The 121896-nt window shown below is 44.2% G+C and overlaps 4 protein-coding genes across 9 annotated transcripts; 2 read left to right on the top strand and 2 right to left on the bottom strand.

The window, feature by feature from the left end:
• The first annotated feature begins 1096 nt into the window (after window positions 1-1096).
• LOC128405936 (NF-kappa-B-repressing factor-like) lies at window positions 1097-39865 on the top strand. 3 transcript variants are annotated; one of them, XM_053372975.1, is made up of 3 exons: window positions 1097-1761; window positions 27362-27501; window positions 36280-39865. In XM_053372975.1, the coding sequence occupies exons 1-3, from the start codon at window positions 1469-1471 to the stop codon at window positions 38250-38252; spliced, it is 2406 nt and encodes an 801-aa protein (XP_053228950.1). In that variant the 5' UTR covers window positions 1097-1468; the 3' UTR covers window positions 38253-39865. The 3 variants fall into 3 exon arrangements, with proteins under 3 accessions (XP_053228950.1, XP_053228952.1, XP_053228951.1); XM_053372977.1 differs by lacking the exon at window positions 27362-27501 and having other exon boundaries at window positions 1643-1761; XM_053372976.1 differs by lacking the exons at window positions 1097-1761; window positions 27362-27501 and adding an exon at window positions 35150-36071.
• A 9111-nt stretch (window positions 39866-48976) lies between these two features.
• On the bottom strand, window positions 48977-73523 carry LOC128405941 (ubiquitin-conjugating enzyme E2 A). 4 transcript variants are annotated; one of them, XM_053372982.1, is made up of 7 exons: window positions 73185-73523; window positions 72858-72938; window positions 67732-67757; window positions 66305-66394; window positions 65331-65419; window positions 64231-64372; window positions 48977-49596 (listed from the first exon to the last, which is right to left on the bottom strand). In XM_053372982.1, the coding sequence occupies exons 1-6, from the start codon at window positions 73226-73228 to the stop codon at window positions 64244-64246; spliced, it is 459 nt and encodes a 152-aa protein (XP_053228957.1). In that variant the 5' UTR covers window positions 73229-73523; the 3' UTR covers window positions 48977-49596; window positions 64231-64243. The 4 variants fall into 4 exon arrangements, with proteins under 4 accessions (XP_053228957.1, XP_053228956.1, XP_053228958.1 ...); XM_053372981.1 differs by lacking the exon at window positions 48977-49596 and adding an exon at window positions 62192-63815; XM_053372983.1 differs by lacking the exon at window positions 48977-49596 and adding an exon at window positions 62192-63815 and having other exon boundaries at window positions 73124-73202.
• LOC128405937 (uncharacterized) lies at window positions 49605-51571 on the bottom strand. Its single transcript, XM_053372979.1, has one exon. The coding sequence runs from the start codon at window positions 50920-50922 to the stop codon at window positions 49906-49908; it is 1017 nt and encodes a 338-aa protein (XP_053228954.1). The 5' UTR covers window positions 50923-51571; the 3' UTR covers window positions 49605-49905.
• Window positions 73524-80124: 6601 nt separating the features above from the next.
• LOC128405943 (uncharacterized protein K02A2.6-like) lies at window positions 80125-84023 on the top strand. Its single transcript, XM_053372985.1, has 3 exons — window positions 80125-81763; window positions 81827-82266; window positions 82429-84023. The coding sequence occupies exons 1-3, from the start codon at window positions 80243-80245 to the stop codon at window positions 83780-83782; spliced, it is 3315 nt and encodes a 1104-aa protein (XP_053228960.1). The 5' UTR covers window positions 80125-80242; the 3' UTR covers window positions 83783-84023.
• The last annotated feature ends 37873 nt before the right edge of the window (window positions 84024-121896 follow it).

The following is a 121896-nucleotide window of genomic DNA, read 5'->3' as shown; positions in this document are numbered from 1 at the left end:
TACAATTCCCATCATCCCTAACCACTGGTCCTGTTAGCAAGGGATGATGGGAGTTGTAGTCCCAAAATAGCTGGAGGGCCGGGTTTGGGGGGTGACTGCCATATAGGGCTGCCTATGCTTGGGGGTTGCATAACTCTATACAGTGGTGCCTCGCAAGACGAAATTAATTCGTTCCGCGAGTTTTTTCGTCTTGCGATTTTTTCGTCTTGCGAAGCACGGTTTCGGAAAAGTTTTGGAAAAGCTTCAAAAATCACCAAAGTCGTCAAAAACCTCAAAAAAGGCTACCACACCGCGTGGTATGAGTTGCTCCTCGAAGTCAAGTCGCAACTGTATTAATGGTTTTAAGAAAAAGGAAACAAACTTGCAAGACGTTTTCGTCTTGCGAAGCAAGCCCATAGGGAAAATCGTCTTGCGAAGCAACTCAAAAAACCAAAAACCCTTTCGTCTTGCGAGTTTTTCGTCTTGCGAGGTACCACTGTACCCTCTAACATTTCTCCAAGGAAAACAGGGACATCCTAAGGAAAAGCCTGACATTCTGGGATCAAATCAGAAACCAGGATGGCTTCTGTAAATCTAGAACTGTCCCTAGGAAATAGGGACACTTGGAGGATCTGAGATACTGGGTCCCTTGATGGGAAGTTGGACTTTAAAAGTCAAGCCCATTTTTTCTTATACCAATGTGAAGGTAAAACGGAGAGGGGAGAGACCCATGTATGCCACCTTGAAAGGTGGGATAGAAATGTAATAAGCAATTTTAGTTTCTGGACTTCATGGTCTTTCCTCCAACCCTTTTAGGTGCCAACTTTACTTCAAAATGTGGCAAGGCAGCTGTGCTGGATTGGGGGGGCCCTCGGGCTCATTCTGCTCAGTGAGTCTCTGGACCTGTGCCCTAGAGTCTTAACTCTTATGGCTGCCACTCAGTATCTGCACTCTTTACACCTTCACATAATCCGAGAGCTCCGCTCCTGGGGCCCTCCACGTCTCGAGGTGTCGCTGTGAGGAGCGAAGCATCCCTTTTAACCCGCTGAACTGCTTTACTACTTATTGGGCCGCCCAGTTGACCCTCTCGCGCGTTTTTTTTGTCTCTCCGGAGATCTCGCGGGCCTTGGACGTTCTATTCCACCCACGTGAGCCGAGTGTAACAAGCGAGGGGGGGTGTGAGACGGGAGTTACATTGTAGCAATGAAAGAAGAGCACTAGGTGCGCGCATACGCGAGAAAGAAACGAGAGAGAGGGGGGGGCTTGAGGGAGAAAAGGAAGCAGTCGCTTGCACGTGTGAACAGATAAATTTGTGCCCTTGTGTAGCTGCTGCCGCTCTTCCTCCTTTCTGGATCCGGATCAAGGGAAATCCGGATCTGGCTGTCAGGCAGCCCCTTCCTGCCTCTACCTACCTACCACGACCCTCCGCTAAGCTTCGGCACTCACACAAGCCGGGTCCGTTTGGCATTACTCCCGACAAGGCCAGCCCATGGCCAGCGGAGGGTGGACGCTACCCGGTGAGGATTTCCCATCCTCGCAGCCGCCGCCTCCTCCTTCCCAAACGAAGCAGCCACCGCCGTCTCAGCCTACTGCCGATGCTGCAGCCGCCGCTGTGGAGCACGATCTAGAGCAGTGGCGCGAGAAGCAGGAGAACGACAGGTACTGGGTTCTGCGCAGGCAGTTCCTCCTCCGCAACCTGCGGGGCTACTCGGACGCTGCCGCCTTCCAGAAGCTTCTGGCACTGTCTCATGCTTGGACCAACCACGTCTTCATGGGATGCAGGTGAGATGAGGAACGTTTTTCGTTTATTATGCACTTCCCCATCCCATCTCTGCACACATGAAGTCCTCAGTCGCGCAAGTAATAACTGTGATATATAGCCAAAGACCCTTGTTAACAAAGAAGAGGCTCAAATTGTTAATAGGGAGGTGGGGTGGGGGTGGGGACACACACACGCATATCTTTCATCCATCCATTCAGTGCATTTCCTGTTGTTTGTTTAGGAACACAGGAAGCTGTCTTATACAGGTCCGTGTAGTTCAATATTGTCTGTGCTGAGGGGTAGGGGCTCGCCAGGATTTTTGACAGGATCTGGAAACCAGACCTTATGATGGATGATTGAGCGAGTTGGGTATATTTAGCCTGGAGAAGAGAAGACTGAGAGGTGATGTGATAGCCATCTTCAAATATCTGAAGGGTTGCCACATGGAAAATGGAGCAAGCTTGTTTTCTCCTGCTCTGGAGTTACAAGAGAGAAGATTCCAACTGAACATTAAGAAGAATTTTAGGATGGTAGGAGCTGTTTGACAGTGGAACAGACTACCACTGGAGGTGGTGGACTCTTCTGCACTGGAGGTTTTTGAACAGAGGTTGGCTGGCCCTCTGTTAGTGATTCTTTAGATGTGATTCCTGCATCACATGGGGTTGGACTAGATGACCCTCAGGCTCCCTTCCAACTTTGGATTTCTAAGGCATCTCCTGGGAGGGCTGGGGAAAAGAGTCAAAGATTGAACCTGGGGTCTCATGTAAACAAGGCAGATGCTTTATCACTGAGCTATATCCCTTTCTGTTCAATAATTTTGACATAGAATGCTGCCTTTTACTGAGTCAGCCATTGTTCTTTCTAGCTCAGTATTGTCTGCAACAGTGGCAGGGAACCTGTGTCCCTCCAATGTTGTTGGAGGCCAAATTCCACCAGCCCCACTCGTCTTGGCCAATATTATTGTTATTGGTCAGGTATGACAGGAGTTGTTGGAGTCCAATTAGGTCTGAAGGGCTACAGGTTTCCCATCCCTGTAGTTCTCAAGGATTTCTGACAGGGATCTCTCCCAGCCTTACCTGGAGGTGCCAAGGATTGAACCTGGGCCCTCCGTACAAAGCAGATGCTCTGCTACTGACCTTAGCTCCCTTTTCCTCCTCTTCTCATTATTCTTTGTTCACAACTCATTTTCCTTTCCATTCAGTGATTTTCAGTGTTAGTATTTAATATTTATATCATGCTGTAGCAATAAATACTAAGAATAGGTTACAGACAGAAAACCAGTAACAATGCAATAAACAAGAGCACCCTGTGATAAAACCATCCACTTGAAGCAAGCAGTCATTTAAAAACATCAAGAGCATAGTAAAGAAAAGCCTTTTGGAAAAACAGTAGCAGAACAAACCGTGAAAAGACTGCTTGAATAAAAACACTTTTGCTTTGGGTTCAAAAGGCAGCAAAGAGGAAGCTGGGCAAAACTCTGCAGGAAGAATATTCCACAGTTTCTATTCTTGTGAGCACCCCATTAGCACCTGCCTGATTGCCATTATAGAGCAGCGACAAAGCCTGATATTCTGCCAGTGAAAGGCAGAATATTAAATGTTCTGTTTACCATCTTCATTGAACCACAAAGCGATTCCAAGTTCCCAACACCTTTGAGACCCTACAGGTCTTCTTCAGGGGAATATTTGCTTATTGGCTTGGTATCACCGTCATTGGTCAAAACCAATCCTTGGATCATCTTCTACTTCACAAGTAATATTTTCCCGACTATGTTAAGGTATTGAATATTTGTGTGGTTCAATAAATCTTGTGGACCTCTTTAATAGTCTGCCATGTCCACTGTTGTGGCATGGATGGGCCTTTGGTTTGCACCCGCAGGCAGCCCACGTTTCCTTAACTTTGCATCATTTGGGGCCCAATTTCTTCTCTCCAGAATAATTCATCCTCCATTATTTACTCCCCGTCCCACAAACAAGGAAGCTAGAAGCCAGTGCTTCCAGGTCAGAGGGCAGGATGAGCAGGTTGTCTTAGAATCATAGAATTGTAGGGTTAGAAGGGACCACAAGGGCCATCTAGTCCAACCCCCTGCAATGCAGGAATCCTTTTGCCCAAATGGGCTCATGACTGAGCTATTTAGAATGGAGCCCCTGGTTTTTATCGGCTACTGGGGCCACATCTGCAGCAAACATTTAAATCATTGTTATACCACTTTAAAAAGTCATTGCTTCAATCCTGTTTAACTCACAGAGCTACAATTCCCAGAGTTCCCTGTGATTATTTAACCACTTTGAGAATAGCAGCTCTGTGAGGCGAATAGGGGTATCATAGTGCTTTAAATGTATATTCTGGATTTGGACATAGTCAGCATAGCATACAGTTGCAATCAAAATTATTCAACCCTCATTGCGAATCAGGTTTATTGTCAAAATTACAGACTTTCAGCTGTTTGCAATAAGCAAATCAAACAAAAGCGATTGAAATAGCTCAACACAATGGATGCTTCAAGTGGTTTTCCCAAATTCAGCTGAAATTGCAACTTATACGGGCTTCCCCAGTCTCACTATTATTCAACCCCTTCATGACAAGAATCTTTAGTACTTAGTAGAGCAGCCTTTTGCTGCTATGATGTGCTGCAAATGAGATGCATAGCCAGACAGCAGCTTCCAGCAGCGTTCCTGAGGAATCTCAGCCCATTCCTCATGGCCTCCAGTTCAGTAATATTCTTGGGTTTGTGTGCTGCAACCGCCTTCTTCAGATCCCACTAGAGATTTTCTATGGGGTTCAAGTTAGGTGACTGTGATGGCCGCTATAGAACCTTCCAGGACTACTTCTGCAACCCACCCTTGGTGAAATTTGAGGTATGCTTGGGATCACTGTCTTGTTGGAAAATCCAAAGATGCCCAAGCTTCAGCTTACTCACAGATGGCATGACATTTCTGTGGGAATGTTGTGGACAGTAGGAGAGGATATATTGATTAATTATTATCCTTCCTCACTCATGCTAGTGAGTGATATAGATATAGATCTCAGAGCTCATTCCCCTTCACACAGCAGAAAGCTAGTTTGCAGATTCATTTGAATATCTTTAGTTAAGCAATCCAATCTGGCATGCCCAGATTGGAGTATATTCCTGCTAAGATCCCTTAAAGACTTGTGTCTTTTATTTCTTTTTTCCTTATAAGTAATGAAGTTTACTCACATTCAGTTCACAGTATGATCCCTGAAGGCAGCCTTTAGCTTGTAGTTACAGATACAGTGTGGCTTACATCCTTGTAAGGATGGGCCGATGTGCTGCTGGCACAGAGCCAGCAGACAGCATCAGGAGCAGTGGCCAAAATGGAAGAGAGTGGCAAAAGAGAGGAGGGATGGCGGCTGGAATAACCCCCCCCCCCGTCTGTGTCCACTCTAGGGAAACAAGGAATGTTGTATTATTATTTTTAAATCATTTTTATTGATTTTCCAATAAAAACAGCCAATTAACATATCCATATCATAAGCCAATTAAAAACAATAAACTAACATAAAAAATGACCAAATTACCATCCGAATTATTAATAATAATTTTTTTTTGGGGGGGCTCCCCATAGTCTGGACCTTTGAAGTGTATCTTCAATATCTTCGATCCTGCCTCTTGTTGTTGTTTTCATGTTTTCCACATCCCGATCTTAACGCTTTAAAGTTCTCCGTCCCTGGTTCTCAGTCATGTCAGAAATCATATATCCTTTCGTCCATGGAATACAGCTTTATTTGTGTATATATATATTTTCAACTGTCTATTTGCCAGCGCAGCTTTCCCTGACTCCATTCCAATCTTCCAATCCGGGCTGTTGTCCAAGTCTATTGTCTGAAGTTTAATGACGCAGCAACTCCCAAATTGTTAAATCATTCCAAGTTGTCCAAACTTTTCGTTTGAGATTTAATAACATAGTAGCTTCCACGTTGTTAAGTTGTTACTGTAAATTGTTGAGCATACTGTTTGCAATATTGCAATGTAAATGAACTGTATTCCACAGATATAAGTCATTTGGCGATCGATCAGCCTCTCGAAGACCACACAATCCCACTCTTCGGGCCCTACAAGGGGGGCTGCTAGACATCCATTCAGCCTTCTCTCTCGCTCATAATGAAAAACTTCTGCAAACAGCTGCACTATATGTTGTCCAAAATTGTTATCTCAAGTCATTACAAAGTCAGCTAGCAAATATGTCCTGCTTCCCTCGAAAAAGGGAGGAATTCTCATTTTTCCGTGCTGCGTCATATTAACAAGCGCCATCTTGTTTCTTCTTTTATCTTTATCAAGTCTTTCAAGTCTGAGTAAAGCTGCACAGTTGAATACTTAATTATAAATAGAAGTCCATTTGTACTCTTTTTTTAAAAAAAAAGTTTCTTGATGAGGCTTGGCATAGAAAACCAATTGTAGATATTAAGAAGAAAAAAAGGACATACCAAACACCTCCGTAATCCAAACGTCATGATGAGAATCTCTTTGAAATCCAAGCTTAAACACCAGGGACTGTACAGTTCTGCAGGTTTTTTCTTAGTCTTCTTCAGTCCAGACTATGTCTGTTTATTCTCCAAATCCAATCATTTTATCAAGCAAATATTTCCGGCTATGAGAATGGCATCGGAGAGTGCCAGCCGTGTTGTGCTCTGGGACCCAGTGTCCTGCCGCTTGCACCTTGATGCAAGCTGACAATCTCAGACAATCTGCGGGTCTACGAGACAGTCCTCCCCCACCCTGGGGAGTCTGCCAGGGCTAATTACCCCCATATCAGCCCTGAGAGCCAGTGTGGTGTAGTGGTTAAGAGCAGTAGTCTCGTAATATGGGGAACCGGGTTTGAGTCTCCGCTCCTCCACATGCAACTGCTGGGTGACCTTGGGCCAGTCACACTTCTTTGAGGTCTCTCAGCCCCACTCACCTCACAGAGTGTTTGTTGTGGGGGAGGAAGGGAAAGGAGAATGTTAGCCGCTTTGAGACTCCTTAAAGGGAGTGAAAGGCGGGATATCAAATCCAAACTCCTCTTCTTCTTCTGAATTACCGGCACAGCTGGGATCCAATCATATGGGAGTCAGCCATTTCTCACCGCTGGAAACAGGAATCCTAAAACTTTTGTGGCTTATGTATATGATTTTGAGCATATTGGAGCCAACTTTTCTTGTGTTTTTGGGTCAGTAGTGGTGTACGTCTTGGAGTTCTGGCATGGAAACCACCTGCATTTACTACGTGCTTTACTTTGCTCACTGAAACCTCAGGGCCTGCTGCCACCAAGTCTTGCTGCAGCTCTTTTGCAGTCACTCAAGGGCTTTTCCCAGCCTGCCTTCTCAGAAATATGGTTGCTGCCGCAGATAGCTTCCTTTTTCTGCCCCATCCAAGTAGTGTGACCACTGTTCCTTTAACTTTGAACTTGCAAACTATGCTTCCAATAGTGTCTCTAGGAACATTCAGTGCCTTCACTATCTTTTTGTATCCTGCTCCTTGTTTGTGAAGGCCAACGATCTCTTACCTTCTTGGACCATTCTCTTGACTTAGCCATATTTCTAACATACAGCCAAATTTGACACTCCGTGACCCCCTAGTCAGCTCAGGTATTTCATGTGTTACAGCTGGTGCACCAGGTGTGCTTGAGACAACACCTGTTGTATTTGTGCTGTTGTGAGGGATTCTATTCAGGGGGTTGAATAATAGTGAGACTGGAAAAACCTGTATAAGTTGCAATTTCAGCTGAATTTGGGGAAACCATTTGAAGCATCCGTTGTGGTTAGTTATTTCATATTTTTTTTAAAAAATAATAATTTTTATTAAAGTTTTCAGATTTTACATTACCACATTAACATCTTTCACTATACCCATACATTCAGCAACTTCCCTCCTTCCCCTTCCAAGGTTCTTTTAATTTACCCATAATTCCTGCATATTCTTGTATATTCATCTATTTCAGTTTTCCCCATTTTACATCCCTTTTAAATATGTTATACGGTTGAATTTACCTTAGTACTGCCTGCTTTTGCAACTGTGTACAATTATTTCCCACATACTCAACAAAAATTTTCCTCTCCTCTTTAAATGCCTGTTCTTCTCTTATTCTACTTGTAAGACCTACTACCTCTGCATATTCTATCACCTTAAGTTGCCAATTCTCCTAACTAGGGACCATCCCTTTTGGTGCTAATAAGATCCAAGTTGCTGTTGTCGCATACATATTTTTTACTGACACCTGGGTACCTCTTTCAGAACCATTCCTAACAGGAATGCCTCTGGCTTTTTTGGGAATGTTGTTTTAAAACATTTTTTTCCATTTCATCATATCATTTCCTAATATTCTTTAACTTTTTTGCATGCCCACCACATATGAATAAAGTTCATTCTGTTTCCTTACATTTCCAACACAAATCAGATTCAGATTTATACATCTTAACTACGTAATCTACTCTGTGTTAAATATTATCTATGAATCATTTTCATATAATTTCCCTTCAAAGTGTACCTTGTGGCATATTTCAAATCTTTCTTCCACAATTTCTCCCAGAGGTCAAATTCTATATTATGCCCTATATCAGTTGCCCAGTGAGTCATTGAAGCTTTTACCAGCTCATCTTTTGTTTCCCACTCCAATAGTAGCTTATACATTTAGACAATAGTTTTTCATTATTTTCTAATAAATCTCTCGTGAGCTTTGGTCCAGAAATCCATTTTTCTTACCTAGTTTAAACATATCATACAATTGATGGTACTGTAAATAGTCTGTTACTTGGCTCCTTATTCCTTCCTTTGGTTTCAATCTGGATTCCCTCCCTGAGAGGTCCAGTAAGTCTGTATAGGTTGTCCGCTGTCTGTCCATGTTGATTCTCTTGATTGCAATAGCTTCCATTGGCGATAACCATAGGGGTGTTTTCCTTTCCAGCAGGTTCTTATATTTCTGTTGATATTTTCACTCAGTTTTATAGCAAGGTGCACAAGACCAAATATTGCTGTAAGTGTAAATCTGCTCAGCAGACATGCAAACCAACCCACAGTTTAAGACTGGAAGGCGCTGAAACGCATAGCGAGATACTTAAAAGGCATTGTGCATTACAGGTTGAAGCTTACTAGCCAAAAATCTGGAGGTCTTGAAATTTATGCCAACACCAGTTTTGGCAGTGATGCAATTGATGGCAAAAGCACTTCAGGTGTGTGCTACTTGTATAATCAATGCCTTTTTGATTGATCTTGTAGGAAGCAGGCGACAGTAAGCATGAGTTCTTGGGAAGCAGAACTTAATGCTTTAACTCTTTCCCTCATGGACATAGAGTGGTTATTACAACTGTATGAGGATGTAAAAGTGAAAGTTACTTGTCCTATTCAGGTCTATCAGGACAATAAAGCTTGTATAGCTTTGCTCCACTCTGAAGGATGCAAACAGAGAACAAAGTATCTACAAATTAAGCTTCAACGAGCTAGAGAATGCATCCAGAAAGGAATTGTGAAAGTGTCCTATATGCCAGGGAAAGAAATACCAGCCGATGCACTAACCAAAGTTGTTAACAGGGAACAACTCGCTGTATGTGTACATAAATTGCAAATGTGTTAGATTCTGCAATGGTTGGTATAAAAAGGGGGAGATTGTTTATATTTTCACCCCCACCCATTGCAAGAATATCCTGATCTGATGTTTTGAGAAAGGAGGGGGCGGAAACTGCTCTTCTCGTCTTCCGCTCCTGACTGACTGCCTGACTCTGTGTGTGGAGAGAGTCTTATCTATGTAGTGACCAGATGGCTGAGTGGGAGATGTAACACTCATGCAAGCCAGTAGTTCTTTAGTTTGCAGTAGCTGTTAGAAATAAAAGGAGCTATGCTTCACAGCTAGCTTCTGCATTATTTATACTCTGCTGAGTCTGGTGCTCACAATGCACAGTTGTGGGTCCAGTGCACTGGGACCTGTTTTCCAGGATTGGAAGGTCTCTGAAAGTGCTCCAGTCGCCTAGCCCAGTTGGGACAGAACCAGTTATTGAGCCCAGTTGCTGACATCGATTGAAAGGCGTACTGACAATTTCTTCCAGACTCTATACAAATTCTTCCTGATAACATGATTCAAAAAACTCATATATTTTAGGTTTCCCATACTAAAGACATGCATGCCAGCCAAATTTAAAATCATGACCTTCCAGATCTAAGATGTGAGTGTTTTGCAATAAAATGTGTTGATCTATTTCAATTGCTTTCCCACCCCCCTTTGCTTTGCAGAAATTCTTTTTCTTTTCTTTTTTAAATATATATTTTATTGATTTTCCATTTTTAACATTCACATAACATCTTATTCCCTTTTACATAACTTTTGGCTCTGCAGAGCCACTTGACTTCCCTCCATCTCGTCATCTGGTTTTCACATGCTTACATCGTATTTCTGCACATTTATATCGTCACAATTCTACATTTATTCCAATATATTTTTAAACTTTAATCAAATGTAAAAAAATTCTTCTAATAAACATTGCAATATTTATTGCAGTCCTGCTAGTGTTTTTATGTATTTGTGATGGGATGATGAGCTGCTTGTGCATAAAGTCCTAGTCCCTCAGAGTTTGGCTAAGTCCACAAACCTCTGTCTGTGACGGAGCTCCTTAAGCATGGCTCCATCAGTCGCTCGTAGTATCGGACAGTGGGCGTTTACGGAACTTCTTCCAGCATAAAAGTTCCTTAACGGAAACGCGTCTTCTGGACTCTCGGCGTGACAGTTTCCGGCGAGGAGTGGGTGTCCCTATGGGAGGTCCTGAAACCTCCCCGCTATTTTCGCTGGAAGTGTCTCTGAGCCCTCCCTCCGACTCACTTTCCCTTGGAGCTCTTCCTCTCCCCCTGCTGGTCCCCTCCTCAGCGGATAAGTCTCTCTCAGCCTCTGTGAGCCCTTTCACCTCCTGTTTCTCCGATGGCAGTTCCCTGACATCCACCTCCCCTCCAGGGCCCCCTTCACCACCTCCCCTTCCCTCCTCTGCGGGAGGCGAGGGAGCAAAACCCCTGAAAGAACCTCCCTCATCTTCCGAAGTTTCGAACAGTTCCCTCCACCGGTTGCTGTTTCCGGTTTCTAAGTACTCCTCCTCATCGGAGTCTGTACCTTCTTCCAACTCCGATTCCCTGAATCCTTCCAGTTCCTCCTCCTCGTCGGTGGTGCCAAAGTACTCCCTCCGGAACCTCGCTACTGGCTGAGGTTTCCTGGGGAACCTTTGGTGGAAAGTTTCGATCAAGATCTCGTCACTGACCTCCTCTGCCGTCACCCAGGTGTTTTCCGACTCCGGTTCCCCTTCCCACGCGACCAAATACTCCACCTGATTACCCTTCCACCTGGAGTCGATGATCTCCGCCACATGGTTGCTGCTTTCCCTTTCTTCTAAGACTGGCCCCCGTGTGGAGACCCCTTCACATTCCCCCCTATATGGTGACAGTAATGACCTGTGGAATACTGGGTGCAGTTTCATGTGGTTCGGTAACCGGAGTCTGAAAGCCACTGGGTTGACCTGTTGAATGACCTCAAATGGTCCCAATCTTTTGGGTCTCAATTTCTTGCAACCCCCCTTGAACGGCAACCCTTGGGTTGACAGCCAGACCTGACTCCCCACCCTAATGGTTTCACCTTCCCTTCTGCTCTTGTCTGCCTGCCTCTTATATTCTTCTTTGGCCCTTTCTAAGTTGAGTTGGAGTTGACGATGGATCGCTTCCATTTCTTCTACAAAATGTTCGGCGGCCGGGACACTCCATCTCTCCCCTCCTCCCCCTGGAAACGCCCTGGGGTGGCACCCATAATTAGCCAAAAAGGGGCTCATCCCGGTGGACACATTCTCCGCATTATTGTAGGCAAATTCCGCTAGCACCAACTTTTCGACCCAATCGTTCTCTCTGTCATTGACATAACACCTCAGGTATTGTTGGAGGATACCGTTTGCTCTCTCCGCCTGCCCATTGGTCTCAGGGTGCCTGGCAGTCGAAAAATTGACCTCTACGTGCAGTAAGCTCATAAGTTTCCTCCAGAACCTGGACGTGAACTGTTTCCCTCTGTCGGAGACCACCCTCAAGGGGGCGCCATGCAGCCTAAAAATATGTTCTACAAACAATTTCGCTGTCTCTTCCGCCGTGACTGCATGTGAGCAAGCTACAAAGTGGCCCATCTTAGTTAACAGGTCTACTACGACCAGTATGGCGGTTTTCCCCTTGGATTTCGGCAGATCAGTCATAAAATCTATCGATACCGCCTCCCACGGTCGTTCTGGTGTGGGTAACGGTTCTAATAACCCCGCCGGCGCCCGCCTTTCTCCCTTGGCTCTCTGGCATTGGTCACACCCTCTTACATACTCCCGTACATCCTCCCTCACCTTGGGCCACCAAAATTCCCTGGTCACCAACCACATGGTCTTGTGTTGCCCAAAATGCCCCGCTGTGGGGTTGTCGTGCAGCTGTTTGAGTACTCTCCCCCTCAATTCCCCTTCGGGTATATAAAGTGCCCCTTTGTAATACAATACCCCGTTTCTTTCTTCAAAACCTCCGGGCTCTTCTCCCTCTCTCCTTAAACCTCTGAGCTTATTCTGGGCGTATTCATCATTCACCGTTCCCTCTACCAGTTCCCTTTGCCCCACCCAGGCCGCCCCACACACCCAGCGGTCCTCTGGGATGATATGTCTCTCTTCAGGTGCTCCCTCCCCCTCCAAATATTCAGGTTTGCGTGAGAGAGCGTCCGCTCTGACGTTTTCTGGACCTGCCACATAGCAAATTTCAAAATGGAATTTGGAGAACTCTTGGGCCCACCTCACTTGTCGTTGGTTGAGCACTCGTGCCGTTCTCCAATATTCCAAATTCTTGTGGTCCGTGCACACTTGCACCTTATGCTGTGCACCAATTAGTAAATGTCTCCATCTCCGGAACGCTTCGTGAATGGCGAGTAGTTCTCGGTCATATACGGTGTAGTTCCTCTCGGATTTGTTTAGCTTACGCGAAAAGAAGGCACACGGTCTCCACTCCGACTTATTCTTCCCCGGCTGAAGAAGCACCGCCCCCACCGCCCGGTCTGATGCATCAGTTTCCACTCTCATTGGTTTTTGTAAATCCACATGCAGGAGCTGTTCTTCCGAAGCGAATGCCCTTTTCAATTCCTCAAATGCTTGCTCCGCCTCCGCCGTCCAAACAAATTTCTTCTTGCTGCTGAGACAGTCCGTGATGGGAGCCGTTAAGTGGGCAAAGTTCTTGATGAACTTACGGTAAAAGTTCCCAAACCCTAGGAATCTTTGCACATCCTTTTTCGTTTTCGGTGTCTTCCATTCCAGCACCGCCTGGACCTTGCCTGGATCCATGGCTAATCCCTTGTCCGACAAGCGGTACCCCAGGAATTCCACCTCCTTGGTGTGAAACTGACACTTCTCCAATTTCACCCACAGCTGGTTTGCTTGCAGTTGGCTCAGCACTTCCCTGACATCCTTTACATGCTGCTCCTCATTCTCTGAATATATCAACACGTCATCTAGGAAGGCCACGCAATTCTTGTATAGCAGAGGTCCCAGGACGTGGTTCATGAACGATTGAAAACATGCTGAGCCTCCTTGTAATCCGAAGGGCATAACTAAATATTCAAAAGCCCCCAAAGGGGTGAACATGGTGGTTTTCCATTCATCCCCTTTCCTTATCCGTATCAGGTTGTATGCCCCTCTCAGGTCCAGTTTAGTGAATATCTTTCCCTTCCTCACCCTGGTCAAAATGTCATCAATTCTGGGCATGGGGAAAGCCACTGGTTCTGACACTGCATTCAAGGCTCTAAAGTCCACTACAAGTCTGGGTTTATCCGTGTGTTTTTTGTCCACAAAAAACACTGGGCTGCCCCCCACCGCTCTGGACTCTCTGATGAAGCCTCTCTTCAGGTTTTTATCAATAAACTCCCTTAACTCCTGCATTTCCCTGTCTGACATGGCGTACAGCTTGCCCACTAGGAGCTGGGCTCCAGGGACCAGGTTGATTTGGCAGTCAAAGGCTCTATGCGGTGGTAGTTTATCTGCTTCCCTTTCGCTGAAGACCTTGCTCAGGTCAGCGTATTGTTTGGGCACCTTCCCTTTGTCCATTACTTCCGTCCCTGCTAGAAAGGCTTTTGCCCCTTCCGGCGCCTTTCCCTCTTTGCAGTGTTCCAGGCAATGTGCTGACCCAAAGGAGACCACTCTCTGATGCCAGCCCACTAGCGGATCATGCAACGCTAGCCAGCTCATTCCCAAAATAACGGGAGCCCCTCCCAGGGTGGCCACATTGAACGCTATCCTTTCGGTGTGCCTGGCCACCCTCATAACCATTGGGACGGTCTGTAGGCTAACTTCTCCTCCCAACAGCTCCCTCCCATCGATCGTGGTCACCTGCAGGGGGTTACTTAAAGGGAGTATCTGTATCTGGTGTTCAGCTGCAAACTCATTACTCATAAAATTACAGGAGCTGCCTGAGTCCAATAGTGCCTTTGTCTTTAGTGGGTGTCCGTTTGCCAGCTCTAGCAACACCTCTATCACTAGGGCTGGTCTTGGAGGTTCCGGCGTGGGCACTTTTACTGCTCCTTGGCCTGGCTGCTGTGCCCTGACGGTGGCAGCCAGGCGTTGGCTTTTACTTGCTCCTGGACTCCCTCCTCCTTCCCCCCAACAGCTCCCACCATCCCTTGCCATTCCTTTCTTTGCGGGCAGACTCTGGCAAAGTGACCTGGCTGCTGGCAGAGATAACATTTCTTGGTGCTCTTCCCCTCCTTCTTCCGCCCTTCACTGGGATTTGAAACTGCGCGCGCGCGCTGTTCCAATTTCCATCGGCTCTCCTGGCGGGAAATTTGGCTCCGGAATCTCTGGAATGCGGAAATCCCTCCAACGCTCTCCTTTCCCTTCCCGCTTCTCCAAGGCTCTCGCCTCCTGGCGCGCTCCAATGGTCAGCGCTGATTTGGTCAGCTGGTCCATAGACTCCGCCCTGGGCGCCCGGGAAAGTTCGTCTTTCACCGCCGAAGAAAGCCCCTCTTCGAAAAGCATTTGAATGGGTTCCGCCGATAGGTCCCACCCCAATTTATGTATCAGCATGGTAAACTCAGTCCAGTACTCACGAACCGATCGGCTCCCCTGTTTACAAGCCATCAACTGTCTGCGCACCAGTCCCTGCTCAATCTCGCTGGAAAACATCAAATCCATGGCGCGAAAAAACTTCCTCGTGTCCTTCAGCATTTCACTATTCCCTGCCATCGGGGTCTAACCCAGTCTCTCGCCCCCCCTTCGAGATGGCCAACCACAAACGCCACTCGCGATGCCTCGTCGGGAAAGTCGTCAAACTGCAGATTGAGAGCATACTGCATCTCTGTCCTAAAGGCTTGATAGTTCCTGGGGTCCCCCCCAAACTTCTGCACCAATCCTGGCATCTTTCTTGCTAGTGGGGCGCCTTTTGCCTTTTCTGCATCCTGCGCCCTCCTTTCCTCTAGCCTCGCCGTTTGCAGCACTAGCTGGACCTCCAACACCCGGTACCTTTCTTCCAGGCTTGGACCCTCTCCAGCTCCTCCTGCTCCCCCGGTTCCGGCTGGGTTGCTCATGATGCCTCTCTGCACAAGCTGCTTTCAGGGACTGTCCGATTGCTGTGATGGGATGATGAGCTGCTTGTGCATAAAGTCCTAGTCCCTCAGAGTTTGGCTAAGTCCACAAACCTCTGTCTGTGACGGAGCTCCTTAAGCATGGCTCCATCAGTCGCTCGTAGTATCGGACAGTGGGCGTTTACGGAACTTCTTCCAGCATAAAAGTTCCTTAACGGAAACGCGTCTTCTGGACTCTCGGCGTGACAGTTTCCGGCGAGGAGTGGGTGTCCCTATGGGAGGTCCTGAAACCTCCCCGCTATTTTCGCTGGAAGTGTCTCTGAGCCCTCCCTCCGACTCACTTTCCCTTGGAGCTCTTCCTCTCCCCCTGCTGGTCCCCTCCTCAGCGGATAAGTCTCTCTCAGCCTCTGTGAGCCCTTTCACCTCCTGTTTCTCCGATGGCAGTTCCCTGACAGTATTGAATGAATTTACTTCATTCTCTCTGGAACGTTTAGTCGCTCTGGTTTCGGATTTTCCCCTTCAGCTTTGCTAATTCTGCATAGTCCATCATCTTTGTCTGCCATTCCTCTACCGCTGGTAGTTCTTGCTGTTTCCACTTTTGGGCTAATAAAGTTCTGGCTGCCGTAATGTCATACATAAATAGCCTCTGGTCTATTTTTGGTATTTCCCCTCCTATTATACCCAACAAGAACGCTTCTGGGGTTTTTTTTTTGGAAAAGTATACTAAAACATTTTTTAAAACTCATCATAGATGTTTCCCCAAAATAATTTGACTTTATCGCATGTTTACCACATATGATAAAAATCTCCGTCTTAACATTACATTCCCAGCAATTCTTATTTCTCATTCTATACATTTTAGCTAATTTAGTCGGGGTTAGATACCATCTATACATCATTTTCATTATATTTTCTTTCAATGCTGTACATGCAGTAAAGTTATTTCCTTCATTCCATAACTTTGACCAGGATTCAAATTGTATATTATACCCAAAATCTTTTGCCCATTTTATCATTACCTCTTTTACCTCTTCGTCTTTTGTGTGCCATTCTAGTAATAAATTGTACATTTTTGATAATATTTTACTTTTACCTCCCAACAATTTGGTTTCCAGCTTTGATCTTGTAATATCAAAGCCATTTTTCCTTTTTTCTTTGTTGAATACCCCTGTATGTCATCTACCATATTTTTCTCTCTATAAGACGCACCAGGCCATAAGACGCACCTAGTTTTTGGAGGAGGAAAACAAGAAAAAAAAAATTCTGAATCCCAGAAGCCAGAACAGCAAGAGGAATCGCTGCGCACCGAAAGCAGCAATCCCTCTTGCTGTTCTAGCTTCTGGGATATCTGCGCAGTGTGCATTCGCTCCATAATAATAATAATATAATAATAATAATTTATTATTTATACCCCGCCCATCTGGCTGGGCCTCCCCAGCCACTCTGGGCGGCTTCCATAAAAACCAAAAATACAGTAAAATATCACACGTTAAAAACTTCCCTGAACAGGGCTGCCTTAAGATGTCTTCTGAATGTCAGGTAGTTGTTTATCTCTTTGACATCTGCTGGAAGGGCGTTCCACAGGGCGGGCGCCACTACCGAGAAGGCCCTCTGCCTGGTTCCCTGTAGCTTTGCTTCTCGCAATGAGGGAACCGCCAGAAGGCCCTCGGCGCTGGACCTCAGCGTCCGGGCAGAATGATGGGGGTGGAGACGCTCCTTCAGGTATACTGGACCGAGGCCGTTTAGGGCTTTAAAGGTCAGCACCAACACTTTGAATTGTGCTCGGAAACGTACTGGGAGCCAATGTAGGTCTTTCAAGACCGGTGTTATATGGTCTCGGCGGCCGCCCCCAGTCACCAGTCTTGCTGCCGCATTCTGGATTAGTTGTAGTTTCCGAGTCACCTTCAAAGGTATCCCCACGTAGAGCGCATTGCAGTAGTCCAAGCGGGAGATAACCAGAGCATGCACCACTCTGGCGAGACAGTCCGCAGGCAGATAGGGTCTCAGCCTACGTACCAGATGGAGCTGGTAAACAGCTGCCCTGGACACAGATTTGACCTGTGCCTCCATGGACAGCTGTGAGTCCAAAATGACTCCCAGGCTGCGCACCTGGTCCTTCAGGGGCACAGTTACCCCATTCAGGACCAGGGAATCCTCCACACCTGCCCGCCTCCTGTCCCCCAAAAACAGTACTTCTGTCTTGTCAGGATTCAACCTCAATCTGTTAGCCGCCATCCATCCTCCAACCGCCTCCAGACACTCACACAGGACCTTCACCGCCCTCACTGGTTCTGATTTAAAAGAGAGGTAGAGCTGGGTATCATCCGCATACTGATGAACACCCAGCCCAAACCTCCTGATGATCTCTCCCAGCGGCTGCATGTAAATGTTGAAAAGCATGGGGGAGAGGACAGAACCCTGAGGCACCCCACAAGTGAGAGCCCAGGGGTCTGAACACTCATCCCCCACCACCACTTTCTGAACACGGCCCAGGAGGAAGGAGCGGAACCACTGTATGACAGTGCCCCCAGCTCCCAGCCCCTCAAGACGGTCCAGAAGGATGTTATGGTCGATGGTATCAAACGCCGCTGAGAGATCCAGCAGAACTAGGAAACAGCTCTCACCTTTGTCCCTAGCCCGCCGGAGATCATCAACCAGTGCGACCAAGGCAGTTTCAGTCCCATGATGAGGCCTGAATCCTGACTGGAAGGGATCCAAATGGTCCGCTTCTTCCAGGCGTGCCTGGAGTTGTTCGGCAACCGCTCGCTCAATCACCTTGCCCAAGAATGGAAGATTTGAGACTGGGCGATAGTTGGCCATCGTGGCCGCATCTAAAGATGGTTTTTTAAGAAGCGGTTTAATAACCGCCTCTTTCAGCGGGTCTGGGAAGGCTCCCTCACGGAGGGAAGCATTCACCACCCCACGAAGCCCATCGCCCAGTCCTTCCCGGCTAGCTTTTATAAGCCAGGATGGGCAAGGATCCAGGAGACAGGTGGTTGGTTTCACTCGTCCAAGCAGCCTGTCCACATCCTCGGAGGTAACAGATTGGAATTGATCCCACTCAACTTGACTAGACAGAACTCTAGCACTCTCCCGCCCCGGCCCTGCTCCCACGGTGGAGTCTACTTCTTCCCGAATCTGAGCGATTTTATCTGCAAAAAACTGGAGACGCACACACATTTCCCTTTACTTTTTAGGAGGGAAAAAGTGAGTCTTATAGAGCAAAAAATACAGTACTTGATGATATTGTAACCAACCTGTTAAGGCATCACATACTTCATCAAATGGTTTCATTTTAAACTCTTTATCGGTTTCCATCAAAATCTCCCTATAGGTGTGATGGGTCTGGAAGCCTTTCGCAAGAAATACCTCTGCTCACTCAGAGATATATTTACAGTCTTTATTTACATACATATATACAAGGTACAGAACATAGCTTCACGCGTCCGAATCCTTGGTAGCAGATCCAGGAAGTGGGAGCTTTCAGCTCCTCCTCCAGCAGAGGAGCCTGGGAAGCCCCAAATGCCTTCTTTGTTCCCTACGTTTTAACCCCCTCCTGTCCTGTGCTGAAGGAACAGGCATCAAATCTTCCCCTGTCCCTGAACTGTTCGAGTGGTGTTGCTGCTCTCCAGCATCCAGGAGCATCCTCGCCGCTTGAGTTCCTTCCGCTTGCTTGTCCTCCTCTCCCTCTCCTGTCTTTTCTAAAGGCTCCTGTTCTTCCCCCTCCCTCAGCTCTAGGGCATTCCCTGGCAGCCCCGTGACAATAGGTGGCCCATTTTCCTTTCATATTTAATCTTTTAACTGAAATTGCTTCCACTGGAGATAGCAAACAAGGTGTTTTTCGTTCTAATAAATCTTTATATCTTACCCAAACTTCATATATGGATTTCCTTATCGTGTGGTTCAAAAATCCTCTGTGTACTTTGACTTTATCATACCATAAATATGCGTGCCACCCAAATCTATTGCCATAAACCTCTAGATCTAATAGATCCGTATTCTCCAACATCATCCACTCTCTCAACCAGCAGAGGCAGGACACTTCATAGTATAATTTCAAACCTGGCAGGGAAAATCCCCCCCTCTTTTTTATCAGTAAGCAGTTTATACTTTATCCTAGGTTTCTTCCCTTGCCAGATAAATCTTGATAAAACTTTCTTTCACTCTTTGAATTGTCCCACCCCTCTGATCACAGGGATCGTCTGAAATAAAAATAACATTTTAGATATCACATTCATCTTCACAGCTGAAATTCTTCCCCCAAAATACACTTTCAATATTCCCCACACTTCTAAATCTTTTTTAATATCTTTCCATACAGGTAAAAAAATTGTCTTTAAATAAATTTATATATTTTTTATGTTAACCATATTCCTAAATATTTAAGTTTTTTAACCACCATAATTCCTGTTTTAAATTGCATTTCGTCAATTTCTTTCTCAGTCATATTTTTAACCATAATTTTTGTATAAGCCTTATTAAGCTTAAATCCTGCTAGTTTCCCAAATTCTTCAGTTTTTCCCAGTGCTTCACTTAGACTGGACTGTGGTTCTTCTAAAGGTAAAACCAAGTCATCAGCAAAGGCTTTTAATTTATATTCCTTTACACCAATCTTTATACCTTTCACAGTTTGTGTTTCTCTTAGCAATCTTGTCAGGACCTCTAGGACCGTTATAAACAATAACTGTGATAAGGGACATCCCTGTCTCATCCCTTTTGAAATTTCAAAATTTTGTCAACACATTATTAACTATCAATCTTGCCTTTTGTTCTGAATATACAGCTTCTATACCTTTGAGGAATAGATCCCCTACACCCATCAGTTCCAATTTTTTCCTCATAAAATACCAAGATATATTATCAAAAGCTTTTTCAGCATCAATAAACATCAAAGCTGCTTGCTTATTGTTCCTAGTCTCCAAATATTCTATTATGTCAATTATATTTCTCACATTGTCTTTCAATTGTCGACCAGGAAGAAAGCCAGCTTGGTCTTGATGGATTTGTTCCTTCAAGGTTTCCTTCAATCTGTTTGCTAATATATTAGCAAAAAGCTTATGTTGTTGTTTAGTTGTTTAGTCGTGTCTGACTCTTCGTGACCCCATGGACCAGAGCACGCCAGGCACTGTCTTCCACTGCCTCCTGCAGTTTGGTCAAACTCATGCTGGTAGCTTCGAGAACAGTATCCAACCATCTCGTCATCTGTCATCCCCTTCTCCTTGTGCCCTCTATCTTTCCCAACATCAGGGTCTTTTCCAGGGAGTCTTCTCTTCTCATGAGGTGGCCAAAGTATTGGAGTCTCAGCTTCAGGATCTGTCCTTCCAGTGAGCACTCAATGCTGATTTCCTTAAGAATGGAGAGGTTTGATCTTCTTGCAGTCCATGGGACTCTCAAGAGTCTCCTCCAGCACCATAATTCACCATAACTCTCATAGTGGAGAGTTTTGACCAAACGTGATCCACCTGGAGCAGGAACCGGCAAGCCACTCCAGTATCCCTGCCAAGAAAACTCCATGGACAAAGACAAAAAGCTTATAGTCATTATTTAATAAAGAGATAGGTCTGTACGTTCAATAAATCTGTATCTTGTTTAGGAATCAAAGTGATATAAGGCCTCTCTCCATGTCTTTGGGATCAAACCATTTGTCAAAATATTATTCATAACATTTTTAAACTGGTATGTCAGTTGCTCACTCAGTATCTTATAGTATTTAGCTGTAAGTCCATCAGGTCCTGGTGCCTTGCCTGACTTCAACTGTTTTATTGCAGTTTGTATTTCAGTTATCGTTATTAACGAGCTCAGTTAATTTTGTTTTTCCATTGGAATCTTCTGTAATTTGTGATTCTCCAAGAAGCTCTCTATTCTTCCTTTGTTCTCCTTCTCCACTTTATATAATTCTCTATAACATTTATGAAAGCTTTTTTAAATTTCCTTCGGGTTCTCTATCATCTTGTCCTCCACTCTTATTTTATTTATGGTATTTTGACCCTGTTTCTTTTTCAATTGGCAGGCTAAAAGTTTCCCAGATTTATTAGCAAATTCAAAATTCCTTTGCCTTAACATTTTTATTTTCCATTCCACTTCCTGATTTATAATAATTGAAAACTGTGTTTGCAGCATCTTAGTATTTTGTTTTATTTGAATATTTCCTGCTGAGCTATTTCAATTGCTTTTGTTTGATTTGCTGATAGCAAACAGCTGAAAGTTTGTAAATTTTGATAATAAACCTGATTTGCAATGGGGGTTGAATAATTTTGATTGCAACTGTACAACCCATTGAACACAGCCCTTCAAGTATTAAGTGTAAATGTCCCTGGTTTTGCTACCAGCCATAAACTGTGCCCCACCCCACTCAAAAAAAAAAAAAAGAGTGCTGAAAGGGAAGAGGTTGCATTTGCTAAGAATAAAGCTAGTCATAACCATTGCTTGTCTGGCTCCATTCACTTTGCTGGGTCAGAAGTTATCCAGGCTTAGGAACATAGGAAATAGTCTTATGCCTTGCAAATTTGGCCATCTAACTCAATGTTGTTTACTTTGACTCACAAGGATTCAGGCAGAAAAGGGTATTGTCTCATTACCTGCTGCTGCTGAAGACACCAGAGATTGCACTGAGGCCATTTTGTATGCAAAGCAGTTGTTTTCCTTGGAAGCTTGGAACATTCTCCTCTTTAAATTCTCAAAGCTCTTAACCTAGCTCAAGGTTGTCATCTGAACTAACAGAGAATCAATCACAGTCAATCCATCATTTGAAAAATAAAACTTTAGATCTGTCTTACAAAAAAATGGCAACTAGGTATTCCGCTTTGGCAACTATAACCTTGGTTTAAGGGGCAATTTGGCATCCAGCTTATATATTTGAGTTTCTAACACTGATTTTAGACATTTTGAGCTGGCAATACATCATGATGGCTGGGGAACCTCAATGTATCCCCAGCTCAAATTGCCTGCAGATGGCAGAGGCACAGGCAGGCAGACAGAGCCTGAGAAGGTTCCGTCTGCCTGCCTGCCTGAGCCTTTGAGGAAGACCCTGTCCCCGCTCCTCCAGCTCACACCAGCTGGTGCAGTATGAGGGCTGGCTCAGCTGAGGGGTGGGGGTGGGGAGGCTTCCCTCCCCCCAACAAAGCAGTTTAAGGAAGCCCCCATTCCCCTCCAGCTTTCATTTGCCAGAGTGGTATGGGGGCTTGCTCATTAGGGCTGGGTGATGGTGTTATGTTGAAGCAGGACCCTAGAGGATTATTATCCTTAGGCTTTTCATATAATCAGTTATTCATATAATCAGTTATCAGTTATCAATATATTCACATATGCTCACACATAACCAGGGCTTTACAGTGATTTTTATAATCCATTTGAATCATAAAAAAGCTTTCTGCCTAGTCTGACAGCAAGCAGCTCGACCTTTCCCCCAGTGCTTTCTTGCACCCTAGAGAAAGGGGAAGCTGTAAATCAGAAGATGCTAGTAGATCTCTCCCCCCTCTGGTCCAGACTAATTCTGGACACGAAACAGGGAGAGCTAACCACAATACCCCTACATGAACAGATGCACGGGGGAGTTATCGTCAGGAGATCCCCTCCTAGCTGAAGTTTCAATTCCCCGTTCCATCAACTAGGGAAAAGGTCAGACTGTACTTTGACTGTACAGACAAAGAAAGCAGAAGTTGGGAGTTGTACTCTGCGCACGCTCAGGAGCCGACAGAATGTGTTTATTGGTTAATTTTTGCTGGCATTCGTGATTGTCTCATGATTGTCTCATGATCTGTGATGCTGCACGCAGGTATTTAACCTCAGAACTTGAATGCTTTGGGGTCCCAGTCTTTTGGAAAGGATTCCAACTGGGTCCATTATTGCTCAGCAATAAACTTCACCTTTTTTTCCTCCAAATTGCTGTGTCTGTCAATCCTTTGTCTCCACATAAGTGGGTACCACTGCCTAAAATTTGCAACAATGTATTCAGTGGTCTGTGTTTGCCTGAGCTTGAGTCTGGACTAAGGATTCTGAGCTCTTGTGTTCTGATTCAATACTTGATATCCAATCACAGAACATTTCAGGACTTGGACCTCTGTCATTGGACCTTAAACTCTGTGTTATGATTTGCATCTTGGAAGTTTAGACAGCCAATCATGTTGGGAGTGGGAGTGGCCCAGGCCTTCAGAAATGTATATAAGTAGTTGCTTTGCTCCTGTTGTCCAGTTCTGTTAGTTCATTGAAGATTATTGCTGTTATCATGGTGTCTTGCCTCGTGGGAACCCACCTACACTTCAAATGTATCTCAGCTGCTTCTTCCTCCCCTAAGGTGGGGAGGAAGAAGCAGCAGCCGAGATACATTCCAGACATCATGATATATCAGCATATTGCGGTATTTAGCTGCTGATACATCATGATGTTGAAAACCAGATAGTACCCAGCCCTAGTGTGGGGAGCCTTTGACCTTCCAGATGTCACTGAAATATAGCTTCTGCCAGCCCATTGGCCATGCTTCCTGGGGCTGATGGGAGTTGTAGTTCAGTAACATCTGTAGGATCAAAGTTCTCCCCCGCCACACACACACACACACACACACACACACACACTTGAGCTACACACTGCAGTTGGAGTGTGTGAGTCATCTCAGCAAAGAGGCTCTTTTCAGAGGGTCTCTAGGTGATAAAAGCAATGGACACACCAGACCTCTGAAAAATCAGTGATGAAGAAGAGGGGTGTCCTTGTGATCAAGAGCTATGCTGAAGCTTACATAGGAAGCCTATGGAGATCAGATTGGGGTCTCAGTTGCCTATCCCTAGCCCAAGAATTCCATTTGTCTTAAACATCAGCCATAGTCTCTGGCCTCAGTTTCTATGACTGTGAAAAAACTAAATATGGATAATAACTGGACAACTTATAAACAACTGCTACGGGGCGATCAAGGACAACTGAGGCTAAAACCATACGAAGGGATCAAACAATATCTATCCAGCTGGCTACAATACCACCAGTTAAAGAGTGTCTTTAATCAGGATCTAAAAAAAGGATTTGGTGAAGAAGAATCACAATTACAAAGGGTGTTATTAAATAACAAAAGGAAGCTATTATCCAAAATTTATGATGTACTATTAGAATGGGATTTGAAAGATGAACAAGTGAAGGAAACCATGGTCAGATGGGCCCAGGATATCGGGCATACAATATACTTGGAACAGTGGGAAAGACTCTGGCATGTGGACATAAAGTTCACCGCCTGTTACACAATTAGAGAGAACTTGATGAAAATGCTCTTTAGATGATACTTGACACCGTCTAAACTGGCCAAAATTTATAAACTCAAATCCAACTTATGTTGGAAGTGTGAAAAAATGGAAGGGACAATGTTTCACATTTGGTGGAGCTGCAAAAAGGTAAAAAGCTTTTGGGACATTATACATGAGGAAATAAAAAAGATACTCAGAACACTTATAGAAAAGAAACCTGAGGCCTATCTACTGGGTCTACTGGGGAAAGATATCCCCCAAGACAAGAAAGTAATTTTTTTATATGCCACGGCAGCAGCTAGAACAGTATTAGCTAGCAAATGGAAAAGTGAAACAATCCCTTCCAAAGAAGATTGGATATGTAAAATGAGTGATTATATACAGTAGAAATCGGGATGGGGTGGAGGGGAGTCATGGGTGGGTGAAGGGTGTTATGTATGTAATGTTAAGTTCTGGTTTATATATGTTTCTATTTTGTTGTATTTTCTTTCTTTGTACTCTTGTGTTTTTGTATATTATTATTATTATTATTATTATTAATATAATGCATATATGAGCTCATTGCTTCAACAACTACCAATTAATTGTGGGGTTATCTTGACCAGTGTTCAAAACTCCCATTGTTCTAGGTGCATTTTCTGACAGGGAATTTCATTAGGGTGAGCAGTTTCTGAGCTCTGGGCGCAGTACTGTGCCTAAGATTTCAGATAAAAACTGCAGAGGTTAAAAACTTGCAGCTTCTGGGAAACCTAGCCAGATGGGCGGGGTATAAATAATAAATTGTTGTTGTTGTTGCTGTTGTTATTCTGTGACATATATGAAAACAGATGAATAAAGGAATAAGTAGAGATAACTGGGATATGCAAGGAAATATGTAAATAAATTTAAGGAACCATATAAAGAGAGGGAGGGAAGTCGAGGTTTGAAATGTGATAATTATAGTTGAAATGTTTATTTGTTATAAATGAAAATTATAAATATTTCTTTAAAAAACAAACAAAAAACCCTGCAGAGTCAAAGGAAAGGAGGACTTTTTCTGTCTCCCCACTTCCAGCTACTCTCTGAAGACTGGAGAAGAGACCCTCTTTAGAATATTAGGGCAGTGGGCAGGGGAAGGACTAGACCATATGAAAAATGAGCATGATATTTTAGTTCATTCATTTTCAGCTTTGTATTCTTGTTATAAAAAAGCATGCCTAGACATTCCGTTGTACCCATAACCTAGGTTTTAGGTGCCATTTAGCTCCTAGCTTTCATAACTCAGTTTCTAACTCTGATCTTGACTACCAAGATGGCATTAGCAAAGCTTCTGAAACAGTTCAACTTTGGTTCAACACACTCTACCACCAACACAGCTTAGGACCAGGACACCTGAAAGATTGTCTCACCCCCATCAATTACGGTGGTTTGAAGGTGAGGGCCTCCTGCAGATACCATCTTAAAGAGCTGGTCTGTTTCACACAATACAAGAATTAGGACTTTTGAACTTTTAAATCTTAGACAGATGCTCTCTCTGTTATCTTTTTGGTACCTACAGAAGACCTATCACTTCCAGCAAGCCTTTTGAATTGAGATCTTTCACAGCTTGCATCTGTATTGGGATTGTTTTTAAGATTTTTGTTTTTATTGTTTTGTTTCTTCTTGTTTGCCGTCCTGAGCTCTTTTGGGAGGAAGGGTGGGATATAAATTCAATAAAACAAACAAACAAATGCTGCCACATCCCCACCTGCTGTCCAGGTGTTAAACTAGCATATGAACGATATTAAGAAAATTGGATGACATGAGGTAAAAAAGTTGAATCACTTGATGTGGAATGACCCAGGTAGGTCCCCAAAAAGAAGCATTCTGGGGGTGTGGTGGGGGCAGGATGGTTCAGGAGACTTGCCCCTATTCCAAATCCCATTCAGCTCAGTTATGTGACCTCACAACCCAGTGGTACTTACACTAGCAAAAAGGGTAGTGTTGAATCAAACTTCCCTGGGGATCCTGGAGGGCAGTCACTTAGACTTGGATTGTCCCTCCCACTGGCTGGTCAAGGAAGGTCCAAATCACAGATCCTCCCTAGGAAAGGGGCCACCCCACTCTTTCCAGACTGACCCTGCCTCGTGACAGGGAGATTTGGGTCCTAGGGAACTCTGAGCAAGTTTTCCCCTTCAATCAAATTATTTTAAAGGGTCATTTGCCCGCTGCCAGACTTGAGTGAGCTCAGCTGGCAGTAGCCCTGCTTCTGTATGGAGTTTGGATTTACACTAAAATTTGCACCAGCATAATTTACTCTGGTTGGCTTCCTGTAGTTTGGATTGTTCTGTAAAGTATTAATGACAGTGCAGACACATGTTTCTTCGGCACACATGTGCACCAAAGGCAGGACCTATGCCAGCATATCTGGATATTCTGGATGTTGTTTGCATTTTAACTGGAAGCAGGTGCCAGTGTTATATAATAGTGTAAGGTTCCCCTTCTTAGTGCAATGGCTCCCCTTCTTTTGCCAAGGGCAGACTTTCCCAGCCGGTCAACCTTCAGATGTTGCAGGACTACAATTCCCAGGAGTCCCAGCCAGCTGGAGTCCAACAGCATCTGGAGGGCACCACATTGACTATCCCAAGTATGGACAGTACTGAGCTAGGTGGACCTGTGGGCTGACTCTGAATAAGGCAGTTTCCTGTGTTTTTGGATTTCACATTATATTTCATTCCAACTGGGAAAAGGTGTGGGAAGGTGTTGTACCCACACAACTCTTGGTATGACAGGGCACCCACTTAAGTAGCCAGAGGTCGGAGTAGAGCAGTAAGGAGAGTTTTGTAATGATGATTATTACTCGATTATTACTCGAACCTTCCTTCACTTAAATGCAGGTATGGCCCCAAAGTTATGGAGAAAATTCTCCATATGGCCGAAGGGATTGACATTGGCAAGATGCCATCATTTGAATTAGTGCCTGATGCCAAGGCTACCAAAAGGCCATATTCCCTGCTGGACAACTCTCCATCTTGCAGTGAGTACTTCCATTTCCCCTCATTTGCAGCAGAGTTGGTTCTTTGATTATTGTATGTCACAGTAATAGGCAATGTCATGTATGAAAATATAAAGGGTTGTATCTAATGTTCTGCATCCTCTTGTGCTAGCAGACAGGTGAGTTTTAATGCTATGCAACATAGGAATCCAATGCAACAGTTGCACTAGCACAGTGATCTTCAACCAGTCCAGACCCAAGACCCACCTCTGACTCCCAACCAGGAACCTGGGACCCACTCTCAGATTTTCACTTTGATTTATACGTAATCATGCTAGCATCTCACCACGCAACGCACACTGAGGTATAGGCATACTATTCTTTTTAATACACATTGGTCAAACTTTTGAACCTTATATCCTCTCTCTGATTTCTGGCTTTTCTCTCTTCAGTGAAGCCTGTGGTTGATACTGACCAAGACAGCAAGTCTTCATCACCAATTATGTTTGTACTTTGTTACCAAAAAAGACTTTGCCACTTTCTTGTTTTCCATAATTTTTACCACATCCTTCCTTTCTCTGTCACCTGCTGGTGCCTTTTTCTATGTCTACCTTCTCGCACTTTTTGTCCTCCATCACCTGTCTTGCAGTTGTAGTAGTAGTTGTTGTTAATTAAATTTCTATACTGCCCTTCATCAGAGATTCACAGGGTGGTTTGCAATATGCAGTAGTTGTAGTTCCAAAACAAAAAGTGCTATTTTTTTATTTTCGTTTACAAAGTCTTGCCACGTTACAAATCTTTTAAAAAAGAAACTAAATAAAACTGATTTTCATTCCAAATCAACACATAAATGTTAAAGTTGCAGTCCTGTGTGTGCTTACGTGAGTGTAAGTCCCATTAAAATAAATGGACCTTCTGAGTAGTCATCCATAGGATCTGAGTATTCATTTAATTGAGATTAACTAAGGGTCTCCATCGCTGGGAAGCTAAGTCTACTCTCCCTTTCCTAGTTGTTTTCCTTTTCCTGCCCTCTCATTGTGTTAACTTACTTGAAATCAAATGTACAGGAGGGGACTTCCGCTTTTACCACAGCTGCAACAGTGTGAGCTCTGACTGCAGTAAGCAGGTCGGAGCATACACCGGTACTGTGAGGGGCAACGTTTGGCTAAACGACCCCTGAAAAGGCTTGGAAGGAAGCTCAAGTCAAAGGAACTTCGGCAGTGTCTCTTTGGAGTCCCGGCACCCCTCGGCTGAAGAAAAAATGGCTGAGGTGGGGGGGGGGGAATCCAGGCACAGAGAAGAACGTCAAACAGACCAGTGAAAAGCCTCACATCACTGAAGCAGCGACAAAATGGTAAAATCTCTATTTCTATATTAAAATAAACGTAAAGTGGCAGCAGCAGTAACAAAACCTAAAAGGAAATAAGACAAGGAGGGAAAAGGGAACTCAGGGGGGGAAATCCCTCACGGAGTGAGTAAACCCAAAACAACCCAAAACAAGATAAAGAGTAAAAATAGCGGAGGAGAAGTAATGCTACCACAAAAGTAAAGGGAAGACAGAAGAACGGGAACAAATATGGAGAGAGTGTAAAGAAATCACTCAGATTGCAATTAAACTATTTGAAAAGCACACTATCTGAAACGGACTTACTACAAAGTGCAAAGCGGTGCAGGCTGCCTGTTGGAGCTGGGTGGAGTAGAGCAGCTGCTTTGAAACTGAATGTCCTTGAAGGAAAGATAAGGACAAAGGAATAAGGAACGCTGTGGGGGAAAGGAGGGGAATTTCACAGATAAGATAAGATGGCGACGCTGAGTAATCATCAAGAAGGAGGAAGAAGGAGGAAGTGACGAAGACAAAATAGTGAAAGAGAGGATTTAAAGGAGGGCAGAAGCTGGCAAGTTGAGTAAATAAGAACACAGTGACACCCAGTGGACAAAGTAGGAAAAGCAGTAATAAAGGAAAATTGGAGCAATAGAAGGACATCTGGTGGTTGAAAATGAACGCAAAATGTCTCATGCAATTAAAAAACAGACTGGAACTGGAAGTCAACAGCAACAATTAAGAAGAAACTCAGGCCTTGAAGAAATGGATTTGAGGGAGCTTATTATTAGTTTGAAATTGGACATGGGAGGATTGAGAAAAGAGCTGGAAGAAAAAATCAATACAATTGATGGGAAATTAGAAAAATTAGAAAACACAATGAAAAAAATGAAAAAGAAAATGAAGAAATAAAGGAAAAATTAACAGAAGTCTTAGAAGGAATGAAGGAGACAGATAAGAAAGTACAAGAAATTATGAATAAGAATCAACAAATGGATGAGATGGTGAAGAAAATTAGCAAAGAACAAAGGGAACAAAGAAGAGAAATGGACAAATTGAAAAAGGGAGATGGAGGAACAAAAAGCAGTCCAGGAAGCTACTGGTGATGCGCTAGCAATGATACAGATGCAGATTAAAGAGAAGACCTTGAGATTCAGAAATGTTCCAGAAGAGGAGAAGGAGGATATTTGGAAGAAGATGACTGAAACTTTTAGCAAAGTGGCTACATCTACAGGAAAAAGACATAATAGAACAGACAGAGAAAATCTTCAGAGTGAACTCAAGAAAAGCAAAAATGAACAAATGGCCGGCAGACTGCATCATTGTATTCACATCGAATGGGATGAAAGATAAGATCCTCCAAACAAAGAGTAAGAACAAGTTAACCATAGATGGAAAGGAAATAGTAATTTTACGAGAAGTCCCACCTAGGCTGTTAAAAAAGAGACAGCAATTCCAATTTCTAACAAAAGCACTAAGGGCCAAATCAATATCCTTCAGATGGGAATACCCAGTGGGGATTTCCTTCAACTTCAAAGGAAAAAGAAGACGATTTGAGACATTTGAGGAAGCAGATATGTTTTGGAGGAAGTATCGAGGAGAATTAGGAGGCGGGAAAAGCGAAGGAAGAAATGAGGAAGTAAGAAAGGGAGAGCTATCGGATGAGGCGGAAGAAGAAGAGCTCAGCAAAGGGTGGAAGGATAAAGAACTACGCCAGTGGTAAAGAATCAGACCAATAACTATTACAAAACCCTTCTCCTTTACCACTGCAGATAATTTAAACTCTTTCCACTAACTTTATAATTTTTTAACTAATATAGCATGAAATTTAAATTGTTATCTTGGAACGTAAATGGTTTAAATAATAGGAGGAAGAGGCAGAAAATAGAACGTATCTTAGAGAGGCAGAAGTGGGACCTTGTTTGTTTACAAGAAACCCACATCAATACTAAGCATAAAAGATTATTGGTAAAACCAAAGTTAGGGGAAGAATTCATCGCATCTGATGTAAGAAAAAAGAGGGGGGTTGGAATGTATGTTAAAAGCAAATATGAACCAGAATTGTTATATGAAGATAAAGAGGGTAGGATTGTAATAGTCAAAATATCACTAGAGGAGGAACCAATTGTGGTAGCAGGAATCTATGGATCAAATAAAAGAAAATCAGAATTCTATGTTAAAGTAAGATCATTATTAATGGAATATATAGACATGAGAATTATTGTGTTAGGGGATTTAAATGGAGTAATGGAACCAGAATTGGATAGATCGCAGAAGAAGAGGGGGGGAAATGAAGGGAAGTTGCCAAAAAGCTTTATGGAAATGGTAAAGATTTTTGATTTAGTGGATATATGGATATAAATATCCTGTCGAAAAGGAGTTCACATATTTCTCAGAACCAAAAAATTTGTATAGTCGAATCGACAGTATACGGATTACTAAGGATATGACAATTGAAGCAGAGAATGCCAGAATATTACCAAAAACACTTACAGATCACAATCCAGTATCATTAACTCTTAAAGGAAAAGAGGGGAAAGGGGGAAAAGGTGGAGAATGAATGTTTTCTTATTAAAAAATGAAAAAGTAATACAAGGAGCCAGAAAGTTGATGAAGGAATATTTTGAAAACAATTGGAGGAAAGGGACAGATGTTAAAACAGTGTGGGATGCTGGGAAGGCAGTTGTTAGGGGATATTTCATACAACAAAACTCAATAGCATATAAGAATAAAGAAAAAAAGAAAAGGGAGCTTTTAGAAGAAATTAAAAGGAAGGAAAAATTGGCCTATGCAAGCAAAAATAAAGAGATTAAATCAAGAAATTAAATTACTGAGAGTAGAATATAATAATATTATAGAACAGGAGGTAGAACAACAAATCAAATTTTGGAAATATAAAAATTTTGAATGGGCAAATAAACCAGGCAAGATCCTTGCCTGGCAATTAAAGAAACAAAGAAATGAAAAATTAATAAATAAAATAAAAGTAGAAGAGAGGACAATAAGGGATATGACAGAAATTAAAAAAGAATTTGAAAAAAAGATGAAGTGCAAATAGAGGAATATATAAAGAAAAATAAATGAATAGAGATAGCAGAAGACCATAAATTATTAAATGAACCAATATCAACCGTAGAAATTAAGGAATCAATTCAAAAATTAAAAATAGGGAAATCCCCAGGTCCAGATGGCATACCAGCAGAATACTACAAAGAAATGTTAAATGAATTAATCGACCCACTAAAAGAAGTAATAGAGGAAGCAGTAGAGAAGGGGAATATTCCAGACTCTTGGACTCAAGCGTATATAACGCTCCTGCCAAAACAAGGTACGGATTTGGAATCTGTCTCAAATTATAGACCCATTTCATTGTTAAATTCGGATTATAAAATTTATGCAGGATTATTGGCTAACAGGTTGAAAAAAATTATAGGAAAAATAGTACATAAAAATCAGGCTGGATTTGTGGAAGGTAGACAGATAAAGGATAATATTAGAAATATAATAGACATAATGGAATATCTACAAGTAAGAAGAGATAAACAAGCAGCCCTGATTTCAATCGATGCGGAGAAGGCTTTCGATAAAATCTCATGGGAATTTATGAAAAAACTATTAAAAGAATTGTGTCTAGGTGAAAAAATCCAAAAAGGTATAAATGCAATATATGACCAACAGAAAGCAAAAATTATAATTAATGGAGAGTTTGGAGAAGAAATCAACATCTTTAAAGGTACAAGACAAGGATGCCCCCTATCCCCAATGTTATTTATAATAGTATTAGAGGTTCTATTAAAGAAAATAAGGCAGGACAACCAAATAAGAGGAATAGCAGTTGGTGAAAAAAGATACAAGTTAAGAGCCTTTGCAGATGATGTTATGATCACAACAGAAAATCCCCTACAATGTACACTTAGAATATTGGAATGCATAAACGAATATGGCAGATTAGCAGGATTCAAATTAAACTATGGGAAAACCAAAATACTAGTGAAAAATATGGAAGAAAAAGATAAAGTGAAATTACAAGAAATTACAGGATTGGAAATTAAAAAGAAAATAAGGTATCTTGGAATAAATTTAACAACAAACACTATAGATTTAAGTAATGAGAACTATGGGAAAACATGGAATGAAATAAAAAATGACTTGCAAGTATGGGGGAAATTAAATCTTTCCTTACTAGGGAAAATATCGGTAATAAAGATGAACATATTACCAAGGATGATGTTTTTATTTCAAAGTATCCCAATACTAGGAGGAGATAAATGTTTTAATAACTGGAAAAGAGATTTGGCTAAATTCGTATGGTCAGGGAAAAAGCCAAGAATAAAACACAAAATAATGATAGATAAGGAGAGAGGAGGATTTGGTCTCCCAGACATGGAGTTATATCATGATGCGGTGGGTCTGACCTGGCTAAAAGAATGGATCAAATTAGATGACTCGGATGTATTGGATTTAGAGGGAGTAGAGACGAGATTTGGATGCAATGCCTATCTAATAGATGAAAAAGTCAAAGTACATAAAGGCTTCCTAGGGCATATAGTCAGAAAGTCTATATATAAAATATGGGAGAAACATAAAAGACTCCTAGAACCGAAAACTCCCTGGTGGGCATCGCCAGCAGAAATTGTTGCAGTGAAAAAATTAAATATGAAAGAAAATTGGGTTACCTATAAAACTGTATTAAAGGAAGAAAACGAAGAATTGGAATTAAAGGATTATACAGAAATTAAAGCTCATATTAGTGATTGGTTCCAATATATTCAAATTAAGTATAGATTAGCGAAAGACAAAAAGTTAGGATTTGAAAAAGAAATATCAAAATTCGATAAATATTTAATACAAGAAAAATAAAAAATATATCTAAATTGTATAATCTGATCTCAGAGTGGGAAACAAAGGATGAATTGGTTAAAGCATCAATGATTAAATGGGCGCAAGATATTGGGAAAAATATTATGTTTGAACAATGGGGAAAATTGTGGAAAGAAGATATGAAATTCACCATGTGTTATATACTGAAAGAAAATTACCTCAAAATACAACATAGATAGTATTTAACACCTGAAAGAATAACAAAAATGAATAAAAATTGTAGCGATGTCTGCTGGCGATGCAACACTGGAAAAGGTACTATGATACATATATGGTGGAATTGTTTAAACATCAAACAATTTTGGGAAATAATATATAACAAAATGAAAAAAATGTTTAGATATTCATTTAGGAAAACACCAGAAGGTTTTCTATTGGGAATAGTACCAGGAAGCCTAAAGGAAGAAGACAAGACCTTATATTTATACGCAACAGTAGCTGCAAGGCTATTGATTGTGAAAAACTGGAAAAGTGGTATTGTACCGACAAAAATAGAGTGGCTTGCCAAATTATTGGAGTACTACAATATATCCAAAACAATGGGAGAAATTGGAAGGATCTCAAAAGAGAAGATAGATAGGGACTGGAAGGTGTTTAAAAGATACTTGCAAAACCATATCGAAAAATCAGAACTCCTATTAGAATAAACAAGTTCTGTTAGAAATACTGAATAAGATGGATAACAATGTGTAATAGAAAAAGAAGTATGAAATTAGGCTAAAGGTGTGTGAAAGAAAGTAATAGAAGTGGAAAGAAATTGCAATTGAGTAGATTGGAAGTCTAACACAAAGGTGGGGTGAGGGGTAAGAGATGGTGGTGGGAAAAGGAATTATTGGTGGGATTGAGTGTAAGTATGTTTGAACACTTTTAAGGATTGTATGAAATGTATGTTTGTATGCTTGTATATCTGTAATATATGTGTATTAATGATAAACTATTTTAACAATAAAAAATAATTTTTAAAAAAAGAAATCAAATGTACAGAAAATAAATCTGAAAACGTTTTACTACCTTCAGAACTCAATATAGGCAGCAATTGTTTGCTGCTGTCCTAAGCCCACTTAATTTGGAGTAAGTCCTATTCACATTAATGGATCTTACTTCTCAGTAAGTGTTATGGGCAGGCAGCAAGCAGCCCTGAGCAAACAGAATGGCTGCCTGGCTGCCTAGCCAGTGTGTAACCAAGCATTACACTGCAGTCAAACCCATTTAAAGTGCTGGTTTTGACTTATAAAGTCTTAAAAGGCTCAGGACGTCAATATCTCAAGGACTGCCTCTCCCCATATGAACCTACCCGGACCCTGCAATCTGAGGCTTTTCTTCGTGTGCCTTCTCCACAATGGGTGGGAACATACATATACATTGCAGCATATATAAAAACATACTAAAACATCAAACATTAAAAACTTCCTAATACAGGGCTGCCTTCAGATGTCTTCTAAAAGTTAATGTAGTTATTTATTTGACATCTGAAGAGAGGGTGTTCCACAGGGAGGGTACCACTATCGAGAAGGCCCTCTGCCTGGTTCCCTGTTATTTTGCTTCTTGCAGTGAGGGAACCAGCAGAAGACCCTTGGAGGAGCACCTCAGTGTCCAGGCTGAACAATGGGGGTGGAGGCACTCCTTCAGGTATACTGGGCCAAGGCTGTTTACTGTAAATGAGTTTAGTATCTCATTTACACTTCTGCAAATTTTTGTTCAATTTTATGAAAAAGTTTTCTATCTGCAGTCATGCTTGTAATGGATGTGACATGATTTGCACTTAGGTGTTTTGTTGATGCTTTATTAAAAATCTCAGGTAAGTACAGGTAAGTGTATTTTTTTCATACAGCAGGATTGATAAAATTTTCAATGTGAACTGTTTGCAAAGGAAATGATTTCTAATAATTTAAAAAATGCTTGTGTTTTCTATAACAGATGTGCAACTGTTACGTAACGGATATGACAAGCAATATACCAGTTTTCACCTTTTATTATTACTCAAGCAATCAATATTCATTGTAAAACAAGAGATAAGTTATCATTAAACAAAAACTGAGTAAAAGTTGCATTAAACACTGACAAAAATATGAACCATATTGTCTGATGTAAGCTAACGAGTGAGGAAATTTTTTATTATTTCAAAATCATTTATCTTAAACATGTAATTACATTTATTTTAAACTTAGTGTGAATGGAAGCAGTTCTGGTGGCCTTGGATCATCATTTGATGAACTACCATCTTCAGAAGGGTCACTGTACATATGTTCATTAGTCCTAGATGTCTCGTTAAGTGTGATGCTAACTTGTGGCACTTCAGCATTTGCTGTTTTGCTAACCAGTATATGATTTTCATCGTAGGGTTGAAAGTGGTGGGATGTTTGGATGCCAGTCACGTTGGTGACATTATTCCACCTCTCATCAATAAATGGTGTGTCTGCCTTCACTTTCTTTTGAGTAACAAACAAGATGTGCTTCTGTTAACTTTAAATTGTAGAAGTATTATTAAGGGGGAAACGAACATTGGGGGGGGGGAACAAAGTTACAAGTCCTCATACCTGCAGAGAAAAGCTATATTTCACCAATGTTTTTAATTTTTTTCTATTAAAAATTATCTTTTAACTTCTTGCATTGCATAGGTGTTGAACCTCTGAGAAAGCAGCCTCCGAAATTCTGGGTCAGGCCTCGTTTTGAACCCATACACTTTGTAGCTAGCAACACTCAAGATGGAGGAATGGAGCCACCTTCAGAGAACCAAGTGCAGGTGGCCAGTGAAAACATCACAACCCAGCAAATACAAAACTATGCCGATCGGGTTTTCAGCAGCTTCAACATGCTGGATGGGGGCACTCATTGTTCCAGTTCAATGGGTTTAGGTTATGGAAGTAGCCAGGCTAGCCAGACACAAGCCAAAGTAGTTTCTAAAAGCAAAGACTCTTCTGGTAGTGGTGTTGCAGCGGTTTCGGTGGGGGCTTCTCTTCTCCAGGCCACCTCTGAAATGTTTCCCAAGTCAGTTCTAACAGCCAAGCAGTGTTTCATTAACAAACTTGTAATGGCAGTCCATAAGAGTCTTGCTAGCTTTGATGTTAGCAGTGGGACAGACAAAATTAACTACACTTACCTCTTGACACGGTCCATACAGGCTTGCAAGACAAACCCTGAGTATACTTATTCTCCCTTGAAAGATCTTTCCCCTGGGGATTTTCCCAAAAACAAGAAGCTCCTAAAAGATGGCTTTGCTTGTGAGGTGAGGTGCCAGAATGTGTATCTGACCACAGGGTATGCTGGCAGCAAAAACGGATCCAGGGACCGAGCAACGGAACTAGCAGTGATGCTGCTGCAAAAGCCCGTGGAGGTTAAAGTTGCCCAGCGGAAGTTCAAGAACACCACCCAGGAGGATTTAGTGCTGTGTGAGAGTGGCACATCTCCCCTTGAATTCCCGCCAGCTCTCAAGCAGCTAGATGACTTTATTGCTGCCATGAAAGAATGCACACCTGGGCAGCCAACCACCAACACACAGCAGGGTCCCAGTTCAACCAAACATTGGACTAACTTTGTTCTCACAGAAAATGCCAGTGATGCCATTGGGATTCTGAACAATTCAGCTTCCTTTAACAAAATGACCATTGAATACAAATATGTCCTGATGCCAAACCGCTTGTGGCACTGCAGTGTCTATCTACAGGACCACTTTTTAGCTGAAGGGTATGGCACAAAGAAAACCAGCAAGCATGCTGCGGCAGACGAGGCACTGAAAATTCTCCAGAAGACCCAGTCCAATGCTGGGGTCACCAAAGCAGTCCATGTTCAGAAAGTTGGTGAGGCTGCCCGAGATTCTGCCAAGAAGAAGGATCTGAAGGACCTTGTTGTATATGAGAACTCCATGAACCCTGTGTGCACGCTGAATGACACAGCTCAGTTCAACAAGATGACTGTGGAGTACGTCTTTGAAAGGATGACAGGGATGCGGTGGAAGTGCAAGGTATTGCTGGAAAATGAATTAATAGCTGAATCAATTGGAGTCAAGAAAACTGTCAAGCATGTTGCAGCTGAAGAGGCTGTCAAAATCCTGAAGAAAACCCAGCCAACAGTTGTCAACAACCTGAAAAAAGGCACTATTGAAGATGTAATCTCAAGGAATGAGATCTGTGGGCGATCAGCAGAAGAAGCGTTGAAGCAGCAGATCAAGGAAGATAACATTGGGAATCAGATTTTAAGGAAAATGGGCTGGACGGGTGGCGGCTTGGGCAAAAGTGGAGAAGGGATCCGGGAGCCGATTGCTGTGAAGGAACAGTTCAAAAGGGAAGGGCTTGGGCTGGACATTGAAAGGGAGTTGAAAATCACAAAGAAAGATATTGAACAGATCATCCAGAATTATGCCTTCTCAGACAGTAAAATTGATCTGACTTTCTCGACAGAATTGACCAATGATGAACGCAAACAGATCCATCAGATAGCCCAAAAATATGGTCTTAAGAGCAAATCCCATGGCCAGGGTCGTGATAGATACCTGGTGGTTAGCCGAAAGAGGCGCAAAGAAGAATTGCTAGACCAGCTAAAGCAAGATGGCCAAGTCGGACATTATGAACTCATTATGCCACAGGAGAAATAAGCCCTGAGGGCCATCCGTTTCTTCTGAGGATGTCCAAACTGAGGCTGAATTCTCCATTAAACACAGCAAAGGCTGCATATTATGTGAAAAATGATTATAAACTATTTTACTTGCTCATTTAGTTTTTAAGCTTTATTTTGAACACTAACTTTTAAAATCATAGTTCTTTCCAAATATATGTAGTGCAATCTGGATAACTTTTGTACAGTTTACCTGTTTTATGCAATTTATTGGAAATGGCTTGTGGTAATGGCAGAAAATCAAGTCAGAAGGAAAGTTCATACACCATTTAAAAACAAAAGCATGAGGACTTCCGGTTGATCGCTACTCACGAACAGACGCATCTCCTCCACTCTTCCGCACTGGGGGAGAACACATTTGGTAGCGGAGCTAAGAAGGGGGGGACCAAGGCTACGGGAACCCCAAAGTCTTGGGAGGGGATCCCGAGATGAAATGGAATTGCTGTGGTGCAGAGAAGAGGACCCTTGAACGGCAGGGAGAGGGAGAACTTCTCGGGCACTAGATCCAGTGATCCTCTGCTGCCGAGAAGCCCAAGTACGCGGGTATGTAAGAGGCTTTACTTCCAACAGACTGAAGCACACCTAACTGATTAGCCTACACAATCAATGAATTTGCTACCTAGTGATTAATAAATGAATTTATGCAGTACAATGTGCTTAGAAGAAATGAAGGCTTTCCGGAATTTTTTTTTTATTTGACAATATGCTACAACGGAATGATTTGAGATGAAGGACATCTACTCCATTAAAAAACCCAAATTATTTGTGCCTTATTATACTGATGCTATGAACACTTTATGAATTTATATAAATATTAGCGGTGCGACAGAGATGCAGAGAGGAACAAACAGACAAAAAGAGATAAAGAAAGAGACATTCCCAACAAGGGGAAAAAAGAGACCAGCAAGAAGCAGAGAGACTCCGCAGAACATACATAATTTCATTTCATTTTTATATATCCTCGGTAGCTGACTAGGAAAAAAGGGGACAAAGCAACTAAGAAGAGGTAGTAAGGTCAGGATTCTATCCACCAGGCAACAAAAAATAAGAAGCCGTTTGCAGCCTGTGGTGGTTGCACAAAGATACACTGACGGCTGAGTGGTGGAGCGGCTTATAAAGCCGGAATTTGCCAAACATCTATCCACCCTCTCAAGAGTTACTGTGCAAGGCAGTCCCTATTCCCAGTTTCCTCTTGTTGGTCACTGTGAAGTTTAGGCTGGACTGATTGTGTATTTGCTGACTTGCAGTCCGACATCTTTTTTGCATCACGAAACGGAAATGAACTGGATCAAGAGACACTGAAAGCTTAAATTGAAAACGTAGACAAGTGATTTTCCAAGGGCGACATCTATCGAACAAAAATCTGCACCTCACCGACATCTAAGACTGAACTTATTGGAAGAGTGACACCCAGTGGCTGCTCAAGAGTACTACACTGTGCTTTTTCAAACTGAACGTGCTCCTCTGCTGTCTCTCTATTACTCTATTACCCTTACATACTCCTCACTCTCAACCACATTCCCCACTTGCCTCCATTACCTCTTTCTCAGCTTATTCTATTTATTATAATTCTCCTCTTCCTTCTCTTCTCTTCCTTCCCTTCCTTCCTCCCTTTCTTTCCTTTCTTTCTTTCTTTCTTTCTTTCTTTTTCTTTCTTTCTTCTATTCGTGTGTGTGTGTGTGTGTGTGTGTGTGTGTGTGTGTGAGAGAGAGAGAGAGAGAGAGAGAGAGAGAGAGAGAGAGGTGTTCCCTACTGAGTGCGTGTTATTCTATATATTTGAATGAAAGTCATCTTATGGAGTTACTAACATGTATTTAGTCGAAGCCTAGAATTGATACTAATGTTTAAATTAAGACAGAATCAGTGATTGTAAGATTGGTATTAATTTGAATTATTAGAGAGGGTTGATGGTGTGTTTTTTATTGAAAAATGGTGGAAATCAATTGAAACCCAGGGTGTAATCAATTTTTAAGGTTAATTAGTGAATCGGGGTAATCTATTTTGAATCATTAGGGAAAATAGTAATGAATAATAAAAAGCCTTCACATCCTGGCCCTTCAGTAGTTTCAGCATCTCAAATTAGGAGACGTTCTGCCAATGATCTGGACTCGACGCTAGATATTAGAATTAATTTTAGGCTTAAGATATTCAAGATTTAAAAAATGGTGGTTTTTTCAAATTTTCAAATTAATTTTCCAAATTTTTGACATATACAACATAACACAAAAGGGCAAAACATATAGAAAACAAACAAACATAGAAAATGTCTTCCAGTCCAAATCTAACCTAATATCCATTGTTAGGTGACTTCCTCAGAGCCTTCCTGACTGATTTTCATTAAGACTCATTTTAGCAATTTGCCAATATACATTTTCTAATATAATTAACTACTTCAGATTACTAACTTCCTTACTTTTCATCATGTTCTCAAACCATGTTTAGTCGTTTAGTTGTGTCCGACTCTTCGTGACCCCATGGACCAGAGCACGCCAGGCACTGTCTTCCACTGCCTCCCGCAGTTTGGTCAGACTCATGTTTGTAGCTTCGAAGACACTATCCAACCATCTCGTCCTCTGTCGTCCCCTTCTCCTTGTGCCCTCCATCTTTCCCAACATCAGGGTCTTTTCCAGGGAGTCTTCTCTTCTCATGAGGTGGCCAAAGTACTGGAGCCTCAGCTTCACGATCTGTCCTTCCAGTGAGCACTCAGGGCTGATTTCCTTCAGAATGGATAGGTTTGATCTTCTTGCAGTCCATGGGACTCTCAAGAGTCTCCTCCAGCACCATAATTCAAAAGCATCAATTCTTCGGCGATCAGCCTTCTTTATGGTCCAGCTCTCACTTCCGTACATCACTCAAACCATAATATTATACAATTCCATATCTCTTAATCCTAAGCCAATTTAATACTTGCAAATATGTCTACTTATAAAATATTATATTTAGCTAAATAATCCTTAAATTTCTTCCAATCTTCTTGATATTTCTCCTCCCTCTGATCGCAGATTCTTCCAGTAAGGTCTGCCAGTGTTGGGATACTGCCAGGGAGATAAAGTCCATCATAGCCCCCAAGCCGGCTGCCGGACGATCCATCGATATCCCATAGACACGCAGTATCTGCATTTAGCGACACGAAGCCTCAGAAGTAGAATTCCACATTCTTAGGCTGGTGCACACTCTATCAGCAGAATTCACACAGCGAGAGATGCACAGCAGGAGAGCATATTTACAGTTTATTTAGCGTTGGTCAGAACAAAGAAAAACATGACCGCCTGCATCGGTATGCTTAGGCAAGAAGGAAGAAAACGAAAGCAACGACACAACAGAAACATCCTGTGAGACAGGAAATATGCAGGCTGTGACACAAACATCCTGCTCCCTTTTAAGGTGGAACGGAAATATCCTAACAGCCAGCTCCAGAAAGTCCAACATTTTCATCTGCCAATCTTCCACCGTAGGTATTTCTTGTGATTTCCAGTTTTCGGCTACTAAAATTCTCGCTGCAGTTGTGGCATAGAAAAACAATCTAACATCTTTTTTTGGCAAGTCCATTCCTATTATCCCAAGTAGAAAGGCTTCTGGTTTCTTAATAAATGTATATTTCAACATTTTTTTCAATTCATTATATATCTTTCCCCAGAAGTCTTTCACCTTTGGGCACGTCCACCACATATGGTAAAAGGTACCTTCTTTTTCTTTACATTTCCAACATAGATTATCACTCATTTGATAAATCTTTGCTAATTTTCCTGGGGTTAAGTACCATCTATACATCATAATGTTTTCCTTGAACACGGTACATGCAGTGAACTTGACCCCTTTCTTCCACAACTTTTCCTAATCTTCCATCATTATATTATGGCCAAGAACCCTTGCCGAATCTATCATCACCGATTTCACTTGTTCATCCTTTGTATGCCACTCCAACAATAAATTATACATTTTAGACAGATTTTTAACATTAGTATCTAACAACTGCGTTTCCAGTTTGTTTTTTTCCTTTGCAAAACCATTTATCTTGTCCAACTTAAATAGTTCATTGATCTGGTAATATTGAAGCCAAGATTTAAAAAACAATGTAAATGAGAATGCAAAAATGACAGAAGAAACCTTGTCTCGATGGGGGGTCAAAATTGATGAAAATCACAAAACTATCAACCCAGGTGAAAAATTTGATTCAAAAAAACTCTGAATTAACCAAAACAGTGCAGGACCTTAAGGGGAAAACACAAAATTTAGATGAAGCTCACAAAAAAAAATACAGAATGAAAACAGAGATAAAAAGGGAATGTGATAAAATAAAGAACCAGCAGACTTGAGGGCAATCCAGGAAACAACTTTGGATTCCATAGCAATGCTGCAGATGCAGAGGAGAGAGAATACACTGAGATTTAGAGGCGTACCGGAGAATGAAGAGGAAATAATTGAACAAAAATTTCCTAAAGAACTAGCAGCATGGTTAGAACTGGAGGAATCAGAAGTAATACCAAAAATAGAAAAAGCCTTTAGAGTCAAGTGTAGCCAAAGTGAACAACTGGCCAGCAGATTATTTAGTTTCCTTTAATTCTATGGACTTTAGAAATAAAGTTCTTCAAACTAGTAACAAGATGAAACGAAATATTGAAGGAAACAACATTATTATTCACAAAATTATCCCAAATTGATTGATAAAAAGAGACAATTATAAACCTCTAGCTGAGGCCTTGAAAGCAAAGGCAGTGGACTATAGATGGTAGTACCCCGAAGGCATCTCCTTTTTCTTCAAAGGTAAACGAAGAAAGTGCCTGTCGGCACTAGAAGAGAGAGCTTGGAGGAAAGAGACAACTCGGGGGGGGGGTTTGGTTGCGTTGATATTTTCTTTTTAAATTGCTGTATGATTGGTTGGAAATAAAGTATGGATCTTAAAATTATTGCTTGGAACGTGAATGTCCTAAATGAAAAATCAAACAGGAATAAGGTAGAACATATTTTGGTAAAGCAAACATATGATTTTATTTGCCTCCAAGAGACTCATGTTGCGAAAAAACATAAAAGTATTAATCAATAAAAGATTAGGACTAGATTTTATTTCATCAAATAAGGAAGAGAGGGGTGGTGATCTATGTAAGACCGCAGTTGGAACCTAAACTGCTTTATTACGATGAAGGTAGAATAGTGATTGTTGAGGTAAAGATCAAAACTGAAAAAATAACTGTTATTGGAATATATGCACCAAACGAAAGGAAAGCGGAATTTGATCACTCTCTGGAAGAAAAAGCAGTATACCTTGGGGACAAAATCATTTTTACTAGGTGACTTCAATGGAGTAGTCAATCTGGGCATGGACAGAACAGCAAAGGAAAAAACCATTGAGACAAGATAAACTCCGAGCCTCCTTCTTTCATTTAATAGACCTCCTGAATTTGAATGATACCTGGAGGTATCCAATAGAGAAAGAGTTTGATTTCTGGGAATCCGAGTAATGAGTAGACAGAAGAATAAACGCAATCTGGGCTTCTAAAGAATTATTGTGTAATATTATAAAAGTTGAAATCCACCCAAGAACAATCTCAGATCACAACCCAGTATGGGCTAAGTTTAAAGAAGAGGAGGAAAGAACTAAAAGATGGTGACTTAATGAGAGCATGCTGAACGATGAAAAGATAGTACAGAAGGCCAAGCAAACTTTAGAAGAATATTTTAAATTTAGAAGATTATTTTAAATTTAATTTAAATCAAGGAACGGATATAAAAACAGTTAGGGATGTGAGTAAAGTGGTCTTAAGAGGTTATTTTTTATCCAACAAAGTGCTTAAAGGTAAAGGTAGCCCTGACCATTAGGTCCAGTCGTATTAGCAGTTTGAAAGCATGTCCAAGTGCAAGTAGATAAATAGGTACCGCTCCAGCGGGAAAGTAAACAGCGTTTCTGTGCGCTGCTCTGGTTCGCCAGAAGCGGCTTAGTCATGCTGGCCACATGACCCGGAAGCTGTATGCTGGCTTCCTCGGCCAATAAAGCAAGATGAGCGCCGAAACCCCAGAGTCGGTCACGACTGGACCTAATGGTCAGGGGTCCCTTTACCTTTTTATTGCAGAATTAAAAGGACAAGTAAATGAAGTGAGGACCAAGACAGTGTCTTTGGATGACTCAGTTTTAAAAGTTCAGAAAGAAATCAAGGAGACAAGGAGAGATAGGGACAAAACCAAACAAGAAGTAGCAGAGTTGACAAAACTGCATGAAGAGACCTTGGACACTCTTGCTATGCTTGAAATGAAGCAAAAGGAATTGAATTTGAGATTCAGAGGCGTGCCGGAAAAGGAGGGGGAAGATAGTAAAAGCAGATTAATCATTGAAATTGCAAAATGGTAAAAAATGAAATGAAAATGTGGCATTTACAATTGATAAAATATTTAGAATTAAAATGAAATCGACTAAAGGGGGGGGGAAATCTCAGGAGACTGTCTATTTTTTTCCAGTTCTAGAGAAATGGAAGATTTAATTCTAAGGACAAATCAAGAGAAAAAACTCTGCATAGATGAAAAGATTATCATAATTTATAAAGAAGTCCCCCAAAGATTTAGGAATAAACACCAAGCTTACAAGGACTTGGTTGATGTTCTAAGGAAGAACAAAATTATGTATAAGTGGGAGTTCCCGGAGGGGATCTCCTTTTATAAAGACAAGAAATTCAAAATGAAAAACCCACAGGACATTGCAAAATTTTGGAGGAAGTTTGCAAAGGAGCTTGGGGAAAAGCAGAACGAAACACTAGCACTGGGAGAAGAAGAAAAAGATTTGGATGAAGAAAAAGAAGAATCATAAAAATTAAAAATTATTTTAAATTTAAGCAACATCACAATGGGGCTGAAAATTTTAACATGGAATGTGAATGGACTAAATAATAAAGTGAAAAGAAATAAAACTGAACATGTATTAAAAAAGCAAAATTTAGATATAATTTGTTTACAGGAAACTCATGTTGCAAGGAAACATAGAAGAATTCTGACAAATAAGAGATTGGGTAAAGAATTTATTTCATCAGATGTTAATAAAAGTAGAGGTGTAGTTTTGTATATAAGGGAGAATTATGATCCGCAGCAAATCTTCAAGAATGAGGACGGGAGGATAATTGCGGTATAGGTCACATTGCAGCATGAGAAGTTGATTGTAGTAGGAATCTATGCACCTAATGAAGGGAAATCAGAATTTTATAAATCATTAGAGGAGAATTTATTTGAACATATGGACCAAAAAATTTTATTGATGGGTGATTTTAATGGGGTGGTCTCAATGGAAATGGACAGGACGGAAATGAAAAGGGATACAAATCAAGGGAGATTACCCAACTCATTCTTTATGTTAGCAGAAAATTATGATTTGATTGATATATGGAGGTTAAAGCACCCATTAGAAAAGCAATTCACTCACTTTACAGAACCAAATTAAAGTTCAGGAAGAATTGATTATATGTGGACTTCCAAGGACTTGACACCAAGAGTTATGAAAGTTGAAGTTCTTCCAAGAACTCTCTCAGCTCATAATTCAATAATTTGGGAGTTGAAAGGTATTGAGGAAACTTCCTTCAGGTGCAGAATGAATGACGGCTTCCTAGATGATCAGGAGGTTACAAAGAAGGCCCTGAAAGCACTTGCAGATTACTTTGAGATAAATTTAAGTAAAGGTACGGACTTGAATACTGTGTAAAGTGGCTATGAGAAGCTTCCTAATACGACAAAATGTTTTTAAAAGGAATATAAGAGAGAGAAGAAGAAAGGAGATTTTAAAACAAATTATGGAAAGTGGAAAGTAGTTAGCAAAAAAGAACTGGGAATAAAGTTAAGCAGAATATAAAAATGTTGCAAGCCCAATTTTCAATAATGATAAGAAGTTGAATGGAAGATAAAATTTCTAAAACAAAGGAATTTTGAATTTGCCAATAAACCTGGTAAACTACTAGCGTGGCAATTAAAAAAAGAGCAAAGCAAAATACAATAACTAAATTGAGGAGAAATTAATAGAAAATCAGAGATCAGGAAGAATTTCCAAAAAAATATAAAAATTTATATAAAGCAGAGAAATTTAGTAAAGAGAAAATAGAGTACCTTGGGAGAAATGGACTGCAGAAGATTCTGAAAGAAAAGAAAGAACAGTTGAATTGCTTGGTAACCAATGCAGAAGTACAGATGGCTATAAAGCAACTGAAAATTGGAAAAGCTCTGGGACCTGACAGATTTACAGCAAAATATTATAAAGCTTTAACAGAACAACTGACAACCCCTTTAAAGGAAGTAATGAATAATATATTGATAAATGGTAAAGTTCCTGAATCCTGGAAGGAGGCATATATCATACTGATTCCAAAACAAGACACAGATCATTGACAAGTCAAAAATTACAGACCTATATCCTTATTAAACAATGATTACTAACTTTTTACTAGTAACCTTGCAAATAGATTAAAAGATATTTTGATGGATGTGATTTATGAAGACCAGGCTGGTTTTCTTCCTGGCCGGCAGGTGAAGGACAATGTAAGAAATATAATAGATATTCTGGAATATCTTGAGGCCAGGAATGATGAACAAGCTGGGTTAGTATTTATTGATGCAGAAAAAAGCATTTGATAATATTTCTTGGATATTTATGATAAAAAATTTGGAATCGATGAATATGGGCGACTCCTTCCTTAAAGGCATACAAGCTATTTACACTGAGCAAAGAGCAAGACTAATAGTGAATAATGTCTTGACAGATAATATTTACACAACCAATGGAACTAGGCAGGGGTGTCCGTTGTCACCTTTATTGTTTACTACAGTCCTAGAGATCCTAACAAAGAGGATAAAAATGTGTGGAAAAATAACAGGTATAAGAGTTGGAACTAAGGAATACAAACTTAAAGCCTTTGCAGATGACTTGGTACTGACAGTAGAGGAACCACTAGAAGTTTTAGAAATGATTGATGAATTTGGACAGTTAGCAGGCTTCAAATTGAATAAAGCCAAAACGAAAATGATAGTTAAGAATTTGGATAAAGACTGTAGAACTGCAAAGACAGACAGGAATAACAATTGTAAAGAAGGTGAAGTATTTAGGAATTTGGATGTCAGCAGAAGCTATTAATTTATATAAGGATAATTACATACCGACATGGAATGAGATTAAAAGAGACTTAGAGGTGTGGGCAAGGATGAAACTGTCCCTTTGGGGCAGAATATCCGCAATCAAGATGAATGTTGTACCCAAGATGCTATTTTTGTTTCAAACAATCCCAGTGACTAGCGGACTGAGACAATTTAAAGATTGACAGAAAGTGCTTTCAAAGTTTATCTGGCAAGGGAAAAAGCCTAGAATTAAATATAAATTACTTACAGATCTTAAGGAGAGAGGTGGATTTTCACTGCCAGATTTAAAAATATATTATGAAGCAGCATGCCTTCGTTGGTTACGGGATTGGATTTTGTTAAAAAATACAGATCTTCTAGATTTAGAAGGTCACAGCAATAGATTTGGTTGGCACACATATTTGTGGTATGATAAAGTCAAAGTTCATAGAGGTTTTTTAAGCCACGTAATAAGAAAGTCTATCTATGAGGTATGGAACAGATATAAGAGTTTGCTGGAAAGAAAACCATGGTGGCTTTCACCATTAGAAGCGATAGCACTTAAGTAAATATGAAAGGAGACTGGGCAACATACAGAGATCTATTGATGGAAATAGATAATAAATCAAAGCTAAGACCTTATGAGGAGGTTAAAGGTCTGATGATAGACTGGTTGCAACACCACCAGGTAAATAAAGTATTCAGTGAGGACAATATAGGTAATGGCTTTGAAAAGATGAGATCAAAGCTAGAGACAGAATTGTTGGATGATAAGAAGAAATTATCAAAAATGTATAAATTACTATTAGAATGGCACACCAAAGATGATGAAGTTAAAGTGGTTATGATTAAATGGGCAAAAGATTTTGGCTATAATATTCATCTAGAAGACTGGGAAAATTTATGGAAAGAGGGACTTAAGCTTTACAGCGTGTACTGCATTGAAAGAAAATGTGATGAAAATGATGTATAGATGGTATATAACACCAACTAAGTTATCTAAAATGCAAAAATGTAAAAATAAGGAATGCTGGAAATGCAAAGTCAAGGAAGGCAACTTTTTCCACATGTGGTGGACTTATAATAAAGTCAAAATCTTTTGGGCTATGATATATAATGAACTGAAGAAAATGTTAAAGGTTACCTTTGTAAGGAAACCAGAAGCATTTTTATTAGGAATAATAGGTGAGGAAATACCCAAGAAAGACCAAAAACTGTTTAGGTATGCAACTGTTGCAGCAAGCGTTTTAATAGCGCACAGATGGAAACAACAGGACTTACCAACGATCCAGGACTGGTAGACAAAGATGTTGGAATATGCTGAGTTGGCGAAATTGACTGGGAAAATCCGAAACCAGTGGGACAAAACATTTCACAAAGACTGCAATAAGTTCGTAGAGTATCTGAAAGATAATTGTGAACATCTAACAACACTGATAGGACTATAGTTTATAGAAAGCACCGATTTACAATAAACATTTTGTGATTATCAGAATTGAATAGAGAGTAAAGAGGGGAAATATGAAAAGCAATTGTGCTGCCAAATGCGGCAGTTCTTTCCAAGAATATCAGGACAAAAGGAATGAGGAGGTGGAAGGGGAACCAAAACAGTTTTATTAACAAACAAACAAACAAACATACAAAGCATAACATAAAACATACCCGACAGGGGCCACCCAATCTCCTCTTCAGCTGCCCGGAGCCCCCAGGTAGAGCAGCAGGAGAAAGACCCCGACCGTAGGTCTCCCAGCATCAGGTCCTTTGATCTGGGCAGAAGCTCCCCCCCCCCACCTATGGCTTTTATAGCCTGCCTTGATGTAATCAAGTGCACCTGGCATTACTCATGATTAATACAGAGCGGCTGAGAGTCTCCCACTACCTGCAGCCGGCATCCAGCCAGCACTTGCAACACAGAAGAACCCAATAAACTCCTGACAGGTGTGCGAAACACAAGAATCCAACTGGGGATGTTAAAGGGAAAGGGACATGCCATCTAACCCCTCAAAATACAGTTGTCTTCTGCATTTCCACTACATTCCACCCCGTGGCATGTTCCATTTCCTTTACATCCTTGGTTTCATTTGGGTGACGGTGTTCCACATCTTCTGGACATCGTTCTTATCCCTTGCCCCGTTCTGTTCATGCGCTTGTCCTGGGTGCCTGGGAGCCATCGTCTTTGGGAGAAGATAGGTTGTTCCTCATTAAAGGAAGGCTTGTGCATGTTCTTGTGGGATACTTAAGAGATCCTAAATGAAAGAAACAAAATTAATACCAACTAATAAACATTTAAGGTAACTCTGAAAATGCGTTTTATCATTCTCTTTGCTTCAGTTTAGCATAATCCAAACAAATTGGAGCGCTGGCTTGGGATAGCAGCACCCAATAGGTGGCCCTCAGGCCCCTACCAATTATTTCCCCTGGTTGGTCAGACCGGTTGGGATACACCACCCATACTTTTTGTCATGCCATGAAATCTGAATCTATTGATTCAGACTCTTTGCTACCTTTGTTTGTAGGCTGGTTTGGACCGGCTACTCCCTGGATAGTTGGTATCCTTATTTTTCACAGATAAGTTGAGCTATTCGCTGTCCTGTGGGGAGAATCACATCTTGCACACCAATATTATGCAGTAGTACTTTTATTTCATCTTGGTAACCAGTATCCACCACCCCTCCTAGTATCTGGATGCCCTTGAGGGCCAGCTCCAACCACGGTGCAATTCGCCCATACGTACCAGGAGGCACTGCAATCCCTATGCCTAAGGATACTGTTACCTGCCCTCCAGCTGGTACCACTACTTCCTCAGGCGTGATGAGATCTGCTCCTGCACTATCAGGCATTGCCCGGAGGGGTAGCTTACCGTATGGCTGAACCTTCCATACCTTGAGGTGGGTTACTGGTAAGAATATTCCTTGTGAGCTCATTCGCTGCAAAGTCCAGCATACAGAGGACGACTGTTCAAATTCAGCTTGCTCAAATACCTTCCCCCACCCCTTTAACGTGTGGGTAGGTGTTAGCTGCTTAATTTTTATGGGGGCGCCTCCATCGCTGGGGATTGTTTTAGGATTGATGGCTGCAGCGCACCACACTCTCTCATTTCCTTGGTATCCAGCCGACCCATCTGTGAAATGGACTTTATCCAGTTTGACCACAGAATTCTCTTGCACCTCCTCCCCTGTAGGTGTCAGTGCTAGCACCTGCTCCTGCAGTGCACTGACTCCCTGAGGCCCTACCCTTGCTCTGTCGGCAATGTACCACTTCCACTTAACAATTGAGGACTGCTGAGCCCGTCCTACTCTCGGACTAACAGATTCATCCTGAACCCATGCCATGATTGGAATGGCAGGTCTTAACATTACTGGGTCTTGCCCAGTTAAGCACTCAGTGTCTACCAAGGCCCAGTAACAGGCAAGAAGCTGTTTTTCAAATGGAGTGTATGATGCAGTGGGCAATTTCCTTGACCAGAACCCTAGAGGAATCTGCTTCCCTTTCTGGCCCCCTTTGCCATAAACTCCAGACAGCAATTTCCTTATCTGTTGACACTTGCAATTCAAAAGGTTGCCCTTTTTCATAGGGTCCGAATGGCATGGCAGTCGCTACTGCAGCTTTGGCTTCAGCTAAGGCTTTCCCTTGCAGCTCCCCCCATTCAAATTGGGCCTTTTTCCTTGTCACGTTGTAAATTGGCCCCAATATCTGTGCCAAATGGGGAATATGCTGCCTCCAAAAACCCCACCAGCTATTGAGCCTCCTCTTTGGAGCGTGGAGCCTGCAAAGTGGCAATTACATTGAGGGTTTTCTCAGGAATATGCCGCATAGGTCCTGCCCAGATCACTCCTATGAACTGCACCTGTCGTGCTGGTCCCTGGATCTTTCCGGGATTAATTTCCCACCCTCGGGCTTTCATGTGGTCACTTAAAATGGCTAGGCCCTGCTGAACCTCCTCTTCTGTAGGTCCTGATAGCATAATATCATCAATGTAATGGGCCATAAACAAGGTAGAGTTCAGTATAACTTCCTTTAAGTCTCTAGCCACCACCCCATGGCATAGCGTGGGACTGTGCACGTACCCTTGTGGTAAAACCTGGAAGGTGTACTGCCTGCCTTCCCAGGTGAATGCAAATTGATCCTGGGACTCAGGGGCAATTGCTATTGAGAAGAATGCATTAGCCAGATCAATTACGGCATGCCAGGTGCCAGCATTTTTCTATCTTAAATAATTTTTATTAACAGGCCAATCAAATCACATTATTTCCAAATCACATTAATTCCAAATTATACAGCCAGATTTTTAAATTTTGTTGGGGGTACCCATACTTCAAGCTCCGAACGGGTCCAAGCATCTCGTATATTGCTGCTTTAATTAGACAGTTCTGTCCAGATAGTCTCTTTATTACTTTCTTCATCTTCTTGTTGTTATCATATATTCCTTTCTTTGCAATCTCTGATAATCTTCACAAGCAGGTTGGAAACAAACATCCTCTGTGTGGGCTTTACATTTCCAAAAATCATATCACATAGGGACAGACGCCATTCCACACTTCCGTAAAGAATTTATCCTCGGTCTGTCCTTTAATTTTCCCAGGCTTGCTAAATATATCACAGAGGGCTCTGCCAGGTTAGATCACATTCCAATCATCATTCGCATTCCGATGATCCTGGTCCTCCTCCCCCCATCTTTCTTAGACAAGCCTGTTTTAGCGAGACGCCATTTAGAGCTGCGTCATAAAATTTTCCTCCGTACTCCGAAGTTTATCGATCCTCTCTTTTAATCAATAATTCACTCCACACAGTTCTTAAATTCCTGCTTGTGATTAATAACATGCAACGATCTTCTTTCTGGGGTGGAGGGTTATTAATACTCACATAAGGCAAAGAAAATAAAAGTTTTTTCCTCCACCCCCCTCCGTTTCACTCCAAACATACCAATCTCTTAATGGTGGTTCATCACTTGATTTATTTGTCCCGTCCGTCGCTCCGATCACAAAGATCCATTAATCAGCAGTCTTATCTCCCGAACTTTGCTTGATGTATGTGCTTTAGCTTCTTTCCAATTATATGTTTCCAATTATATTTCCGAGCTAAAGCGAACCAGCACGCGCTAATTGGAGACAGCGTCAGGAAGAGCCGACTTCACCGAAGGCTCATGCCAAGTGTCCGGCACCCCCTTCTTTTGATTCCGGGGGTGCATTATGGACACCGCTGGCAAGGCAGTCCCCCCCCCCATCTCCTTGGGGGGTTGGGAAGACTGCATACTTCCCATAGCAGCCTCTTAATTACCTCGTGTGGGTCGGAGAGATGTTATTGTCGGCCATCTTCCAATGCGCCACTTGGTGGCCCCCTGGCTCAAAGCACCAGCATTTTTCTCTTATTTGTTCCAATAAGGTCACTATGTCTGGCACAGCTACAGCCAGTGGCAGGGCATGCTTATTCAATTGCCGATAATCAACTGTCATTCTCCACGTGCCGTCTGGCTTCTTCAGTGGCCATACTGGAGAATTAAAAGGGGAGACCACTGGTCTTAGAACTCCCACTTCCAGCAATCCCTGAATGGTTTGCGATATCTCTTTATGCCCCGCCCCGACAGTCAATATTGCTTTACATATACCACTTTGCAAGGTGGTGGTACTTTTAATGGGGTCCACTTTGCCCTTCCCAGCATTATGGCCCGAATCCCAAAAGAGAACTGACCCCATGGTGTTTGAAATTCTCTCCCTTTCAATAAATCTATTCCAATGATATATTCAGGTACATGAGAGACTAACACATTTGCCCAAAAGGGTCTAGACTTTCCCAAAGCTAGACATACTGCCACCTGAGTGGTACGCTCTTCCCCATCCCCATAAGCATTGATATAAACTGTGGCCCCCTGATGCTTATCGGGGTTGCCATGTATCAGGGTTACCTCGGCCCCAGTATCCATGAGGGCCATTACATGCTGCACATTTGTTCAAGACCAATATATGGTCAGAGGTATATGAGGGCGCTGATCTCCAGGGATGGCTGTCTTTATTAGCCTTACCTCCGGAGTTTTGCCACCCCCCTAATCCATGGGCTGTGGTATCTCCCACCCCTGGGCCTCCTTCCAAGAGGGATAAAATGCCTCCTCTGGTGGGGCGGCTCCCCTTACTTGAGGATTGCTGTCTATCTCCCTGTGATCATCAGCACACCTCTGTTTCCACATCTTATATATCTTCATTGTTGCAATACCATCAATGTCTACTTTAGGCACCCCTGCCTTGAGAAGCTCCATGAACATTTGCCCCCATGTTATCTTACTAGCTGGCTTCTTGGCTTGCCTACTCTTGACTTGTTGAAACTTCTCCCCCTCTCTTGCCGCATGTGCCTGGGGCTTGGTGACACTTTCCCTGTGGATCTCTCCTAGTTGACTTAACAACACAACTACCTCCCCCACTGCTACCCCCTGTGCCGGTCCAAGCAGTGCTAACAGGACCTCGCATGTGGGGAGGGGCACCTTTCATTACACGTGCTCTCATTCCTGCGGTAAAACGCTGAACATCCGGCCCTGCAAACCCTTGCAAGTAAAGTCCAGTCTGCATAACCATCCCTCACAACTGCTCTACTGCTTCATCAATTGTTTGCCATGGGGGCATCTGTTCCTCCCAGTCCATTGCAGCAGGGTATCTAGTCCAGACTGCATGTGTTAAAGGGAAAGGGACATGCCACCTAACTCCTCAAAATACAATTGTTTTCCACTTTTCCACTACAGCAATTAAAAAAGATAATTTAAGGTAATCATGGACTGGGAGGGAGGGGAGTCGTGTGTTAGTGAGAGCGGAATATAACGTGAAAAATTTGAGTATGTTCATCCTCGTCGTTTAGTCGTGTCTGACTCTTCATGACCCCATGGACCAGAGCACGCCAGGCACTCCTGTCTTTCGCTGCCTCCCACAGTTTGGTCAAACTCATGCTGGCAGCTTCGAGAACAGTGTCCAACCATCTCGTCCTCTGATGTCCCCTTCTCCTTGTGCCCTCCATCTTTCCCAACATCAGGGTCTTTTCCAGGGAGTCTTCTCTTCTCATGAGGTGGCCAAAGTATTGGAGCCTCAGCTTCATGATCTGTCCTTCCAGTGAGCACTCAGGGCTGATTTCCTTCAGAATGGATAGGTTTGAGTATGTTATATTTATATAAAATGGAAACTTAATAAAAATGATTAAAAGAAATTTCGAATTTGCGAATAATTCAGGCAGACTTCTGGCCTGGCAATTAAAAAAGAAACAGGATGAAATAATTATTAATAAAATTAAAATTGATGAGATGTGGATTCAAGACCCGAAGGAAATTAGTAGGCACTTTGCCAATTTTTATAAAAAAGTTATATAAAGAAGGACCGGAGAAAATTGAAAAAATGACCTATTATTTGAATAAAAGCAAATTACCCATAATCCCCAAGGAGAAAATCTCTACATTGAATTCCCCAATAATTGCTCTGGAGGTGCAGCAAGCAATCCAAAGATCAACTATCTATTATTAAAAAAATTAGAGGAATCACTATTCTTACCTATGAAAGACATAATGAATGATATTTTCATAAACGGAATGCTACCGAACTTGTGGAAAGAAAGTTTTATCATCCTCATCCACAAACAAGGAACTGATCCCTCAAATTATAGACCTAATGCCTTGTTAAATAATGATTATAAGATTTTTGCTGACATCATTGCAAACAGGCTAAAAACAGTTCTGAAAGAAATAATCCACAAAGATCAAACTGGGTTCCTCCCAGGACGTTATATGCAAACCAATCTCAGATGTGTGATCAATGCTTTAGAATACAGTACCTTGTTTATAAAATTGATAAACCTGCTGCTATTATGCTGGTTGATGCCAAAAAGGCATTTGAGCATGTTTCTTGGAAGTTTATGAAAAATTTAATACAAGAAATCGAACTTGGCAAACGAACTTGGCAAAAATCTTTGCAAAGGAATAGATGTCATTTATAAATGTCATTTATTCGGAATCATTGGCTAAAATAATGATCAATGGTAAAATCACAGACGAGTGTAAAATAAGTAAGGGAACTCGGCAAGGATGTCCATTGTCACCACTGATATTTATCCTAGTGGTGGAGGTTCTGAATATTCCGATACGAGAAGAGCAGCTTGTTAAAGGTATTACACTGGGGAATAAAGCATACAAACTAAAGGCTTTTGCCGACAACCTACTTATTATGACTGAAAATCCTAAATAAAGCTTGACAAGAGTGTTAGAACTGATTAAGAATTTCAGACAAGTGGCAGGATTTAAACTGAATACCATTAAAACAAAACTGCTGGTTAAAAATGTACAAACACAGGAAAAGGAAGACTTAGAAAAAACATTGGGCCTGAAGATATGCAATAAAGCAAAGTATTTAGGTATTTGGATTGCCCCCCAAAATATAAATTTATTCCAGGACAATTATATGAAAACTTGGTCAGAGATCAAAAGGTATCTTAAGATTTGGAGCAGGTTGAAACTTTCATTTCTGGGTAGGATTTCCGTTATAAAGATGAATGTGCACCCCAAACTAATATTTTTATTCCAAATGATTCTGATACTGGGTGGAGCAGACTGTCTCAAGAATTGGCAAAAACAGATTTCTAAATTTTTATGGCAAGGGAAAAGACCCAGAATTAAACATTTAATTCTAATTGATATAAAAGACAGAGGAGGCTTCTCCCTGCTCGACCTGAAATTATATTATGTAGCAGCCTGCTTTACCTGGTTAAAGGAGTGGTGTACATTGCAAGACCTGGACCTCTTACACCTGGAGGGTTTTGATAATTGATGGGGATGGCATACTTGGCGTATGGGAAAGCTAAAGTTCGTTTTTTTTTAAATCGAATCATATTGACAGGAAATCGTTATTTACTGTCTGGGAGAAATATAAGAACTTGTTAGAGCCCAAAGTCCCCTGGTGGATCTCACTAATAGAGGTGTGTGCAGTGAAGAGAAAAAATACCCAGGGAGCTTGGCCAACATATAAAGTACTCATAAAGGAAGAAGATAACCAATTGAAGCTAAAAAATTTCGAGGAAATAAGGGAATACATATCTGATTGGTTTCAATACCACCAATTATTTGAGACATTTAAAACCGGTAAACTGAAGGGTTTTGCCACAGAGATTTCCAGATTTGAATCTGATTTGGTGAATTCCAAAATTAAAACACTTTTGAAAGTATACCAACTCCTCCTTGACTGGGAAGTCGAGGAGGAGGTCACAGTGGCTATGGTTATCGCAAGACTTTGGGTACACAATAATCCGACCCAATGGGAAAAATTGTGGAAAACAAATTGGAAATTCACAGCTTACTACTCTTTGAGAGAGAATTTCCTAAAAATGAAACACCGATGGTATTTAACTCCTTGGAAACATTCCAAGATGTATAAAAGTGTCCCAAGCAACTGCTGGAGGTGTAAAGAAAAGCCAGGTACTCTGTTTCATATGTGGTGGCAGTGCAAGGAAATTAGGGTGTTTTGGGAGGATAACCATTTAGAATTGGAAAAAAATGTTTAAAATATCCTTTAATAAAAAATCCAGAAGCCAGCCTTTTGGGAATTACAGATTTGGACATTCCCAAAAAGGTAAGAGGGCTTTTCTATATGCCATGGTCACAGCAAGAGTTCTTATTGCGGCAAACTGGAAGAGTGATAAATTTCCTTCAAGGTTTGAATGGATTTAGAAACTGGCTGAATTTGTGGAATTAGATAGCTTGTTTGATAAAATATAAACCAAACCAAACAAGGTATTTGTTTCAAAATAGGAAGTCTTTAAAATCTATTTGAAAAATAATTATTGTAGTTTAAACTCTGTCACAGCATTTGAATAATATCAGTAGCAGTTTTAAGTATGATGTATGACCTAAGATAGATTAAAATTTAATAAATTTTAATAATATCTTGTTCTGTTTCGGCAGCAAGCCAATGGTGAGTAACTGAAGTAAGGAGTGGACTGTAGAAAAAGACCATTTTTATTTTACTGTTTTGAGATTATTATTTTATATATATATATATATATATTTCTTTTTCTTTTTGCTTTGTGTTGATGTATATGGATATTTGTCTTTTTGTTGGTGTGTTAAAGTGAATAAAAAACAAAAAAAGCATGAGTCCCCTCTTTATTTTGCCTTAAAAAAAATAAAGTTGAAAAACTGAAAGGTGGCAGTATGAAGAAACCTATATGTAAAGTTGCTATTAATAATACATTTATTTATTTGTGGACATGTACAGAATGGCATGTTTTGTATTTAAAATGTTGGGTTATATTGTGGAAAGAACAGGGTGGGGGACCTTTTCAGATAATTGTCAAAGTAACTAGTGTTTGGTGATTGGTTTACCCAAGGTTGTGTGTTCTGCATTTGTGCCCTAAAAGCCAGAGATGAGGAAGCTGTGATCCTCCAGATGTAGTCCCCTGGCCATTGGTCATATTGGGCTGATGGGAATTGGGAGTCCATCATCATTTGGAGGCCCACAGGTTCTCCATCCCTGATATAAGCCCTGAAGAAGCTGGAATGGGAGGTGAAATCAGCAAAGCCAGAGTCAGATTTTTCTTTAAAAAAAATATTCAAAGGCATAATCCAAAGTTCTCCACTTGGGCAGGGGTGGAGGAGTGTGCCAGAGTCCTATTACAGTGGCGGATTAGCGCTATTAGCGGCTTAGCGGGCTTAGCGGATCAGCTGATAAGCGGCTTAGCAGATCAGCTGTTTAGCGGCTTAGCAGATCAGCTGATAAGCGGCTTAGCGGCTTGGGAAAAAGGGGGGGGAGGGAAAAAACCCTGCAGGAACTCGCAAGACATTTTCGTCTTGCGAAGCAAGCCCATAGGAAATTCGTTTTGCGACGCACCTCCAAAACGGAAAACCCTTTCGTCTAGCGGGTTTTCCATCTTGCGAGGCATTCGTCTTGCGGGGCACCACTGTAATTTTAAAAGAGCTATAGCACTAACATAATGCTCCCACTGAAATCAGTGGGCCTTAAATATGCTCAACTGTGCCACAACAGCTGTGATTTTTAACCTACAAGTCTATAAAGATAGCTCTGATGCCATTTTTGTGGGAGGGGGTTGAGGGAGTATGTCACACCTCTGTATTATCAGGATTATGCAAAGATAGACCAGCTTGTTTTAATTTTTGTATTTCATATTATAGAGGACAGGAAGCCCAGTGTCCTCCAGATGTTGTTGAACTTCAGTTCCCATGAGTTCTAGCCAGCATGTTTAACAGGTGATGAGAGTTGTAGACCTGCAACATCAGGTGCAAAGCCACAGGTTCTCTACCCTGTCATAAGAAGATCTAGGATCTGTAATTCTTTGGCATGGAATTTATTTTTTAGTGTGTGTGTTGCAGAACTTGCAGGATTTTGGGTTTTACCTTGAAGTGGTTAGGCTTCTGCTTTCCAAAACTGATGAAGTCATTGAATAAATTAAGGCATTATCCATCACCTTTTGACACTAACATGAAATCCGGAGGAGTGGTTTTCTTCTACTGCTATTGATCAGTGAAGTACTAAAAAAACACACCTCTGGGGGCTGATTCGCTTGTTTCTATATGTAGCCTCCCAATACTCATTTTCTTCTTCTGCATCTTTTGTGTACATGTGCTTGTATATCATGTGGACAGCAACAAGTAAAAGGTTCTGCCTTGCTACAGTAGCATGTGGTGTGTATGTGCGTGTGAGAAATTTTAATTTCCCTTTTTTCTCACTCCAAAACTAGGCTTTGTGGAAAAGGCCCTTCCCTTCCAGCAGCACGAGCCCTTAAGGAACATGTAGGCTTGTTAAGGATCTAAGAAACTACTACCTCTTCCAACCCTCTATCCCAGGGTTTCCCAAACTTGGGTCTCCAGCTGCTTTTGGACTACAATTCCTGTCATCCCAGACTACTGGTCCTACTAACTTCCATAGCCAGGAACAATAAGCTGGTTTACTAATAAGCCTGCATAACTTTTGTATATGCATAAAAATAATTTTAGCTTAAGCACAAAGATCATTGCAGGTGCTATCCAAGAAGAGGCATCCATCCCACCCCCAATGATAGTTGAGGGAAAGTGGAACGCCTTTTCTGATATTTGTACCAAGAGATTAAATCTACTGCCCAATTTAGTCAGAAGAACCATTTCAATCATAGAATTGTAGAGTTCGAAGGGACCCCCTGGGTCATCTAGTCCAAAATCTAGTTCCCGCTGCACACATGCATACACAGTTTTGCTTGTCAGTTGCCAATGTAAAAAGTTACTGCAGCATTTATAGAGGAAGCTGGGAAATGTACAGCCCTAAGGAACTGCTGAAGGTGGCATAGAATGTGTTCAGCAATTAAGAACCAGATGCATGGAAGGAGTACTCCAGTGACCATTAATGAACTGCAACAGGGGACAACCACCCTACTTAACCTTGTATCTGGTTAAGAAGCAAGAGACACTTACTAAAGCCTTATAGAGCTCATTGGATTTTTCACTTTTGTTTGCTCAGTAGCATGCAGGGCACCACTTGTGAGAGGAGTGTCATGAATTTCGCTCGTAAGATACCATGTAAGGCAGAGATCCTGTTGGACTCTAATATTCTTGGGTTTGTGTGCTGCAACCGCCTTCTTCAGATCCCACTAGAGATTTTCTATGGGGTTCAAGTTAGGTGACTGTGATGGCCGCTATAGAACCTTCCAGGACTACTTCTGCAACCCACCCTTGATGAAATTTGAGGTATGCTTGGGATCACTGTCTTGTTGGAAAATCCAAAGATGCCTAAACTTCAGCAGATGGCATGACGTTTCTGTGGGAATGTTGTGGACAGTAGGAGGGGATATATTGATTAAATATTATCCTTCCTCACTCATGCTAGTGAGTGAGATAGATAGATATCTCAGAGCTCATTCGCCTTCACACGGCAGAAAGCTAGTTTGCAGATTCATTTGAATCTAGTTAAGCAATCCAATTTGGCATGCCCAGATTGGAGTATATTCCTGGTAAGACCCCTTTGTTCCCTCTTAAAAAGAAATAAAAGACACAAATCTTTTCCTTATGAGTAATGAAGTTTACTCACGTTCAGTTCACAGTATGATCCCTGAAGGCAGCGTTTAGCTTGTAGTTACAGATACAGTGTGGCTTACATCCTTGTAAGGATGGGCCGATGTGCTGCTGGCACAGAGCCAGCAGACAGCATCAGGAGCAGTGGCCAAAATGGAAGAGAGTGGCAATAGAGAGGAGGGATGGCTGCATGACTGGCCCCTTTGTAGAGTCTGCAAGGGTCACGTCCACCTACCTGGTCACATGCAGGTGGAAGGATATTCCAGACCAGGTTTAACAAGAAATTCTACCTTGGCTGGAATAACACCCCGTCTGTGTCCACTCTAGGGAAACAAGGAATGTTGTATTTGACTGCTCCAATGGATCACACACACCCCAGTTTCCTCCTAGGCTATTCTGATACTTCAGTGAATCCATCCTGTCTTCCACACGCTGCAAGTTTCCAGTGCCAGAGGATGGAAAGCAGCCCCAGAGCATCATCGAGTCACCACCATGCTTCACTGTAAGCAGAGTGTTCTTTTCAGCGTATGCTTCATTCCTCTTCCTCCAGACATAGTGCTGATCCATGGGGCCAAAAAGTTCCAATTTTGTTTCATTGCTCCACAGAACAGAATCCTAAAACTTTTGTGGCTTATGTATATGATTTTGAACATATTGGAGCCAACCTTTCTTGTGCTTTTGGGTCAGTATTGTGTACATCTTGGGAGTTCTGGCATGGAAACCCCCTGCATTTACTATGAGCTTTACTGTGCTCACTGAAACCTCAGTGCCTGCTGCCACCAAGTCTTGCTGCAGCTCTTTTGCAGTCGCTGAGGGTTTTTCCCAGCCTACCATCTCAGAAATCTGGTTGCTGTCGCAGATAGCTTCCTTTTTCTGCCTCATCTAAGTAGTGTGACCACTGTTCCTTTAACTTTGAACCTCCAAACTATGCTTCCAACAGTCTCTCTAGGAACATTCAGCACCTTCACTATCGTTTTGTATCCTGCTCTTTGTTTGTGAAGGCCAATGATCTCTTCTCTGACCTTCTTGGACCATTCTCTTGACTTAACCATATTCATAGCTGGCAACGTTTCCCTTTTTTAAAGGGAAATTCCCTTATTCTGAATAGAATTCCTCACAAGAAAAGGGAAAAGTTGACAGCTATGGCCATATTTCTAACTTGCAGCCAAATTTGACACTCCACAAGCCCCTAGCCAGCTCTGGTATTTCATGTGTTGCAGCTCAAGCACACCTGGTGCAACTAATAAAGCCCTTAATTAGTTGCATCAGGTGTGCTTGAGACAACACCTGTTGTATTCGTGCTGTTGTGAGGGATTCTATTTAGGGGATTCAATAATAGTGAGGCTGGAGAAGCCCATATAACAGGCATAGGCAAACTCGGCCCTCCAGATGTTTTGGGACTACAATTCTCATCATCCCTGACCACTGGTCCTGTTAGCTAGGGATGATGGGAGTTGTAGTCCCAAAACATCTGGAGGGCCGAGTTTGCCTATGCCTGCCATATAAGTTGCAATTTCAGCTGAATTTGGGGAAACCACTTGAAGCATCCGTTGTGTTGAGCTACTTCAATTGCTTTTGTTTGATTTGCTCATATCAAAATTTACAGACTTTCAGCTGTTTTCAAATAAACCTGATTTGCAATGGGGGTTGAATAATTTCAATTGCATATGGAAGGTAAGCTGCTTCAGACTGTTTCTATAATATAAGCTCCCCAAGCAGGTGAAGCCAGCTTGAAGAAGGGCAACTAGCAGCAGCATTATTTTTTCCAGAACATTTACCAGAATAAAAATAGTGATAGGTATTTTGCCGCCTTCAACAATAAGCACTTTAAGATTATACATTTATTTACAAGTAACTGTAAAATGTTTTGTACGTGGGTTAATTGTGTGAAGTTGAATTAATATATACACAGAAGACACTGGAAGAGCAAACACATTGATCAGTCTCCTCCGACACTGCTGCTTAAAGTATCTAAAATGTAGAAACTGAGCTTACAAAACTGCTTTTCCAAAGGTTGAACAACTTGATAAGGGAGGTGAGAGATTGAAAAATGCAGTAATAGCACTTGTGACCTCCTTACTGTTTTTTTTAAAAACAGAAAGCAAAGCAGTAGCATCTTATTTTCTCTAGTAAGAGACAGAAGGATTAGTTATACAGGTGAAACTCGGAAAATTAGAATATCGTGGAAAAGTTCTTTTATTTCAGTGATTCAACTTAAAAGGTCAAACTAATATATGAGATAGACTCATGACATGCAAAGTGAGATATGTCAAGCCTTTATTTGTTATAATTGTGACATTATGGCGTACAGCTGATGAAAACCTCAAATTAACCATCTCAGAAAATTAGATTATTAAATGAAATCAGCAAAACAAGGATTGCAAATAGAGCAATATTGGACGTCTGAGAAGTAGAAGCATGCATATGTACTCAGTACTTGGTTTGGGCCCCTTTTGCATCAATTACTGCCTCAATGCGGCGTGGCATGGATGCTTCAATAGCAGCCTTCAGCTCTTCTGCATTGCTAGGTCTCATGTCTCTCATCTTTCTCTGTGGTACCTCTGGTTACATACGTAATACTGGTTACATACTTAATTCATTCCGGAGGTCTGTTCTTAACCTGAAACTGTTCTTAACCTGAAGCATCACTTTAGCTAATGGGGCCTCCCACTGCTGCCATGCTGCCGTCGCACGATTTCTGTTCTCATCCTGAAGCAAAGTTCTTAACCTGAGGTACTATTTCAGTGTTAGCGGAGTCTGTAACCTGAAGCGTATGTAACCCGAGGTACCACTGTATTAGTTTCACCTTCTAAGTTGAATTACTGAAATAAATGAACTTTTCCACGATATTATAATTTTCCGAGTTTCACCTGTAGAAAGGGAAACAAGCACTTTGATTTTTCTCTCATTCTTTGCGCGCCACAAAGTTATTGTCAACCCCTGTCCCATAGCAATCTTCAAAAAGCCTTGAAAACTACTAAGCAGTTCGGATATTCTTAAAAGAAAGGATACCTAGCACTTCCTTAGATATGTTACCACACTACAATGATAAATCACTTTGCACATGACCCACAGAACAAACTGTAACCTCCTTCCCTCACCTCTGATGAGCTTAAAATAATAGCCCATTTTGCAATTTGAAATGCTTTCATCACATTGCTGAACAGAAAAAAGGAAGAATGAGAAAACAGCAGGGAAAAGTTAGTTCTTCACACAGTACTTACAGATGCATTGAAGTTGATACAAGCAGTTAAATGACCAGCCTAGACAGATCAGCACTTGAGTCACAGTTAAAAATGTATATTGTAGATAAACATTCTTTTTAAAAAAATCTAGCTACATTGTGTATAACACAATTACAATTAAAATATTAGTGTAGAATAGAGCAGGCATGTCCAACAGGTAGATTGTGGGGTGTTCCTGGCAGATCTCTGGCCCCTCAGCGATCTCCTTAAAAAGAAGCAAAAAAAGCAAAAAAACAACAACCCCAACCACAACTTTGGCTTCCTGAAAAAAGTTCAACAATTATGGGTAGATAACTGCTAGTCTTTTTACGACAATGAGTAGATCACTGACAGATTTTTTATAATGTGAGCAGATTGCAGTCTATTGGGAGTTGGATGTCCCTGCACTAGAGAAATGCACAATACTGCCCTAATATGAGGTGGTAGATCACAGAAAGTGGAATTCAGCCTTATTAAGTCTTTTACAAGTAACCCAAGTACAGTACATTTGACCTCATGGGGGAGGGGTTGCTTTCTGTTGTCCAAGGAGAAAGAAGCTTCAGTAAGGTTGAGTGGCAACAGCACAACAGCTATTTTGCTTTTTAAAGTAAATGCAGTGATGCTAGGAGAACAACTCAGACGCATCATCCAGGGTCAACAGTCACGCCAACTCTGCTCTACTATTGCAGAAACCCGTTTTTCATATTCCCGCTTATTCTCTTGGTATAGCTGAGCTGCCTGGCTGTTTGCAGGACTGTTTGGATTAGGCTCATCCAGTAAAGACTGTTTTGAGAAGAAAAAGATGGATCAGGCTTCATAATGAGGTTTCAAACAAAGCAAGCAAAATGGTTAATTCAACATATCAAAACTTGACAGATGTACCATGTATATTAGGAACGTTTCTTGGATATTTCAGGTCCCCTGCTTAGCCTGCACCTATCCCATTGTTTTTAACACAATGACATGCACTCTCCACATGTACAAGTTACACAATTAACAATTATCTTTGTTCCAACAGCAAAGCTTAATGTGTGCAATGAGCCACTCCTTTAAGCCTACATAACTATGCTCTGAATCAGTTCTGATGGGAGAACAGTCCATTAGAGAACCGTCCAAGGCTTTTGGCCTTGTGAACACCCTACCAGCAGACATCTTGCATGGGCTTCAAGCGACAGTTTGAAGGTGGATGACTTCTGAACATTTTCAAAAGTGCAAAAAGGAAGGGGAGGAGAAAGCACACTCTCAAGACTGTAAGAATATGCTTCTGCTACACCAAATACGCAAAAGGTAATCATCACCACTAGAAAAAAGTAGTGATGCAGTGCTTCTGAAATGTATAGCTGCTTCAGTTTGTGAAGCCATTTTGTTAATCTTTTTGGGCAAGTCACAGAGTGGGGATGCAATGTATCACTAATTAAATTGGGGGGGGGGGTGTTCTTTGAAGTGCTTTTAACACTTTAGGCCCTTCCCAGTTGTTTAGTCAGTAGTGTTTCAGTTATTTTGTATTTTACCCACATGGTATGTACATTTATAGAATCACAATCATAGAATTGTAGAGTTGGAAGGGACCATGAGGATCATCTAGTCCAACCCCCTGTAGTTATACTATTGCATTTTATAATTAAGAGAAATAAAAGGATGGGTCTTAAATAATGATGATGGAATCACATGGCAGATAGTTCACCAGATAGTTGTGTTTCTGCTTTCATGGTTATTACAGAAACTAAATCCCTGATGTTACCTGTATGGATGTTAAGATGGATGATACATCATAGGTAGGACTCCAACGGTTCTGAAGAATATCCAGACATATACTACCATCTGCATAGACTACAAAAGGAAATTAATGGGTTTCATAACAAGAGCCAGTGCCCTGCAAGTTTCTCTTGCCAGGTTGCCACTCACAGCTCATTGTCAGCATTTATTGAATAACTAACTAAAGTCATGCACAGAGTAAGTGTCTGAAGCTTGTTCCTCATCTGATTTCCACAAGTTATGAAACAGGCCCCTGGTGAACTGAATCTGTAAACTGCACCTTGCTCCACCAACACATCCTCCTTTCTGACCTCACAACTATGTTTATGAAGATGTTCACAGCATGGTATTTCAAGCAAGGATTAAGCACCAGGAACACATTTCCTTTCTAAGATCTATGCAAGTCTAATGCAAGTCTAATGTGAACTTTGCAATATAGGCTTTAGAATTCTTCATAAAGTGGGGAGAGGAGAGGATATAAATGTAGGATGAGAAAATCCACTGAAAATAAAGCTATTAAAAACTCATATACAAAAGCATTAGCATCTATAGGAGTGCTAGAAATCTAATTGGTTACACTTGGCTAGTGACAAGAAAAGTTTGTTTACTATAGGGTTCCATCAGAAGTCATACAACCAAAATATCAGAAGCAGACAAGATCTAGGATTATAAGAACCCAAACAACGAACTAGTACTGCTACTAAGTAGATTTGGTTTCATTTAGAAGTTTTCCTCTTGCCTTTAAAATTAAAGGATTCTACACCTCAGTGATCAGGGGAGTCACTCGGGAAATCACCCTATTCTGCTAGAAATTTAAAAGGCCATGTAGAATGGATTCTCAGCAACATTTAGCATATATTTATATGACTGCAATTCCCTTAAATCATCAGTATCCAGTCCATTTCCATGACTATTGCTGTAGTTAAAGACACAAACCACTCCATTTTAGATGGTACATACCATTTGGATGAAACATCTTAGAAACAAATCTAACAGTAGGTGGCTTGTTTGGATATTCTTCTGTGAATTCTATGGTAAGCTTGAAAGTTCCTGCAATTGAAAGAGGAAAGGCCTAATTATCTTGTTCACAGATTGAAACTTCCCCTGTACCTGTTGTGCAGATGCTCCAGCAGTTTCACGGAATTCCCTAGGTATAGGAGATTCAATTATTACGTAGTCTGCTATTCCACTGACAACAGTGGGCCAGCCAGATGCCTCTAGGAAGCTCACAGGCCGCTGCCACTGCCACCACAATTACAAGGCCTCGCAGGCCGTCGTTGCTTTTGCCACTGCCGCAAGGCCTTGCAGGCCACCACAAGGCCTCGCAGGCTTCTGCTACCACTGCCCACTGCCGTGGCAAGGCTTCATAGGCTGCTGATTGTGCCACTGCTGCCAGGCGGCTGCCGCTTCTGCTGCCTAGCAGGCCTGCTGGCAGTCCCAGATTATTTGTATTCACTATGACTCATCACCGTACTTTGGATTGTCCTGAATACCACCATTTGGTAGTGAAGCCCAAACCCAAGTGTCTCATTTGGATGCATTTTGGCTTGCCTGCTGCTGAAAGTGACCATTAGGTGATTGATAATATCATCATTTATCCATTTCAGAACCTTAAGTAGTAGCAGTTGCCAGTGATATACCGCAATATTGAAAACTAGTTATCACCCAGTCCTACACCTGACCTTCCTGCTGCTTGGCAGGAAGCAGCCAGCCCATCTCACTTGGGGGAGGCAAAACAGTATTTGGAAAGCAGCAACCAGTAATCACCATACACAGGGACAGGACTTCTCAAATTGCTTGCAATTGTACTGCTACCTGGAGTTTTGAAGGCTGTTCGCAATATATTGCTGGGTCAAATATAATGAAACTGTTATTGCGATGTGGGCTTCAAACTGGTTTTGAACAATGTAGATAGACCACATGATCAGAACAACCAGGGAGGTGAATGAAGTTGACAGCAAAGTGCTAGAAAGGGGATTGAGGAGAAGACTACAATTGTCAAAATGGGAGGGAATGAACCAGTATTTTTATCCAGAGGAAAGAGAAAAGGGACCATGTATTTGAAACACTCTCTATTTATGGAGATAGCCATCCTTGATAACCGTTGATCAAAGATATATTGCCTCTGAACACGTATGATACACTGTTACCTTAAGCAGACTTCGTTTATAAGAAAAAATTCAAATAAGTCCTTAAGTAAAGGGCACTATTTACACAGTAAGCCTAGTCACCACTTACAAGGCAAAATGCTTAATTGCAGCTGGCTGTGTTTTAGCCGAGAGAGAGCAAGGACAGCTGATCCATGAAATCCTGGGAGTCGTTAATATATTGATTACATCCACCTTCTGTTCACTGAAAACATTTTTTAGTTTTGTTTTAATACTTACCATCTTCAAATGGGGTTCCCTCAGGCCTGAAAGAGGAGAAAGCATATCAGCACCTCACATGTTGTTTGCCAAACTTAGTTTACTGTTGAACTGGCAGTCAGCCTTTACAGAATGACATACAGTGGTACCTCAGTTGCCGAACGTAATTGTCAGTGCTGCCCAAGGTCCCAGCTCACACAAGACCAACGCTGCTTCTTGCTCAAGTTTAAAAGTCTTTATTGAAGTTCAGTTTCATTTCCAGACGCGCAGCGCGCAACGCTACGTCTATCCATCAGACCGTAGAAGTCCCATCTGAATCTCCTCCCCCCTGACACCAGCTTAAGATTCTAGCCTTACTCCACCTCTTCCTCTGTTCCTTCTTTCTCTGGGTCCTTCTGCTAGTCGGAGTCTCAGCCCTCCTAGATTCCTCTGACGCTGATTCTGCTGACTCTTCTCCCCCCCTCCTTCTGGCTTTAGGACCTGGCTCCCAATCCGGGTTTTCTGCTGTCCCGCGCTCCTCCACATTTGAACTTGGCGCGCGCGCGCAGCCTCCCACTTTCCTTCTGACCGTTACACTTGTGTCACTGCTCCCCCTTTCGGGGAGGCTAGCTGGACCTGGCCTTCCCTCCGTCTCCCCACTCCCCGATGGAGGAGAAGCTGGTCCTGACTCACGTGACTCTTCCCCCCCACTGTGCTCTGGTGGGGGAACTGGCCCTACTCCTCCGCTACTCCTTTGGGACTCCCCTCTGGTTCCTTGTTTATGGATCGTCCCCCCTGGGACTCGCCTCGCCCTTACCATAGGCGCCCCCTCCTGGGAATCTTCTGATTCGCTGGAGAAGCTCATGGAATCTCTCGGTCCACTGTCATATTCCCCTACGCTCCCCTCTGATTCCTCTCCTCCGCTCTCTATTTGCTCTCTCCCCTGCTCTTCTGCTCCTGAGCCTCTGACAGTAATCCATTCTGAAAGACCGTTCTACTTCCAAAACGTTCAACAATCGAGGTGCAATGGGTGGTCGGCAAAATCCATGGGGGGAAAATGGAGAAACGTGCCTCAGAAGCTGTTCGATTTCCGAGGCACGTTTGAAAATGGAAGCATTCATTTACGGGTTGTCGGCATTTGAAAGCCGAAACATTTTACTTCCAAAGCATTTGACAGGCAAGGTTCCACTGTATAGTTGAATTTTGACCCATGCCCAGCACAGAAATGGGGGTCAGAGTGAGCAAGCTTTAAGAGTTTCGGGAGAAAAAAACCAAAAGTTTTAGCAATTTCACAATTTCTACATGTGGGTAGTTTTACTTATGTAAATAACTTCTACCAAGCAGTCACCTGCTCCTGTGCTGCTGCCACCTCTAATCCTGCTCTCAACCCAGATGCCATCTGGGTCAAATGGTGGGGATACCACCCCCAAATACTCCATAGCATTGTGTAATTAAAACAGCAGTGCTAAGGAAACTGCACACTGCTCACCGCCCCAGTTTTGCTGCTATTTTAAAAATAAAGGCAGCAGCATGATGGTGCTGCATGGCTCTGGTCTGATGGCAACCAATTTGTCACACAGAAAGGTACCCCCAAGGGTCATTTAATCCAACCCCCGGCAACACAGGAATCTCAACTAAAGCATCCCTGACATACGGCTATCCAACCTCTGCATTAAAATTTCTAGTGAAGGAGAGTTCACCACCTTCTGAGGGAGATCGTTTCACTGTCGAACAGCTCTTACCACCAGAAAGTTCTTCGTGATGTTTAGTCAGAATCTCATTTCTTTGCATTTTAATGCATTGGTTTGGGTCCTAGCCTCTGGAGCGGCAGAAAACGAGCTTGCTCCCTCTTCAATGTGACACCCCTTCAGATATTTGAAGACAGCCATCATCGTTCACAGGTGACTGGACATATACTCAACTAAGAAACTTCCTCCCCTGAAACACCAGGACCCAATGGCCTGACAGCTAAATATTTAAAAAACAACTCCAGAACTCTCTGGTGCAGCCATTGAAAGATGTTATGAATGAAATTTTAAAGAACGGTAAAGTACCAGAGGCCTGGAAAGAGGCATTCATTACCTTAATCCCAAAGCAAGACGCAGACTTAAAGGTAGGTACCCCTGCCCGTACGGGCCAGTCGTGTCCGACTGTAGGGTTGTGCGCCCATCTCACTTAAGAGGTCAGGGGCCAGCGCTGTCCGGAGACACTTCCGGGTCACGTGGCCAGCGTGACGAAGCTGCTCTGGAGAGCCAGCACCAGCGCAGCACACGGAAACACCATTTACCTTCCCGCTATAAAGCGGTACCTATTTATCTACTTGCACTTAGGGGTGCTTTCGAACTGCTAGGTGGGCAGGAGCTGGGACCGAAAGACGGGAGCTCACCCCGCCACAGGGATTCGAACCGCCGACCATACGATCGGCAAGTCCTAGGCACTGAGGTTTTACCCACAGCGCCACCCGCGTCCTAAGACGCAGACTTACTTTTGGTTAAAAGCTATAGACCGATCTCTCTATTAAACGACGATTATAAATTATTTGCAAACATCTTGGCCAATAGATTGAAAGGAGTCTTGACAGAAATAATCCATTATGATCAAGCTGGTTTTCTACCAGGACACCAGATGAAGGATAATATAAGGAATATAATTGATGTTATAGAGCACACCTGGAAGTTAGAAATGAGATGGTAATATAAAAGATGAATTTTGAGGAGACCTTTGGGAGAGGTATTGATGCAGTATACTCCAATCAACAAGCAATGTTAATTGTGAATAATGTTACAACAGAAAAATGTAAGATATTAAAGGGGACAAGACAAGGCTGTTCCCTGTCACCATTATTATTTATTTTAGTGCTAGAGGTCCTGGTGACGAAGATAAGCACAGATGAAACAATTAGAGGAATAACTGTAGGAAATAAAGCATATGAATTAAAAGCATTTGCTGATGACTTTGTGATTACGGTAGAGGACCCCAAAAACTCATTACCAAAGGTATTGGAAAAAATTCAGGACTTTGGACAGGTGTCAGGTTTCAAACTGAATAAAATAAGACTAAGGTTTTATTGAAAAATGTGATGGAGCAATACAAAAAGGAGTTACAACAGATAATGGATTTAAATATACATTAAAAAGTAAAATATCTGGGGGTATGGTTGACAGCTAAAATATTAATATATTCAAAGATAATTATGAAAAAAATGGAAAGAAATAAAAAGGAATTTAGAATTTGGGGAGAATGAATTTATCGTTATGGGGGAGAATTTCAATGATTAAAATGAATGTATTGTCAAGAATGTTATCTCAATCAATCCCGGTGATAAGCAGTACTGGATGCTTCAAAGAATGGCAAATATATATTTCTAGATTCATCTGGCAAGGGAAGAAACCAAGAATAAAATATAAATTATTATCAGATATGAGAGAGAGAAGGTTTTGCCCTGCCGGATTTGAGATTATACTATGAGGCATCTTGCATCTGCTGGATCCGGGAATGGATAATATTGAAAAACAGATATGTGTTAGATCTAGAAGGACATAGTAGATTTGGATGGCATGCATATTTATGGTATGATAAAGTAAAAGTACATAAAGGATTTCAGAATCATTTCAGAGGTGATGCACGGCACCTCTCCAGCCGGGAGAACGCGCATGGGGCTAAAGAAGCCATAGCCCCGCAGGAGCCTCTTTAGCCACGCCCCACCTCTCCAGCCGGGAGAGTGCGCGCGGGGCTAAAGAAGCCCCCCGCGACCCTCTCCCGGCTGGAAAGGTGACGCGCGGCTATGGCAGGAGCCTCTATAGCCGCGAGCCACCTCTCCAGCCGGGAGAGCACGCGCGGGGCTAAAGAAGCCTTAGCCCCGCAACCCTCTCCCAGCTGGAGAGGTGACGTGTGACTATGGCAGCAGCCTCTCCGCTGTGCGCCTTTCCACTGCTCCCCGACCTGCTCTTTGGGGCTGGTGGTGGGCTTCCCCCCGCCAGCCCCAAAGAGCAGGTCGAAAGGAACCTGAAGCCTGGAGAGCGAGAGGGGTCGGTGCGCACCGACCCCTCTCGCTCTCCAGGCTTCCAAGGTAGCCGCCTGAAGGCAACTGAGCGCACCTTAAACGGCACCTTGTTTTAGAGGGGGAAAACAAGAGGGGGGAAATTCTCCCCCTCTCTGCGCAGCGCCTCCTGCCGCTTCCTGGTGCGTCCTATGGTGCGAAAAATATGCCTGCAGAAGCCTTTCCTGGAGCCCACATGGTCCTCTCTTTGCAGCTGAAATTAGACTTGGAAAAAAGCATTCTGTTGTACTCAACAGAATAGGTCATGATGGGTGTGTGGTGCCCACAGCAGTTTCACCTGTTTGCACATGTGTCCATAGGCCCAAAAAGGTTGGCGATTCCTGCCTTACAGCAAGAGATTTTTTTAAAAATGTACAACACACCAGAGGCTGCTTATTGGAATTAAAATAAATTTTGTCCAGCACCAGCTCTAGTTTTTGTAAACTAACACAGAAACACAATCCTCTCTGCCTGGATATATGACTTTATAACACTGTTGAGATTTTTTTTTAATTTTAAAAAAAGACCTTCCGCCATCACTGGACAAAGAGGAAAATACAATTAAGAACAATAGCTGTTACAAACAGTCATCCCTGCAAAACTACATGACCTCAGAGGATGAGCAAAACTAATTATAATCATTAAAGCAATAATTTTAATAGCACATAGACCCTACTATGAACATCTTAGAAACAGGAGAGGAGCGAGATGCAGCTACAGTTATAATTATTACACTTGTGTCTTTCTTTTTCTTCCCAAAATACAAGCAGTTTTCTACTGTAATAATATTACTATAATAAATACATGTATCGAAGACATATCATTCTGCACTCCTGGAAAGCATAGAAAGATACATATATACCTAACTTTATGAAAAACACTGAATGGGAACAGGCATTTTCATTTTGTGCTCCTAGAAGGAACAGCACGATATAAGTGAAATAAGAATAATAATAGTAAGAAGAGCACACACTGGCAGACCCCCCCCCCTCAAGATGCGCGATAAGGATTGCTGATTATTATTCTGAGAGAAACGGAGATCTGGACAATGAGATTACAGAGTTTTAAACCTCTTTTTTCGGATTTATTTGGAAAAGGAAGAACAGGCGATCCAGGCCTGCCTACTCACCCAAATATGACCGCGTTCCACACCATTATGTTGTTCTCCGAGGGAGCCCCACTGACTCCGGCTGGAGGGTCCTCCTGAAGCCTGTTTTGGGAGGGAGGAACGGGAAAAAGAGACACCCAATTCAGTGGCGGGAGAGAGTATCACCGTCCACCCAATCAGGGCAAACGACGTAACTCTCCATCCATGTGCGCCACTGCCTGCCTTGTGCAAGTAACACAACTCTGTCACTACGCTACCTTTATTAGCGCCATGTTGGATCACCTCACCTCTTCCTTACTTGCTTTCCTCGTTAGCCTCTGGGAAGGGGGGTCCCGACTCAGCGCTTACCTTTTGAAGTCCCGCATGAGGCGCCTCCGGGCGGGCGTGGACATCGCGAGCTCGCGATGTTAAAACACTCATACACACCAGCCCCCAGGGAAGGTGGGGCGCGGGGCACAAAAGGCAGTGGCAGGTTCCGAGAGGCTCCCTGAGCTGTAACACCTTCTAACACTTCAACAAAGGCGCGGGCGATCAAACGGCAGGGCGATCAAACAACGCGTCTTAACAATGGCGGAGGCTGCTGGGCAGTTCCAGACCGCACCACTGCCGTTGCGAGGGAGGGGTCTTTGGTAATAGACAAGAGGCTGCGCTAGATTGAGCCAAATCAGGGCAATACCACTAGAGAGAAGCTGAAAGTGATCACACTTAAGAGTGGGCAGTGACGTAAACCGAAAGATTCTGGACGATACCAATGGAAAAGGGGAGCATAGCTGTCAACGTTTCCCTTTTTTTAAAGGGGAATTCCCTTATTCCGAATAGGATTCCTCGCAAGAAAAGGGAAAAGTTGACAGCTATGAAGGGGAGGGAGAAACCATCCTGTGTATAAGCCTCTTCTGTAGTACCTGTAGGCTTCGTCTTGGCTGCCCTCCTCCTTATTGATGCATAAGAACATAAGCCCAGCCTGCTTGATCTGGCCAATGGTTCATTGAGTCCAGCATCCTGCTCTCACAGTAGCCAACCAAATGCCTGTGCAAAAACCGGCAAGCAGGATTTGAGCACAAGGGCACTCTCCCCTCCTGCAATTTTTTTAAAAGATATTTATTAGAATTTTACAAAATGAAAAAAGAAAAAAGAAAAATACAAAGTAAAAATAGATTAAAAAAAAACAGTTCCATCTTTCCATCACTTTCTTTTGTTTGCTTATTTCCCGGACCTCCTCACACCTCCCTTTTTGTATTCCAGTTCAGTTTGTTAGTTCAGCAAATCCTTCCCCTCTTTGTTTATCCTAATCTTTAATCTTAAAATAATATAACATTAAATTTTTGTCTGTTAATAGTCCTTTTTTTTTCATACACCTTATAGCATTATAGCTAAAAACCACATAACTTTCATCCAACATCATTTTAACACTCATTAATTTTACAATATTTCTGTAGGTAGTCTTTAAATTTCTTCCAATCTTCTTCCACCGACTCTTCTCCCTGGTCTCGGATTCTGCCAGTCATTTCTGCCAGTTCCATGTAGTCCATCACCTTCATCTGCCATTCTTCCAGGGTGGGTAGATCTTGTGTCTTCCAATACTTTGCGATAAGTATTCTTACTGCTGTCGTAGCATACATAAAGAAAGTTCTATCCTTCTTTGGCACCAGTTGGCCGACCATGCCCAGGAGAAAGGCCTCTGGTTTCTTCAGAAAGGTATATTTAAATACCTTTTTCATTTCATTATATATCATCTCCCAGAAAGCCTTAATACTTGGGCACGTCCACCAAAGGTGAAAGAATGTACCTTCAGTTTCTTTACATTTCCAACACTTATTATCGGGCAAATGATAGATTTTTGCAAGCTTGACTGGTGTCATGTACCACCTGTATATCATTTTCATAATATTCTCTCTTAAGGCATTACATGCCGTAAACTTCATACCTGTGGTCCACAACTGTTCCCAGTCAGCAAACATAATGTTATATCCAACATCTTGTGCCCATTTAATCATAGCAGATTTCACCGTTTCATCCTGAGTATTCCATTTCAACAGCAAGTTATACATTCTTGACAAAGTCTTAGTTTTGGGATTTAACAGTTCTGTTTCCAATTTTGATTTTTCCACCTGGAATCCAATTTTCTTATCCGAATTGTATGCCTCCATTATTTGATAATAATGAAGCCAATCACGCACTTTGTTTTTTAGTTTTTCATAACTCTGCAATTTCAATTTGTCTCCCACTTGTTCCAAAATTTCCCAATATTTCGGCCATTTGGCCTCCATATTAAGTTTTTTCTGAGCCTTCGCTTCCATCGGTGACAACCACCTTGGGGTTTTATTTTCAAGCAAATCCTTATATCTTGTCCAAACATTAAACAATGCTTTCCTGACTCTCCCCTCCTGCAATTTTCAGCAACTGGTATCATCATCATCATCAATTAACATTAATAATTTGTATACTTCACCTGAAGATCTCAGGGCGGTTCACAACAGAAAAACACAAAATAAGATTACAAAATACATAACATAACAAAACAAAACCGTAAACCCGCTCCCAGAAACACATTTTAAAAGTCATAGACTGCTAATTAGCCAAAGAGAAACATTTTTGCCTGGCACCTAAATATATGCAATGAAGGTGCCAGGCGAGCTTCCCTGGGGAGAGCATCCCACAAACGGTGAGACACAGCAGAAAAGGCCCATTCTCATGTTGCCACCCCCAAGAACTCTTGTGGAGGAAGCACACAAAGAAGGGCCACTGGTGGTGATTGCAGGGTCTGGGACAGTTTATATGGGTGAACAGCAGTCCTTGAAGTACTGCAGTCACAAGCCGCTTTGGGCTTTATGGGTCAAAACCAGTACAGTGGTACCTCGGATTAGAAACTTAATTCATTCTGGAGGTCCGTTCTTAACCTGAAACCATTCTTAACCTGAGGTGCGCTTTCACTAATGGGGCCTACGGCTGCCACCGCACCACCGGCGCACAATTTCCATTCTGATCCTGGGGCAAAGTTCTCAACCCAAGGTACTACTTCTGGGTTAGAGGAGTTTGTAACCCAAAGTGTTTGTAACCCAAAGCATTTGTAACCTGAGGTGCCACTGTAGTTTTAATAGGGACTGGAAACTAATTGGCAGCCGGTGCAGCTGGACCAGAATCAGTGTAATATGCTCAAACTGTCTTGCCCCAGTGAGCAACCTGTGCACCAAATTCTGCAGTAGCTGAAGTTTCCAAACTGTCTTCAGAGGTAGACTTATGTATAACATATTGCAGTAATCTAAGCTAGGAGTTACCAGAGCATATATGATAGTTAGGCTATCCCTGTCCAGATTGTGGTGCAGCTGGACCACCAGTTGAAGTTGATGGAAGGCACTCCACACCACTGAGGCCACCTGAGCCTCAAGTGACAACAAATGACACAGAACTACCCCTAAGCTACGTACCCACTCCATCAAGAGCAGGTAACCTCCCATCCATCCGATCTAGGGAACCACCCATGTCAGGAGATGATTGGTGGGTGCTAGAAGAGATAAGAGTCCGGGAAATCAGCCAGATTTACAGGATTTATTAGTTCCATTCTCCTATTTACACAGAGCTCTCAGAGCACATCTGCATCATTCGGGACCAAGTTACGGTAATCTGGCAATCGTAAGGCCGGTGCGGTGGTAACGTGTTGGCCTCTCTCTCACTGAACACTTCCTCCAAGTCTCGGTATTGTGGAGGGATTCCGCCTTTCTTTCCCAGACACGTTGGCCCTCCTTTCCCGAGGTTCCCCTACTCCCAGGCAGTTCTCCAAACAGTCAGGGACCGCTGGTGCCATGAAACCACCGGGTCGTGCAAAGCCAACCAACTCATTCCCAGAATAATCGGTGGCCCCACCAAGGTGGCTACGTGAAAGGCGATGGTCTTGGAGTGCGTGGAAATCCTCATCCTCATGGGAGGAGTCTGATGCGTCACTTCCCCTCCCAAAAGTTCCCTTACATCAACGGTGGTCACTTGCAGAGGAAAATCCAGAGGCCGAAGATGCAACTGGTGCTGCGCAGCAAAGTCCCTGCTGAAGAAGTTCACACTGGCCCCTGAGTCCACTAGAGCGTGGACCTCCATTGCGTGGCCATTTGGGAGCTCCAGCAGCACCCTCACCACTATGCCTGGTTTGGGGTGGCCTGGTCGGGGCTCTTCGCTGCTGCTGCTGCCTGGCTGCTACCCCAGTTCACCACCAGCCAGGCCTTCCCATTTCCCTGCACCTGGGGCACTTCCTCTTCTCCCTGTGGAGTGGCCCCCATCATTCTCTGCCAGTTACGATGCTCCGGACACACTCTGGCAAAGTGTCCTGGTTTCTGGCACAAAAAACACCTCTTGGCCGCCTGCCAGTCCTTTCCCTCCTTTCTGCTCTGCAGTTGGGCTTTTGAATGTTCCCGCGCGCAGGCTGAGTCGATCTCCATGGGCTCTTGCTGACTCTGACCTTGAGTAGCCCCTGCTGGCATCTCAAGAATGCGATTGCCATGGAAACGCTCCCCTATGCTCTGCCTCCTCTCCAGCAAACGGGCTTCCTGCCTGAGGCCCACCGGGGCCCTCTGGCAAGCTCATCTTTCATGTCAGAATTTAGTTTGGCCTTAAACTGCACTGGTTCGGAACGCAAATCCCAACCCAGCTTGTGGACCAGCATTGCGAACTGAGACCAGTAACTGCGCACAGTCAAATTGCCTTGCTTCAAAGCCAAGAGTTCCTGCTGAGTCATATCATCTTGACTCTCATTTGTAAACATGGCGTCCATCGCCTGACAGAACTTTGCCAAGTCCTGGAGTGCATCGTTACCGGCTGCTATCAGTGGCCTCACCCACTCTCTAGCTGGCCCCGATAGGTGGCTAATTATAAAAGCCACACTCTGTCCATCATTGGCAAAATCAGTTCCCTGCAGTTCTAAGGCATATTTCATCTCCTTTTTAAAGCTTAAATATTCCTGAGGATCGCTGTCAAACCTACCCACCAACGTAGGCATTTTTCTTCCCAGCAGGTCCCCTTTCGGTTCTTTATGTTGCGCCCGACTCTCTTCCAATCTGATACGCAGCTCCTCCGCGTGTCTTTCCAGATCGGCGTGGCTTTCCTTCAAAGCAGCAAATTCCCTCTCCATTGCTCTTATCTGTCCTTTCTTGCTAGCACCCGGCATAAGAGTCTCTGCAAGCTGTCAGGGGATGATTGGTGGGTGCTAGAAGAGATAAGAGTCTGGGAAACCGGCCAGATTTACAGGATTTATTAGTTCCATTCTCCTATTTACACAGAGCTCTCAGAGCACATCTGCATCATTCGGTATCAGTTGCAGAGACTACCTGTTCCTTTCTTTTCCTCCAGCATAGCCACTTCCAGAGCCCTCCCCTTTTACTTCCTCTGTTACGTGAAGAGCTAAGCCCCGGAAACTGCTCCCCCCCTCTGATTCATTGCTTCCTGACAACCCTTCGTCACCCTCCTCCTCCGAGGAAGTGCAACTACTAACGATCGGAGGCTTATCTCTATATGTCCCCATTCTTTCCCCCTTCTCAGCCCCTAGTTCCCTGACAACCCACTAACATTGCCTCAGTCTTTTCTGGATTGAGCTTCAGTTTGTTGGCTCTCATTCAGTCCATTACTGAGGCAAGACACCGGTCCAGCACTTTCACTGCCTCACCTGCAAATGTAAAGAAGTAGAGCTGCGTATCATCAGCATATTGCTAACAGCATACTCCAAAACACTGTGTGGTTGTGTGTTCTGCTAGAGGACATGGTCTGCGGGGGAGGGGATACTGCTGAGAGGAAGCCAGGCTGAATGAGGAAGTGAGTTGAAGGAGAATTTAGCTGCCAGCAGCAGTAATACTTAGCTGATTGCAGCTTCTGGGAGCTCCCAACGAGGAGCTCATAAACAGGGGGTTTGCAAGGGCATTTAGTGGTAGAGTTTGAGTAGGAGGTCTAGAGCAGGGGTCAGCAAACTTTTTCAGCAGGGGGCCAGCCCACTATCCCTCAGACCCTTTGGGGGGGGCCAGACTATATATATATATTTTTGGGGGGGAATGAACGAATTCCTATGCCCCACAAATAACCCAGAGATACATTTAAAATAAAAGCACACATTCTACTCATTGGCGATCTGCCCCCTTGGGAAAGGCTGACTCCTCTTCCCAGGCACAGGGGCCTCTCTCCGGTGGTCTGCCTCTGGCTGGTCTTTGCTCAGTCCAGAGAGACCGGTGATAAGTGACACCTCCCTTTTGAGAGATGCACACTCACTTTCCCCTTGCATCTCAGCAAAAGAAAGAAACAGTCTGAAAGTAGCCTAGCATTCTACTTTATTCACAGACTGTACACTGTACTCGGAGCTAGTACAAACATGTCTGCTCTCTCAGCAGCCTCCGTACAACATGTTGTGTATTGAGTCAAAGGATTTTATATCTGTATTATTATTGTCTGTATTTGCATTAGGGTAAAGTAACTGCCTTTTGGTTCCAGAGGGTACAGCTACTATTGGTTCATTTAAGCTGCTGTATTTGGATCCTCTGTCTTATTGGTTTCCTCCAAAAGGCAGGACTGTGATTGCCTGATATTGTTCCCTCCAAAATGTATCCTTTCTAGCTAGTTCCCTGTCCCTATAAATGTAGCTCTCCCCTCCTCAGTTCTCAGTCTTGTTTGCTTTAATAAAGAAGTGTTACTACAGAACTGTCTCCAGCATATTATGTCAAGAGAGCTGAAATCACAAACCCCACGTCACAACTACTGGCGACGAAGGTGGGATCCGGAATGCTGAGGAGCGGTTAAACGCAGCCCTGCCTCAGAGTCCGGATTGTAGCTAAGAACAAGACTCACTGGCCAGCTGAGAAGACGACCCTGCCCACAGGACAATGGAGAGTCCAAGGGTATTGGAGCCCTTCCAGCCATCAGAGCCCCACACGTGGGAAGACTACGTCGAACGCTTCGAGTTCTTCGCAGTGGCTCAAGGGATCACCGATGCCAGCAAAAGAAGGGCCACATTCCTGAGCTACTGTGGGCCTGAGACCTTCAAGCTGGCCAAGGCATTGCTTGCTCCAGCGAAGCTAAGTGAGACACCTCTCAAAGATATTCTTGCCTGCCTGACAAGCCATTTGGCGCCTACTGAGACCAAGATGGCCCGGCGGTTGGAGTTTCATAAGAGGCAGCAGCGTGCTGGGGAGTCTGTATCTGCATTCCTAGCTGAACTGCGGAAGCTCGCTCAGCACTGCAACTTCCATGATCTGGAAGAGACTCTCCTGGATCGGTTTATCGGTGGTCTGAGCAGCAAGAAAGCCAGAAGACGCATCGTGGCTAAAGAAGAGGTTACCCTTGCTTCAGCCTTGAAGGAGGCCACCGCTACGGAGAATTATGAAAGAGAGGAGCTTGATGCCAGTCGCAAGGCCCCTAAGCCACAGATAGAAGTTGCGCATGCCATGGATGAGCTAGAGGCTACTCCGAGCCAAAGCCCAGTCCGTGGGGTCGAGTCAGTGCGTCAGGCCTGCACAGTGCACAAAGAGCACCGAGGCAGGTGCCCTGGTTGTGGCGGAAACCATGAGCGGAAGAGTTGTCGTTTCCGGGATGCTATGTGCCGGACGTGCGGGAAGACAGGTCACATCGCCAGGGTCTGTAGATCGGCGGCGTTGGGAGCGACAGGAGCACCTAGACTGGAGCATCGCAGACCGCCCACGGCAAACCATGTTCTAAAGGACTGCCACTACGTAACGGAGATCAACGGGAGGGTCGTGCAGTTTCCAGCGCAAGGCAAGGCACACGTCAAGGTGAAGATTGAGGGTCAGCTGTGCGACATGGAGGTGGACTCCGGATCTGGATTCACTATCGTGTCGGACCAGACCGCGAGGACATTCTTCCCCAGGGGTAAGTTGCCCCCTCTGGAGCCCTTCCCGGCAACTTTGCAGTCATACTCAGCGGGCCGCATCCATATCATGGGAATGTGTGCCGTGAGAGTACAGTTCCGGGACAAACAGGCGGTACTCAAACTGGTGATTGCGAAGGGCAGTCGCCCCAGTCTCCTGGGCACTGACTGGTTCCCCGCCCTGGGACTGAGTATATCAGGGCTTAATTCAATCCAAACCTGCCCTGAGATGAGCGAGGCATTATGCAAAGAATTTGCTGGTCTCTTTAATGGAAAACTGGGTTGTTATAAAGGGCCCCCAGTTGACTTCGAATTGGACCCTGGGGTGGCCCCAATCCGACTCAAACCAAGGCGAGTGCCATTTGCACTGCAACCCAAGATCGAAGCAGAGCTGGATAAATTGGTCAAGCAGGGAGTTCTCTCACCCATGGACTCTGCTAAGTGGGAGACTCCAATCGTCACGCCCCTTAAAGCAAATGGGGAAGTCAGGATCTGTGCAGATTACAAATGTACTATCAATAAGGCACTCAGGGGAAACTCATACCCCATTCCAGTCGTATCACATCTGTTGGCTAAACTGGCTGGGGGCAAGGTGTTCGCCAAAATTGACCTGGCACAAGCTTACCAACAGCTGCCAGTAACCCCACAATCAGCGGAAGCACAGACTATTGTCACACATAAAGGGGCGTTCAGAGTTAACAGATTACAATTTGGAGTTTGTGTGGCCCCAGGGATTTTTCAAGGGCTCATGGAACGCCTGTTAAGAGGTCTGCCGGGGGTCTTGCCATTTTTTGATGACGTTTTGATTGCTGGAAAAGACCCACAGGAACTGGTTGCGCGTGTCCGTGCAGTGTTGCTCAAGTTCAAGGAGGTGGGGTTGCAACTGAAAAAGGAAAAATGCAGTTTTGGGGTGCCAACTGTGGATTTCTTGGGGTTTAAAATTGATGCATCAGGAATCCACCCCACAGATGCTAAGATTAAGGCCATCATCGAGGCACCACGACCACAGAACAAGACGGAGTTGCAGTCATTCCTGGGACTTATTAACTTTTACCATTCGTTCTTACCCCAGAAAGCTTCGGTAGCTGAACCATTACATCGACTGTTGCAGAAAAAGAATGTGTGGCGATGGGGGCAGGGGCAGCAGAAGGCTTTTGACTCCTTGCGAGGAATGCTGAGTAGCAGGAGCGTCCTTGCTCATTATGATGAGTCGAAGCCGCTGGTCCTGGCATGTGATGCCTCTCAATACGGCCTGGGGGCGGTGCTGAGTCATAGGGAACCGGATGGGTCGGAAAAGCCCATCTCTTTCTATTCCCGTACGTTGTCGCCCACGGAGCGCAACTATGCTCAAATTGACAAAGAGGCGCTTGCAATTGTGGCAGGGATCAAAAAGTTCCATGATTATGTGTATGGTCGCCATTTCTCCATTGAAATGGACCACAAACCACTGTTAGGGTTGTTCAACCCGAACAAACAAACGCCACAAATTCTCTCCCCCAGAATGTTGCGTTGGTCTATATTCCTGAACGGGTTCCAGTACACCTTGACCCATGTGCCGGGGAAACGGTTGTGCCACGCTGATGCGCTGAGTCGATTGCCTCTTCCTGGCGGGAGCAATGAGGATCCTGCTCCAGCGGAGCACATAATGATGCTGGAAACACTTCCGGGGGCTCCTGTAACGGCTACTGATATAGCTGAGAAAACAAGGAAAGATGCTGTTCTCTACCGTGTGCTCACTTGGGTGGGGAGGGGGTGGCCAGGTGGTCCGCATGAAGACAAATTCAGGCCTTATGCGACAAGGCAGCACGAGTTGTCCATGCATAAGGGTTGTCTCCTGTGGGGAGATAGGGTGATCATCCCAGCACCACTGAGAAACAGGGTTCTTGAGACGCTTCACATGGGACACCCAGGAATGGTCAGGATGAAGTCGCTAGCCCGATGTTATGTGTGGTGGCCTGGAATGGACCAGAACATAGAACAATGGGTACGAACATGCAAGGCATGCCAAGAGGTGCGGCCAGAAGTGGCCAGAGCACCAGTTCACTGGTGGGAGCAGTCCAGATCTCCCTGGAGCCGGCTGCACTTAGATTTTGCTGGGCCATTCCAGGGGAAGGTCTTTTTGGTTATCGTCGATGCATATTCCAAATGGTTAGAAGTGGCGATGGTCCCTAGCATGGCATCAGCTGCCGTAATCAAGGTGTTGAGGCAGCTGTTTGCAACCCACGGGTTACCTGAGACCATTGTATCAGATAATGGGGCAGCTTTTGTATCCCAAGAATTCAGGGCATTCTTGGCTGATAACTTCGTAAGAGGGGTCACATCCGCGCCCTTTCACCCATCCTCCAATGGGCAGGCTGAGCGCATGGTAAGAACAGCCAAAGAATCCATTGCGCGCTTAATGGAGGGTAACTGGTCAGCTCGCATCGCGCGAATGTTATTTTTGCAGCATGCGACGCCGTGTACTGCGACGGGCAAGTCGCCAGCTGAGCTGCTCTTGGGTAGAAGACTGGTAACGGTGCTGGATTATGTCCACCTCGATAAAATGCCAAACCGTAATTCAAGAGCAACCCCCCAGGCTGAGGCTGACACAACAAGGTATCTCGCCCCTGAAGATCTGGTCTGGGTGAGGAACTATTCACGAGGTTCGCGGTGGGTGGCTGGTGTGGTCACCCGGACTAGTGGACCTGTGTCCTATTATGTGACCTTGGAAAATGGGCAAGTTTGGAAGAGACATATAGATCAGCTGAGGCGCCGGGCGCTCAGCAGGGAGGGGTCAGATAATTCATCCCTGGCTAACGACGCAGAGCTGCAAGACCAGAGTGAAAATGGCCCAGAGGTGCAGTCACCAGGGGCTTCAGCAAATGAACCAGGGTCTGCTAGTCCTCAGGATGACGAGGTACAGGTAGGGGACCCTGCGATGTCTGGGACTCCATCTGTTCCTGACGAAACCCCTATAGCACCCCCTCTACCACAGGTAACATCCAATCCAGAACCGGCAACACCTGTTGTCAGGAGATCAAGTAGAAGTTGTAGGACCCCACAGTACCTGAGAGATTACGTCTGCGGTGCTCACTGGGGGGGGAGGGGTGTTGTGTATTGAGTCAAAGGATTTTATATCTGTATTATTATTGTCTGTATTTGCATTAGGGTAAAGTAACTGCCTTTTGGTTCCAGAGGGTACAGCTACTATTGGTTCATTTAAGCTGCTGTATTTGGATCCTCTGTCTTATTGGTTTCCTCCAAAAGGCAGGACTGTGATTGCCTGATATTGTTCCCTCCAAAATGTATCCTTTCTAGCTAGTTCCCTGTCCCTATAAATGTAGCTCTCCCCTCCTCAGTTCTCAGTCTTGTTTGCTTTAATAAAGAAGTGTTACTACAGAACTGTCTCCAGCATATTATGTCAAGAGAGCTGAAATCACAAACCCCACGTCACAACACAACACACTGCTTCCTTTGCAGCAACAACAGGAAGGTCTCAAGTTACACTGAGAACACAACCCTGAGAACAGCGTAGGACATCCTGTCTCACGCTCAGTAACATCAGAAATATCACATGATGTAAACAATGTGCTGCTAGCACGCAGCTGGTGAGTACTCATATCCCAACTGTAAAAACATGCCGATTCCCGGACCGTCCATGGGCTGGATTTAGAAGGACCGGATCCGGCCCCCGGGCCTTAGTTTGACTGCCCATGGTCTAGAGTGCTGTCTCACGATGCATGTAGGACCAAGAGACACAGAGGGTGAGGGAGCTGCTGCAGTCACCTGCAATACCTGTGTCTTCCTGCCTGAGAATGTGAAAAACTATACCTGCAACAAGTGCGACCTGGTTGCCTGTCTGGAATAGAAGGTACAGCTGGAAGAGAAGGTACAACAATTTGTTGGCTATTTGCAGTTTAGTTGCACTGCAGAAAGCTTGCTGGGGAGACCACGCATTACAAGGAACTCAAAAATAACTTTATCAAGGTTTTAATAACAAAAACAAAAACTTCTTTTACACTAAATATATCAACAAGCATGACCCATTCCCCAGGGTACTAAGAGAGCTAGGTGCTGCTATTTATATACTATACCCAATTGCTGACACAGCTTAATTAACACAACTTAGCAGCACCTGCTATACTGTTTCACAGCTGTAAAACTGGGTCTCGTTATTTTCTCTGGCCCTTAAAGACATACACATCTTGTGGAACAATAATGAACCTTCAAATTTAAAGAGACCATTCAACACAATTTGAGGCCTGCCTATCCAAACTTCAAGCCACTGGGCGAGATGCGGAATTTCATTATGATGATGATGATGATGATGATTGATTTTTACATATCATTCCCAAAAATAATATAACATATTTTCTTATCTTATACAATATTTTGGAAGTCCATCAACCGCATCTGAAGGTTTTTCAATCTTTATCACTTAATCTACATTTCATTAATTTCCTTATTACTTTTAATAATCCTTAACTAACAATTCTCTTCATAATCTTGTCTGCAATGTTTCGCATAGTCCTCCTTACAAAACTTCTTGCAGTCCTACTAGCGTAATCTGTTTATTACAATTGCTTTTCAAATAGTTCAAATATTTACTCCAGTCCTCTGAGAATCTCTGGTCCTGCAGGTTTCAAATCCTTCCTGTCATCTAATTCTGCATAGTCCATTAATTTCATCTGCCATTCTTCTTTTGTCAGTAGTTCTTCTTGTTTCCATTTCTGTGCCAATAATACTCTTGCTGCCGTTGTTGCATATAAAAACAATTTACTATCCTATCTGTTAATATCCTCCCCTACAATGCCAAGTAAAAATGCTTCTGGTTTTTTAATAAATGTATATTTCAACATCTTTTTCATCTCATTATATATCATTTCACTTTCTTACAATCCCACCACATGTGATAAAAGATCCTTCTTTTTCTTTACATTTCCAACATTTATTACTTGTTTTATACATTTTTAGCTAATTTCACTGGTGTAATATACCATCTGTACATAATTTTCATCACATTTTCTTTCAAGGCATTGCATGCTGTAAATTTTAATCCTTCTTTCCATAGTTTTTCCCAATCTTTTAACTGTATATTATCCCCAAAATCCTTGGCCCAATGTATCATAACCTACTTTACTTCTTCATCTTTCAAATGCAATTCCAACAGCAATTTATACATTTTAGACAATCTTTTACAATTATTATTCAATACCTCAATTTCAAATTTTGATTTATTATGATCAAATCCATTTTCCTTTAAATCTTGTTTAAACATTTCATTGATTTGGCGATAGTGCAGCCAATCATTTACATATTCTTTTACCTCTTCATAAGGTTTCATTTTCCATTTATTTCCTTCCTCTTGTACTAATTTTTCATATGTAACCCAGTTTTTACTCATATTTATCTTTTTCACACTCATTGCTTCTAAAGGGGACAACCACCACGGTGTTTTACGTTCTAATAGGTTTTTATACCTATCCCATATTTCAAACAGAGATCTTCGGAATATATGGTTACCAAATCCTTTATGGACTTTTGTTATACCATAAATATGCATGCCAACCAAACCTATTATCAAAATCTTCTAAACCCAACAAATCTGTATTTTCTAACAACACCCATTCCTTCAACCAACAGAGGCAAGACGCTTCGTAGTACTATTTCAAGTCTGGCAAGGCGAAGCCCCCTCTTTCTTTAACATCTGTTAACAATTTAAATTGAATTCTTGGTTTCTTCCCCTGCCAGATATATCTTGAAATTATTTTCTGCCATTCCTTAAAAATTGCTGCCCCCTTGATTATTGGAATTGATTGAAATAACATATTTGATAGCACATTCATTTTAATAACAGAAATCCTACCCCAAAGGGATAGTTTCATCCTTCCCCATACTTCCAGATCTCTCTTAATTCCATTCCACACCAGTGTATAATTATTTTGAAATAAATCTATATTCTTTGATGTTAACGATATTCCTAAATATTTAACTTTTTTGACTGCTTCTATACTGTAATGGGTATGAGTTACTCGTGCGTAAACTGCCGCCTCTCCAGGCTAAATTGCCTTGTTAGACCGTTCTGACTGCACAGCCCATCTCAACGTGGCTGCCTCAGTCGCTAGCAGAATCCGTCAGTGGGCGTTTCTTAAACCTCTTCCAACATAAAAGCTGTTTGACTCCCAGTCTCCTCCTCCTCTCACTGCGCAGGAGTCTTCTGCGCAGGGAGGGCGTGGGTAGCGGAGGACCTGTGCGCTCCTCACTGATGTCCAGTGAAGAGTCCTGGAGCCCTCTCTTCGATTCCCCCATCTGCCCCCCTTTATCCCTGGTGTTGCGCTGATTTCCTTCCCCCTCTACTGAGCTGCTTCTCCCCCTGCTGCTGGGTCCTTCGCCAGCATCATCTGGGAGCCTCCCCTTTGCCTCTCGCTCCGATGTCAGTTCCCTGACATATACCAATCTGCTGCTGCAACATATCCACCAAATCTTGTTTCATATTTTTAACTAGCATTTTAGTTTTCTTTTTATTCAATTTAAAACCTGCTACTTGTCCAAATTGTTCTATCTCTTCTAATACTTCTTTAGTGTTGTGGTTCTGGACAGTTAAGAGTTAACACTCCAGGAGTGTTCTTATCAACTGGGTGCACTGCCCACATGACCTGGGCATTTTCCTTTGATCTGTGCTCTGTGGGGGCTGAGCTCTCTCTGGAGAGCAGTCTGTCTGAGAAATGTGAGCAAGGTAGTTTCGTTTTTGTTAGAGACAGAAAGCTGCAAGCATGCAGCTAGATTCTGTAGGTTTTTCTTTCCTGTTTGTTATGCTTCTAAATAAAGAGTGTTAGATTAGAAGCACTGGTGTTGAGCTGAGTTATTAAAGACACCACGGTGACACAGACAAACCATTTTATGCTGCGTGTGAACTCTGCTATTATCTGGCAACTGAGAAGAGTGGCAGTGTGCGGAGTGGAAGCGTGTGGATGCCATTGGAGTTTGTCAGAGTGGCAATAAATCAAATTTATTGCAGGGCCGTTGCAGCAGACTCAGTGGGTCAAAGGATTTATGACCCACAAACTTTAACAGGTTATGGGATGCAGTAACACGCTAATGGCTGAGTGTCCTGAGGTGATTGATGGCCAGGACTGGGGGTCTGTGTCTCTGCTGCAGTCAGCAGCTTGAAAGTCCAGCTGGAGCCCTGTTTCCGTGCCATGCTTGAAGGCACAGAACAGTAGAAACTCGCTGGTGAAGCAAGCCATTTTTCCGGAGCTGGGAGCTGGGAGTTGAGAACTGGGAGCTGGAGATAGCGGCAGCTGTGTGAGTAACACAAGCCCCCCCCCCGGGGGGGGGGGAATGGCAGAGGTGCAGGAAAAATTTATGGCAGCTTTCCCAAAGCTGATGGGGAAGAACTGAGTGGACTGGTCCAAGAAAATGCAGGTTTTGTTAACTGCAAAAGGCCTTTGGACTTGCACCCAGAACCCACCTATGCAGGCCCAGGATGGGGCCGCAGCTGGGGTTCTAGCTGCTGCAGCCGAGGAGCTGAGGAGGGACCAGAGAGCCGTTGCTCACTTAGTCATGGCCATAGATGAAGCCCAGATGGTTTACATTGACCATGCCACCTACACTCACGAGGTCTGGGGTGCCCTGCAGCGTGTGCATCAGCAGGACACGGCTGGGATGGATTATTACACTCCGAGATAAAGGGCAAGCAGCCAAGGAGATCAAAGAGTGGGTGGTGGCAGTAGAACTGGAGTTTGACACCCGTGTCAAAGCGTTTCAGACAGACAGAGGGTCGGAGTTTATGGCCTCTAGTCATAAACTTCTTCTGTGCGAAGGGTATTAAGCACAGGAAGTCAGCGCCTTATTCCCCCCAACAAAATGGAGTTGCAGATTGCACTAATCGAACCCTGCAAGAGGCCATGGAGGCTCTTCTGTTCGATTCAGGGCTGCCCAAATGCTATTGGGCCAAGGCTGTGAAGGCAGTGTCGTTCACGTTGAACAGGACGTATAACTCAGTGGTTGTGAACACGCCCTATTTCATGCTCCATGGAAGGAAACCTACTACTTTCGTACCTTTGGGGTGCACTACTTTCGTACCTTTGGGACAGAGGCTTGGGTATTAATTCCCAAACAGCAGTGCAGGAAAGGTGGTCCTAGATCGCGCAAAATGATTTTCTGTGGATATGAGCCAGGGTCAAAAGCCTGGAGGTTTGCGTATCCAAGTGGAGATCGCTCATGGGTGGTAATCAGCAGGAACGCTGAATTTTGTGAGCAGGCTGGTTGGGACAGGATTCACGGAAACCCTGAAGTGCTCACAGATTTGCTTAGAGGTCTTGGTTCAGGGGATCAACCAATTGCACCTGCTGGTGGAGTTGATGGCGGTGCACCTGCTGGTGGTCCGGGCCGAGCTGCCAACCACCACCAGGGGGCAGTGCCAGATGGGGCAATTCCAAAGAGAGAGGTGAAGTCAGAACCCAGGAGTGTACCCTCATCTCCGCAGGCTTGGCCTAGTTGGCGCAGGCGCGGAAGCTCTCCCTTGTGTCTCACAGACAGGCGCAGTCCAGGAGCGCAACGCAGGCGCAGCAAGTCACTTGGTGGTTCACCAGATGCCAGGGACTCACAGGCAGAGTCCAGCACATCTGGGTCAGAGGGGGAGTCCGGCCTGGGACCAAGACAGTCTAAGTGGACCATGAAGGGTAAACCACCTGATCGTTTCATGGTCACGAATGTGTTGGGTTATCGCCCGCCCGGGAGCACTGCCAGCATCCCGACGCACTCCGGGGTGATTAGTCTGGTGGTCATCCTCTGGCTGCTGTCCAGGAATCCTCCTTCAGTCCAGAGAGACCGATAATTAAGCGACTTCTCTCTTATGAGAAAAGCACACTAATTTATCCTGAGTAAAACATCAGAAGAAAAGGCAGTTCGTAGAATTCATCTACTTTATTAAACTGCATACAGAACAACACGTGTGGCTGGTCGTCCCGATCAGCCCAGCTTGGGAGTACTACGACTCAACACTGCTCCAGTCCAGGAGCGGAAGGGACGAAAGTAACCACCCCGGTTACGCTGAAGACAGTCTGAGAACTGACTCACACTTCCTTTCTCACGCTGTGAGACATCTGATGTAAACAGCTCTTGCTGTTTCCTGGCAGCTTGGCAGCTGGTGGGAACCGAAATCCCAACAGAATGTGTGGGGTGGTTTTGCTCAGTGTGAACCAGAAAGCTTTGCTGAGGTTCAGAAGTTACCTCAGGCAGAATCCAGCAAGTGGCAGCAAGCCATGGAAAAGGAGCTTAGTGCCATGAAGTCTCTAGGAGTCTTCACCCTCACAACTTTGCCAGCTGACCAGCAGGCAGTGAGTTCTCGCTGGGTCTACAGGTTGAAACCCACTGCAGGTGGAGAGCCACAATATAAAGGTAGATTGGTGGCAAGAGGTTTCAGCCAGTGACCAGGGCTACACTATTCCCAGGTGTACGTGCCCACAGCCAGAAATGAGACCATGCGATTGCTTTTGGCGATAGCAGCGCAGAGAGGTTCTGAAGTCACTCATTTTGACATTGATGTTGCCTATTTAAACTCACTGCTGCAGGAGGAGATCTACATGTTACCTCCACCAGGGTTTGAGGGCGACAAACCAGGTCTGGCATGGAGACTGCACTGTTCCCTTTATGGCTTGAAGCAATCAGCCAGAAATTGGAATTTATGTCTCAATGAAGCTCTGGGGAAGCTAGGGTTTCAGAAGAGTCTTGCAGACAGCTGCCTGTACCTGAAGGGGTCAGGCCAGAAGCAGGAACTGGCTCTTATCTTTGTTGACAACATTGTATTTGTTTCCAGGGCAGGTAAACAGGTGCAGGAGTTTGCAAGGAAGCTGAAGCAGCACTTCAAACTCAAGGAGTTAGGTCCTGTGAGCTTGTACCTTGGGGTGCAGATTCACAGGGACAAAGATGGCTGTTTTTTGCTAAAACAGAGAGCAAAGATAGAGCAATTACTGCAAAAGTTCAAGATGGCAGACTGCAAAGGTGTCAGAACACCAATGGAAACATGTTTTCTGAAAGACAGCCAGTCTGAGGTAAAGCCAAGAACCGGGAGGTGTTTCAATCTGCTCTGGGGAGTCTGCTATATCTCTCACAATGGAGCAGTCCCGATATAGCCTTTGCTGTTAATCTCCTGAGCAGAGAGGCTGCGAAACCCAGTGTGGTGGCCTGGAATGGCGTAAAAAGGGTCCTTTGTTGTTGTTGTTTAGTTGTTTAGTCGTGTCCGTCTCTTTGTGACCCCATGGACCAGAGCACGCCAGGCACTTCTGTCTTTCACTGCCTCCCCCAGTTTGGTCAAACTCATGCTGGTAGCTTCGAGAACACTATCCAACCATCTTGTCCTCTGTCGTCCCCTTCTCATTGTGCCCTCCATCTTTCCCAACATCAGGGTCTTTTCCAGGGAGTCTTCTCTTCTCATGAGGTGGCCAAAGTACTGGAGCCTCAGCTTCACGATCTGTCCTTCCAGTGAGCACTCAGGGCTAATTTCCTTAAGAATGGATAGGTTTGATCTTCTTGCAGTCCATGGGACTCTCAAGTGTCTCCTCCAGCACCATAATTCAAAAGCATTAATTCTTCAGCGATCAGCCTTCTTTATGGTCCAGCTTTCACTTCCATACATCACTACTGGAAAAACCATAGCTTTTACTATATGGACCTTTGTTGGCAAGGTGATGTCTCTACTTTTTAAGATGCTGTCTAGGTTTTTCATTGCTTTTCTCCCAAGAAGCAGGCGTCTTTTAATTTCGTGACTGCTGTCACCATCTGCAGTGATCATGGAGCCCAAGAAAGTAAAATCTCTCACTGCCTCCATTTCTTCCCCTTCTATTTGCCAGGAAGTGATGGGACCAGTGGCCATGATCTTCGTTTTTTTGATGTTGAGCTTCAGACCATATTTTGCGCTCTCCTCTTTCACCCTCATTAAAAGATTCTTTAATTCCTCCTCACTTTCTGCCATCAAGGTCGTGTCATCTGCATATCTGAGGTTGTTGATATTTCTTTCGGCAATCTTAATTCCGGCTAAGGATTCATCCAGCCCAGCCTTTTGCATGATGAATTCTGCATATAAGTTAAACAAACAGGGAGACGATATACAGCCTTGTCGTACTCCTTTCCCAATTTTGAACCAATCAGTTGTTCCATATCCAGTTCTAACTGTAGCTTCTTGACCCACATAGAGATTTCTCAGGAGACAGATGAGGTGATCAGGCACTCCCATTTCTTTAAGAACTTGCCATAGTTTGCTGTGGTCGACACAGTCAAAGGCTTTTGCATAGTCAATGAAGCAGAAGTAGATGTTTTTCTGGAACTCTCTAGCTTTCTCCATAATCCAGCGCATGTTTGCAATTTGGTCTCTGGTTCCTCTACCTCTTCTAAATCCAGCCTGCACTTCTGGGAGTTCTCGGTCCACATACTGCTTGAGCCTGCCTTGTATAATTTTATGCATAACCTTGCTAGCGTGTGAAATGAGTGCAATTGTGCGGTAGTTGGAGCATTCTTTGGCACTGCCCTTCTTTGGGATTGGGATGTAGACTGATCTTCTCCAATCCTCTGGCCACTGCTGTGTTTTCCAAACTTGCTGGCATATTGAGTGTAGCACCTTAACAGCATCATCTTTTAAAATTTTAAATAGTTCAGCTGGAATGCCATCACTTCCACTGGCCTTGTTATTAGCAGTGCTTTCTAAGGCCCATTTGACTTCACTCTCCAGGATGTCTGGCCCAAGGTCAGCAACCACACTGCCTGGGGTGTACGAGACATCCATATCTTTCTGGTATAATTCCTCTGTGTATTCTTGCCACCTCTTCTTGATGTCTTCTGCTTCTGTTAGGTCCTTACCACTTTTGTCCTTTATTATGGTAATCTTTATACGCAATGTTCCTTTCATATCTCCAATTTTCTTGAACAGATCTCTGCTTCTTCCCATTCTGTTGTTTTCCTCTATTTCTTTGCATTGCTCGTTTAAGAAGGCCTTCTTGTCTCTCCTTGCTATTTTTTGGAAATCTGCATTCAATTTCCTGTATCTTTCACTATCTCCCTCGCATTTTGCTTGCCTTCTCTCCCCCGCTATTTGTAAGGCCTCGTTGGACAGCCACTTTGCTTTCTTGCATTTCCTTTTCATTGGGATGGTTTTCGTTGCTGCCTCCTGTATAATGTTACGAGCCTCCATCCATAGTTCTTCAGGCACTCTGTCCACCAAATCTAAATCCTTAAACCTGCTCCTCACTTCCACTGTGTATTCATAAGGGATTTGACTTAGATTGTATCTTACCGGCCCAGTGGTTTTTCCTACTTTCTTCAGTTTAAGCTTGAATTTTGCTATAAGAAGCTGATGATCTGAGCCACAGTCCGCTCCAGGTCTTGTTTTTGCTGACTGTATAGAGCTTCTCCATCTTTGGCTGCAGAGAATATAATCAATCTGATTTCGATGCTGCCCATCTGGTGATGTCCATGTGTAGAGTCGTCTCTTGTGTTGTTGGAAAAGAGTGTTTGTGATGACCAGCTTGTTCTCTTGGCAGAACTCTATTAGCCTTTGCCCTGCTTTGTTTTGATCTCCAAGGCCAAACTTGCCAGTTGTTCCTTTTATCTCTTGACTCCCTACTTTAGCATTCCAATCCCCTATAATGAGAAGAACATCCTTCTTTGGTGTCACTTCTATAAGGTGTTGTAAGTCTTCATAGAATTGGTCAATTTCAGTTTCTTCAGCACCAGTAGTTGGTGCATAAACTTGGATTACTGTGATGTTAAAAGGTCTGCCTTGGATTCGTATCGAGATCATTCTGTCTTTTTTGAGATTGCATCCCAGTACAGCTTTCACCACTCTTTTGTTGACTATGAGGGTCACTCCATTTCTTTTACGGGTTTCTTGCCCACAGTAGTAGATATGATGGTCATCTGAACTGAATTCGCCCATTCCCATCCATTTTAGTTCACTGATGCCCAGGATGTCAATATTTATTCTTGCCATCTCATTTTTTACCACATCCAACTTACCCAGGTTCTTACATTCCAGGTTCCTATGCAATATATATATATGTGATCTTTATTTAAAAAAAAATTACATACTGTACATACACATACATTATATTTCACATTTGTCTTGTTCTCCCGAGCTGACTTCCCTCCTTCCTTCTTGTGGCTTTTTTATGTCCTCTTTGACTTTTCGCATTGTCATTATCCATTTTCCATAAGATTGTTCTTCTTCGTTTTTCCATTAAGTGTCCATAAACAAATAAATCTTTCTATATATACAAATACTTGCTGTCTGTCTATATTCATTTACAAATATTGTTCAATAATAATCCTAATATACATTTGTAATTCATTTTGATATTGTTATCCAGTAAATTTCTTGTATTTTCCGGTTATGAGATATTATTTTAATTCTACTGGTTTCCCTATTTCACATCATCTTCTCTATATATAACATAAAATTTCCCCATTCTTTTTGATATGTTTCATCCCCCTGGTGTCGAATTTTTGCTGTTAATTTGGCTATTTCTGCGTACTCCATAACCTTGTACTGCTATTCTTCTATTGTAGGCAATTTTTGCTGTTTCCATACCTGAGCCAGCAATAATCTTGCCGCCGTTGTTGTGTATAAGAACAGTTTCTGGTCATTCTTGTCAATGTCTTCTCCCACCATTCCCAACAGAAATGACTCTGGTTTTTTCAAAAACGTATACTTAAAAATCTTCTTTAATTCGTTATATATATATTCCCAATACGTTTTCACTATATCACAAGTCCACCACATGTGGAAGAAACTGCCTTCTTTCACCCTACACTTCCAACAATTTTTATTTCCTGTTTTATACATCTTTGACAACCTAACTGGCGTGAGGTACCACCTGTACATCATTTTTAACAGATTTTCTTTTAACGATGTACATGCTGTAAATTTTAAGCCAGTATTCCATAGTTTTATCCACTTTTCATACTCAGTGTTGTGACCTACATCTATTGCCCACTTAATCATGACACTTTTGATTTCTTCATCTTTTGTGTGCCATTCTAATAAATACTCATAGACCTTAGACAGTGCCTTTTTGTTAATTTGTAGTACTGCAGTTTCTAATATTGATTTTGTTTGTTCAAACCCTCTTGTTTTCTTATCCTTTGAGAAGATATCACCCGTTTGATGGTACTCCATCCAACTTTGCAGTTTATCTTTCAATTCCTCATATGGTTTGATCTTAATTACATTATTCTCTTCCAATAACATGTCTCTATAGGTCAACCATTTTCCTTTCATATTTAGTCTTTTCAGTGAAAAGGCCTCTTGAGGTGACAGCCACCACGGCATCTTTCTTTCAAACCAGTCTTTATATCTTTTCCAGACTTCAAATAATGGTCTTTTTATGATGTGATTTAAAAAGTCCCGATGTACTCTGACCTTATCATACCAGAGGTATGCGTGCCACCCATATCTGTTTCCGAAACCTTCTAGATCTAATATATCCGTGTCTTCCAGGCTAAACCACTCTTTTAGCCATATTATAGATGCAGCTTCATAATATATTTTGAGGTCCGGTAGTGAAAAGCCTCCTCTTTCTTTTTTGTCCGTTAAAAGTTTGAATTTTATTCTGGGCTTTTCCCCTTGCCATACAAACCTGGAAATCACTTTTTGCCGCTCATTAAATTGGCCTTGTCCTGTTATAATTGGAATGGTCTGAAATAAAAAGAGCATTTTTGGTAGGACATTCATCTTTATAGCTGCTATCCTTCCACAGAAGGATAGCTTCAATCTGTCCCATATTTCCAATTTCGTTTTTACTTCTTTCCATGTTGTTTTATAATTATCTTTAAATAGGTTTGTATTTTTCGGGGAGAGCCAGACACCCAAATATTTTATTTTCTTTACCATTGTTATTTCTGTTTTGCTTTGTAGTTGGTCTAGTTGTTCCTCATTCATGTTCTTTACCATCATTTTTGTTTTACTTTTATTAATTTTAAATCCTGCCATCGCTCCAAATTCTTCTATTACTTTTAATGCTTCTACTATCGAAATTTGAGGTTCTTGTAATGGCAGGACTATGTCATCGGCGAAGGCCTTAACTTTGTATTCCTTTTCTCCACATTTTATTCCTGTAATTTCCCCTGTTTCTCTTATATTTTGAAGTAATACTTCCAGTATTGAAATGAATAATATGTCGCGTATTCCACGCGGCGCTTTCAGCGAGACACTAAGAGTTCCAGGTTTTTCCAGTGCAGTCTTTTTAAATGTGAGCTATATACAGGCATTTACAAAAGAAACAGTCCATACAGAGTACTTACAAACGAATACTCTCCACCACAGCACCACCACACTACAGCACAACCACCACACCCACTGTTAAACAGGCTTTCCTTTTAAAACAGGTGATAGCCAATCACACTAATCACACTCCTGCTGAGTCACTCTGACCCAGCAGAGTATTGCATCATCCTGTTGAAGCCTGCAGACTTATCCAGTATCCTGCAAATCCCCAACACTCCTCCTTAAGTCAAAGGCTTGAGACCTAATAATTCTCTTAAGTCTCGAAATTTAGGAGCATCCAAACATTTTGTATACAAATCTGCCACATTACATTTTGTGTTACAGTGCTGTACCTTTAACACATTTCTTTCCAAAGCATTTTTCACATTTCTGTATCTTATAGCAATATGTTTACTCTTGCTTTTAAAGTTCTGTTGGTTGGCAAGCTGTTGTGCAGCCATGTTGTCACTTAGCACAGTGATTGGCATTTCAGAAGGTATTCCAAGCTCTTTTGTTAGGCAAGCAAACCACTCTATTTGTGACACACATTCGCTTATGGCTGAGTACTCTGCTTCACAAGTATTTGTGGCAACAAATGTTTGTTTCTGGGATTTCCACTGAACCAGGGCATTTCCAATATATATGGCATAGCCAGTGGTAGACTTTCCATTTTCTCTGTTCCCCCAGCTGGCATCAGCGTATGCATACACTTGCTGATCATAACCTGTATCCAGCACCAGTTTGTAATCTTTTGTGCCTTTCAGATACCTTAGGATTCTTTTAAGTGCTACCCAATCTCTCTGAGCTGGGTCTGCACTTCTTTGGCTTAACATATGCACTGCCAATGTTATGTCGGGTCTTGTCCAACAACTTAAATATAACAGAGAACCCAACAGAGAATGAAACGCTGTTGCATTCTCACATTTTTGCCCTTCTGGTTCATTTTTGTACTGGGTAGTTATGGGAGTGTCAACCTCATTTGCCCTCTCCATTCCATATGTGTCAGGGAACTGCCATCTGAGACGCAGGAGGTGAAGGGGCTCACGGAGGGTGAGAGAGACCATTCAGCTGAGGAGGGGACCAGCAGGGGGAGAAGTGGAGTTCCAAGGGAAAGTGAGTCGGAGGGAGGGCTCAGAGACACTTCAAGCGAGAACAGTGGGGAGGTTTCAGGACCTCCTGTAGGGACACCCACTCCTCGCCGGAAACTGTCACGCCGAGAGTCCAGAAGACGCGTTTCCGTTAAGGAGCTTTTATGCTGGAAGAAGTTCCGTAAACGCCCACTGTCCGATTCAACGAGCGACTGATGGAGCCATGCTTAAGGAGCTCCGTCACAGACAGATGTTTGTGGACTTAGCCAAACTCAGGGACTAGGATTTTACGCACAAGCAGCTCACCATCCCATCACAGCAATCGGACAGTCCCTGAAAGCAGCTTGTGCAGAGAGGCATCATGAGCAACCCAGCCGGAGCCGGGGGAGCAGGAGGAGCTGGAGAGGGTCCAAGCCTGGAAGAAAGGTACAGGGTGTTGGAAGTCCAGCTAGCACTGCAAACGGCGAGGCTAGAGGAAAGGAGGGCGCAGGATGCAGAAAAGGCAAAAGGCGCTACACTAGCAAGAAAGATGCCAGGTTTGGTGCAGAAGTTTGGGGGGGACCCCAGGAACTACCAAGCCTTTAGGACAGAGATGCAGTATGCTCTCGAACTGCAGTTTAACGACTTTCCCGACGAGGCATCGCGAGTGGTGTTTGTGATTGGCCATCTCGAAGGGGGGGCGAGAGACTGGGTTAGACCCCTGATGGCAGGGAATAGTGAAATGCTGAAGGACACGAGGAAGTTTTTTCGCGCCATGGATTTGATGTTTTCCAGCGAGATTGAACAGGGACTGGTGCGCAGACAATTGATGGCTTGCAAACAGGGTAGCCGATCGGTTCGTGAGTACTGGACTGAGTTTACAATGTTGATACATAAATTAGGGTGGGACCTATCGGCGGAACCCATTCAAATGCTCTTTGAAGAGGGGCTTTCTTCGGCGGTGAAAGACGAACTTTCCCGAGCGCCCAGGGCGGAGTCTATGGACCAGCTGACCAAATCAGCGCTGACCATTGGAGCGCGCCAGGAGGCAAGAGCCTTGGAGAAGCGGGAGGGGAAAGGAGAGCGTTGGAGGGATTTCCGCATTCCAGAGATTCCAGAGCCGAGTTTCCCGCCAGGAGAGCCGATGGAAGTTGGAACAGCGCGCGCGCGCGCAGTTTCAAATCCCAGTGAAGGGAGGAAGAAGGAGGAAAAGAGCGCCAAGAAATGTTATCTTTGCCAGCAGCCAGGTCACTTTGCCAGAGTCTGCCCGCAAAGAAAGGAATGGCAAGGGATGGCGGGAGCTGTTGGGGGGAAGGAGGAGGGAGTACAGGAGCCAGTAAAAGCCAACGCCTGGCTGCCACCGTCAGGGCACTGCAGCCAGGCCAAGGAGCAGTAAAAGTGCCCACTCCGGAACCTCCAAGACCAGCCCTAGTAATAGAGGTGTTGCTAGAGCTGGCAAACGGATACCCACTAAAGACAAAGGCGCTGTTGGACTCAGGCAGCTCCTGTAATTTTATGAGTAAGGAGTTTGCAGCCGAACACCAGATACAGATACTCCCTTTAAGCAACCCCCTGCAGGTGACCACGATCGATGGGAGGGAGCTGTTGGGAGGAGAAGTTAGCCTACAGACCGTCCCAATGGTTATGAGGGTGGCCAGGCACACCGAAAGGATAGCGTTCAATGTGGCCACCCTGGGAGGGGCTCCCGTCATTTTGGGAATGAGCTGGCTAGCGTTGCATGACCCGCTAGTGGGCTGGCATCAGAGAGTGGTCTCCTTTGGGTCAGCACATTGCCTGGAACACTGCAGAGAAGGAAAGGTGCCAGAAGGGGCAAAAGCCTTTCTAGCAGGGACGGAAGTGGCGGACAAAGGGAAGGTGCCCAAACAATACGCTGACCTGAGCAAGGTCTTCAGCGAAAGGGAAGCAGATAAACTACCACCGCATAGAGACTTTGACTGCCAAATTAACCTGGTCCCTGGGGCCCAGCTCCCCGTGGGCAAGCTGTACGCCATGTCAGACAGGGAAATGCAGGAGTTAAGGGAGTTTATTGATAAAAACCTGAAGAGGGGCTTCATCAGAGAGTCCAGAGCGGTGGGGGGGAGCCCAGTGTTTTTTGTGGACAAAAAAAACACGGATAAACCCAGGCTTGTAGTGGACTACCGGCGGCTAAATGCCGTGTCAGAACCAGTGACTTTCCCCATGCCCAGGATTGATGACATTTTGACCAGGGTGAGGAAGGGAAAGATATTCACGAAACTGGACCTGAGAGGGGCATACAACCTGATACGAATAAGGAAAGGGGATGAATGGAAAACCACCATGTTCACCCCTTTGGGGGCTTTTGAATATCTCGTTATGCCATTCGGATTGCAATCAGGCTCCGCCTGTTTTCAATCGCTCATGAACCATGTCCTGGGACCTTTGCTTTACAAGAATTGCGTGGCCTTCCTCGATGACGTGCTGATATATTCAGAGAATGAGGAGCAGCATGTAAAGGATGTCAGGGAAGTGCTGAGCCAGCTGCAAGCAAACCAGCTGTGGGTGAAATTGGAGAAGTGTCAGTTTCACACCAAGGAGGTAGAATTCCTGGGGTACCGCTTATCAGACAAGGGATTAGCCATGGATCCAGGCAAGGTCCAGGCGGTGCTGGAATGGAAGACACCGAAAACGAAAAAGGATGTGCAAAGGTTCTTAGGGTTTGGGAACTTTTACCGTAAATTCATCAAGAACTTTGCCCACTTAACGGCTCCCATCACGGACTGTCTAAGCAGCAAGAAGAAATTCGTTTGGACGGCGGAGGCGGAGCAAGCATTTGAGGAATTGAAAAGGGCATTCGCTTCGGAAGAACAGCTCCTGCATGTGGATTTACAAAAACCCATGAGAGTGGAAACTGATGCCTCAGACCGGGCGGTGGGGGCGGTGCTGCTTCAGCCAGGGAGCAATAAGTCGGAATGGAGACCGTGTGCCTTCTTTTCGCGTAAGCTGAACAAATCCGAGAGGAACTACACCGTATATGACCGAGAACTACTCGCCATTCACGAAGCGTTCCGGAGATGGAGACATTTACTAATTGGCGCACAGCATAAGGTGCAAGTGTGTACGGACCACAAGAATTTGGAGTATTGGAGAACGGCACGAGTGCTCAACCAACGACAAGTGAGGTGGGCCCAGGAGTTCTCCAAATTCCATTTTGAAATCTGCTATGTGCCAGGTCCAGAAAACATTAGAGCGGACGCTCTCTCACGCAAACCAGAATATTTGGAGGGGGAGGGAGCGCCTGAAGAGAGACATATTATCCCAGAGGACCACTGGGTGTGTGGTGCGGCCTGGGTGGGGCAAAGAAAACTGGTAGAGGGAACGGTAAATGATGAATACGCCCAGGATAAGCTCAGAGGTTTAAGGAGAGAGGGAGAAGACCCCGGAGGTTTTGAAGAAAGAAACGGGGCATTGTATTACAAAGGGGCACTATATATACCCGAAGGGGAATTGAGGGGGAGAGTACTCAAACAGCTGCACGACAACCCCACAGCGGGGCATTTTGGGCAACACAAGACCATGTGGTTGGTGACCAGGGAGTTTTGGTGGCCCAAGGTGAGGGAGGATGTACGGGAGTATGTGAGAAGGTGTGACCAATGCCAGAGAGCCAAAGGAGAAAGGCGGGCGCCAGCGGGGTTATTAGAACCGTTACCCACACCAGAACGACCGTGGGAGGCGGTATTGATAGATTTTATGACTGATCTGCCCAAATCCCAGGGGAAAACCGCCATACTAGTCGTAGTAGACCTGTTAACTAAGATGGGTCACTTTGTAGCTTGCTCACATGCAGTCACGGCGGAAGAGACAGCGAAATTGTTTGTAGAACATATTTTTAGGCTGCATGGCGCCCCCTTGAGGGTGGTCTCCGACAGAGGGAAACAGTTCACGTCCAGATTCTGGAGGAAACTTATGAGCTTGTTGCACGTAGAGGTCAACTTTTCGACTGCCAGGCACCCTGAGACCAATGGGCAGGCGGAGAGGGCAAACGGTATCCTCCAACAATACCTGAGGTGTTATGTCAATGACAGAGAGAACGATTGGGTCGAAAAGTTGGCGCTAGCGGAATTTGCTTACAATAATGCAGAGAATGTGTCCACCGGGATGAGCCCCTTTTTGGCTAATTATGGGTGCCACCCCAGGGCGTTTCCAGGGGAAGGAGGGGAGAGATGGAGTGTCCCGGCCGCTGAACATTTTGTAGAAGAGATGGAAGCGATCCATCGTCAACTCCAACTCAGCTTAGAAAGGGCCAAAGAAGAATATAAGAGGCAGGCAGACAAGAGCAGAAGGGAAGGTGAAACCATTAGGGTGGGGAGTCAGGTCTGGCTATCAACCCAAGGGTTGCCGTTCAAGGGGGGTTGCAAGAAATTGAGACCCAAAAGATTGGGACCATTTGAGGTCATTCAACAGGTCAACCCAGTGGCTTTCAGACTCCGGTTACCGAACCACATGAAACTGCACCCAGTATTCCACAGGTCATTACTGTCACCATATAGGGGGGAAGGTGAAGGGGTATCCACACGGGGGCCAGCCATAGAAGAAAGGGAAAGCAGCAACCATGTGGCGGAAATCATCGACTCCAGGTGGAAGGGTAATCAGGTGGAGTATTTGGTCGCGTGGGAAGGGGAGCCGGAGTCGGAAAACACCTGGGTGACGGCAGAGGAGGTCCGTGACGAGATCTTGATCGAAACGTTCCACCAAAGGTTCCCCAGGAAACCTCAGCCAGTAGCGAGGTTCCGGAGGGAGTACTTTGGCACCACCGACGATGAGGAGGAACTGGAAGGATTCAGGGAATCGGAGTTGGAAGAAGGAACAGACTCCGATGAGGAGGGGTACTTGGAAACCGGAAACAGCAACAGGTGGAGGGAAGTGTTCGAAACTTCGGAAGATGAGGGAGGTTCCTTCAGGGGTTTTGCTCCCTCGCCTCCCGCAGAGGAGGGGAGGGAAGGGGGTGAAGGGGGCCCTGGAGGGGAGGTGGATGTCAGGGAACTGCCATCTGAGACGCAGGAGGTGAAGGGGCTCACGGAGGGTGAGAGAGACCATTCAGCTGAGGAGGGGACCAGCAGGGGGAGAAGTGGAGTTCCAAGGGAAAGTGAGTCGGAGGGAGGGCTCAGAGACACTTCAAGCGAGAACAGTGGGGAGGTTTCAGGACCTCCTGTAGGGACACCCACTCCTCGCCGGAAACTGTCACGCCGAGAGTCCAGAAGACGCGTTTCCGTTAAGGAGCTTTTATGCTGGAAGAAGTTCCGTAAACGCCCACTGTCCGATTCAACGAGCGACTGATGGAGCCATGCTTAAGGAGCTCCGTCACAGACAGAGGTTTGTGGACTTAGCCAAACTCAGGGACTAGGATTTTACGCACAAGCAGCTCACCATCCCATCACAATATGTCTTCAGTAACTTTTCGATTTTTTCCTTCTGACTCAGAGAGTAGACGCCCTTTTCATTTCTCTGAACCTCTACTCCTAAGTAATTCTGAATCTCTCCCAAATACTTCAGTTTGTATTTGTTACCTAGGCTGTTTATAAACCAAGACACTTGCTTTTGTGCAGTTGTTATTAGACAGATATCATCAACATACAAAAGTAAATAACAAACACTTTCTTGCACCATTGCTGAATATAAACAGGAATCAGCCAGGCTTTGTTTGAATCCCATCTTTTTTAAAGTTGTGTCTATGCATTCATGCCATAGACGTGCACTTTGGTGTAAACCGTATAGTGCCCTTTGCAGTTTTAACACCATGCTGTCTTTTTCCAGCTCATAACCTGGTATTTGCTGTAAATACACCTCGGCGTCAATAGGAGCATTTAAATATGCTGAGGCAACATCAAAATGATTAACTTTTAACCCTCTCAGACTTGCCATTGCTAAAACTGATTTTACTGTTTCAGCCTTTGCTGTTGGGGCAAACACTTCATCATAATGTATCATTTTCCTTTGTGTAAAGCCCCTTGCAACCAACCTGGCTTTCCTCTGACAACTACCATCAGCCAGCTTTTTCACTTTAAAAACCCACTTACAGCTTATGGGCTTTTTACCTTCAGGCAATTCTGTAGGTACAAAGACATTGTTGTTTAGCAGAGAGTTATACTCTGCCTGCATTGCCTTTAACCACGCCTCTTTCTCTGGAGTAGGTAACTCTTGCACTTCTTCAAAGTTTTCTGGCTCAGTTACACAAACCTGGTTTATGGTGGCTGGGAACCCATAACGGTCTGGAGGTTGACCTTTATTACTTCTTGCAGACCTCCTTGGTTCATTAATCTCACCCCCTGGGCTACCTTCAGGACTGCTTTTGGGGTGGATTGACTCTGTAGATCTACCTCCTCCTGTCCCTGTTGCACTTTCTTCTCTCCCCTGCTTTATGCTAGCAGCTGGAGAAAAATGCTCAACCTTTACCTCCTCCCTTTCAGTTTTTCTGGGAGAGCTGCCAATTCTTAACTTTGTTTCAGTTGCCTTATCAGGTACGCTCGGCAGTAAAACTTTTTCTGGCAGCAGGTTTGCATGTATCTTGGGCCAATTTCTTTGCTCATTAAAGCTGGCTGAACGACTATAACTCAAAAGATTTTTATCATCTTCAAACCTGTAGGCTTTCGTACCACTTTCATACCCAAGAAACAGCAACTGCTGTGCCCTTTTCCCACCTTTTCTTCGGTTCTTTACAGGTATGTCAACCCATGCCTTTGTCCCAAAGATTCTCAAATGTTGCAAACTGGGACTTTTGTTATAGAGAATTTTATAGGGTATGTCATCTAGTACCCTTGACCACAAGCGATTCCCAATATAATTTGCGGTCTTAATACTCTCAGCCCAGTACTTAATTGGAAGATTTGCATCTGCTAACAATGCTTTCATTTGTGTCTGCAAGACGCCTCCCCTACGCTCTGCTACCCCATTCTCCTGAGGCGTCGCCACATTGGTAAGCCTATGTTTAATCCCTTGGGAACGCAACCAGTTTCTTAGGGAGCTTGCCATAAACTCTCCTCCCCTGTCTGTCTGAATAGAGCACACCTTTTCGCCAAGTTGCCTTTCTACCCTTCTTACCCAGAACTTCAAAGTTTGGGCAACGTCAGACTTTTGCTTTAATGGATAGACCCAGCCAAATCTAGAATAGTCATCCACTAGGATCAAACAGTACTTGTTGTGGGAGACACTTGGTGGAAAAGGACCAGTTACATCAGCATGAATCAACTCCAGTGGTTTTTTGGTTTCTCTCTGGCTTGCTCTTGCTACTGGGCAAGCCCTGCTTTTAACCTCCTTGCAGATATTGCAGTCTAAGTAATTATCACAACTTTTAATGTTTTTCATTCCCCCACACAACTCTAATGTTTTGTTCAGCACCTTAAAGCTAGCATGAGCCAGACGCCTGTGCAGGAGATGAATACACATATCATGGGTTGGGACATTTTGCACATTCGCAACCTTAGACTCACACTGCAGTACATACATATTAGTTCTAAGGTTAGCATTTGCCAACACAGCCCCATTTTGCTTTATCTGGCACTGATCTCCCACAAAGTTTACTTCAAAGCCTGCTTTTGCCAAGTCAGGAATGCTCAGGAGATTGTTTTGCAAACTAGGCACACACAACACATTCCTGAATGTGTGTCCCAGCATTGGGAACACAACCTCCCCCTCACAAACCACATTAGCTTTCTGGCCCGTAGCAAGACTTACATGTTTTTTGTTTGAAGCCCTAGCATCAGTTAGCAATGCTTTTCTTTTACAAAAGGTTTGAGAAGCTCCACTGTCCAGAACCCACAGCTCTTCATCTTCTTGACCAACTGCAGACACCCAAGCGGTAGACTCCGTCTGCTGCCTCTTGTGCTTCTGCTGTTTTTGTTGTTTTCTTGGGCAGTCCCGCAGCAGATGTCCACTGGACTTGCAGCAAAAACACCTTTTTACTTTGTTGACCACCGGCTGGTCTGCAGCAGCTCCTCCTGGCTGTTTCTCCGGCTCCCGACACCTCTGCTCTTCCCGGCTGTTGTTCCCTCTGGGATGCTCCAACAGCTGGGCTGAGGTCATCTTTCGCTCTGCACGCCTGTCCTCTTCTGCATACAACCGTCCGGTAACGTATTCCAGAGTCAGCTTATCAGTCTCTACCGACTCGAGGGAGTTGACCAGCATATCATAGCTGTCATCAAGGGAACTCAGGACTATAAAGACTTTGTCCTCTTCCCCCACAGGCCTACCTCTTAAGGCTAGCTCCTGGAAACAGCCTGTTAGGAATTTTAGGTGGTTTACCAGGGAGTCCCCCGGTATCTTCCGACACCGGTACAGTCTCCTGGTCAGTGTTATCAGTGAGCCAGCTGTCTCTCGCACATAGACAGCCTCGAGCGCATTCCACGCCTCACTTGCTGTCACCTTATCAGCTACGTAGACTAGCTGGCTGTCGTCCACTCCAAGGATGATCGTAGCCAAAGCTTTCTCATCCCTTTCAAGCTGGGCCTCTGCTAGTGCCAGCTTTTCATCGTCGTCCTCATCCTCCTCAGGGGGCTGCGGTGGAGTTTCCACCACCTTCCACAGGCCCTTGAGGAAGTGTTGCATGCGGACCGACCAGGTGCTGTAGTTCGTGGCCGTCAGCTTCTCCAGCAACACGCCAGTTCTGGACTGCTTCATCCCTGCAGCTCACCTCCAGCACCCACGGCTAGATAACTGCCACCTGTACTCTTGCGCAGCGGAAGCGTGCTGGGTCCATAACCCTGTCGCGTATTCCACGCGGCGCTTTCAGCGAGACACTAAGTTCCAGGTTTTTCCAGTGCAGTCTTTTTTAATGTGAGCTATATACAGGCATTTACAAAAGAAACAGTCCATACAGAGTACTTACAAACGAATACTCACCACCACACTACAGCACAACCACCACACCCACTGTTAAACAGGCTTTCCTTTTAAAACAGGTGATAGCCAATCACACTAATCACACTCCTGCTGAGTCACTCTGACCCAGCAGAGTATTGCATCATCCTGTTGAAGCCTGCAGACTTATCCAGTATCCTGCAAATCCCCAACATAATAGGGGTGACAATGGGCAACCCTGTCTTGTGCCCTTTGTAATATGGAAGTTCTCTGTTACTCCGTTGTTTATTATAAGTTTTGCATTCTGATCTTTATAAATTGCTTCTATGCTTCTTAAAAACTTTGTACCCAAACCCATCATTTATAAATTGTATTTCATAAAAAACCAAGACACGTTATCAAACGCCTTTTCTGCGTCTATGAAGATTAATGCAGCCTGCTTGTTTATTTTTGTTTCCAAATATTCAATTATATTTATTATATTTCTTATGTTGTCTTTCAACTGCCATCCTGGTAAAAAGCCTGCCTGATCCGAGTGTATATGTGAAGTCATAATGTTTTTTAATCTCTGCGCTAGTATATTTGCAAACAGTTTATAATTATTATTAAGCAATGATATCGGTCTAAATATTTTACGTTTGTAAGGTCAGTTCCTTGTTTTGGTATTAGGGAAATAAATGCTTCTTCCCATGTCTTGGGAATCTGCCCTTTTTCCAGTATATTATTCATTACTTCCTTTAGTGTGGAGACTAATTGTTGACTTAATTTCTTATAATACTTAATTGGTATGCCATCCGGCCCTGGGGCCTTCCCATTCTTTCCTTGCTTAATTGCATCTATAATCTCTTCTTCTGATATTGGTTTTTCTAATTGTTCTCTTCTTTCTTGGGAAATTGCCCTCAGTTTATGTTTTCCTATATAAGTTCTTATCTTCTCATTCTCTTTGGGTGCTTTATATAATTCTCTATAAAATTTAAGGAACACTTTCCATATTTCTTTGGGATTATCTATTATTTCATTATTGTCCTTTATTGTATTTATAATCTTCTGTCATTGTTTTTTCTTTAGTTGCCAAGCTAACCATTTCCCTGTTTTGTTTGCTGATTCAAAACTTTGCTGTTTTAGTAGTTTAATTTTCCATTCCACCTCTTGGTTTATAATCATGGATAGTTTCGTTTCCAACAATTTACTTGTTTGTTTTAATTTTGGGTCCTCTGGTTTCCTAACCAACTGCTTTTCTATATCTTTTATTTTATTTAATATTTCTACTTTATTCTTTTCCCTTTCCCTCTTTTGAATACAGTTCTGTTGCAAGAAGAATCCTCGCATAACTGCTTTGCTTGCATCCCAGACTACATTTATGTCTGTGCCTTTATTTAGGTTTAGTTCAAAGTAAGTACTTAGATGTTTTTTAGTTCTTTCTAATATTTCTGTATTGTCTAACAAATTGTCGTTTATTCTCCACCTCCTAATTGTTGGGTCTTTAGTCTTCCATTCCATTGTAATGGCATTATGATCTGATAACGTCTTTGGTAAAATTTCAGCTTTCACCACTCTTGTGGTTAATTCTTTTGATGTCCAGATTTGATCTATCCGGCTCCAGCTTTGATCTATCCGGCTCCAGCTTTGGTTTGGTTCTGAGTAATATGTGAATTGTTTTGTTAATGAGTTTTTTAATCTCCATATATCCACTAATTCATTGTTTTCTGTTAAGGATATTGTCAGGGAACTGCCATCGGAGCCTAGAGTGGAGGTAAGGCTCCCTAACGATGCAGGAGAAGGGACCAGCAGGGAGAGAGAGCAAACTTCCTTTGAGGAAGGAAATAGGAGGGACACCAGGAAGCAAGGGGAGACTGCGGAGAGAGGGCTCCAAGACTCTTCCACAGAGAGCAGCGGGGAGAGCCCAGGACCTCCGTTGGGCACGCCCACTCTGCGCAGGAGACTTCCGCGCAGAGAGGCTAGGAGGAGACTTGGGGTCAAAGAGTTTTTATGTTGGAAGAAGTTCAGAAAACGCCCACTGACGGATTCTGCCAGCGACTGACACAGCCATGGAGAAAGGGTTGTCCAGCCAAGGAAAGGTTTAGCCAGGCAACGTTGCCTAGAGCTGCAGCACCCTTTTCGCACAAGCAACCCCCAATTCCCTTTACAGCAATCCGTCAGTCCTTGACGTTGCTTGTGCACAAAGACAAGACAGGCAGCATCATGAGTCAAACCGGAGGAGCAGGCGCCGGAGAGGGAGCAGCGGCAGCGCCAAATCTGGAGGAGAGAAACCAAGATTTGGAACAGCAGGTGGCTCTGTTAGCGGCGCGGCTAGATGAAAGGAGGACTCAGGATGCCCAGGGGAAGCCCACCCCCATCGCAAGGAAGGTACCGGGACTGGTGCACAAGTTTGGGGGAAACCCCAGGGATTATAATGCATTCAGGACTGAGGTACAGTACACGCTGGAACTGCAGTATGACGACTTTGTGGATGATGGGGAGAGGGTCGCTTATGTTATCGGGCATCTTCAAGACGCTGCCAGGGAATGGATCCGGCCATTAATGGCAACGCAGAATGCTGCCCTAAAGGACCTTAGGAAATTTTTTGGCGCCATGGACGCCATGTTCTCAAGTGGAGTGGAGCAGAGTGTGGTTCGCAGGGAACTGATGGCGTGCAAGCAAGGGGGCCAGTCAGTTAGAGAGTACTGGTCGCGTTTTGCTATGCTTATCCATAGACTTGGGTGGGAACTGGGCTCGGAACCAGTGCAAATGTTATTTGAGGAAGGCTTATCCCCCTCAGTGAAGGACGAACTCTCCCGCGCGCCCCGCCCTCAATCGATGGATCAGCTGACTAAGGCTGTACTTGCGATTGGAGCGCGCCAAGAAGCGCACGCTTTAGAGAAGCGGGAGGGGAGAGGAGAGCGTTGGCATGACAACCGCATTCCTGAAATACCGGACCAACCTTCCCAGCCAGTGGAACCAATGGAGATTGGGGGAGCGCGTGCGCGCGGGGTTTCTAACTCCAGCGAAGTTCGAAAGAAGGAGGGAAAGGAGGGGAAAACAGCCAAGAAGTGTTTCCTCTGCCAACAGCCAGGACATTTTGCCAGGGTCTGCCCTCAAAGGAAAGCATGGCAAGGAATGGTGGGGGCTGCTGGCTGTGAGGAGGGGGGAGAGGAGGAGCAGGGAAAAGCCAACGCTTGGCTGCCGATCACCGGCACAGCAGCCAGGCCAGCAACCAGTAAAAGTGCCCAAGCCAGACCCCCCCCAAGCAGCCATAGCCTTAGAGGTGGTGCTAGAACTCCCCAATGGGCACCCAATCAAGGTTAAAGCACTGCTGGATTCAGGTAGTTCCTGTAATTTTTTCAGCAAGGATTTCGCCCTGGAGCACCAGCTGTACCTCCTGCCTCTAGACTGTCCCTTACAAGTAACGACCATTGATGGCAGAGAACTCTTGGGAGGGGAGGTGACGCACCAGACTCCCCCCATGAGAATGAGGGTTTCCAGACACACAGAGACCATTGCCTTTCACGTAGCCACACTGGCAGGACCACCCATCATACTGGGAATGAGCTGGTTGGCACTACATGATCCAGTAGTGGCATGGCACCAGCGGACAGTTTCTTTTGGGTCAGCTCACTGCTTGGAACACTGTCACGGGGGGGAAACCCTGAGGATGGCTGTAGCCAGGGTGGCAGGGATGGCGGTGGGGGAAAAGGGGAAGGTACCACCACAATACGCTGACCTGCAGGATGTCTTCAGCGAGAAGGAAGCGGATAAACTACCCCCCCCCATAGACCCTTCGACTGTCAAATCAACCTACTCCCAGGGGCTCAGCTACCAGTGGGTAAACTGTATGCCATGTCGGACAGGGAGATGCAGGAGTTGCGGGAGTTTATTGACAAGAACCTGAAAAGAGGTTTCATAAGAGAATCAAGGGCGGTGGGAGGCAGTCCGGTGTTCTTTGTGGACAAAAAAGACACCAAACAGCCCAGATTGGTCGTAGACTTTAGGTCCTTGAACCTTGTATCGGAAGCAGTGACCTTCCCAATTCCCAGGATTGACGATATTTTAACCAGGGTGAGGAAGGGGAAAATTTTTACTAAGCTGGACCTTCGGGGTGCGTACAATTTGATTAGGATGAGGGAGGGGGATGAATGGAAAACCACCATGTTCACCCCTCTGGGGGCCATTGAATACCTCGTTATGCCTTTTGGATTACAATCAGGCTCCGCCTGTTTTCAATCTTTCATGCACCACGTGTTGGGATCCCTGCTGTACAAGAATTGCGTGGCCTTTTTAGATGACGTGTTAATCTATTCGGACAACGAGGAGCAGCATGTCAGAGACGTCCGGGAAGTGCTAAAGAGGCTACAGGAACATCAGTTGTGGGTCAAACTGGAGAAGTGCCAGTTCCACGCCCGAGAGGTCGAGTTCCTGGGATACAGGTTGTCGGACAAGGGCCTAGCTATGGACCCAGGAAAGGTGCAGGCGGTGCTGGAATGGAAGACCCCCAAGACCCGGAAGGACGTACAGAGGTTCCTGGGGTTTGGGAACTTCTACCGGAAGTTCATCAAGAACTTCGCCCACTTGACAGCGCCCATCACAGATTGTCTCAGTAGCAAAAAGAAATTCATCTGGACGGAAGATGCACAGCAGGCCTTTGAAAGGCTGAAGAAGGCCTTCGCTTCGGAAGAGCAGCTCTTGCACGTGGATCTGCAGAAGCCAATGAGGCTGGAGACAGATGCGTCAGACCGAGCTGTAGGGGCGGTGCTACTCCAGCCGGGAGACCAGTCCAGCTGGAGACCGTGCGCGTTCTTCTCGAGGAAGCTGAGCAAGTCGGAGCAAAACTACACGGTCTATGACCGAGAACTGCTTGCAATTTATGAAGCCTTTCGACGCTGGAGACATTTGTTAATAGGGGCGCAGCACAAGATCCAGGTGTGCACGGACCATAAGAACCTGGAATACTGGAGGGCTGCACGAGTACTCAACCAGCGACAGGTGCGATGGGCTCAGGAGTTCTCCAAGTTTTTCTTCGAGATTCGGTACGTACCGGGAGAGGAAAACGTCAGAGCAGACGCCCTCTCCCGGAAGCCGGAGTATATGGCAGGAGAAGGACCACCAGAAGCCCGACATGTGATCCCCAAGAACTGATGGGTGTGTGGGGGAGTATTAGTAGAGAGACGAGAACTAGCCGGGCTGACGAAGGACGACGAGTTCGCACAAACCAAGATCAGGGAACTCAGGAGCAAGGGGGAAAACCATGGGGGTTTTGAGGAGAAAGAAGGGGTACTGTATTACAGGGGAGCACTGTACGTACCAGGGGATGACTTGAGGAGAAGGGTACTCAAACAACTCCATGATAAGCCGATGGTGGGGCATTTTGGTCAACACAAAACCATGTTGCTGGTCACCAGGCAGTTCTGGTGGCCAAGGGTGAGGGAAGATGTACGGGAGTATGTGTTGGGATACTGCCAGGGAGATAAAGTCCATCTGAGCCCCCAAGCTCGGTGCCGGACGATCCATCAACCTCCCGTAGTCAGGCAATATCAGCAATCAGCGACACGAAGCCTCAGGCTTGTGCACACTCTATCAGCAGAATTCACACAGCAAAAGATGCACAGCAGGAAAGCATATTTACAGTTTATTCAGCGTTGGTCAGAACAAAAGAAGACATGACCGTCTGCTCCGACTGCTCAGGCAAACAGCAGAAAACGAAAGGAACAGACAACAGAAACATCCTGTGAGACAGGAAATACGCAGGCTGTGACACAAACATCCTGCTCCCTTTTAAGGTGGAACGGAAATATCCTAACATCCTCCCCCTTTCCGTGTAACCTGTAGTACCTGTGGTTCAACCCAATTGCAACCTTTGTACGTAAACCTTAAGTTGTTCTCTGTTAACAACCTTAGACAACAGATCAGCAGAAATTTCATTTCCTGGCATGTAGGACACCTGAATGAGTCCTTTCTGAATACACTCTCTTGCACGATGTAGCTTAATCTGCAAGTACTTGGTTCTTTGCTTGCAACTCTCCGAGTTCAGCAAAGCCAAACAAGATCTATTGTCTTGATACACGTGTATAAGACATTTCACAGAAACCCCGATGTCCTTAAACAGTTGCATCAACCATTCACAATCCATGAGTGAAAATGACAGAGCATTGAGTTCTGCTTCACAGGAACTTAGGCTAACTGTCGTCTGCTTTTTTGCACAACCAGTCAAACAGGCAGTGGTTGTACATGTAGCATACTCCAGAAGTGCTCGTACCATCCGTGGTGTCACTTCCAAAACTCGCATCTGCAAAGATTTCAAGACCTCCAGTCTTCTGACTGGTGAACCTCAGCCTGTAGTGCATAGTCCCTTTCAAATAGTGGGCTATGCGCTTCAGAGCTTTCCAATCCTGAACAGTAGGATTGTTAGCATGTCTGCTAAGCAGGTTAGTGCTTACAGCAATGTCAGGTCTTGAACATCTCGCAATGAAATTCAACTTGCCTAGAATGCATCTGTACAGCGTTGTGTCAGAAAACGCTTCAGCAGTACTATCTACCTGGTAACCTGTCACCATCGGTGTGTCTGCTGGGTTTGCATCAACCAAATTCAACCTGGTTAATACATCAGCAATTTTCTGTGTTTGGTGTACCAGAAAATTACCTGCTTGGTCCCTCTCCACCTGCAGAGAAAGATAGTTGGATACCTCACCAAGATCCTTCATGTCAAAGTGCTCCTTCAGCTGAGCTAGGGTGCTTTGGTACAAAGCCTGATTCTTCCAAAACATCAGAAGATCATCAACAAAACATAAACAATACAGTTTGTTTTGCCCCTCCTCCTTGACAAATACACATGGATCAGCTTTGCCCTGGTGAAAACCTAGAGAAAGCAACGTCTCAGTGAGTTTTGTGTTCCAACACCTGGCACTCTGCTTGAGACCATATAAGGACTTCCGAAGTTTACAGACCATTCCCTTCTGTATCTGCATTCCATCAGGTGGAAGCATAAACAGCTCCTCCCCCAAAACCCCGTACAAAAAAGCTGTATTAATGTCATGATGGGAAACATGCAGTTTCTCCTCCGCAGCAATCTTGAGCATCAGCCGAATGCTCTCATATTTGACGGTGGGTGAGTAGGTCTCGTGGTAATCCTGTCCTGGTACCTGTGAAAAACCTCTGGCAACCAATCTGGCTTTGTGTCTGACAATCTTGCCATTCTGGTCTGTCTTGGCCTTGAAGACCCATTTGCTGCCAACCAGTTTCATCCCTGGGACTACCGGTACCAGTTCCCAAGTTTGGTTCCTGTTCAAGGAATCAACTTCAGCCTTCATGGCATTTAGCCAAGGCTCAGCATCTTTAGAGGTTAACCCCTGAACCTCTTTGAAGCTTGAAGGTTCCCACACCTTCTCTGAGCTACTAAGAACAGCAGTTGCCGTCTTAGCAAACTCATCAGCAAATCTCTTCGGAGGTTTGCCTTTGGTCGCCCTCTCAGACCTGCGAACCAGACGCATGTCTTCTGGACTCATCTCCTCCTTCTTAGGAGAAGAGTGACCAATGGTGAACAGTGGTTCTTCCAGTTCATTGTCAGACTCATCAGATGGTCTGACTGAGGCCTTTGCGCTCTTGTAGTCTGCTGTGTCATCACTGTCACTGACACCAGCAGCAGCGCCGCCCACTGAACTGGAATCCGAACTCTGATCATCATCATCCTCAGTTTCCTTGGCATGATCTGCTTTCTTCACATCACCTACATCTTCCTCTGGGTAACTCTGGAAAATTCCCACATTTCCCCCCCACTTAGGATTGTACTCAACACTCCTTGTAAACTTAATGGATTTAGAGTTAGACATCCATACCCTGTATGCACCTTTTTCGTACCCCATGAACAAACCATGTGCCCCACGCTTCCCAAGCTTGTTGCTTCGTGGGGTGTGTACCCACATGTCAGAACCAAAGATTCTCATGTGCCTGACATTAGGTTTCCTCCCAAACATCTTCTCATAAGGAGTACAACCAATAGGTGATGACAGTCTCCTGTTAAAAGTGTAAACAAAATTCGAGAGAGCCTCCCCCCAAAACTTCTCAGGGAGGTTGGCATCATGCAACAAGGTTTTTAGTCCTTGCAGCAACGTTTGATTTGCTCGCTCCGCAAGCCCATTCATCCATGGCGATCTAGGCGTTGACAAGTCATGCTGGATTCCCTTCTCAGTCAGGAAAGCTTCAAACTGCTGAGAAGTGAACTCCCCACCTCGATCAGTAAACAGACAGCCGATACGTTTACCATGAGCATTCTCCAACCAAGCACAGAATGCCTTGAACCTAGGAAATGCTTGCGATTTCTGCTCGAGCATAAACACATGAATGTACCTGGAAAAAGAATCAATTAGAACCATGAAGTACCTTGCTCTACCCAAAGAGGGCGCAAGAGGACCTACCAGGTCTGCGTGCACTAGCTGGTAGGGTTTGGAAGCCTGCCTGCTAGACTCCTTGCCTTTTGGAGCAACCTTCACCTTGTTCTCTGCACAAGATACACATTTCATGTGAAACTTACAGGGTTTGATGCTCAAACCTTCAACCAACCCAGGCATCTTGGCTAGCGCTTGCCAAGACAGGTGAGCAAATCTTCGATGTGCATCGTGAATGCATCCTGCATGAAGAACCTTGTTAGTTTGTGCAACACAACAAGTATCAGCATTAGATATAACAGCATTGTCATCATAAGTTAGACAGAACAAACCATCCATCAACTTTGCATGCCAAAAGTCCTCTTTGCCTTTTCTGATGACACAGACAGTCCTCTTGAAGGAAACTTCAAAACCACGCCCAGTCAGCTGTGGGACACTAATCAAATTGTCCGCAGCTCCTGGAACAAAAAGTACATCTCTGATGGTAGTATGCAGACTTGCAAGTTTCACAGTCCCAACTCCTGCAATTTGTAAAGTCCTTCCATCAGCTAGGTGGATCTCTCCATCTTGAGGTGTGAAGGAGATAAACAGATGGCGGTCCTTCGCCAGATGGCGACTGGCCCCAGAGTCCACAACAAACCTGGCCTTGGCCTTGTTTCCCACCGGCGTGGGCTTTTGCAGCTTGCCTTTAGCCTTTGGTGAAGCTGTGCCAGCAAACATAGCCTTGTTTTCCACTGGCGAGGGCTTTTGCAGCTTGCCTTTAGCCTTTGGTGAAGCTGTGCCAGCAAACATAGCCTTGTTTTCCACTGGCGAGGGCTTTTGCAACTTGCCCTCCTGCTCCTGGCCATCTGCAAGCATCTTGCTCTGTTTACATCTGGCCTTCCGGCCTCTGCAAAGGCTCTGACCTTGGTTCTCACGAGAAACAGCTCTCAGCTGCCGACTCCTTGGCTCCCCCTGGAGGCTGGAATGCTGCCTGGGATGACGTGACAGTCTGCTCCCCCTGCAGCTTGCAACCGGTGCCATCAGCATCCCTGCATTCACTCGCATTCTGGGAAACAGCCAGGACCTCTGATGCATTCAAACCCTGGGCTGGGATGATTGGCAGGTGGGCTTTTTTCAAAGCATCCCACATGTCACGTGCCGTGAGATTTCCAGCAAGCGTTTTTATTTCCTCCAGAGAGACGGATAAGACTATTACGTCAATGGCCCTCGAATGCTGGGCCTCCCATTTCTCTGTCCGAGGAACTGGAGTGGCTTCAGACACAGTATGCCAGACTCCAAACTGACGCAGCAAACTCTCACACCATTCTGCCCAGGTCTGATAATTGTGCCGATTTAACTTTGGGCACTCAGTGGCCTCAGAAGCATGGAAATTCTCCATTCCAGCTTTTTGCTTGAGCCGTGCGTCTTTATGCCTTCAAAGACGTCTTATCTCGGCAGCCCATAAATCACGATGCCTCTGGCTCGGCTCCCAGGCCAATTAGACCAGCCGGACATCAAAGGCTCTTGCCGGCATTCAAAAAAGCCTCTGCTTTCGCTTTTCCAACACATACCTCAGCAGTCTGTTGCTGTCTTACTCTCCTGTAAGTGCCGTGAATCTGGGCCCGAAACCTGTTGTTGGGATACTGCCAGGGAGATAAAGTCCATCTGAGCCCCCAAGCTCGGTGCCGGACGATCCATCAACCTCCCGTAGTCAGGCAATATCAGCAATCAGCGACACGAAGCCTCAGGCTTGTGCACACTCTATCAGCAGAATTCACACAGCAAAAGATGCACAGCAGGAAAGCATATTTACAGTTTATTCAGCGTTGGTCAGAACAAAAGAAGACATGACCGTCTGCTCCGACTGCTCAGGCAAACAGCAGAAAACGAAAGGAACAGACAACAGAAACATCCTGTGAGACAGGAAATACGCAGGCTGTGACACAAACATCCTGCTCCCTTTTAAGGTGGAACGGAAATATCCTAACAGTATGTACGAGGGTGCGACTGCTGCCAGCGAGCAAAGGGGGAGAGGGCGGCGCCCGCGGGGTTACTAGAACCCTTACCCACACTGGGAAGACCATGGGAGGTGGTATCCATAGATTTTATGACCGATTTGCCCAAGTCAAGGGGGAAAACAGCCGTCATGGTGGTTGTCGACCTGTTAACAAAAATGTGCCACTTTATCGCTTGCTCACATGCGGTGACAGCAGAGGAAACTGCCAGGCTGTTTGTGGAGCACATCTTCAGGCTGCATGGCGCCCCCTTGAGGGTTTTGTCCGACCGAGGGAAGCAATTTACTTCCAGGTTCTGGAGGAAGCTCATGAGCTTGCTGCAAGTCGAGGTAAGCTTCTCAACGGCCAGACACCCGGAGACCAACGGGCAAGCGGAAAGAGCGAACAGTATACTCCAACAATACCTACGCTGCTATGTCAGCGAGAGACAGAACGATTGGGTGGAGAAACTAGCGTTGGCCGAATTTGCGTACAATAACGCGGAACATGTGTCCACGGGAATGAGCCTGTTCATGGCCAATCATGGGTGTCACCCCAGGGCCTTCCTGTTACGAAAAAGGAGCAATGCAGAAGCGAGCTCCAGGTGGCTGGAATGGTAAACAGGAAACTGATGTTATTGGAATGTACCGTGGGAACAAGGGACAGTGTACAGAGCTCCGGATGTTAGCTCAGAGTGTCACATGACCCTGTACTGGAAGTACATGGGTGGAGTTTTTCTCTCTCTGCAGTTGTGATGAGAGGGTACAGACACGATTTCTCTGTACTGCTGAAAGACAGAAATAAAAGCATGTAGATACATTTCTGTCTGTCTCATTCCCCCCCCCCTGGTTATGGGAGGGGGAGGAGTGGTGTGTCCTTCTTCATGTTGAAAAGGATCGCCGAAGAGACCTCCCCTTGATCCTGCTGGAGAATGCAGCCAGGGAGGTCAACAAGGATTCAAGCCGGGCACCTGGAGGGTGGCCAATTTTCCTCTGGACTTCGCTGGCTCTGCTGGCTTGAACCGACATCTGGTAGCAGTGCCGATGGCTAAAGATCTATGAGAATCAGCATGAGAGGTGAGAGGTCGATGAATCGTTGCCATCCTCTGCACCTAAGGAGATAATTAAAGCGTCTGCCTGCAGCCAGAAGCTGAACAGAACAGACAGCTGGATACCAAAAGGCAACGGAGCCAAAGAGGTATGCTGCATTTCGGGCTAATGAGAGTGAACAGAAAGGTTTAATTCTCTGTTCACGAGAGAGCTGCGTTTGAGAAAAACAGCTCTGAAAAAAAAAGGCTTGCATACCAGGGATTCTTGTGGTTAGATAAGAATTCCCGTCTTGAGCAGGTTGCTAGGCAACGACCGCCAGTACTTGTAAAGTTACTGAATGGCTCAAAAAGAGCCTGGGAAGTGGAATTGTTTTGATATCTGCGCAGCATGTGCAAGGATTTTGAAAACAGCCCAAAAGTTTGCCTGCCAGTGAAGCAGTAAACAGCCCAGAAGAGAACTTTTGGATTTTACTGGCTTGAAAGTGAAAGCTGGCCTGAGATTGAGAGCACACACTTGGATTCAGCATGGATGCCAGGAAGGGGGGGAGCGTTACCTAATCCACCTCCCCTGACTAATGACAATTATTCATCTTGGTCTATAAAGATGAAAGCCCTGCTGCAGAATCAGAGGATCTTTGACGTGATTGAGAACCCCATCCCTGCAGCACCAACCCGAGGTTGGGAGTCACAGAATCTGAAAGCCAGAACGGCTATAATTCTGTGTGTGTCAGATGACCAATTGGTGCATATTCAGGGTTTGGAATATGCACGGGAAATTTGGGAAATGCTGCGTAGAACACATCAGAGGGATGCTGGTTCTTCAGCGTTGCTGTATTTTGAGAAGCTGACCAATCTGAGGCTTGCGCCTGATGGAGATGTTCAAGCGCACCTGACGGAGATGAAATATCTGCGCCAGCAGATGGTGGAACGCAATTTCCGTCTGCAGGAGGAAGTGTTTTGCTTCATGATGATCAACAGCCTAAATCGGACTTACAAAACCGTTGCCAGTCAGCTTGGTTCCCTCACGGCTCAAGATTTGACCGCGGAAAGGGTGTCTGCCGTCGTTTTGAATGAACATGACAGACTTGCTGCACTGGAAGAAAAGGACAGGGGGAGGGAGGAACAGAGTTCTAATTCCCCCGCAGATGAAGCTACTGGAGAAAAAGCTCTAGCTTTGAACGCTGTCCGATGTTACAATTGTGGACAGGCTGGGCATCTTCAGCGGAACTGTAAGAAGCCACGTCAGCCAAAAGGAGCTAAGGGCCGCTCAGCAAAGCCTGAGGCGTCAGGCAAAGGTCATACCAAGCCTTCGGTGAGACCTGGAAAGGCTTTGATGGCGAAAGGAACCACGCCAGATGTTGGGAACTCGTTTGTTATTGACACTGGAGCGACCGTCCATATGTCCCCACACAGAGGGCTCTTTTCAACGTTTAAGAAGCAAAGCTTCGCTGTGAAACAGGCCAACGGTCAGGAGCTGGAAGCGACCGGCGTAGGGACTGTCTATCTTAAGAGTCTGAACTTGACAATAAACAATGTTTAATTGGTTCCTGAACTGAAGTTCAATCTGCTGAGTGTTTCACAGATTGCAAAGAAAGGACTGAGACTGTCCTATGATGCTGAGAGCTGCAAGATCTACAAAGATGGAGAGTTATTTCTTTCGGCCAGAGAGAAAGATGGACTATATTTGTTGACTTTTGCACAGAGTGATTACATGGAATGTAATTCATCTGTGTCTAACCTAGTTTCTCTTGCAGGTGTGAGCAAGAAGGTGACCGGGGTCAACAGAGCATTTCAGCGGGTGTATGCTGATGTGATTGGTCCTCTAGAACCATCTAGAGGCAATGCAAGATTTTATCTTGTGTGTGTGGATCATTTCTCTATGTCTGGGTTTATGTGTTGAGAAAGCCACAGGAAGCCTTGGAGAGGTTTCAGGAGTTTTGTGACAAGGTTAAGAGTATGCATGATGCTAACATTGATTGTCTATTCACAGATGAGAAGCAGATTTTTCTTTTACAGGATTTCCAGAGTTTTCTGCAGAAGAAAGGAATAAGACACAAAGTTGCTGTTTCAGCGGAAGCGTGGAACAGGGGTGTCTGTGTACGGGTGAACAGAGAATTGCAAAAGGGGATGAATGCGCAATTGCTTAGTTCACATCTGCCACATGAGTTCTGGGCCGAGTCTCTGATGTCGTATTGTTATACGAAAGTGAGAAAGGTTTCAAAAGAGTTGGGAAGTTCTCCTTTTGAGAAACTGTTCCACAGAAAACCTTCTGTTGCCCATTTCAAGGTTTTTGGGTCTCATGTGAGAACAGAAGCTCCAGGTGGAGTAAAGAATGCCAGAGGCATTTTTGTGGGGTATGAAAAGGGTCTCTACAGAGTAATTTTGTCTGAATCTGGTCACAAAATTTCTAGAGAGTGCTCCTGAACAGGAGAGAGTGATAGTACACACATTTCCCACTGAGGACGATTCAGATGATGATGGTGATTTTACTGATTACAGTGGTACTGAGAGTGATGACACTGATAGCTCGGAGAGCTCAGTTGTGGTTCGAGGACCCGACCCCCGCGATGTGGAAAGAATACACAAGGACACGTAATATAAGGTTAATGGGCAATGGAAGGCCACAACTTTATTGATTACAGCAGTGAAAAGGTATTGGCTTAGGCATTGGATCTCTCAAGCAAATGGGTTTATTCACCAGCAGGTGGAGCCTGTTGATGCTAATCCAACTATAGGCTCACCCCTGATGTCACCGAGGGTCGTGCCATGGCCTCCCGCCAAGCAGGCATCGGACAGAATACACGACCGCCAGATTCCTTTAACGGAATACCCCTAAATTGAAGGCATAGGCGATGGCCACACCTAGCTCTTCGACACACCAAAACACATATATTCCAATGCCTAACCTACCCACCAATACCACAAAAGTTGTGACGATTGCTACGAGGTAGGCGAAAAAACCAAAAAGCCTAATGCCAAATGGAAAAACTCCTACCAGGCCCCCTAGCCAACCAGGGCGACCAACCTAAGGTCCATAGCAAGGCCAATGACCTAAGCCCTAACTAAAAGGGAGTGGAGGGTGGGTGACTCGCGGCGAGACGACGAAGAATGAGGCCGGGCAGGGGCTGGCGCCTCAGCAAAAGGCTGCTGAACACGCCCCCTCTCAGGCACCTGGTTGGGTGCCTGCCGAGGGGCGTGGGCGCCAGCCAGGTGAGATGGAGGCAGGGGGCTACGCCCCCTGCTAGGGGCGGGGCTCGGCTCCCGCCCACAACCACTCCCCTCACTTGGAGGGAGGAGAGTCTTTGTGGTTCGAGGACCCGACCCCCGCGATGTGGAAAGAATACACAAGGACACGTAATATAAGGTTAATGGGCAATGGAAGGCCACAACTTTATTGATTACAGCAGTGAAAAGGTATTGGCTTAGGCATTGGATCTCTCAAGCAAATGGGTTTATTCACCAGCAGGTGGAGCCTGTTGATGCTAATCCAACTATAGGCTCACCCCTGATGTCACCGAGGGTCGTGCCATGGCCTCCCGCCAAGCAGGCATCGGACAGAATACACGACCGCCAGATTCCTTTAACGGAATACCCCTAAATTGAAGGCATAGGCGATGGCCACACCTAGCTCTTCGACACACCAAAACACATATATTCCAATGCCTAACCGCCACCCGAGCCAAAGGCTCGCCGCCAATACCCTCACGGCTGCAACCAATCCCGGATGCAATTGACGACACTATCTAACCAAATGTCATTCCCCAGGTCTGATAAATGCACCCCGTCATTCCGGTATAAGGCTTGGTTGCCGATCCGGATACGGTCATGATAGATTACTCGGCCATCACTGAAGCGCACCCAACGGGCCACTGCCCGATTTACGAGTTTCCTGGTTTTTTCAATGGCCATACAGCTCAGCGCACCGCGCCAAAATATTCTCTTCAGCAACGAGGACCAGAACACCGTTGTTCTGGGACATAAGGCCGCAAACGCCTGCAAGTCTCTTTTTATGTCTGACAACAAGTCCACAGTCCTTCTGCTGGCAAGGTCCTTCTCCCCTAATTGAATGACAAGGATATCGGGAGGGCCGAACGTGGCAACTTTCTCCCAGAGCAATGGCATAAGCTCGTCCCAGCGCATGCCTCTTCTCGAAAACCAGGAAACTCGAACTCCAGGTGGTAAACCAAGATTAGGCGTGAGGCCGCAGCTGGCTGCCCGAACGCGGGCCCAATAGACAATACTGTGACCACAAATCCACACGCATCTCCTGTGCACAGCTGAGGATGAAAGGAAGAGAAAGGAACCGGTAAGTAGGGTTGATGTATCCGAGCGCAATCTAACGAATGTAACTTTTATAAGCATTGGATTTCCAGCGACCCAATTCTTTGATCTTATCCGCAGGCAGACCCAAGTGAGCGGCTGTTGTTGCGGCACCGATTCTGAAAGAGTGCGCGGCATATTCAAGGGACGGTAAACCGCATGCCTCAATAGCTTTGCGGAGTACCCTGGTGAATTGGTTTCTCAACAAGGGTGACCCATCTTCGTGAACCAGGAGCGGCCCTGGGCCGGGTGGTCTAAGGTAGAGGTACCGCTTAGTGTCCTTTACCGGGCATGGGCCCTGCTGAGCCGACGCTGTCAGCTTAACTAGGACCCCTCTACCAGCCTGATCAGTTTTGGATTG

Source organism: Podarcis raffonei, chromosome W, assembly GCF_027172205.1.
Source record: "Podarcis raffonei isolate rPodRaf1 chromosome W, rPodRaf1.pri, whole genome shotgun sequence".
In the NCBI taxonomy this organism is placed as follows: domain Eukaryota; kingdom Metazoa; phylum Chordata; class Lepidosauria; order Squamata; family Lacertidae; genus Podarcis; species Podarcis raffonei.
This window is presented reverse-complemented; position numbering and strand designations above follow the sequence as displayed.

What these genes read in the sequence shown, in the direction of transcription:
- LOC128405936 (XM_053372975.1), top strand. Translation starts at nt 1,469, where the DNA reads ATGGCCAGCGGAGGGTGGACGCTACCCGGTGAGGATTTCCCATCCTCG. An exon ending in CACGTCTTCATGGGATGCAG is followed by an intron (nt 1,762 to 27,361) that starts GTGAGATGAGGA and finishes ACTTAAATGCAG; the next exon opens with GTATGGCCCCAAAGTTATGG. An exon ending in GGACAACTCTCCATCTTGCA is followed by an intron (nt 27,502 to 36,279) that starts GTGAGTACTTCC and finishes TGCATTGCATAG; the next exon opens with GTGTTGAACCTCTGAGAAAG.
- LOC128405937 (XM_053372979.1), bottom strand. Translation starts at nt 50,922, where the DNA reads ATGAAAAAGGGCAACCTTTTGAATTGCAAGTGTCAACAGATAAGGAAA.
- LOC128405941 (XM_053372982.1), bottom strand. Translation starts at nt 73,228, where the DNA reads ATGTCCACGCCCGCCCGGAGGCGCCTCATGCGGGACTTCAAAAG. An exon ending in TGGAACGCGGTCATATTTGG is followed by an intron (nt 67,758 to 72,857) that starts GTGAGTAGGCAG and finishes CTCCTCTTTCAG; the next exon opens with GCCTGAGGGAACCCCATTTG. An exon ending in GGGAACCCCATTTGAAGATG is followed by an intron (nt 66,395 to 67,731) that starts GTAAGTATTAAA and finishes TTTCAATTGCAG; the next exon opens with GAACTTTCAAGCTTACCATA.
- LOC128405943 (XM_053372985.1), top strand. Translation starts at nt 80,243, where the DNA reads ATGGATGAGCTAGAGGCTACTCCGAGCCAAAGCCCAGTCCGTGGGGTC. An exon ending in TCTTACCCCAGAAAGCTTCG is followed by an intron (nt 81,764 to 81,826) that starts GTAGCTGAACCA and finishes GGGCAGGGGCAG; the next exon opens with CAGAAGGCTTTTGACTCCTT. An exon ending in CGGTTGTGCCACGCTGATGC is followed by an intron (nt 82,267 to 82,428) that starts GCTGAGTCGATT and finishes CACTTGGGTGGG; the next exon opens with GAGGGGGTGGCCAGGTGGTC.